General features: G+C 41.0%; 2 protein-coding genes across 2 annotated transcripts; one reads left to right on the forward strand and one right to left on the reverse strand.

The window, feature by feature from the left end:
* The first annotated feature begins 3,347 nt into the window (after positions 1–3,347).
* Positions 3,348–50,010, forward strand: DDX11 (DEAD/H-box helicase 11). The gene is made up of 27 exons (XM_070946630.1): positions 3,348–3,433; positions 5,232–5,382; positions 6,016–6,252; positions 7,108–7,194; positions 7,652–7,809; positions 9,861–9,921; positions 11,546–11,653; positions 13,302–13,389; positions 16,891–17,096; positions 18,801–18,953; positions 20,199–20,245; positions 21,789–21,868; positions 24,159–24,203; positions 24,413–24,480; positions 27,499–27,537; positions 28,932–29,043; positions 30,833–30,967; positions 32,728–32,840; positions 34,897–34,969; positions 38,730–38,833; positions 40,057–40,206; positions 42,481–42,549; positions 43,804–43,904; positions 45,155–45,239; positions 47,979–48,054; positions 49,073–49,227; positions 49,888–50,010. The coding sequence occupies exons 2-27, from the start codon at positions 5,239–5,241 to the stop codon at positions 49,930–49,932; spliced, it is 2,739 nt and encodes a 912-aa protein (XP_070802731.1). The 5' UTR covers positions 3,348–3,433; positions 5,232–5,238; the 3' UTR covers positions 49,933–50,010.
* A 2,003-nt stretch (positions 50,011–52,013) lies between these two features.
* WASHC1 (WASH complex subunit 1) lies at positions 52,014–110,107 on the reverse strand. Its single transcript, XM_070946693.1, has 11 exons — positions 110,035–110,107; positions 92,788–92,942; positions 71,881–71,992; positions 70,649–70,795; positions 66,632–66,768; positions 63,505–63,640; positions 62,054–62,258; positions 59,334–59,492; positions 57,550–57,708; positions 55,106–55,174; positions 52,014–53,337 (listed from the first exon to the last, which is right to left on the reverse strand). Exons 2-11 carry the CDS (start codon positions 92,934–92,936, stop codon positions 53,186–53,188), a joined length of 1,425 nt encoding a protein of 474 aa, XP_070802794.1. The 5' UTR covers positions 92,937–92,942; positions 110,035–110,107; the 3' UTR covers positions 52,014–53,185.
* Between the last annotated feature and the right edge of the window lie 34,072 nt (positions 110,108–144,179).

The following is a 144,179-nucleotide window of genomic DNA, read 5'->3' on the forward strand; positions in this document are numbered from 1 at the left end:
GCATAGGAAGGATGAATGAAGAAGAGCCACCCCAATAGGCTAGGTCACAAGAGATGCTTGTGACATCATTGGGTGGCAAGATTCTTTCCAATATACTTTGCTGAAAACAGAGCTAAATCCTTCCATTATGTAACGCAAGTCAACCACTAGAGATAATCCTGGCAATCTTTTGGCTATCCTGTACGAACTTTTAAGTGATTCCCTTGTGTTAGAAGACAAAGCTCTCTATGTCAAATTAGGTCACGGGTGCATAAATTATATTGCTTGAGTATTATGGAAAACATTACCTAATCATCAGTATTGTAGTAAAATGCAACTACTAATCCAGCTGGCTTCTCTGGGGAGGTTTTGGTTGTCTCTTGATTTCATGGCTTTGAATACCTTTGGAGCCACTTATGGAAGAACCATGGAAGATGGTAATGTATGAATTTAATCTGTTTCAAATAGGAAATGATGACTGCTGTGTGTTCCTTCACATTAACGGAGGCTTTATTGGATCACATAATTACAATTTCAATGCAACCTCATTGTTAAAACCCACAAGGACAATCTTTAATTGGTGGCTGAGAGCCATTCACTTTCAAATGGCTCAATTATGATACGTTATTTTAACAAGGCATGAAAAATAAAAATATAAAAGGAAATAAGCACGTTTCATTGCCAAAAGGGAGAAAAAATGAGCTAAGTGGTAGGCATTTATTGCCTATAGAATGTTTGTCAGTTCCTAATATGAACATTAACTAGATGCCTCTCACCCTGCGCTGTACAAGTTTGTAAAATCAGGGTCACATTCTTACAATTGGTGTTAATGAAACTCAGAGTCCATGTATCACATATGGCCATGTGACTTTTTTGTGGCTCATTTTTTGTAGCTCACAATACTGCTTTGTAGTCACCAAGACCCTGTCCAGTTTAAGATTAATACTCCCAAAAAATCCTACATGATTGCCGAACAGTGGATCTGCAAGCACTTAAAAACAAACAAGATTATGATCAGAAGCCAGCATGGATGCATTAAAAATAAGTTGTGCCAGATAAATCTTACTGCTTTCTTTGACAATGCAACTAGATTAGTGAATCAAGGAAATGGTCTGTAGTATATTTAGACTTCAGTAAATTATGATAAAGTAGACCATGACCAACTTCTTAATAAACTGGAACAATATGTGATGGATGGTCCCACTATGAGATGGATTCACAGTTGGCTGAACAATTGTTGTCAAATATATAGTTCTTAATGGTTCTACATCCACATGGAGGGAGATATGCAGTGGGGTACCACAGAGTTCTGTCCTGGCCCAGGTACTCTTTATTATATTCATAAATGTCTCGGATGAAAGAAATAGGAAAGATGCTCATGAAATTTGTGGAGGCATTGCCAATACCTCAGAAGATCAAGGTTCAAAAGAATCTTAACAGATTTGAATATTGGGCCCTTAACCAACAATATGTGGCTCAATGGTGAAAAATGTAAGGTTTTCTACTTAGGAAAAAAAAACATGTGCACAGACACAAGGCAGGTAGTATTTGAAGGATCTGGGTATCCTAGTAGTCAACAAATTAAACATGAGCTATCAGTATGCCACAGCTACTGCATGTCAATGCAGTTTTGGGGTGAATGAACAGAGGTGTATTGTCAAGATCATGGGAAGATAGCATTACCCTATGTTGCACTGCTCAAATTGTATCTTGTATACTGTGTCCTGTTCTGCTAATCAGAATACCAACAGGATGCTCAGATACTGGAAAAAGTGCAAAGAAGAGTGACAAAATGGTAAAGGTCTTGAAGGCTAAAGCTTACAAAGGACAGTTAAAGGAACTTGTTATGTTTAGTGTAAAAAAAGAGAAGGCTTCAGGGAAGAGATGGCAGTTTTCCAATGGATGCAGAGATGTCACAGGGCAGAGGGTGTGGATTTATTTTTTTGTAATGCCTGAGGGTACGACAACAACTGGTAGGTGACAAACTTACAGGGAGAAATCCAAATTTGAAATAAGAAATTTCTTGACTGGGATAACTATTCAGCTTCTTTCTTAAGAGTCACGGATGCAGCAGCAATGGAGTTTTACAAGCAATGTTTGGACACATGATCAGCAGTGTTCCAATATCTCAGGGGCTGCCACAAAGAAGAGGGAGTCAAGCTATTCTCCAAAGTACCTGAGGGCAGGACAAGAAGCAATGGGTGGAAACTAAACAAGGAGAGAAGCAATCTAGAACTAAGGAGAAATTTCCTGACAGAACAATTAATCCGTGGAACAACTTGCTTCCAGAAGTTGTGAATGCTCCAACACTGGAAGTTTTTAAGAAGATGTTGGATAACCATTTATCTGAAGTGGTGTAGGGTTTCCTGCCTAAGCAGGGAGTTGGACTAGACGACCTCCAAGGTCCCTTCTGTTATTCTATTCTACTGTTTGGGATGATATGAGAATTCTTCTACAGGGCATTGCATCAGCTAGAAGACCTCCAAAGACCTTTCCAAGCCTATACTTTTAAAAGACAGAGGGCACCAATTGGCAAGCTGGCCATAGGAGGCAGTCCAGAAAGAAAAATGGTGGAACAGCTGCTCCTTTGGCCTCCCACAGCATGTCTCTTGGCTCCAGTGGTGCCCAGGCGACCAGGGCATCAGTACCCCAAGGCTTCTCAGACTGAATTGCTCTGCCCTCCTGAATTTCTGTTCTTGTGCACCTCGACAGGTGATGCTTCTGAGGCCATCCTGGGTGAGAGGCCAGGAATAAAAGCCTCGGCAGGGAAGATGGTTAAATAAGCTGGAGCCCTCCAAGGGGAAGGAAGCAGAATATACATGATAAATATGTTTACTTCTGAACGGTGTACGAAAAAAAAATATTGTAATTATTTAACATTAAACCCATCATCAATGTGGATGTTTCAGGCTCCTAATGTGCGTACAAGGACGCTCTAGGCCAAATCTGTCTAAAAATAAGCCTTGCACGCGGCGAGGATTAACCCTCGAGTAAATTTATCTTCCGCGCAAAGCCTATTCAAAGTTAAAATGGAACTGAAATGCCGGCTGGACTCCCAATTTGGCAGGAGCCGCGATCAAACGGCCGACCCCTGTCACAACCCGCCTCATAAAGCCAACCGGAAGCGGCCGTGAGGCCCGCGCGCGCTCGCTCTGGAGAAAGCGTCCTTCTGACTGTTGTCCTCTGATTGGTTACGCGTTGAGCGGCAGCAGGTTGGCTAGCCAATAGCCTTCGGGGGCGCGTGTTTAGCGGAAAGTTCTACAAACGGGCAGGGGTTGTTATTTTGCGCAGAGGGCTCCCACCTCCTTTTTTTTTTTTTTGCCGGTCGCGAGGGGGAAACCAGTGACGTCATCTCGAGGAAAGAAAGTTTGTGTGTGTGTGTGTGTGTCGGAAAAAGCGCTTTGCGGTCAATTCGAAGTCACTTCGCTTTTTAGAGGGGCAGCAGCGACATAAGGTAGGTGTCGCTAAGTGGGGGGGCGGGTTCTTGGGAAGTGAGAGAACTTTATATGAATCAGTGGTGGTGGGCATGTTGGAAGTCAAACTCAGTTTATCCCGCAAATTTCACCCGGAAATTGCAAAAGAATTAGAAAACTTTGTTCTTTTCCCCAAGCTACAGGGAGTACCTCTCCCAAAATTCCCAGCCAATTTGAACTATCCTCGTTATCCTCAGTCATTCAGTCGGGTCTGACCCTCGGACACGACTGTAGACTCTTTTTTTAAAAAAAAAATAGTAATTTTTAAACATGACAAAACATAAAACAACCATCATCCATTACAATCACAGAAAGTGTATCGATCAGTTAAAATCCTTTTATGCTTATCCCATATCCAACATTTACAAGTTATTTAATTTCTCTTATTTAACAATTTTATATATCCCTTTATATTTATTTATTCAATTTATATTTTTATTTATTCAATTTATATGTCGCCCCTCTCCGAAGACCCAGGGCGGTTCATAATACACTCAAAAAATCACTATAAAAACACTTAAAATTATTATCATTATTCTCATTTAACAATTATTTAACCAAGACTTAACTCCCTTAAGAAATCACTTCGTATATTTTATCATCACATTAATTTCATATTTCATACTTCATTTCCATGCCTTATTATCTAGCCATTGATAAAATAGATCCCATATCAAATAATATTGTTTATCTTCCTGTTCTCGAATTTCAAATGTCAATTTACTCATTTCAGCACATTCCATAATTTTCTTAATAACTTCATCTTCAGTAGGTATTTTCTCTTTTTTCCAGTTCTTAGCAAATACAATTCTAGCTGCTGTTAAAACATTCACAATTAAATATCTCAGTTGACTGTAGACTCTTAAATGTGTTATAATCTGACATTTATTGGGAGTCAGGCAGTGTATAAATGTAATAATAGGTTAAAGTGAATTAAATTATATATATTTTTACTGCTGTAACCTAGGCTGTCAACTGGCCTAAATCATAGTTGATAATAGTTAGTTGATGAGAACATACTTGTTTAAACAATGAGACTAATATATGAAGAGCAAGAAGAATAAATAAAGTGCAAAACAATAAAAAGCTCAGGATTTAGCAGATTTATGTATAATTCCCACAAAAGGGGCCCTATAGTGGTTTGGAAGACCAAATCCTTGCAGGGATCAAAACAATCAGATTTATTGAGAATTGCAGAGAGTCAGTTTGGTTCTCCATGTGTGTTTGTTTAATGTTTTCTTTTGGAGTTAGGCTAACAGTTACTTTATTTACGGGACCGCCTACTACCACAAACAGCCTCCCACCGGCCGGTACGCTCTCATAGAGAGGGGCTCCTCCGGGTGCCGTCAGCCAAGCAGTGTCGACTGGCGGCCCCCAGGGGGAAGGTCCTTCTCTGTGGGGGCACCCACTATCTGGAACGAACTCCCCCCCCGGAGATACAGAGGATCCCGGATCTGCGCACTTTCCGCCGTGCTCTTAAGACCCTCCTATTCCAGCAAGCCGGCCTGGCCTAATTTTCTCCCCTTTCTTTTAAATTTTTAAACTGAAATTTTAATTTGTTTTAAATTATTGGGATTTTTAATTGTCTTGGGCTAAATTATTTAATTTGGCTTTAAATTGTTTCTAACTTTTGTATTTCTGTATTTTATTCTGTGCCTGTTCACCGCCCTGAGTCCTTCGGGAGTAGGGCGGTATACAAATTTAATAAAACATAAACAAACATAAACATAAAACATCTGTTTTAGGATTTTTTAAAATATGTTTCCCCTCCTTCTCAAGGCAGGAGATGACAGAAGAAACTGAAGAAAAGGCTAGAGTGAATTTTCCCTTTCCTTATATACCATATCCCATTCAAGAGCAATTTATGGCTAAACTTTATCAGGTCTTGGAGATGGGAAAGATTGGCATATTTGAGAGCCCAACTGGCACAGTAAGTCTCTTTTTTATTTTAACACCCCCCCACCTCGCCTTTCTGTTATCAAGATAGTGGTGTGACCAGGAATGTCCCTAGAGAATGTTGAAAATAGTCCATATGGCATCCATGAAAGTGTGATTGAAGCACCACCTGTTTTTCATGGGCATTGTACCCATCTTGTCTTCATTGACCATAGTCGGGGGACATACCTGAGCATAAGCATTGGGAGCAATAGGGAGCAAGCACTTTGCCAGACGAGTAAGGGAGGGATGGTAGCTACTTGCTATCTAATAGGTGGTTATTGTGACTCTTACAGCTAGCCTAGTAAATGTTTTGTCAAAAATAAACACAAATATAAATGTTAAAATCCTATAGAATTTTATTTGGAAATGTTAACATCCTGTTTATGTTATGGTATAGAATAGAATAGAATAAAATAGAATTTTTTATTGGCCAAGTGTGATTGGACACACAAGGAATTTGTCTTGGTGCATACGCTCTCAGTGTACATAAAAGAAAATATACGTTCATCAAGAATCATAAGGTACAACACTTAATGATAGTCATAGGGTACAAATAAGCTATCAGGAAACAATATTCTAAAACAATAAATATAAAGATATACCTGCACTTCCTCTTCCCTGTTAGGGTAAATCATTAAGTTTGATTTGTGGTGCTCTCTCGTGGCTTCGGGATTTTGAAGAGAAAAAGAAACTGGAGGAGACACAGCTATTAGCAACTAAAATCAATGGAAAAGATGCAGAAGATGAACTCGGGAAAAGCAAAACAAAGCCTTTAGCCAGCCAGCCAGTGACCAGTGAACCAGACTGGATAGTGCAATTTGTGCAGGAGAAAAAAGAGCAGGAAATGATACATAGACTGAAGGTAAAAATAGGTTGCTTATTGGTCCGTCTTTATTCAATCCTGATGATGTATTCACAGATATAAATAGAAAACTATGTATTATTGACACCTGCCTCATTGTAATTCATGCTCTTCTTTTAGTTGCAACCATCAAACGCCACTCTTCTACCTTTTGCATGTGCTGTATTTTTAATAAAAAGAGCAAAGGAGGAATAGATATGATACTCTAAGAAGAAAATGGCATCTAAGAAAATAGAATTGATACTTTAGAACAGGGCTCCCAAACTCGCGGCCCACAGGTGGATGTGTCACACACTGGCCACGCCCACTCCCGGTTTAGCGAAGGGGAAAAAAAGTTGCAATATGTCACATGATACTGCCGTGATGCTGCAGTTTGACAGTCCTGCTTTAGAAACTTAGAAATGAACATATTTGGTGGCACTCCAGTGTTTCATTAAAAAAACCTTTAATGTATTTCTCCCATCCTCAGCTAGATGAATACAGTACAATGGTGGTATGTGGGCCCTTAAAACCAGAAAAAGAGTTGCAGTTACAATTTAAAAACGTTTAGTAGATGATTTAATGCTTTTAAATTGGACAGAATCTGGTATTCCTTTGTTTATCTAAAGACTTGCTTACTAATAGATCTCATTTTACACTGAGAACATGTTAAAATGAGAAATGTAAGAACGTCTGCTTAAAAAACAGTTGGGGCCTTTGCTTATCAAATATTTGGCAACATATGAATTGTTCAGAACTTCTGTAAAGAATCATTAAATGTTATATGTTGTGAAGTAATTTTACAGCAATATTTTTGACAACAACTTTCAGGTTCCAGTTGGTTGAATTTTCCATGCAATTCTCTGATTTCTTTAGGAAGAGCAGATCAAGAGGAAGAAACGAGAAGCATACCTTGAGCAAATTCGACACAATGTGAAATTGAAATATGTGTCTAAAAGGAAGGTGAGCATTTCCAGTGCTGGGAATAAAAATTAAAATAATTTTCTCACAAATAACATTGGAGATTAATGGATTGTAATGAAAAAAAAAGTTGATCCAAAGTTATCTTATAGTGCCTCAAAGAAAACTACATGAACAATGTATGAGTTGAGGATAATAGATAAATGAGGAATTTATGAACTGTAAATCTATAATTAGATAAGAATTGCTCTTTTGGAACTGGCTTCTATATTGATTTTTATTTGCAGTGACTACCCAATATTGTAGGCATAGCATATTAGACAAGTATTGAAAAATAAATTATGTTTATTATCCCTCTATCTATCTAGCCATCCATTTCCCACTGGTTTCCTGCATGAGCTAATTCCTCACTGAGAAAGGGTAAGGGCTCAGAAGACTTCCTAGGTATGACAGATTACCTGGCTTGGATTGACAGATGTTTTCCTTGTGCTTATTTTAGCGGATGGAGGACAAGGAGGCAGAGCACCTGCTTCAGCTCAGCAAGGATAGCTTATCTACCCCCACTGAGCCTGGTTCTTTGGAGCTTTCAGATGCGAGTGAGGAAGATCTCATCCTTACAGAATACGAAAGTGATGAGGAGCAGAAAATAGGAAATAGGTATGAATACTGGAATGACTACAAGAGCTTGAAGCAAGGAATTAAATTCTCTAGAGAAATATGTATCTCTCTCGCAAGTTTTCTAGAAAGGTTGGGTTAGCATCCATGAAAGCCTTTGGTTTAGGTAGGAGTTGAGCTCAATTCAGACTCGGCACCAGGTATTCCGTCAATTTTCCCCCCCGAGAGATGATAGAATCTTCCTGTTATTAAATCCCAGAAACCAAAGTTTGGGTAGATGATGATCACAGTGATGGTGAACATATGACATGTATGTCAAAGGTGACATGTCATGATATTTTGGATGACACGTCAGCATTCATTAACATTTTACAACAAATCTCAAAAGTATGCCCCATTCATGTGTGATGTCTTTGGAAGTTGTGTGAGATGGCCATAGCTTCTGAAAATTGTGCAAGAATGGGACTTGCTTTCATATGATTTCTGGGGGCCGCAAAAGCTGCAGAAGAGCATTCTCTAAAGCTGGTTCAAGAACAAAGTCCAGAGCTTTTGTTCTGTCCCGGCTCCCAACACAACAAACCCTCTGGTTAAATCAATGATTCCTTTATTAGGAGCGCCAGCAGCCCCAGCAAAAAGTCTCTCTCTCTCTCATACAGCAGGCTAACAAGTCTGTCTGGCAGGGAGATGAATAGTTGTCTGCCACACCTATTCATCTCTGCCCCTGCCTTTTATCCCCAGAGCTAGGGTGGGGCTTTACTAGCAGTGGTGCCTCTTCCATCCCAAGGATCAGCCCATAGATTTCCACTGCTCTCCTCTCCTCTGCCTTCTGCTCATCTGTACATCAGGCACTGGACCCAGCTGCTCCTCCACTTCCTCATCAGCCACCTCCAGACCTTGGGGCTGTTGACTTTCCATCTGAGGGCTGACGGACGGTCCAGGCTCTGCCTCTGTCTCTGACAGCTCCATTCCCTCTTCCCCTTCAGTGCTCTCAGGTTGCCTTAATGCTGGCCCTGACTCCCACTCCACCTCCTCATCTGATTCAGCTATTGGAGGGGCCGGTGGCCGACAGGCCACAACAGCTTCCATGGGTAGGCCATAGGGGCCTGTCCATAGAAAGTGAGCACTGCTTGAAGGTAAGCAGCACATAGCAGATCCTGGGGAATCACACACATGATTGTACTGCATTTTTTTTTTAGATAAAGAAATGTATAATTAGTTCTCTTTTATTCAGGTGTTGTGTGTGTGTGTGTGTGTGTGTGTGTGTGTGTGTGTGTGACACAGCAGCAGAGTCAGGTTAGGCATTTTCTAAATTTTTGATACACTGAGCCCAAAAGGTTCGCCAACACTGTACTAGTAGAAACTGCTGGGGCCATTCTGAAATGTGTTGTTTAGAAGATAATCTGATTGGGCCAGGCCAGGGGTGAAATGTAAAATTTGTTACTACTGGTTCTGTGGGTGTGGCTTGGTGGTGGTGGGTAATGTGACGGTGGGCGTGGCCAACTTTTTTTTTTTTTAACTTTTCAAAGCATTTTTTCTAATGCTTTGAAAAGCCTCTGCCGATCAGGCAACTCAGCTGGGATCGTCAGAGAGGCTTTTTAAAAAATACCTCTCTGATGATCCCAGCTGAGTTGCCTGATCGGCAGAGAAGTATTTTTTAAAAAGCCTCTCTGACGATCCCAGCTGAGTTGCCTGATCAGGCAACTCAGCTGGGATCGTCAGAGACTTTTCAAAGCATTTTTTTTACCACCTCTTTGGCCAAGAGGTTGCAGAAAAAAATGCTTTGAAAAGCCTCTGATGATCCCAGCTGAGCCGCGCGATCATCAGGCTTTTTTTAATTTTTAGAAGCATTTTTTTCGTTTGAAGAGGTTGTAGAAAAAATGCTTTTAAAAGTAAACAAAAAAAAAAGCCTCTGATGATCGTGTGACTCAGCTGAGCATGGTGGGGGGGGGGGGCGCAGGGATTTTTGCTACCGGTTCTCCGAACCACCCGCCGCCATCGCTACCGGATCGGGCGATCCGGTCCATTTCACTCCTGGGCCAGGCTAGTGTATGGCAAAAATATTTCTGAACCTAACTTCTCTTTTCACGCTTTAGGTTAACTGGAGTGGATAGTGATGATGACAATGATGACCTACAGGAAGAGCATGTTGCAAAGGCAAGTTGCAAGGGGTACATGTTTCTTTCTGCAACTGCTTTGCAGAGCCATCCATGGGAATTAATAGTAAATTGTTTGGACAGCTCTTTGCATAGCCTGCCAATTTTCCTTTATCTGTTTTAATCCTTTCCTGCTTCTTTCTGTTAAAATTTAACACTTTGTTTCATTTTTTAACATATAGTTAAATCAGGGATAGCCAATCTTTTTGAAAAGAAACCCCGAAGCAGCCTAATATCATGCTGCCAATATTTGCTGGCAAAATATGGAATTAAGTGATTCAATGTTTGTAATTGTCTTTTCCCACTATTTAAATGGTATATCAGTTGTCAAAACAGGTATTGTCTGAAACAAAAACATCATTCCAGGCAAGAGATTCATTTTTATCACAAAAATACTCCTAGCAATGACAATTTAGTTTTTCCCATCCAAACATGTCTTTTAAACCTCATTCCATGTCTTATCTTAATTATTTTGAAATAACATACAGTTCATATTTGTCATAATGATATCCAGATAATAATTTACTACTCAAAAACCATTTTATTCATTAATTCTCTTTGATTTCTTAATAGAGATCTCTTTGATCTCTTTGTTAACATCTTCATCTTTTGTTTGTTGATCTTAAAATCTGCTACCAAATTCTTTTAGTTTCCCCATTAATGTTTCAAATCAGGGGTGAAATCTACTTACCTTCCCAACCGGTTCAGAAGTGTACACGCCACGTGCGCGCTTGGACCCTCTGTGCATGCGCAAACCCTTTTGCACATGCGCAGAGGATAAAAAACAGGTTACTTCCTGGTTAAAACCAGGAAGTAACGACCGGGCGGGTGGGCGGAGCCTCGCGCTGCCATTGCTATCGGTTCTCTGAACCACTGATTGCTACCAGTTCGGTCGAACCGGGCCGAACCGGGAGCATTTCACCCATTTCAAATCCCTTTAAAGGATCTTCCAAAAGCAAACACCAAGTTATTTGCAAGAGCCTTTAAGTTTATTTTAAAATCTTTACTCCAACAATCCTCTTGTCTTGTAATCTCTATTCAGTATTTCAAGGATCAAAATAAGAGAGTAGACAGTGGACAAGAAACACTGTACTCTGTGTCATATAGGAATAGCACTTAGACTTATATACCGCTTCATAGTGCTTTTACAGCATTCTATAAGTGATTTACAGAGTCAGCATATTGCCCCCAACAATCTGGGTCCTCATTTTACACACCTTGGAAGGACGGAAGGCTGAGTCAACCTTGAGCCGGTGAGATTCGATCTGCTGAACTGCAGCTAGCAGTCAGCTGAAGTAGCCTGCAGTACTGCATTCTAACCACTATGCCACCTCGACTCTTGATCCCCTTTTGTGACCTCACAATGAAGTCAATGGGAAAACCAGATTCACTTTACACCCGTGTTACTAACTTAACAACTGAAGTGATTCACTTAACAACTGTGGCAAGAAAGGTTGCAAGATTCTGTACTCCTGTAACAACCAAGCTCCCTCAATATCCATCCAGCCAACCAGCATTCTGACCGGGGAATTCTGGGAGTTGAAGTCCACACATGTTAATGTCAAGGTTGAGAAACACTGCTCTTCATGAATAGGATTCTGATACCTTCTCAGTCTCTTTTGCAGATTTATTACTGCAGCCGGACACATTCCCAGCTGGCTCAATTTATCCATGAAGTTCAGAAGAGCCCTTTTAGTAAGGAGACTCGTCTGGTGTCTTTGGGCTCTAGGCAGGTAGGTATCTTTCTCAAAGCAATAGAATGGAATGGAATTGAATACTTTATTTGGCCAAGAGTGATTAGACGCACAAATAATTTGTCTCCAGAAGCTACAGAAGCTGTTGGTGTACATGCAAAGCACCAGAATAATAACTATAATAACAACAACACTAATAATAAAAGGGGGAGTAAAGGATTCGAATATTCCTTCAAGGAGCCATAACCTAGGAACTGCCACCAAAATTAGCAAGCTTGTGTTTGGTTTCCCTGTGTCGCCTCATATCTGTCAGGGTTCTGACGGATGCCCTAATTAAATCATGAGCCTTGAGCCAAGCTTCAAAAGAAATCCAGTTATTTATTAGGAGCTTCATGGTGGCACATTCCCAAGTAAAGCCAGCTCTGACCCTACGTTATCTACGCCGCAGTCTTTACCCAGTTTCCCTCCTCCCCTCAGGGTGTGTCATCAGTCACATTTGCCAATGGAGCAATTTCGCGGGTTGTAGAGACCACTCCCCTCTGGCCCCTGTAGATAACCCTGAGATACAGCCTTGAGAACGATAAGTCTGGAATGTACATCTGTCTTTGGCTGCTGTGCCATTTTGTCGGTTTCCCATCCCCCCTTGCTTATGGCAACTCGAGAGCAGGCCAGGGATGCTTTGCGAGTTGACAATATCATTTTTATTCCCACACAGTACACTTTCCCTCTGTTATCAGTCTGTATTATGAGGTGGGAATTCATACAAGGCAGAAGACTAATAATGCTTGACTAAGTGATGAAAGGGGAGATAAAAAGAACTCAATGTGGCTTTCCTTTGATAGTCCTCTGACTCAGGAGTTCTAAAATGCCAACCAAAAGAATAATTTTAAAAGTAATTTCAGGAACCTGAATTCAATGTAAGTATTCCGTGGCCAAACAATGCATCTTATTAGCAGCCTTGGAGACAATGCATTGTTTTCATGGTGAATTCTTATATTTCTGAATCTTTATAGCTTTTTTGGTTGTTGAAAGAAATTTGCATTGTTTTCTCCTTGCCCAACTGTGATACTGAAGGGAACACAGTGAAATTTCTTTTCTATCACCTTTCTCTCTCTCTTCCCCCACCTCTCTCTTTCTCTCTCCTACCTTTATTATTTTTACAATAACCCAAGGGGGCAAACATATGCACCACACTTTACTACAATTTTTCCCACAACAACTTTGTAAATGGTGTTGTGTTGTGATAGATTGATTGGCCCACGGTCATCTTGGATGATTTTCCTGCCTATGGCGGGACTTGAACTCATGGTTTCCCAGTTTCTTTAAGCCTAGTGCCTTAAACCAGGAGTCCCCAACCCCCGAGCCGCGGCGTACTACTGGGCCATGAGCCGTTTGGAACCGGGGTTCAGAAGTGACGGGCAAACGTGCATGAATGTGTATCCCCACTTGTGCAAGCGGGCAAGCACATGCACTCCATTTGCATGAGTGGTGGGTGCACATGCAGGCCGCTTGTGCAAATGGAGCCGCACATGCACTTGCTGGCCACTCCTTCGGAACCATTCCCTCTTGCCTCCTCCATCCCCAGCCCTCAAAGCCGGAAAGGTTGGGGAACTCTGTCTTAACCCTTAGACCAAACTTTAATTGATTTAATAACTGATCTCTCTTTGCACCTGTCAATTTCTTTTAGAACTTATGTGTGAACGAGGAAGTGCGAGGCCTGGGACCTGTCCAGCTCATCAATGATCGTTGTATGGAGATGCAGAAGAATAAACGTGGTACGTCAAGGAGTCCTGATGGATCCATGTAATTACTTGGCTGAAGCCAAATAAATGGAGGCTGTGTGTGTTAAAGTGATGGGGGTGACAATCTTCAACAAGAGGGAACTGCAAAATACTTTATAGAGGCACTCCTTGACTTATGACTGTAATGGAGCCTGCCAACTACAGTCATAAGTTGTGATGGTCATAAAATGGGTCATCATATGACTGACCAATTTTACAATCTTTTTTTTTTTTGCAGCAGTTGTTAAGCAAACAGTCAAAACTTTGAAACCAGGTCATAAGTATCTTGGGTGAGGTCCGTTGAAACTTTGTTGACTACCTGTACAGGAAGTCCTCGACTTACAACAGTTCATTTAGTGACCATTCGACCATTCAACGGCACTGGAAAAAGTGACTTACGACCGTTTTTCACACTTACGTCCTTTGTAGCATCCCCATGATCATGTAATCAAAATTCAGATGCTTGGCAACGGATTCATATTTATGACCGTTGCTGTGTCTCAAGGTCACGTGATCCTTTTTTTCAGCCTTCTGAAAGCAAAGTCAATGGAAAAGCCAGATTCACTTAACAACCGGATTACTAATTTACCAACTGCAGTGGTTCACTTAACGACTGTGGCAAGAAAGGTTGTAAAATGGGGCAAAATTCACCTAACAGATGTCTCACTTAACAACAGAAATTTTGCGCTTAATTGTCATAAATCGAGGACTACCTGTAGTCTGGATTGCTCCTATTCAGCATTCCAACCAGCTAAGAACCTCGGTTGCACGGTGGTTAGAGTGCAGTATTACAGGCTACTTCTGCTGCCTGCCGGCTGCCTGCAATTTGACAGTTCAAATCTCACCAGGCTCAAGGTGGACTCGGCCTTCCATCCTTCTGAGATGGGTAAAATGAGGATCCGGATTGTTGGGGATATTATGCCGACTCTAAAACCACTTAGAGAGGGCTGTAAAGCACTGTGAAGTGGTATATAAGTCTAAGTGCTATTACTAATTTCCTATTTTAGGGTATTTCACTTAGTTCTTTTCTTGGTTTTCGGTTTTTGTTTTCTTCAGCCCAACAGTAAATATTCCATGCCATCCATGCAGATGGTAGGACAGATATGGGGTTTATCCCGGTGGTGAAATCTAAAATTTGTTACTACCGGTTCTTTGGACGTGGCTTGGTGGGAGGGTGTAATGTGACTGGTGGGCGTGGCCATTTTTTTAAAACTTAAAACCATTTTTTCTACAACCTCTTTGGCAAAGAGGTTGTAAAAAAATGCTTTCAAAAGGCTCTGACGATCCCAGCTGAGTTACCTGATCGGCAGAGGCTTTTTTAAAAAAGGGTTTTTTTTTCTTTTAAATGCCTCTGACGATCCAAGCTGAGTTTTTTAAAAAGCCTCTGCCCATCAGGCAACTCAGCTTGGATCGTCAGAGGCATTTAAAAGAAAAAACCCCCCTTTTTTTTCTTTTAAAAGCCTTTGACGATCCCAGCTGAGCCGCGCGATCATCAGAGGCTTTTTTTTTTTTAACTTTTAAAAGCATTTTTTCGGCCGAAGAGGTTGTAGAAAAAAATGCTTTTAAAAGTAAAAAAAAGGCCTCTGATGATTGTGTGGCTCAGCTGGGCATGGGGGGCGGGGCAGGGATTTTTGCTACTGGTTCTCCGAACCACCTGCCTCCATCGCTACCGGATTGGGAGATCCGATCCGAACTGGGAGCATTTCACCCCTGGTTTATCCCAAGCTTTTTTCTTAGTAGTTCGCTAATGTTGGAATTCTTCTATACCTGTGGTATAGAGATGTGCAGACTATTTGGTGCTTGAAATATTATGGGTGAGCTGCTCTCTTTTGCTTACATTAGAGTCCAATTGTGAAATCACTATAAGTAGCAGGAACCAGTAAGCAGTTGGTGGATGCTTGGATCCAAAAGGTGTAAAAGTTTCTCCAAAGTTCCTGTTTGGGGTTATGAAAGTGGCTTTTTTCAACGTATTTAAAAATGCTCCTGAGTGTAAAACAGGCTGTTGCATTGAAAGAGATCTGTTTGGATGCAAAAACCTTTCCGAAATTCTTGGAACAGTCAATTTTTTTGTACTCAATACAGTAATTTCATGCTTGAAATGGAACGTTTTGTGCATGAACCAATTTGAATGGAAGCTTTTGTCCGCCCTGAGGCACTGGTATTTGATCTCATGCAATGTTAGGAGCACAGGAAAATATTTCTTTAAATTAGTTTTTTTAATTAGAAACCTGAAATCTCATGAGACCTTATGCAAGAACACCGTCCTTACGAGTCTTGTCTCACAATTCTAGCTTTCTTTTAGAGGTGGGGTGCCCTGACACCCTTCATGTAGAGCAGTGTTTCTCAACCTTGGAAGCTTGAAGATGGGTGGACTTCAACTCCCAGAATCCCCCAGCCAGCAGCGCTGGCTGGGGGCTTCTGGGAGTTGAAGTCCACCCATCTTCAAGCTACCAAGGTTGAGAAACACTGATGTAGAGAGTAATAATGATTGCATTATATTTAGCACTTCTTCAAAGGCGATCACAGTGACATGTATTGACTTTGGTTTCGATCAATCACCTCATATTTATGACAGTTGCAGTATCCTGGGATCACCTGACAAACAAAACGGGAAGCCAGGTTCACTTAACAACGGTGTTACTAGGAGCCGTGGTGGTGCAATGGTTAAAATGCAGTATGGCAGGCTAATTCCGCTCACTGGCAGCGGTTCGATTCTCATCGGCTCAAGGTTGACTCAGCCTTCCATTCTCCGTGGTCGGTAAATGGAGGAGCCAGATTGTTGGGGGAAATAGGTTGACTGTGTAAACCGCTTAGAGAGGGCTTGTAAAGTACCGTGAAGCGGTATATAAGTCTAAGTGCTATTGCCAACAATTGCACTGATTCATTTAACAACTGTGGCAAGAAAGGCCATAAAACTCACTTAACATCTGTCTCAGCAACAGAAAATTTGGGCTCAATTGTGGTCGCAAGTTGAAGAATTACCGGTACTGGAAAAAAGGACAAACAAACAGAAAAAGTGTGCATGATATCACAGAAACAGTGAGGCTGGTGGGATTTGTGGTGTAAAGAGTCAAACTCAAAGCCTGGGGGCCAGATTTGGCCCGTGTGGTCGCCCTGGAAACAGCGAAGGACTGGCCTGCGGTGCCTCTGCCAATGAAAATGGAGCTCAGGAGGGTTGCAGGAGGCCATCGCAGTCAGAAACGGAGCTCAGGGGCCCGTTTTCGGTGGCAGAGAGTTTGGGCCACCACAGGCGCTCCCGACACGAGTGATGTCGAGCTGGCCACGCCCACACTGGCCATGCCCCCCCCCCGCCCCTCCAAGGTCAAACACAACCTTGACATGGCCCTCAATGAAATTGAGTTTGACACCCCTGGTATAAAGCATACAATATCTCATTTGGGAATAAAGGATGGTCCTTGTACACCAATCAAAATGCTGTCGTAACAATGCGCCGTATGGCTCTGAAAATTTTCCCCTCTGATGATTTGCCTTCAGAAAAGAATACAGGCGCAGAGACAACCGAGGGCAAGAAGAGACGTGTGAGCCGAACGGTGTGTCCATTTAACTCCTATGAGCCTCTGCAGCTGCTTCGGGATGAGGTGCTGGTAGAAGTGAAAGATATAGAGCAGCTGGTTTCTCTGGGAAAAGAAATGAAGGCCTGCCCTTATTATGGAAGCCGATACGCCATCCCAGCTGCTCAGGTAGATATTTGTGGATCTCCTCTTGAAGCTTTGCTGACGTGTGGAAACAGATGGCTTCGTTTCTTTGTGTGTAGCCTTGTACCCTTTCGCTAAATCACTGCGGGATGATTAGGCTGGTGCTTTTTCATGCCTCAAAAGGTTGATCAATTTTTTTTGGTGTGTTTTTTTTTCAGTTTTCCTAGTTTTCCTCTTCTTTTGTAAATATTCTGTCCTTGGGACCTTTTACGTATTCTTTGGGATCACCTGGGTTTGCTTTGAAGTCATACACAATAGGAATTTAAATGGATTCTCAATTTTTAAGGAGCAAACTTCATATTTGCAAGCATGGCATGGTGTAGTGGTGAAAAGGGTGGATTATAGAGCTGCTCCATGATAGAGATGGGTGGTCTATAAATATGATATGATATAAATATGAATATCACCTCAGGTTTTAATTTCATAATATTGTACTTTCATGGTTTATTTTTTATTCTGTTATTCCTTTACTAATTTTTTAAAATTATTTTCCCCATTTTATTGTTAGAAGCTGCCCAGAGTAGTCCCTGCAAAAAATTTAATAGATGATAGATAGATGGATGGATGGATGGATGGATGGATGGATGGATGGATGGATGGATAGATACCATATTTTTCGGAGTATAAGACGCACCGGAATATAAGACGCACCTTAGTTTTTTGGGAGGAAGATAGAGGATAGATAGATATATAGATTCAAAATGATTGTTAGCTAAGAAATAGGGTGATTTTGAACCCGTGATTATTTTCCAGGTTAGCCTACTTTATAGACATAGAACAACATATGCCTTTTTGAACTCCTAGAAAAATTGTGAAATATAAAATCTAACAAATAAGATTGAATAAATAAGACCCAACTCACTCCTAGTCTACATGTGAATATATATATATATATATATATATATATATCTGCATATATATATATATATATATATATCTGCATATATATATATATATATATATATATATATATATATATATATATATATGTCTTTTTCTTTTTCGTAGGCTTTTATGTGCATATTCTTTCTAGCCAGGTTTTACCTACTTAGTTAACGTAGGTAAAACCTGGCTAGAAAGAATATGCATATATATATATATATATATATATATATATATATATATATATATATATATATATATAAATTTTCTTACTTCTTCGTAGGGTCTATGTGTGTTTTTCTTCTAGCCAGGTTTTCCCTACGTAGCCAAGGTTTTTTTTGTAGCTCCAGCTCAGTAGAATCTCATCTACTCGGTTCTGGGCTTTTTTCTTTTCTAACACGAGAGCTTGCTAGGTGTTAGAAAAGAAAAAAGCCCAGAACCGAGTAGATGAGATTCTACTGAGCTGGAGCTACAAAAAAACCTTGGCTACGTAGGGAAAACCTGGCTAGAAGAAAAACATATATATATATATATATATATATATATATATATATATATATATATATATATATATATATATATATATATGTTTTTCTTTCTTTTTCGTAGGTTTTATGTGTATGTCTCTTTAGCCAGGTTCTACCTACGTAAACCAAGATATTATGCAGCCCTAGTTCAGTGAAATCACAATTCACTATATATAGTTTATATATATATATATAAACAGATTTTCCAAAAATCTGTTCTGCAGATAAAGGTCAGAGTGGTGGACTTCCCATTGAATGAATGCCTCTGTCTGTCCCACAGTTGGTGGTGCTGCCATACCAAATGCTTCTGCATGAAGCTACCCGAAGGGCATCTGGGATCCAGCTGAAGGATCAGGTAGTGATAATTGATGAAGCTCACAATCTGATCGATACCATTGCTTCCATCCACAGCACTCAGGTGACCGGTTCGCAGGTGAGTCAGGCCTGAAGGCCTCTCTGCTACTACCTGCAGCTTTCTTGTTGTGGTCTCTGCCCACTGCCATCCGTGCCAGGCTTTTGTTAGAGACTGTAAATTACTCCCAGTCTCTGAGATAATAATAACTTTATTGTCATTGTACGTGTATACACAGTATACCCATACAACGAAATTCACTTAACACCCAAAGACCAGGTCCAATACATATAACCGTGATGGCGAACCTATGGCACGCATGCCACAGGTGGCACGCAGAGCCATATCTGTGGGCACGCGAGCGTTGCCCTACCTCAGCTCCAGGGTGCCTGCGTGCACTGGCCAGCTGATTTTCGGGGCTTCTGGCCCCAGCAGAAGTTGGGAAACAGGCTGTTTCCGGCGTCCGGAGAGCCTCTAGGGGGGTGAGGAAAGCCATTTTTGCCCTCCCAATGCTCCAAGAAAGCCTCTGGAGCCTGGGGAGGGCAAAAAATGCCGACTGGGCCCACCATGCCATGGCACGCGACGGCAAAAAGGTTAGCCATCACTGACATATAGCAATCCCCAAACACACTCCCACCCACCACAAATTCCCCACCCCTAAACCACCCAAACATCCACACAACAGACCAAGTGGATGTCCCTGTATACTGGTTAACATAAGCTTGGCATTCCACAAGGAATTCCATCAAAAGAAACATTGACCTACAACCAGCCTATGAACCCCTCAGAATTAAAATCAACCGCACAGCCAACCAACTCACACAACCCCCTCCCCCAACCAGCACTTCACCTCCCAATGACCCTCACTCGGTGTGACCTCCTCATCGCAAGACCTATCACAAGAACCTCACTTGATGCAACCCACACCTGACCCATCATCACAAGACCCTCACCTGATGTGACCTCCCCATCACAAGACCTTTCAAAGGACCCTCACTTGGTGCAACCTATACCTGACCCATCACAAGACCCTCATCTGACGTGACTTCCCCATCACAAGACCTACTGACCACACCAAGCCCCAGAAGAACACTGACACTGATATCCCCTATAAACTCCACTGAAGATGTTATCTAGCCTGGTAATGAAACGTTTGGAAACCAACCCACAAGCTAGAAGAAGGAATCTCCATCCTTACTGGTTAACATAACACACGGAATTATGTCACTACATGTCTTGTTTGTGGGCTTCTCAGAAGCCTTTTGGGCAAAATGATGCTGGTTAGGATAGGCTTCAATATTGTCTTATGTTTTACATCCGTTTTAGCTGTGCCGCGCCCACTCCCAGCTACTTCAGTACATGGAACGATACAGGTGAGTGTTTGCGACTCGAGGTTCCGGTTTATGGAAATGTGAGTTGGCCACGTTTGCATACAACAGCAAATTGAGGTTTGCTACAAACTACCTGGCAATTTCTAACTTTCCACTCTTAGATGGACAGGAGGAAAAACACCCATAGCAAGTAGTTTTATGGTCTAGATTGGACCTGCACAACATATAGGTACTCCTTGACGTATGACCGCAATGGAGCCTGCCCATCGTGGTGGTGAGTCAAGATAGTCATAAAATGGGTCAACCACACGGCTGACCCAATTTTATGACCTTTTTTGTGGCAGTTATAAAGTGACTGTGACAGTCATTAAACTAATCAATAGTTGGCTATGGACCAGTTTTGCGAAAACTGTAAGTAAATGCTGATTTTCGCCAAAACCGTAATAAAACATAGTCATGTGACTGCAGGATGTTGCTAATGGTCGTACATGATTGGCTCTTTGGAACCAGGTCATAAGTACCCCCAGGAAGTTTTATCATAGCTTCGAATGGTTGTTAAGCAAGCAGTCCTAAATGGAAGACCATCGATCTAGGCTAGAAATATGAAATACACGTGGTCCTCGTCTTACAACCTTTCGTTTAGCGACCGTTCAAAGTGACAACAGCTCTGAAAAAAGCGACATGACTATTTCACATTTACGACCGTATGCAGCGTCCCCATGCTCAAGTGATCAAAATTCAGACGCTTGGAAACTGACTTGTGTTTATGGTGGTTGCAGTGTCTCTGAGTCATATGATCCCCTGTTGCAACCTTCAGACAGCAAAGTCAATGGGAAAACCAGATTCACTTTACAACCGTGTTACTAATTTAACAACTGAAGTGACTCATTTAACAACTGTGGCAAGAAAGGTTGCAAAATGGGGCAAAACTCACTTAATAACTGTTTTGCTTAGCCACAGAAATTTGGGGCTGAATTATGGTTGTAAATTGAGGACTATCTGTATAAATAAATCCATAAATATAGTCCGTGGCTCCATATAGCCTGCGAAACAGCCTTATGCAGCCTTCTGTTTTCTGAAAACTCAACAATCCATTGCCATTAAACATGACTGCTGCCACTTAGTTTTTTACAGCCATCTCTGCCCTAAAAGCGTGCTTGCCAAACCCTTCCAGTTCCTCCAGGTTTAACCAACGCTACCAGCTCCAGGATTGCTGCCATACCACCAACCACTATTTGGCATGCCAGTTATTCCTTTGTGACCCATCAGCATTTATAAGGTCTCCGTGTGTCTCAATCCCGTCCATTGAGTTGTGTAGCTCTGGTCTAGACAGTGGGGAAGTTCTGATGCAAAACTTATCTTCTTAGACCTCTCATAGCAGAAAGTGGATTATTGATCCTTTTGGGGAAGAACCTCTATGGCAAAGATACTGAAATGCTGATCATTTTGGTATATAGCTGCATATGTTCTTTGTCCTTCACCATAATTCCCTCCATGGGCCATACCAGTTATATTCTTAAATTCAGCTTGGCTGTCTTGCTTTGTGTTACCTTTGCGCATTCATATATCATCTGATCTGTTTTAGGAAACGCTTGAAGGCCAAGAATTTGATGTACATTAAACAGATTTTGTTTTTGCTGGAGAAGTTTGTGGCTGTCTTGGGAGGTAAGAACAGAGTTTTGAGGATCATCTTTCCGATACTGGCTACCTTCTGCAAGGGAATGTATTGTGGCCTACCAGCAGCCAGTGGAGCTGGTGGCAGACTCAGACAGTGAGGAGGTTAGGGAGGAACATGGGCCAGTCCTGGAGTCTGGGGAAGGCTCTGATGAGGGCTCTACGTCGGAGGCAGAGATGGGGCCAGGGCCCGCCTGACAGTTGTCAGCTGCCTTCCGAGTCAGACATCAGTGGGGCAGAAGAACAGCTGGAGCCTGTTCCCAGTGTGCGCATACGCAGAGCTGCCAGGAGAACGGAACAGCTAAGGAACAAGGGTCAACTCAGGAGTAAAGCCACAAGTGGATGGTGAATGGCCCCTCCATAGGGAATAAAGTGCAGTGAAAGGGGAATAGAGTTTGCAGGAGACAATTAGTTTGCTTAATTGGTTCGTGACTCTCAGAGACCTTGCCAAGTTTTGAAGATATCGGCCTGGCAGCTCTCCAAGCCAGATAAGGTCTGTGACTGTAAATTCTCCCTTGAAAGACTTTGCTGGATGTGAATGAGAAGAATTCACAGTAACTTAATAAAAAGGGTTTTTTGTCAGGACAAGTAGTCTGCTTCATGCTCTTGGGAAGCCTAGGTCAGAATAGAATGTCCTATCAAGCTCAATTCCATGGTTTATGGCCGACTACATCAAAGAATGTAACATTAATTAATTTGACAGTATATGGACTGCAGGAATATCACTCTGTCTTTAGGAAATGTAATAGATTCTTGAAAAACAAAACAGGGTTCCAGCAACCCCGTTTCGTCTTCCCCCCCCCAAGCCAATCTTCTTTCGATCATTACCATCTTTAACTTCTCCGACGAGCCTTTGTCTCCTTCCATTTTTGCTCATCCCGAACAGAATAGATACAAGCACAAAGCAAATGAAGGATGAAATTCTGATTTTAAGCAATGCTGTAATGGAATTACTGCTTGCCTTCTGATGCCTGTTTTTCCCCAGGTGTATACTTCTGCTCTGGATAGATGCTTTATAATTGCATTAGTGTTGCATATTTACAGATCTTGCTACCAGCTTAATGTACTCAAAGTCTAAATTGCTTGTTTTAATTTTTTTTTAAAATGCATGTACCAATGCAATAAATGTAATGACAAGCAAATTGGAAACTATTTGAAGTGTAAGTTTGAATTAACATAGCAGAAAAAGAATACTTCCCTCTTAGGGGATGACGTTATGTTAAAAACAAAAAAAAAAGACTAAAATGTAAAAAGCCAGTGTTGTGGTTGTAAAGTTGCTTACTGGCCAAAAGCCTACAGTTGATTTCTGCTATGTATTCTTTGACTGGATTCATATAACTTGCTTAACTAAGTCAGTTAAAAACCTAGTGCTTCATTTTTACAAGCGCTATGTTCTTTTTTATTTTTTTCCCCAAACTGGTCATATGACTGTTTCCAACACTTAGAACCCCGAAGCAGCCCCACCAGTGGCGGGTTCCTCCTGGTTCGGCCCGGTTCGGCCGAGCCGGTAGCGGTGACGATATGACGTCACTGAACCGGTTCTCTTTGTTCGGGAGTTGGGCCCTCCTGCCCCCTCCCCCACATTATTCTTATCTTTTATTTGGCCCTGCCCCCAATCTATTCGCTGCCTCCCGAGTCCCAGCTGATCAGCTAAAAGGAAAAAAACTGTTTAAACTCTTGCCGCGGGGCTTCAAAGGGCCGCCCTACAGCTGATCAGTGTTAAAAGGCAGTGTGATAGTAGACCAGTGCACTCCAAAAACAAATGGGTAGACTGGTACAGCTCTGCAAGCAGTTAAAAGCCTGGTAGACCAGTACCTCTGCTAAATCCTAAAGAATTGTCACATTACCATCAAACCACGCCCACAAAATAAGCCACACCCACAGAACCAATAGTAAAAAAATTTAGAACCCACCCCTGAGCCCCACGATCACATGATCAAAATTCAGATGCTTGGCAACTGACTCATATTTATGTATCCTGGGATCATGTGATCCCCTTTTGCAACATTCTGGTTAGCAAAAGTCAATAGGGAAGCCAGGTTCATTTAACAACCGTACTACTCTCTTAATACCTGCAGTGATTCACTTAGCAACTGTGGCCAGAAAGGTTATAAAGTGGGGCAAAACTCACTTCACAACTCTCTCGCTTAGCAACAGACATTTGGGGCTCAATTGTGGCCGTAAGTCGAGGACTACCTGTGCACTAGAATTGTAGTTTAGCCAAATTGTCACAAGGAAATAATTTCATAATCATTGTTGCTCTGCTTTTCATGTTCTCCAGGAAATGTGAATCAGAATCCAAATACGCAGAGCATACCAGAAGCAGGTAAGTTGTGGGTGTGATTCCAGAAAATGTGTAAATTGTCATGGTTTGGCCAGCATGGGGTTTAAGAAGATGATTGTACCGATTTGAAAAACTTTATCTGTTGCAAGCAAACCAGGTTTTTTTTGCTCCCTCCCTCCCTCCCTCCCTCCCTCTCTCTCTCTCCCCCCCCTCCCTCCCTCCCTCTCTTTCCCTCCTCCCCTCCCTCTCAGGGGTGCAGCTGAAATCCATCAATGACTTTCTGTTCCAGTGTCAAGTTGACAACATCAATCTCTTCAAGGTAAAGAACTGCCTGACTTGCACCAAAGTTTAAAATTTGGGAGGGAGCCAAAACTTAAGTTAGAGCTCCCAAAGAGATGTTTCCTTTTTCTTTTTACACCCTGATCAGATTTTGCCTGGATTAGTTTTTTATTAATAGCTAAGACACACTTACTGTATATGTATAGGCAAAAAATCATAGTGTTGGAACTAAGGACATCTCTAGAAAATAATTTGGAAAAAGCGATTTGTCCATTGCATGAAACCAGTACTTACGGCTGTTGATTAGCACAGTCTCTCTTTTTCTCAGGCTGCAGTACGAGCCTGAGAAATTTTCACTTCCATTAAAACCTCACTCTCACTCTTGAAGAAATCTCAATAATTTTTTAGGCTGGTTTATAAGGCTGAAAAGAGATAACAATACCGATGCTAATGAATAGCAGAATTGCTCTGGACCTGCTTGAGATCAGCAGCAAATGTGTTACTCTGCATACACACACAAACACACATATCATGTGTATAATATGAATGTAGAACATTCGTAAACTGGCCTGGATTTGTTTTACCTGGGTGACTTATCTATAAAGATGAGAGGGACAGTATTCCATCCTCGTTGTCTTGAAGCGACAACCCAGGACTTCAAGAACTGGGATAGGTTATTTTAAACACTTCAGTTCTCCGGGATTATGATTCTTGTAATACCATATATTAGTCATGCTATTGTTGTGGCCCGTCAGCGGCCTGTGCACCTGGTAGCTGATTCCGACAGCGAGGAGGCTGGTGTAGTGCTGCGCCAGCAGCCTGTGCAGCTGGCGCTTGAGTCAGACAATGAGGAGGCTGGAGAAGATGTGGTGCCAGAGGCAGGGATTCAGCCAGGGCCTTCAGAACCTCCAGAAGCTCCCATAAGTGAAGAGGAAGAAGAGGAGGAGCCTCTTCTCGATGCACGGGCGCGCAGAGCTGCCAAAAGGCAGGAGTGGCTCCTCAGGAGGAAGTCTCCTCGAGAGTAAGGCTTGGGGCTAATTGGCCACTCCCTTAGCCTATTTAAGGAAGGACAATTTGCAGGGAACAACTTCGTTCACTCTCCTTCGCGGCCTGATCTTAGTTCTCTTATCAGTTTCCTGCAAATTGCTTCTGAGCTTTCTGCCAATCATAGTAAGATTACGATGATTTATTCTTTGGATTTTGGTAGGCTGTTAAGAAAGTTGATTAACAGCCTTTGTTTGAAAAATTTAATTTAGTAAACTAAGGTTTGTACAGACTTTGTGTGTGCTGCATTCTTTGGGGTCGGTAGCTGGGGCAGAACAGCTATCTACACTTTATGGAAGTTGTAATACAAAATATCCTGAACTGGTTTGCACCGAATGCCTTCTGATTATCTATACCTAGGACCATTCAAACTGCAAACTGCCAATAGGCAGTCTCATTGACCAATCATCCAGCCACTGTTCAAAATTAGGATGGGGCTGAACTAGGGAGACTTGGGCTAGGAGAAAACAATTGCGACAGGTCCTCATAAATATGGCGGTTGCAGGGTCCCCACAGTCACATGAATTCCAAGGTCCTGCAGTCACATGATCGCCACTGTCAGCTCTGAACAAGCAAGTCAATGGGGAAGCTGGCAGGAAATCACAAGTGGTGATCATGTGACTGCAGGATGTTGCAACTACACAGAATTCACCTAACAGCAGCAATCGGAACTGCCACAACTTCCATCTTAAATCAGTGCAATTATGTGACATTGCATTTTGCCTATGTTGCTTAGCAACAAAGTTGCTGGTCCATAGTTAAGCAAGGACTAAATTATTTACATGTTAGATTTCAGCTTAATTTTGAATATAGTTTTAAAAATGATTATGTTCTATCTGTACCTGAATAATCAAATCATCGTGGCTCCTTTAGTGCAACTTCTATTTGTTGGATGATCTTCTGGCCTGATTTTTGTTAGTCAAGGCCTTGTTAGCCTCCCCTCCCACCATGGAAATTGCCAATCTGTAGGAAATGTATTGGTTCCACAAATGTCTATGGAGATTCTCAGTCATCCAGGTCATAGTTGTCCAAAGGTGTTTTTTTTTTTATTAAAGAGGCAACTGGATTTTCTTTGTTTTTCTTTGAAGATGTTTCTCTTCTCATCCAAGAAGCTTCTTCAGCTCTGGAAGGAGCTTGAATGGAGCTTGGATGAGTTGAAGAAGCTTCTTGGATGAGAAGCGAAACGTCTTCAAAGAAAAACAAGAAAGTCCAGTTGCCTCTTGAATAAGCACCTTTGGAATACTGATTCCACAGTTTCAGAGTGAGTCCCAGGACAGAACTAACCTTGTATCATTTGTTGACTGATTGACCAAGTAACTAAACAGTTATCAGATATAATCTGCACAGTCTGGTTGCACTACAGGCCTTGAATCATTGCGGTGTCTTGAAAGCTGCCAGTTGACGGTGAGATGCCTGGATTATCAAGCAGACAGCTTGGATAGAAAGGGAAGAGAAAAATTCAGCAAAAGGATGCAAGGAAGATGGTCCTTTGAGTAATCTTTAGGACAGGGATCAGCAACCTGCGGCTCTGGAGCCACATGTGGCTCTTTCACCCCTCTACTGCGGCTCCCTGTCACTCAAAATATATGTCACAACCACCAATGTGCGACACCCGCTGGCATGCGATTTATTGAGCTTTTCAACCCCCGGTAGGCCAACCATGGATAAATCCAAGAAAAGAAAAATTTTAGAAGAAAACAACGTTTAATTCAACGACATATGCTAGTTTTGTGGCTGCTCAAGAAATAGTCAGACACGGGAAAGGTTTTTGTGGCTCCTGGTGTTTTCTTTTCTGTGGGAAATGGGTCCAAATGGCTCTTTGAGTGTTTAAGGTTGCAGAGTTAGGAGTTTCTGTAAGGAGTCACGGAGGAATTCTAAGACAACTGAATACTCTGCTTCTAAAAGGTGTAGGTTGAATGATAAATTGTGATAATCTGGCAAAGAAGGTTAAAACGAGATAATCTGTTAAAACAATGCGGAACCTTTTAATGTGCATGTTCTCTTTTTTCAACAGGTTCAGCGTTACTGTGAGAAAAGTTGCATCAGCAAGAAGGTAGTGCATCAACAGAGCAGAATAAAATTCTGGTTCCATGTCTTTTAGGTGCCTTTTTGGAGTCTGTTTTCAGGAATTTTTCATAGGATATGGGAACATAAATTGCCTTAGATTGAGTCAGATAAATTGGATTAACCTGCTTAGCTATTTCCTATACAGTGATGCAAGAATGAACTGTGCAGAGCTTGTGAATAGTTGGGATATACAGCTCCCCAAAATTTCAAAAGATGTTACTTTACTGTAACTTTTATTAAGTGGCAGGGAATATTAAATCTATGGTAGGAAAATAATTATAATTTAATTTAAAGCTAAGCCAAATATATTGAATTAAATCAAACTTAACGGAGTACACATAGTCCACAACTTACAACCACATTTGAGCCCAACATTTATGTTGCTACGCAAGACGTTATTCAGTTTTGCTCATTTTATGACCTTTCTTGCCAGAGTTGTTAATTGAATCTGCCTTCCCCATTGACTTTGCTTCTCAGAAAGTCAGAAAAGGTGATCACATGATCCAAGACACCACAACTGTCATAAATATGAGTCAGTTGCCAAGCATCTAAATTTTGATCACTTGAGCACAGGCATGCTTCAAAAGCCATAATATAAATAGCAATAGCACTTAGATTTATATACGGCTTTACAGTGCTTTACAGCCCGCTCTTAAGTGGTTTATAGAGTCAGCCTATTGCCCCCAATTGCCTCATTTTACCCACCTCGGAAGAATGGAAGGCTGAGTCAATTTTGAGCCTGGTGAGATTTGAACTGCCAAATTGCAGCCAGCAGAATTAGCCTACAGTACTGCACTCTAACCACTGCACCACTGAGGCTCTCATAAGAGTGAAAAATAGTCATAAGTCACTTTTTTCAGTGCCATTGTAACTTTGAATGGTCACTAAATGAGCGGTTGTAAGTTGAGGACTACCTGTGTGGCCATTTATAAACCAACTGAATCTCTTCATGGTTTCTGGGGTATTATCATGGGTGAAATCCAGCAGGTTCTGACAGGTTCTAGAGAACCGGTAGCGGAAATTTTGAGCAGTTCAGAGAACCGGTAGCAGAAATTTTGAGTAGTTTTGGCTGGGTGGGAATGGAAATTTTGCAATATCCTTCCCCCTGGAGTGGGCAGGGAATGGGGATTTTGCAGTATCCTTCCCCTGCCACGCCCACCAAGCCATGCCCACCAAGCCACACCATGCCCACCAAGTCACGCCCACAGAACCGGTAGTAAAAAAATTTGGATTTCACCACTGGTATGTATGTTAGTCTCCCTTGGGAAGACAAATTGTCTGAATGTTTTCCTCTTTGCAGGAATGATTAGGGAAATGAACAGGGAAAAATTTACAGACCATATTTAAATAATATTTTCTGGTCTTTTTCCTGTCTTGCAGCTCTTAGGATTTGTGGAAAGATACGGAGTTTTCAAAACCAGCAAAGACGACCAAAAATTGACTGGTTTGCAGAACTTTTTGCAAACCTTGAACAAGAGACCAGAAAAAGAAGGTGAGCTTGGCTACAAAGCAAGTTTTGGCAGTTTTCAGAATTGGAAGGAGGTGAGCTGGAAGAGGCGAGACGTAAAAATACAGGCAGTCCTCGACTTACAACAGTTCATTTAGTGACTGTCTAAAGTTACAACGGCACTGAAAAAGGTGACTTACGAGCGTTTTTCAGTTACGACCGTCGCAGCCTCCCCATGGTCACGGGATCAAAATTCAGATGCTTGGCAACTGGTTCATATTGATGACCGTTGCTGCGTCCCCAGGTCACGCGATTCCCCCTTTTGCGACCTTCTCACAGGCAAAGTCAATGGGGAAGGCAGATTCACTTAACAACCGGGTTACTAACTTATCAATTGCAATGGTTCACGTAACAACCGTGGCAAGAAAAGTCGTAAAATGGGGAAGAAGAACTCACTTAACAAATGTTTCACTTAACAACAGAAATTTTGGACTCAATTATGGTCATAGGTTGAGGACTACCTGTAGTGATGTTTCAGTAGGTTTGGAAACAGGTGGATCTATGAAGCTGCCCTGATCTTGGGTTTTTTCATTTCATTTTAGTGGAAGTAGCACATCCATGTATTTGCACAACTTCATACAGAGTTGTGTCTTAGGACAAACATTATTTTCCATTAGAAGAATGGAAAATAATATATAAAATGAAGATATAAATAATATTTATAATAATATACCGTATTTTTCAGAGTATAAGATGCACTTTTCCCCCCCTAAAAGAAGGTGAAAATTTGGATGCGTCTTATACACCGAATGTGGCCCCGCCTACCCGCCAGTCCCCACCATTTTGGAGGCTGCAAATGCAGCCTCCCAAACAGAGAGCCACTCAAACAGCCTCCGAAAGGTCCGTTTGAGAGGCTGCCTTTGCTAAGAGAAGCTCCTTTGCAAACGGAGCTTTTGGAGGCTGCAAACGCAGTTTCTCAAACGGAGAGCCTCTCAAGCAGAATTTCTTTTTTCTTATTTTCCTCCCCCCAAAATAAGGTGCCTCTTATACTCCGGAGCATCTTATACTCCGAAAAATACGGTAAATAATACATAGAAAAAGTCATTTTTCTACCTGTCTCTTGAAAGTCAATGAAGAATCAGAGTTTGACTTTTCTTGCTACAATAATTCAGTTTTTGCAAGATTGAGGGCCTATAGATATATGAGCCATATGTCATTGTTGTCTTGATAAATTGTTCTGGAACAAGAATGGAAAAACTTTAGCAAGAATGTTGATTTAGCCTCTTGTCGGAAGCTTTTCTTTCTGTTAACACGCATTTAGACATAGCTTTCAGGGTTCCAAGTAATGCACCTATAGAAAGTAGAACTCCGAGGCAGGCAAATTCCTCAAAGAACAGTTTTATTAGATATATCATATTGGCACGACTGGTGAAAGCCGACTCTTAAAGTTCCCGCGGCTGTCACCTAATTAAAAGTAAAAGTTTCCCCCTTCCCCCAAGTCACTGATCACGCTGTCCAATCCAGATGCTGGGTGGTTGCTTGGTTACTTCACTCCTCCTCTGGCCCGTGAGAATGTCCTTGGTTCCCACAGGAAAATGTTTATTGTTTTGGCTACAAAACCCCATCTAACTATTTCCCCCTTCCCTCTGTTGTGTGGCAACCCTGAAACCTCTAAGACTGCCTCAGCCAGGTTAATTTCAGGATTGTCAATATCCCCAAATGAAAATAAATTGGACATGCTACTTGTGTGGTTGTCGAAGTAAGGAATTGGGAGATGATGTCCTGCAGGGGAGAAGTTGCCTTTCCAAATGAGAAGTTGTCTTTTGATCTGCAGGGGCTCTGCAAAGTTCTCCCGGGGAAGGTGAGGACGACCACCCCAAAATGGCATCTCCGCTAATGCACATTGAAAGTTTCCTCGCTGCGCTCACAAATGCAAACCAGGACGGGAGAGTCATTCTCAGCAGGCACGGTATTGTATATCCACGTTTGATTTGCTTTCTTTAAAAATAAGTACATCTGTATATATTGAATTATTTCAAGGTCGTTCCATTATACGTAGTCCTTATCTAGCGATCACAGCTGGGTTTGCCAACTCCATCACTAAGCAAACAGGGTCGCCAAACAGAACTTTGCATGATTGCAACTGGCTTACAACGTCACTTCCCATGTGGAGATAGCAATAGAAATAGCACTTTGTTAAGGTTATTGTTGTTGTGTTACCAACCAGCAGAGTAGATTGCACAGAGAAACGTTGCTGAGAGCAATGAATAAGAGATATGCAAACTGGTTTATCAAAAGCTTACTTTATAGTAGAAAAACAGTTTCATAGTCTTTAAACAAATTCCAAGTCTTTGCCAGTAAATCAGTCCAGTAGTTACAGAATCTTCTTACTCAACAAACAGTAGTTGGTTAGAATAACAAACTCACTCTGGTTCACAAACCACGATGGTTGCAGATCCATCCAATGATAATTAGCAGATAACAACTCCTCTCAATGGTAGCTTATCATCAACAGCAGCATCATAGCAGCAACCTCTCAACAGCATATCATAGCAGCAACCTGAACACGTTACAGAAGCTTTGCTTAAATATTCTCACAACCAGTAATTATGTCATTACAGCATGACTCAGCATTAAAGCCACATAATACATATACAGATAAAGTAACAGTACACTTATATTGCCTGGACAACATAGTTAGGCTCAAACCATATCCTAACACACTTAGACTTATATACCGCTTCACAGTGCTTTACAGCCCTCTCTAAGCAGTTTACAGAGTCAGCTATTGCCCTCAACAATCTGGGTCCTTATTTAACCTACCTTGGAAGGATGGGAGGCTGAGTCAACCTTGATCCCGGTGAGGATCGAACTGCTGAACTGCAATCAGCTGGCAGTCAGCACAAGTAGCCTGCAGTACTGCATTCTAACCACTGTGCCGCCACAGCTGTCTATCATGGAGCTGTGGCTTGTAATTTGACCACCAGCTTCTCCATTGATTCTGCTTGTTGGAAGCCAGTTGTGACACACACAGATAGCAATTATGTGACCTTGAGATGTTGGAGTTGTCATCAATGTAAGGATTGATTGTAAAGTTAATTTACTTTTATTTATTTATCAGGTTTTTAAAACCGTCCCTCTATCTCACAAAGTACCTTTCTCAAGTCCATTGTGATTTGAACAGTCGCTAAACAGGGCAGTCATTAAGTGAGGCAGTCATTAAGTGAGGCCTGTATCTCCCCAAATGCCTTTCCCGGAGGAAACATCTGAAAGTAAAAAAATAAATAAATCCATATTTATGTAAACACTTGATGCTTTTTCATAGGAGCACTTACCTAAACAATTCGATTGCAGTTTGAGTCGTGGAGATATTATTCTCCAGGCGTTGCTAAATTACGGCACCTTATTCATTTTGGATCCTGGGATTGTAGCAATATTAAGGAGGTTGTAGTATTTATTGCTGCTTACTAAATTACTTTATTAAGTATGGTCGTAATTTAATCAAGTGTTGTTCCCATATTAGCCCCTGGGAACCAACCCCAGTTGCTTTTGTTGTCTTCTTTCTCTAAGAACATTTTCATTGTTTCGTTTGAAGCATCCAGCAAATTGACAGGCAGGGGTTGGGGGGCAGGGGGTGGGTTGGGTGGAAAGCCCCCTTGCATTTCAGGCTGCCCTTCAATGTTTTTCATTGTTTACCTGCTAACTCTCTGAATGTGCTGATTTTTCTAGGTACTTTAGCCCTGAGCAGCCTCAAGTTCCTATTGCTCAATCCAGCTGTGCATTTTGCCACGGTGCTGAAAGAATGTCGAGCTGTGGTCATCGCTGGGGGCACCATGCAGCCGGTGAGCGGCGAACTGGGCACCTTCGTACTTCCTTTGAGTGATGGGCAACCACTTTTAAATAGCGAATGATTGAAGGAGCTGATTTCTCGCCTCCCTTCTTAGCAGATGTTCTCCAGAATGTGCTGGAACGAGGTCTTTCTTGTTTAAAAGCAGCAGAATGAAGGTGTCACTTTGAATCTTTGGCTCGTTCTGCCCCTTCCCCTTGGCACCATTTTGCTTTTAACACGCCTGGCAAGCCTTTCACAGTGTTTACAACAGTGTTTCCCAACCCTGGGAAGTTTAAGATGGGTGGACTTCAATTCCCAGAATTCCCTGGCCATTTTTTAAAAATTTTTAAATGTTTAATTGGTTTGTGGTTTTTTAAATTTTGGGCCAAATTTATATAGATTTTAATTGTTTTTAATATTTGTATTTCATGTTTTTAATTCTGGCTGTGCACCGCCCTGAGTCCTCAGGGAGAAGGGCGGTATATAAATTGAAAAATAAAATAAAAAATAAAATAAATAAATCTTAAAATCCCCAAAGTTAAGAAACATTGATTTAGAGGTTTAGCTTCTTGGTCTATTCAATCTGCCTGCTGTTTTTCCCAAGTCCTAGAAAGGTCCTAAATCTTTGCATTTAACAGTAAACATTTAGTTTTCCCATAAAGTAACAGGATTTCAGTAACACCATAATGGCAGGTTCCATCATGCTTAGAGTACTGCTATCTAGGTTTGAGTCTGGTGGCATCTGAATGGTGGTCTAAAACAGGGATGTCAAACCTGCGGGCCGCGGGCCAGATGCATCACATGCTGGCCACACCCACGCCTGGTTTAGCGAAGGGGGGAAAAGTCCCGATACATCATGTGACACCGCCATGACACCACGAGTTTGACACCCCTGTGTTCTGACTTAGGCTTCCCAAGAGCATGAAGCAGACTCCTCGTCCCAATAAAACCTCTTTTATTTAAGTTAAAGGGAAATTCCTCTCCAGCAAAGTCCCGACAAACACTCTTTCATGAGATTTCACAACTACAGACCTTTATCAGGCGTGGAGAGTGGCCAGGTCGATATCTTCCAAACCACGCTGTAGCAGCAATTACTTGGCAAGAAGTCAGGAATAGATCTTCACCCTAATGAATTGAACTAATTGTCTCCTGCAAACTCCCCTTTATTCGCTCCTCTTTATTCCCTATTGGAGGGGCCATTCACCGTCCACCTGTGCCTTTACTCCCAATTTGGACCTTGTTCCTTAGCTGTTCCCTTCTCCTGGCAGCTCTGCACATGCCCACATCGGGAACAGGCTCAAGCTGTTCTTCTGCCCCACTGATATCCGACTCTGAAGGCAGCTGATAACTGTTGGATGGCCCTGGCCCCATCTCTGCCTCAGACGCAGAGCACTCATCAGAGCCTTCCCCAGACTCCAGGACTGGCCCATGTTCCTCCCCACCTCCTCACTGTCTGAGTCTGCCACCAGGTCCGCTGGCCGCTGGCGGGCCACACACCCTGGTCTAGAGGAAAGATTATAAAGACTAACTCTTAGCATATAGATCTAGTGATTTGTTGACCATGAAAATTCAGGTTGTATCATGGACTTGGGTGGTTTATTCTTTAGCTTGCAATCTTCTTTCCACAGAAGTTGGGAGAGGTACCGTAGTTAGATATTGTTTTTTCTGTAAAGCAACTCTTCAGGGACGTAAGGTGGGAAGTGAGATCAACTTGTCTATCTCCCGTCCTTTCTTTGGTCTATTCACAAAAATCCCAGTCTCTCTCTGGTTTGTTAACTACATGAAATTAATCAGTACTATAATCATGGTAGCTTATCAAGAAATAAAATCGGGAGGCAGGATCTGGACACAAGTGGCCTTTGAAAAACATCACACAACATGATTCCTCCCTTCCATAACATGGGAGCATGTTATGGGGTCCCCAGAAAAGCGAAATTGATTGTCTTGCTACATATACGGGGGCATATGAGGGCAGAATTTGGATCTTTTCCTCCCCAAGAGTTGAACACTCTTGCGTACGGCATGCTGTGTTAAGTCTTCTAAAAAAATGGATTTTCTGTGCCTTGCAGGTGGCTGATTTCCGGCAACAGCTGCTTTTGGGTGCTGGTGTTGATGCTGACAGGATTGAGGAATTTTCCTGTGGTGAGTCCTGGGAACAGTGGTTGCCCCGGATCTTTTGAGCCATGCTTGGGTGACCTTTGGGGCAAAGTTTTGCCTATCCAGTTGTGTCTTTCCAAATGGTTGCATCCATTGGGGTGGGGGTGGGGGGGTGAGGTTTGTTGGTCTTTTTGTCTTTTATCTTTGCTTGAAAAGTTTATGGGTAGAATCTGCCACCTTCAGCCACCGCACCTGCATTCTACCCAAACCAGGGGTCAAGAGAATGACTTTTGCATCCTTACATGAAAATAGGTCTCCATGAATTGAAGGAGGGCTTCCTTTCTTATAAATATGCATGTGGAAAACCAGGAAGTATTTCCATGAAAAAAACCAGATCTACAGTATAGATAGGCCTTGACTTAGAATTGTCTGTTTAGTGACCATTTAAAGTTACAATGGTACTGAAAAATGTAACTTATGACCGTTTCTCATCCAGCCATTGTAGCAACCCCATGATCCCATGATAAAAATTCAGACTCTTGGCAATTGGCTCATAATTATGATGGCTGCAGTGTCCTGGGGTGGGGGTGGAGGGTCAGGTGATCTCCTTTTGTGACCTTCTGACAAGCAAACGAAGAAGCCAGGTTCAATTTAAGGAGCCTTGGTGGTGCAGCGGACTAAAGTGCTGTTAAGTAGCACTTAGCTGCCAACTGCCTGCAATTACTGCGAGTTCAAATCTCACCAGGCTCAAGGTTGACTCAGCCTTCCATCCTTCTGAGGTAGGTAAAATGAGGACCCGGTTTGTGGGGGCAATAAGCTGACTTTGTATAAAAAAGAACACCGCTTTGGGGGGGGGACAAAAGCCCTACTAAGCAGGTATATACAAAAGTATGAAGGCTATTGCTTAACACATTGTAAGCCGCCCTGAGTCTCCGGAGAAGGGCGGCATATAAATCGAACCAATAAATAAATAAATAATAAATAACAAACAAACAAACAAACAAACAAACAAACAAACAAACAAACAAACTTAACCACCACAATGATTCACTTAACAACTCTAGCAAGAAAGCTCATAAAATGGGGGCAAAACTCACTTAATAACCGTCTTGCTTAGCAATGGAAATGTTGGGGTCAATTATGGTCATAAGTCAAGCACCATCTGTAATTGCTACTATAGGGAATGTTCCTATCTCTAGTGACAGCAAGTCAGTCAAGTCGTCCCATCTCGATTTTTTCTTGCAACCTGTTCCCCATTTTCTAGGTTTCCTCTTCCCATGGTCCAGGGGTCTCCAATCTTGGCAACTTTAAGACTTGTGGACTTCAACTCCCAGAATTCCTCAGCCAGCAAAGCAAAGCTGGCTTAGGAATTCTGGGAGTTGAAGTCCACAAGTCTTAAAGTTGCCAAGATTAGAGACTCCTGCCCATGGTCAAAGATCCTGTGCCTGTTTACTATTGCCAAACCTTACTCATTTAAAAAAATACTTTGCAAATTTCCATGTTCTCTGACGCCTTCTACTAGTTCATTCTCTTGACTGCCGTTTCAATTACAGATAGACAGTTAGAGAATGAAGTCCATTATTAAGGTATGAATTCTAGAACAGTCACAGCTTAGGTTAGTAGTAGTACAAAACCTTTTTTTTTATATTATTTTTCAAGAGGATATTTTACAGACTTAAATGATCATGATGAAAATGGGCTTTTTTCTTTTTTCTTCAAATGTTTCAGAGTAAAAATTAGGGTAGAATCCGTAGAAGACGCTAAAATGGTGAGTTCTGGAATAGTGCCAAGATGGTTTCTCTTCAAAGCATCTATCTGATCAAATTTCCCCAAATTTTTCCATTTCACACTTGAGTTGTGACTTCCAGCTGTCACAACTGACAGTAATTGCTCCTTATTTCACTTAAATGATGAGAGGCAGGTCCCGGTGTTTGAAAGATCTGTTTTTGTTTTACTAGAGCCCAGAAGTCTATTAATGAGAAGAAAGTGTGAAAGAATGTCTTGCAGAAGATTCAATTATCAACCGTGGCAATCTTTGAGCTTTTCTTTTATAATAAAAGTACAATGACTTCTTGCAAAACACTCAGATTTACCATTGAGTCCGAACTATGTTCTGCCTCCTGCTTATCAAAATCTCTGCTATGTTCCTGTCATCAGTTTTATAAGCCTTGACTTTGATTGCAAATAACAATGGTTAAATTAATACCAGAGCAATTAACGTTAGGTAGTCCAATTCAACGGTCCCTTAAAACGTGCAGAGTTACTGTGATTTCCGGATTTGACCGTCAGGCAAGCAGAATGTGGCAAGTAAATCAAAATTTTAAAAAGTATTCAGCATTAAAAACTTCCAAAATGAGGAAGTCTTGATAGGGCGTGTCAAATTTTTCAACTTTCAATTTCCAAACACTAGGGGTGCTCAAAAGTTGTGACATGTTTCACAAGAACAGTCCTCCACTCCTCTGCTTGCAACAAAATACCTTATGCTACCAGACTTGAAATTCTGGGCCTAGAAAACTTAGAACAATGCTGTCTTCGGTATGATCTAACCCTAGCTCATAATAATTATCTGCTACAATGTCCTACCTGTCAATGACTACTTCAGCTTCAACCACCACAATACATGAGCACACAATAAATACAAACTTAAAGTGAACCGCCCCAAACTCGATTGCAGAAAACACGACTTCAGCAACAGAGGGGTCAATGCCTGGAACGCACTACCTGACTCTGTGGTTTCATCCCAAAACCCCCAAAATTTTAACCTTAGACTGGCTACTGTTGACCTCACCCCATTCCTAAGTGGTTTGTAAAGGGCGTGCATAAGCGCACCAGCATGCCTATCGTCCTTGTTCTAATGTTTCCTCTACTTGTATCTATTTTATGTATTCAGTTCATGCTTATAATTATATAAATTACCTAATACGTTCTTGATAAACAAACAAACAAATAAACATGCCTTGGGGATTGTAAAGATATTTTGCGTACTTCAATTTAGATGTGCTTGGTAAATAACTACATACATATCATAACTTTTTAATATTTTGTTTATTCTGCTGGTGCTCTGAAGGTTTCTGTCAACTGAACAACATACGCCAGACTAAGAAATTAAAGCAATATAGATCAGGATTACTTTTATTGTAATAACTGTAGTACAGACTTTTGCAGATCTGAATGTGCTTCCCCTCCCTTACTTTTATTTTCCCGTGAATCAGGGAGGGACTTGTCTGAGATGTTTTCTCAAGTTATATTTTTAGCATGGGCTCAAGTCCTGCCTATTTCACCCTTGTCTTGATACCATGTTTCCCTGAAAATAAGACCCTGTCTTATATTTTTTTGAATCCCGAAATAAGCGCTTGGTCTTATTTTTGGGGAGGTCTTATTATTTTGGGGCGTGTGGAGCAAGATGGGGCTCCTCTTGCCATCTTACCTGATTTCCAGCTCTGCGTTTAAATATTTTTGGGGACGGCTTATTTTCAGGGGGAAGCTTATTTTAGCTCATGCTCTCAAAAGCCCAATTGGGCTTATTATCAGGGGATGTCTTATTTTCGGGGAAACAGGGTAGTGACAATGTCTCAACTCATTGTCTTGAGTCTTCCTCCTGTCATTTAAAGCCATTCCCTTTTTCTTTCTACACTCATTGCACCGAGTGTTACTTGGAAGAAGAAAGCTGATCTCATGGGACTATATTTGTTCAGTCCTTGTAGTTGAGTATTTGGTTAACTGTACAAGAGCTAGAAAGTTTAGCCTTTTAGTATAACAGGAACAGCAACTTGTTCATTTCTTCCTTGGATTCTTGTGTTATTAGGTCATGTGATTCCCCCTGACAACATTTTACCCATCATCCTCTGCAGTGGTCCGTCCAATCAGCTGCTGGAATTCACTTATGAGAAAAGAGGCTTGCCTCAGTTGGTCAGTATTTTTTTTCCCATTACACTTCATTGCCTCTTTAGGCAATGGAGTTTCATTGAGTTCATCGGGTGGGCATATTGTCCCTTTGATATTGCTTAGGCTCTTCCTGCTTGGTTTCTGTCACTTGGGTTAGACAGTTGCAAAGGAAATGGATCCTTTTTTGTGGTTTCCCCCGCAGTTAACCTGTTACTGGACACCACAAGTAGCTCTCCTTGTGGCAATCTGATTTACTGTATTTCCGTATCAAGGGAGAAGCCATCCCTAGAAGCATAGATACTCACAAACAGGAAAAGAGGGAACCTGGTGTTGTATAGAGTGGATTGGGAAGCCAGCGATAATGCCAAGTTGTCCTTGACTTATGGTCATCCGTTTAATGACAGTTAGAAATTATGACCTCAGCAAAAGTGATTTACAACCTGCTGTCAAACTTAAGACTGCTGCATCACCATGAAGTGTGTGTGGTGAAGGGAGGGGGGGGAAGAGAGAGGGAGGGAGGGAGGGAGGGAGAGGGAGGGAGGGAGAGAGAGAGAGAGAGAGAGAGAGAGAGAGATGGATGATCGCAATTCACAAAAATGATCACATTTTTGATGGCTGCAGTGTTTTCCAGTTATTTACAACAAGCCAAGTCAATTGGGAAAGTTGGATTCACATAATCTCTGGTAAAAATGGTTGTAAACGCAAGCATGGTCACGTGATGACTCGCTTTATAACCGCATCACTTAGCAACTGAAATTCCAATCCCAATTTCAGTCATCAATCAAGGACTACTATATAGGATGGTTCATCTTTGTTTTGACAGTGGGACCTGAAGCTTTGAAACAAGGCAGGCCACCTTTTTTTAGGATTAATTTCAAAAGCCTTCTGAAAGAGATCAGCGCAGATCTCTGAGTAGAGATGTTTGCTCCTTCCTAGCAGCCTGCAATTGTGGGAAAGAAGGAATTGAGCAGAAAAAGAGAGGAAAAACAGTGTCGGAAAGAGCCGGATATCCTGTGACACCAGATTCTGGACTCCGCTTGCTTCAAATTTGTCTATCCTGCATCCCCCGACTGATTCTCTCTAAGCATAAATGTACAGCCTTTAGGTTCATGAACTCCCTTCCAGCCCAGCCCATTCCACCCCAGGAAGGAAATTGTGTTCTCAAAGAGAACACACAGCCTTCGATAGAAGAAAGATTTTCTTTCATGGCTGAAAGTAGACATTGCTAGTTTTTCTCCATTTTTCAGATGGAGGAGACGGGGCGGATTCTTTCTAACTTGTGCAACGTTGTCCCAGGAGGTGTGGTGTGTTTCTTCCCTTCCTATGACTACGAGAAACAGGTATACATGCACTGGGAAAAGACCGGATTGCTTGCCCGACTGGCTACTAAGAAAAAGGTAATTGGGTAAGCCAATGCTGCTGGTGAAATCGAACATACGGCAATTATTGGCTGATTCCTCTAGTTTTGTTGTAGCGATAGCAGTTAGACTTATATACCACTTTACAGTGCTTTACAGCCCTCTATAATCAGTTTACAGAGTCAGCATATTGCCCCCAACAATCTGGGTCCTCATTTTACCCACCTCGGAAGGATGGAAGGCTGAGTCAACCTTGAGCCTGGTGAGATTCGATCTGCCAAATTGCAGTCAGCCGGCAGTCAGCAGAAGTATTCTGCAGTGCTGCACTCTAACCACTGTGCCACCGAGGCAGTAATGTGTCATACTGGTTCTGCTGCCTGCACAGTGAAGTGGAGAGGCCCAATCCTTACCCGTTGACCTAGCCACGGTACTTGCTGGGTAGCTGATCGTTATACTTGATATATCGCTTCATCATTTCCCAAAGCCAAGAGACTATGACTTATTTGTGTAGGAGACAGGAAAAACTACAAGCCAACCTGAAATTTGACTGTGGGCATCACCAAGACAGCCTTGGATTGTTCAAAAAAAAGGAAAGCAGGATCAGATATAATAGTTAGCTCTTGGATGGGAGAAATCCCTGGGCTGTAGGCCAGACTGGGAAGTTGAAAAACATTCAAGAAGGTTACTACTTTCACAGATTTCTAAGATTTTTTTTTTTTTTTGCTTTAATTTATATGCCGCCCTTCTCCGGAGACTCAGGGCGGCTTACAATGCATTAAGCAATAGTCTTCATACTTTTGTATATTTATACAAAGTCAGCTTATTGCCCCCACAATCTGGGTCCTCAATTTACCTACCTTTGAAAGGATGGAAGGCTGAGTCAACCTTGAGCCTGGTGAGATTTGAACTTGCAGTAATTGCAAGCAGCAAATGTTAATAACATTCAGCACCATCAGCAATGAAGTTGACTTAAGAGAATCTTTATCTTTGGTCATCACGGTTATTCTTTACAAATTGAAAAATAGCATGCTGTAAATTGGAAAATTAAACCCAACATTCCCATTTCTCCTTTTATAGGCACACCAGTTGTGGCAAATACTACAATAGCCAGGAGCCTGAGTAGCTTTTTAATCCCCTAATGATATTATAATATGGGCTTGTCTGTGAGAATAGGGTTAAAGTAGTAATATGAACATAGCTAGATCTGGCCGATGGCTCCTCAAGGACCATCCTATGTCCTTTTGTGGCCAGTTATATTTAGGAAGCTCACAAGCACGGATAGCAGGGCAATCATCCTTTTCCAATATGGCTTCCCAGCCACCTTTATTGAAGGCACAGTGCCCATTACTTAGTAATACCATGTTTCCCCAAAAATAAGACCCTGTCTTATATTTTTTTGAACCCTGAAATAAGCGCTTGGCCTTATTGCCATGCGCTCAAAAGCCCGATTGGGCTTATTATCAGGGGATGTCTTATTTTTGGGGAAACAGGGTAATAAACCTAGAGATGTAGGGGAGAATACATCATCCATTACTCCTCAATATGCATTAAGACCCAAAGTTGACATTTCCATGACATCATGATCCAAATAACCTGCATCTTGTTATTTGCATCAAGTAAATTCATTTGTCATAATAACATCTGTATATTTAACTTATTTAAGACTAGATTACTTCAGATGTAGGAAACAGTTCTCTTATTTCAGAGGGTTGTCTGGATGGAAATTCTGCCTGTTGTATCCAAAGTTTGCTAAATGAGGATCCTTTAAGTTAGTGTTCTTTAGATTTGACAACTTTTAAGATGTGTGGACTTCGATTCCCAGAATTCTCCAACTAGCATGCTGAGGAATTCTCTGGGAGTCCAAGCCCACATACCTTAAAGTTGCCAGGTTTGAGATACTAATTTAAATCAAGGTTTTACTGGAGGTTGAAGCCAACATCATTGTTTTTCAGTTTGGTCACTGTACAAAAGCCACAAAATTTTACAGCTCCTGTAGATGTCCCAAAGGTGCTTTTTCAGGAGGCAACTGGACTTTCTTGTTTTTTCTTTTGAAGACGTATCGCTTCTCATCCAAGAAGCTTCTTCAGCTCTGACAGGATATGGGGAATCGGTGCTGAAGAAGCTGCTTGGATGAGAAGCAGAACGTCTTCAAAGAAAAAACAAGGAAGCCCAGTTGCCTCCTGAAAAAGCACCTTTGGGACAACCATGACCTGGATGACTGAGAATCTCTACAGACTTTTAGCTCCTGAGATCTTACTACTCACATGGTATGAATGATGTTCTCCTATAATTAACGTACGATGCCATTTACAGATATTTCAGGAACCCAAGAAGGCTAATCAAGTGGAGCAGATCTTGTCAGAATATGCCAAGTGTATCAAGGTACGAAATAGAAGATTGGAAGATAATAATAATAATAATAATAATAATAATAATAATAATAATAATAATAATAATAATAATAATAATAATAATAATACTTCTTGAAAAGTATTGAAGGCAAAGCTGACCAGAAACTAACTTGGAACTGGTTAAGATCAGAAGTACTGAAAAAAGAAACAGAAAGCTTTATTTTGGCAGCTCAAGAACAAGCCCTAGCTACAAACTGTATGAAGGCAAAAATTCAACATGTTACCACCAACAGCAAATGCCGCCTCTGCAATGAAAAAGAAGAGACAGTTGACCACCTGATCAGTGGGTGCAGCAAAATTTCACAAACTGACTACCTACAACGCCATGACCGTGTTGCTAAAATCATTCACTGGAAATTGTGCCAGAAGTTTGGATTTGAGTACAGCAAAAACCACTGGGAACATCAGGTTGAGAAAGTTTTAGAGAATGAGAAACTCAAGATCTTGTGGGACTTTAGGATTCAGACTGACAGGCACTTGGTCCACAACACACCTGACATAACAATAGTTGAAAAGAAAAAAGTATGGTTCATTGACATTGCAATACCTGGTGATGCACGAATTGAAGATAAACAGCAAGAAAAAATCACAAAGTACCGGGACTTACAAATTGAAGTTGAGCGACTGTGGAAAAAGAAATCGTGTGTTGTCCTGATTGTAATTGGAGCCCTCGGAGCAATACCCAAAGGGCTACCCCGCTATTTAGAAATTCTAAATTTGCCGGACTTGAACATTTTGACTCTACAAAAAACCACCTTACTCGGAACAGCTTACATCCTCTGACGATACCTTAACAGTTCCTAGGTCCTTGGTTAGGACTCGAGCTGCTGAGCTATTAACCAGCCTCAAAGGCTGTGAATCTCACTAAAGATTAACCAATAAATAATAATAATAATAATTTTATTTCTATACCGCCCTTCTCCTGAAGGACTCAGGGCAGTGTACAGCCTATTAAAACACAAAAATATACGGATATCAATTAAAAAATAATTAAAATTATTAAATAATTTCGGCCTGAATTAAAACTCAAAAATTTAAAACACCCAATTTAAAATCATTTACTGTGATAGCCCGGCCTGGCGGAACAGCAGGGTCTTGAGGGCACAGTGAAATGCACGGAGGTCGGAGATCTTTGAGCTTATTGAGCAGTTGGGAAGAGGTAGTAAGCTGACCGTAGAGGTACTCCAGCTTTTAACCATTGCATTGTGGACTTCCTTTGACACAGCGCTGCAACCTAACAGATGGCCCCATGACAGGAGCACTGCTCTTTTCTGTAGTCGGTGGGAAAATGAGCGAAGGAATCAATTTTTCGGATGACCTGGGAAGGTAAAAATGATAGCTTGTGCTCGGGGTAGTGGTGGTAGAATTGTTCACTGGAATATTTTCTATTTAGAATTTAGAGAGTTATGAAATATTGATGGGGCGAGGGCATCACACTTAGGTTTGAGCTAATACAAACTGAAGTCTTAATTTTGGGAAGGGCCATTCAAATGCTGATTTCAGGGTTTAGCTTTTAGTGCAGGGCGCTTGATTTTAATGAGACATATTCCCCATTGTGCAACAGACTGAAGGCTAACATAGAAGGTATTAGGATGAGAGAGAGGGAGAGAGAGAGAAAAAATTGTATGGCAAGTGGGCAAAGCTGTCACTTCCTTCTTTAAGGCAAATCTGTTGTTTCATAAACGTTCCACTTTCCATTTTTAACGCCAGTGTTATTCCTCCCACCCTGGTCTCTGCACCTGTCTTAGTGGGACAACTAAGCTTGACATGCAGGATGACAGAAAGCTGTTGCTGCATATTAACTGCCCCCTGTTGTCACAAGCAAGTTGTGAAGGCAATTAGGTGGGAGGGTTTGGTAAATTGCAATGCCTAACCACGCTTTCAGAGACAAAGCCATTTCTCCTTACAAATGAATCCGAAATGAAACAAGCCTCTTCTCGGTCGAGTAAAGCAATAGTTATTCAGAAAGAGGTATGGGCTTTGTAGCATAAACCCTACCTATAGGAGGCCAATTTGTATGCAGAATATTATTCCCAAATTGCTTCTTTTCCCGCATTTTTACTTTAAAACTCCCTCCAATTGCTGTTTAAGATTCCAAGGGTAAAAATATTAGGTTATCTTGAATGCATTTGATATACCGGCGGCCTATCCACTGCAGGCGCCTTTGATTGAAATTGTAATCTGTTTTTGAAAGGGCAATTTTACCCACTAATCAAAACTAGTGCAGTGGGTTTCTCCTTGGCATAGGTTTTCACCTTACTTGGCCAAAATAGTGTATTTATTTATTTTTGTTTCTTTTCTTGAGCTTAAAGAAAGCTTTATACACTGGATATTGCTTTGTATGTGACATGCTTGGATTGTAAATTACTCCGATTGTGTTTTTTTGAGTTTCTTTCCTTCCTATTTTTGGTGTTTCTTTTTGTAAAACGTATAATAAAATAAAATAACATGGGAGAAAAAGAACTCTTTTAGATTGAAAGGGTCTATTTGGCATTGCAGGATTATTATGCAAGTTAAAGGGATGATGCTGGGTGATTTATATGTTTCATACTTTTCCTTATTTTCTCTTTACCCAGGTGTGTAATTATGGTGGGCATGCCCTACCCCAACATAAAATCTCCAGAACTTCAGGAGAAAATGGCTTACCTGGATAAAACAATGGTAAAAGTTCCTCTGTTTTCCACTTACGGCAGGGGTGTCAAACTCATGTCGTCATGGCGGCGTCACATGACGTATTGGGACTCTCCCCCCCTTTACTAAACTGGGTATGGGCATGGCCAGTGCGTGACACATCCGGCCCATGGGCTGGGAGTTTGACAGCCCTGACCTACGGCAATGCTTCTAAATCTTGGCTATTTTAAGATGAGTGGACTTCAACTTCCAGCATTCCCCAGCCCAACCTGCGCTGGTGAGGGAGGGTAACTTTACTTCCTCTGATCACTGGAGTTTCTGAAGCGCCCCAAGCAATGTTTGTCAACCTTGGCAACTTTTAAGATATGTAGACTTCAACTTCCAGAATTTCCCAGCTCATAGCTGGCTGGGGAATTCTGGAAGTTGAAAGACCACTCATCTTAAAAACATCAAGGTTGAGAAACACTGATCTTTCAGTATTCTTATTTATTTATTTATTTTTTTGGTCAAAGTACACAATTTCTACACAGTGGTTCTCTGTGCTTTTTTCTTTCTCTCAGTCGTCATGCAACTTAGAACGTCTGCATCGTTCTGTTTACAAATACTTCATTTTCATCAGTGAGAGAAGCCGCAATTAGTTCTCATTCTTAGGCGAACTGAGGTGACATTTAACCACAGGTAGTCCTTGACTTACAACCATTCCTTTAGTGACTGAAGTTAAAATAGCACTGAAAAAGTTGACTTGAGGACCCGGTTTTCACATTAAACGACCAAAATTTGGGTGCTGGGCAACTGGCATGTAGTTATGACTGTTTCCCTGTCCTGGGGTTGTGCGATCACCATTTGTAACCTTCCCAGCTGGCTTCCGATGAGCAAAAAGTCAACGGGAGAAGCCAGATTTGCTTAGCAACTGCATGATTCACTTAAGAGTAATGATTTGCTTAACAATCATAAGATGGGGCACAACTCATTTAACAACAGTCTTGCTTAGCAGTGGAAATCTTGGACTCAATTGTGGTCGTTAACTCAAGGACTAGCTGTATTGCAAGTCCCAGGAGAGTGAGTTGTAAGAGAGGCTTAGTATTGGGCTTTGCGCGTACCTCTTGGGCTTCCCTTGGCTGAAACTGCTGGAGTGGGGACAGCTGTGCACAGTCTTCCTCTCACCTCAATGCCGAGGTGGCTAATTTATCACTGAATGAGGTTAAGAGAGATCCTTCGTTATAGATGGATGAACTTGTCCTTAATGGGAAGGCTGACTCTTCATTTCTTTGGAAAGACTGGCACTCCTTCCCAGTCCTCCAAGGCATTTCTGTTTTGTGGTGGGGGAGTCTAAACATGCGTCAGATTCTACATTTCTTTTCCTTGGTATTTCCCATTGCCATAAATTATGCATTGCTTGCAACCAGCAAAGGTAGGGTTGTCCCAAAGATGCTTTTTCAAGAGGCAGCTGGACTTTCTGGTTTTTCTTTGAAGACGTTTTGCTTCTCATCCAAGAAGCTTCTTCAGCTGAAGAAGCCTCTTGGATGAGAAGCGAAACGTCTTTCAAAGAAAAACCAGAAAGTCCAGCTGTCTCTTGAAAAAACACTTTTGGGACAACTGTGACGTGGATGACTGAGAATCTCCATAGACCAGGGGTGTCAAAGTCGATCGCATCACGTGACGTACCGTGATAGTTTTTTTGTCTTTGCGGAGCCGGGGTGGATGTGGCCTACGCGTGATGCATCCACCCCTCGGGCAGCCAGTTTGACACCCCTGCTATAGACAAAGGTAGAGTTGTAGACTGTCATGCCTGGCCATGTAACTGTTGGAGCTGGGAAAGTAACCTGACCAGAAAATTGCACCAGATGATTGTTTCCAACACAGTTACAGATAGTCCTCAACTTACAAAAGTTTGTTTGGTGACCGTTTGAAGTTTCAATGGCACTGAAAAAAGTGACTTAACGGACATTTTTCACACTTCTGAAAAATTTGCAGCATCACACTTGCAGCATCCCCATGGTCACATGATCAAAATGCAGACGCTTGACAACTGACCCGTATTTATGACGGTTGCAGGATTCCAGGGACATATGATCAGGTTTTGTGACCTTCTGACAAGTAAAGTCAATGGGGGAGCGAAATTCGCTTAACAACCATGTTAATAACTTCAGTGATTCACGTAACTGTGGCAAGAAAGGTTGTAAAGTGGGGCAAAACCTATTAACTGTCTCGCTTAGCAACAGAAATTTGGGGGTCAATTACAGTCGTAAATCGAGGACTACCTGTACTTCCTTGGGCTAGAAATTACCAAGACTGGGTTTGTCTACTCTAAATATGCTGTGTCACACTTATCCTTGAATAGAATTAAGGAAATTCTATGTAACATATGTAGGATTACTTCAATATTTGGATAGAAAGGTAGGGTATAAATCAAATAAATAACATTAGTGGCATCAATTGTAGGGGAAGGCTGGATTGTTGGGTGACTTGAGATGAGTATTCTTGAGAGTCAGTTTGCTCTACTGCTTAAGGCATCAGGCTAGAAAGTAGGAGACTGAGTTTGATTCCTGCCTTAGCCAACTGGGTGACTTTGGGCCAGTCTCCCTCTCTCAGCCCAACCCAGCTTAGAAGGTGGTGGTTGTGGGGAAAATAGGAAGAAGGCATGTTGGATATATTTTACTGCCTTGAGTTATTTGTAAAAATAACAAAGACAGATTATGAATAAATAAATAAATAAAAAAATAGCTTCTAACCCCATTGATGTATCCCACCTGTCTTGGTTTTCTCTAGCCAAAGTCTGCAGGCCAATCTCCAGGAAACTTGCTCATTGAAAATCTATGCATGAAAGCAGTCAACCAGTCAATAGGTAAAGTATGCCGTTGGTTCTAAAATACTCTCGCAATTTTATGGATGGTCAGATGGAACTTGTCAGTTTTAAACATGGGAACACTCCCAAGTAACCAATCAGGGAAGTTTGGATAAGATGGCAGAGAAATTAGGAATAGGTGATCTTTTCTTTGACACGTTTATCATGCAGTAGTACTGTATGTACATTTTTCATACGAGCTTCTGTGCAAAGTTGGCTCGCTGCCATCAAAGTAATGAAGCATAATGGGCAAGTGATCGTTTAGATCAGAGGTTGTACATAAGAGGATCCTGGATTCATTCCTATGCAATGCTTGAGTAACATGAGCGCAGAAAAACCTCTGCTTCCAATTATGGACAACTGCTATGGGCAAGATGGATCTTCTGATTGAACATGAAAGTGTCCTATGGAATTGGGCTGTAAGGAGGCACTATTTTGTGTGCAACCAACCTGCTAAAAATGCTAGAAAAATGCTAGAAAAATTTGGGAGAAAATAGGAAGAATCTCTGCCACTTTCTCCCATCTCGTTTCATACGTTCATAATGTAGGTTCCTGTCTTGCTAAGTTTGGGCACAGAAATATCAGTTGGTTTATCAGTATAAAATATTCTTCGAGCAAAATTTGTTTTATTGGTCACTCACAGCAGTTTCAACGTGACAGCCTTCTGCAACCTGAGTGCCTTCCAGATATGTAAATTTCAACTTCCAGAATTCTCAGCAGTGGAAATTTCTGAGAGCTGAAGTTCACAGGTCTGAAAGGTTGTATCTGACGTTCTTTGCCCTAGTCATCTCGAGGGAGGAAATATTTGTATGTCAATCTCATGCTGGCTGGGGAATTCTGAGCTGAAATTCATGCATCTTCAAGTTGGCACAGTTGAGAAATACCGCTTTAAACAGTTTGCCCAGTGGCTTCTCACTTTGAATTGAATTTAATCCTGTTGGCCATTCATGTGACAAGGACAAGTTGGGGGGGGGCATATAAATGGATTAAATAAATAAGATGGTTTGCTTTTTTACAGGAAGGGCAATTCGGCATCAACAGGACTTTGCCAGTATTGTGCTTTTAGATCACAGATACACACGTCCAGCTGTTCTCAACAAACTTCCTCGATGGATTAAAAGCAGAACTCAAATCAAGGATAGGTTTGGACCGGCTTTTGCAGCACTAAGAAAAGTAAGTCCCAAATCACACTCCATTTGCAAATTCCTATGAAATGCTATCATCCTAGAGCAGTGACGGGTAACCTTTTTGGTGCCGAGTGCCCAAAGCGCAAGTGTGCGTGAATGCATGTGCGTGAACCCCCAAAATACAATGTGAGCGGCCCCCCGCGCATGCACCAATTTGGCTTCCAGGTTGGTGCAGGCGGCTTTCCAGGCCCAAAATGGGGTGTGGGGAGGCCTTGTGTGGTGTCCCCATGCCGTTTTGGCTTCCAGGTTGGTGGAGGCTTCCCAGGCCCAAAATGGGGTGCAGGGGGGTGCGTGCGTGCAAACCCCCAAAATGCAATACGAGCACCCTGTGCATGTGTCCCACCACCACGCATGCACCCTGTCCCCCGCATGTGCGAGCATGTTCCCTGCCCCCCGTGCATGTGCAGCAGAGACCCAAAGACTAGCTGGCTGGCAGGAGGCACTCGTGCATGCATGGTAGAGCTGGGCTGGGGCAACGGCTGGCATGCCATAGGTTCACCATCACACTCCTAGAGAATCCAAGCATCAATTAATCAAAGCTAGACTCTTTAAGATTTATTTTCCTGCTGGTGAAATGTGCACATTATTATCTCTATTGACTTTCGTCACTACGTGCCTCATGTAATTCCTAATTTCTGTCTTGCAGTTCCATTGGGAAAAGAAATCCAATTCCAAGTCTGTCTCTTTGTGAGGAATAAGCCATCTACTCAAAATTGCTACCTCCGCCTGTGCAAAATGTCTCCTGTGTATTTAAATGCATTAAACTTGTATTGTGTGATCTTAATTTTGAATTGTGTATTTTTTTTCTTCCAGTCACTCAAATAGTTTTCTGAACTCACCATGCTAAACTAAATTAAGGTTGGAAAACCTTAATTTCTTCTGTTTATGGTGGAAATTTGAATCCTCCGTTGAAAAGATTTGGACAAAAACATTGTTTTCCCTCTATTTCATTTTGCATACCACAGTGCCTCTTGGACATTATTTTGAGGTTATAATATATGCTATTCAAAGTTCAAGGCAGGTGGTTAATAAGGGTGTGCAAACATTTTGACATTGAACCGAACTCGAAGTGGTTATTTCAAGCTTAAATTAGCTTGTTCCAACCATTCTGAATGCATTTCACACTCAGAAACAGCTATTTCAATTTCAAAATGTTTTCTATGCCACCAGCAGTCATCGTTGCTAAAATCTGTGTGTGGGATATAATCGGTTATAGACTCCAAGTTCTCATTTCCCCTGAACTGTGAGACATCCCAGTTTTCTCTTTCTGCCAGCATCAAAACAGGGCTCACTACAAAGTTAAAAGGAACACACATGCTATGGCCGTGTTTCTCAATCTTTGGCCATTGTAAGATGCATGGACTTCAAATCCCAGAATTCCCTCGGCAGCAACGCTGCTGGCTGGAGAATTCTAGGAGTTGAAGTCTATGCATTTTACAATGGCCAAAGTTGAAAAACACTGCTATGTGGTGCATTAGGCAAGAAGGCTAGTGGTGCAGGGATCACTTTTGAAGCACTACGCTTTCCTTAATCCCTTCAGCCAAGGAATTCTTGGCTTCAGTTTGCTATCCACCCTTAAGCAAAAGCTGTTTACATAGGTTTACTGCTATTGGTCAAAGTTAGCTTTGGGAGGGTTGACCGAAAGGAGCTGCTAAAAACCACATTTTTAAAATGCGCTGTGTAGGCAAATGCTGATTTAAAAAAAAAAAAAACATCTAAAAGGGCTGGCAAAAGGGGATTGAAAAACTAGGGTAGATGCACGTCTACAACACTTTAAAGCAGTGTTTCTCATTTCCCAATAAGTTTTAAGATGTGTGGAGTGGGGAATTCTGTGAGGTGAACTTCCTGAGGTTGAAAAACACTGCTTTAAACCAAAGGCAGCTTGCCTGGTTTTAGGGAAAACCTCCAGGCAGGTGCTGCAGGAGTGCTTCAAAGTGTCTTTTTTTTTAACCCTAGGGAGGGTTTAACTCCCTTGGGAGTTGGGCGGCATAGAAATGCGACTAAATAAATAAATAAATAAATAAATAAACCTCTGAATTGCTGCACAGCTACATTATCCAGTCCTTTCCTTTTTTAAGTACTGTATTTTTCAGAGCATAAGACGCACCTTAGTTTTTTGGGAAGAAAATAAGGAAAAAGCTGATTGGTAGGTGGATTGGCCTCCCAGAATACTCCCAATCGGCTGTTCCCCAGAGGTGAATTTTAGCAACAGGTTCCTTAGTTGTGAGCTCTGTGCCTTGCTTTTTTTTCAACTTCTGAAACTTTCAGAAAAATGTTTTTTTCTGCCTCTGAAACATCTTCAGAAAAAAAAAGGCTTTTTTTCTGAAGTTTCTTTCAGAGGCTTTTATTCTGAAGGACTATCTGTACTCTGTTCAATTTCCTTTCTTTGGTATTGGTATGTAGATTAACCTCTTCCGATCTGTTGGTTATTGTGTCATTTTCCAGATTTGTTAGCATAGTTTGGTCAGAACCTTGACCGATTCTTTTGTTGCTTGCCATATTATTTTAGATAAAAGCCTTTCAGAGGCTTTTTTTCTGAAACTCTGTTTAGAGGCTTTTTTTCTGAAGCTTCTTTCAGCCTCTGAAATCTCCGTTTGTGAGGCTTGGCGGGGCTACATTTGGCGTATAAGACACACCCAGATTTCCACTCTCTTTTTTGGGGGAAAAAGGTGCGTCTTATACTCCGAAAAATACGGTACTTGCTTTTCTATCATTTTTTTTTTTTTAGTTTACTTGCCTGAGATAGAAGGGACACACAGTTTACCAGCAGCATTTGCAAACTAGAGAGGTTTATATAACATGGTTCAGTGAGGATGGACCAGAAGACTCACTTAGGTGGATATCTTGAGAATCATTTCCGCCGACGTGCAAAGATACCCAGAACAATTGAACTACTTAGTCCAGGTAGTCCTCGGCTTACAACAGTTCATTTAGTGACTGTTCACTGAAAAAAGTGACTTAGGACTGCTTTTCACACTTTCACACCGTTGCAGCATCCCCAAGATCACATGATCAAAATTCATACGCTTGGCAACTGACTCCTATTTACGACGGTTGCGGTGTTCAGGGGGGGTCACGTGATCCCCTTTTGCGACCTTCGGACAAGCAAAGTCAATCGGGAAACCAGATTCACTTTACAACCGTGTTACCAACTTAACAATTGCAGGGATTCATATAACAACTGTGGCAAGGTCAGTTGCAAAATGGAGCAAAATCCACTTAACAGATGTTTCACTTAGCAACATCGATTTTTGGGCTCAATTGTGGTTGTTTAAGACGAGGACTGCTTGTATGGTCTTCGTACGTTGAGTTTCCATCCTGATGCTGCAAACAAATACTACCTTCCACAACAAGAAATTGAAAGGAAGAAGACAGGAAAAGGAAGGGAAAGCAAAGTGTGCCTTTTTTTTGAAAGAGGTTAATACATTTTCCAATATGCAAGCTAATAATGCACCTCCCTCAATTCCAGTTTTGTCCCCTGAAATGGGTTCTTATTGCACACACAGATGCGAAAACAGATTTCTTTCAGATTTTCATTTAGGGCATTCAAAGTAAGTAGAGTAAAATGCTTATTTATATATAATAATTGCTCTGAACAGGCAAATGCCATTCTTTACAGAGCTGAAAAGGATATGAGTGTTGAAAGAAAACTGAAGCTGTTCTCAGCAGTAGCTGGGTACCCTCTGAAACCTCCCAGTTCCCAGCAAGCCGAGTCTTGACACAGATGGCCAAACATGCCATGTTTGATCATGGAGGCTTTTTTCTAAGATGGAAACTAGCTCTCGTCCTTGAAGACAAATTGCACGGTGGCAGATTCTTCTTTGTGCGTAATTATATTCATGTTGCTATTCTGGATTGGATGGCAAGATGGCAATATCCACTGTCGTGAGTATTCTAAAAAAAGATGGACATGTCAAACAACAAGATGCGCCTCATATGTTCTTCTAGGAAGCCCAGTCATCTTCGTCCTCTTCCCCAGCTGGCTGTTGTGGGGGTGGCAGGGGCGGAATGGTGTCTGAGATGCGGCCAAAGGCACCAGCTGGCACATTGGGAGCATTGCTGTCTCCACCAGCTGCTGGTCCTTTGCCCGAGATGCCTGCGGGAGAGAAGACAAAATGGTAAAGTGGCACCAGGAGATCGACACTTCCTCAAAGTGACATCTAAATGACAAAGATGGGGAAGTGTTGGCCCAGCAAGGAGAACAGAGACACATTTCTTAATTTACTCAGAATTTTGCACCAAGAGAGGCAAATTGCAAAGAAAGCTGAAAGATGTAAAAGCTACTAAGGAGGAGACTCCTACCTAGAACACATCTGGAAACTTAAGTGCAGTGCTTTGAATCCAAAACGCAAAAAGTCGTCCAGAGTTAGTTTGAGTACACATACCACATTTATCAATGCTCCTTTAAAGAAGCTGCATTCCCCCCCGCCCCCCCCCCCCCCGGATTACTATGATAGGTATATGGAAAATTGGTTGGAATTTAAAAAAGTGCCAACAATGTACCCCACCCACTACAAATTACCCTTTGTAGTTTGTCACTGCCTGCTTAACAAATGTCTATTTTCCTGTGATTATGGGGCAAAGGAAGGAAGGCATTAGCAGATGCAGGCCTGTTGTCTATTTTGAAATACCTTTCTGGCTTTGGATTCAAAGTGGTGGACGTGCCTATAAAAACCACAATCCTGTTGCAAATCCTGTGAAATACAGTTCACCAGATCTGGATAGCCACAGGTTCTCTCCATTAGATGTTTCATATTCTTAAGGTAAAGGTTCCCTCACACATATGTGCTAGTCGTTCCTGAATCTAGGGGGCGGTGCTCATCTCCGTCTCAAAGCCGAAGAGCCAGCACTGTCTGAAGACATCTCCGTGGTCATGTGGCCGGCATGACTCAACACCAAAGGCGCACGGAACACTGTTACCTTCCCATCAAAGGTGGTCTCTATTTTTCTACTTGCATTTTTTATGTGCTTTCGAACTGCTAGGTTGGCAGAAGCTGGGACAAGGAACGGGAGCTCACCCCGTTACGCGGCACTAGGGATTCGAACCGCTGAACTGCCAACCTTTCGATCAACAAGCTCAGCGTCTTAGCCACTGAGCCACCATGTCCCTCTTCATATTCTTACTTGGACTAAAACCTGGAGATGATTTATTTTGCATGATGGCTTGATCTTAGTAAAAATGAAGGCTTGATGCTCTATGCCAGGGGTGTCAAACTGGCGGCTGTGGGCTGGATGTGTCACATAGAGGCCACGCAACACCCCAGCTCCGTGAATGGGAAAAACATTGTGAAATGTCACGTGATGGCAACGTGACGTGGCGAGTTTGACACCCGTGCTCTATGCAAATCAAACCTTTTGGTTTTCCCTGTGCAAAATTGATCTTTCTCTGCTATTTCTTCTTGATAGCATTGTTCTCATAACCAGGAGAACCAGATCAGATAAATAGCTAGAGATGCAGCCATACAACATGATTAACTTTTTTAATGTTAGCCTTTGGTTTGTGTTTGGTTATATATGTCAAACAATATGTTAATTCAGCCACCTTATTTAATTACTGGCTTAAATGGCAGACCCAGAAAATGGGTTGATTCGGTAAGAAGTTAAGTATGTTGCCTGAATGGGATTTACTAATCTTTTTTCTGAGTGGAGTTCAGAATGGTTTTGGTTATTCTATCTTGATCCTGTTCTTGCCTCTCTGTCTCAAACACTGATGGTTTTTAATTTTAGAAGCAACCATAAGAAATTCATAACTTAGCTTTTAATCCTAGTTACAGTGAAAAAAAAACATGTTGTTTTCTGCTAATAGGAAACCTTAAGCTTTGTTCGCTGCACCACTGGGGAGAAACCACAACAAGCTTCCTCACCTTTGCGCCGGAGGACCAGTTTGTTAAAAAGATCTGACATCAGATCTCCGCCTTGCCCAGTAGCTCCCACTGGAGGAAACACAAAAAGAGAAATCAAACACTTGAAGACAGCAAATGGGAGAAAATCATGAATCTGCCGGTAAATCCGGCATTGTTTTGGATGAAGTCTTCACATAGGATTGTTATCCTAATCTATTCAGGCACGGGAGAAAATATCATAGGCATTCTTATAAAATAGTTTCCTGGTGGATGTTCCCCACCATCTCTTCTAGACCAAGAATCATCATATTCGATTTAATCACCTTACCCAAGGTTACAAAAACAAACTGCAAAAGAGAATGTATGTGTTGGGCTGGATGTGGTGCTTATGCTATTGGTTTCATCATAACGTCTGAGTTTTAAAAAGCTTAATATATATAAAAGCCAAATACCACTCACTCATCACGAAATCTCAGAACGATAAAGCCTACAAAGGCCTGAAATTTGGCATGTATGTTCCTCTTGGCTTCTAGGTGCTCGTTAAGAAAGGATTTTTCGAAATGACTATCAGATCATTAGTATTTCATATACAGTATTATATTCACATGCTCTGATGCTAAGGAGTTAGATGTTCTACTCCCCCTCCCCACCTGAAAGGAACTCTGTCCCAACTGCCAGTTGCCTTATATTCACACCCTCTGATGCTAAGGAGCTAGACATTCTACTCTCCCTCCCCACCTGAAAAGAAGTCTGTTCCAACTGCCAGTTGTCTTATATTAACACACTCTGATGCTACCCCTTCGCTAAACTGGGCGTGGGCGTGGCCAGCGCATGACTCATCTGGCCTGCGGGCTGGGACATTCTACTCCCCCTTCCTCTCTGTTCCAACTGCCAGTTGCCTTATATTAACACGCTCGGATGCTATGGAGTTACACATTCTACATTAAGTCAATTTATCACACACAATCACATAGTTTTGTAGCGAAGCACAGGCGTCCAGCTAGTACGCAATATGACAGCCATCATTACACTCATGCTGTGATATTATTCTCTTAATGGTTTGGTAGAACGTGCAGAGAAAACTGGAGACTACCATACAGAAGGATTATCAGACTGGATGGTCTATGAAACCAGAGAAGGCATCCTACATCTTTTCAGTTGATGCAGGGAACCTAGCTGCAAATAGTGTAACAGTGATGTGCTAACTATCACAATAGAGACCCAGGGTATAAAAGGTACCAACTGGGATTAAATTTCACAATTTGTACTAACTAGACTTAAACCTTTGGCATAGTAGTTTCTACCTGTCTGATTTGGTCTGTCAGGATGAGCATGCCAGAGTCCTGTTGGCTAATTCTAACCTGCCTTTTCTGCCATAGTACCTGCCTTAGGGGCCATCCTATTGGAGAGTAGGATGGCCCCGATCCTGCTGACTTTTTAGTAAGGCCCTAAAAACCTGAGCCTAAGGTCCGGAGTATGTGAAGGGACCAATCTTCTGCCTCAGTTTGTTGGTTGTGTTATTTCCTATGCATTTTAATTAGGCATTTATGATTGTAATTGTTTTTACTTTTATTGAGAATGTTTGTTACCCAGAGTCATTTGTCACTTACTGCAATGGGTGGCTATACAAATTTGTTAAAACATTTTATGAAATAAATAAAATGGATTAAGTGGATAAAAATAAACAGATGTTCAGGTTGAGCCAAGGGAATCGACAAAACTATGCTATAAAAAAGCCAACTTGCATTTTTAAGAAGCAGCTCTTTTCATGCAGCTTTCGGGCTTCTCAATATTACCACATTTGCTAAACTTATTTTTCCTAAGTAAAGTGAGTTTGGGACAGAAACTAATAATTATCACTATTTAGATGGGATTGTCTTATGCAAATAAATAACTACCCCCCCCCCCCCTTGAACTTGGCATTTGGACATCCATCGTTATATTACATTAGTTTGGTCTAGACCAGGGGTGTCAAACTTGCAGCCTGTGGGCCGGATGCGTCATGTGCTGGCCCCGCCCCTGCCCAGTTTAGCGAAGGGGGAAAAAAGTCCCAATACGTCACGTGATGATGCCGTGACATTGCAAGTTTGACACCACTGGTCTAGACTGACCGAAAATATTTGTTGTTGTCTCTCAGAATAAACCATGTTTGGTGTAGTGATCAGGGGGTGTGGAACCACAACCCTCAAGGTCTTGTCCACACTCTGGCATCCATCATCTCTGATTGAGAAAAGAACTGAAGGGAATTAGGGTCCAACAACGCCTTGAAGGCCACAAATTACTCTGCCATACAGTAATGTATTCTAACAGTGAAAAATACATGATGTAACGCATAATATTAACTACCCCTTAGATGTCTGATAGATATTGATATAGATATTCAATGTTTGATTCACCCTGAGGCTGTAAAGCATGCAGTCAGATCTAAGTACAGGAAGTGGCCTAGGGTGGAAGGATAGAGGTACCTTGCTCCTTCTCCTTCTGCTTTTTCTTTTCTAGTTTCCTCTCTTTGACACTACGGAGATTGGCTTTCCCAATGCCACCAGCTTGGCGGATGGATTCCAGAAGAGTGGCCCGGCCATTTGATGGGTTCACAACTTCCTTTGGTGCTCCTTGAACAGCAGCTGTAGAAAAGTAAATTCATTGCAATGCCCTTAGGTGCTGATGGCTACAGACAGAAAATCTCTTTCCCCCACCCCCACCCCCACAAAAAAAAATCTGTTGTTTTGTATTAAGAGCCTTATAGTTCGATTCTGTGAGACTCATCTTTTTATCAAGCCGTTGTCTATTTTCTCAAGATTTTTTTTTTGTTGAGTATTTTAGTTGGTTTCTAATGCATGCTTTGGAAAAATGGGATTTCCCAACAAAATATAAAGTTCACTAATACTAATGTTCCTATGTCGGAAGCACCAAAGTGCTTCCATGGTGAAAGGATTTGCTGGTGACATCACCGTTGCCCGGGGGACACCTGGTTGGGGGCTCCTGTCATGTCCACATGAGGTTGCCCACTGAAGTGGTACCCATTCATCTACTTGCATCATCCACTTTTAATCTGCTGGTTTGGCAGGAGCTGGAACATGTGACGGGAGCTCACCCTGTCCTGCAGCAGCAACAGGTCTTGAACGCAAGCTTGCTGATTGTCAGACCAGCTGACAATCTAACTTCTGAACCATCACACCCCACCATAATGTTCACTACTGAGACAGGATAATTCTCTTAATGCTATGTTCTCCATGTTAGTGTCCTCTGTGGGACCTTCAGCTTTTCATAATTAATAGCCAACATAATTATTAGCAATTGTTCCTGGGGATGTAGGATCTGATAAACAACATTTGGAAGTCGTATAAGTTTTGGGAAGGCTAAACTAATGCTTATTAGCTCTGATAGCAGAATGGAACTTGCATATATATTTTTTTTATTGAAATTTATTATAGTACAATACAATACAATACAGTCAGACAGTGTTACTTTTCTACACAGGTTATGTTTCATAGTTCCAAATTCCTATATATATATTAAGATTTGTATTAACTTTCATCTATTCTTTGGTTATCAATCCACCTGTACCAATCATCCCACACTGTATAATATTCTGAATCCTCTTTTTCGTTTAGTTCTAACGTTAATTTGTTCATGTCTTGCATATTCTTATGCCTTAGGTGTCTCCAGCCTATCAAGTATCAGATGGAAACACAAAGAGACGCTTATATACCTTGTGGGGTTTTTTTTAGCTAGCCTCAGCTGGCTATTCAGAAAGAGAAGCTACTTTAGAGGGAATCTGATCTGTTGCAGAAATTTCTACCTTTTTAGTGCTGTTTCCAGGAAAGTGATGCTACCTGACTTTCACTTCCACTAACAAAATCTGATATAATGTGCTGGCTAATTAGGGGTTAGCCAGGAATCAAAAAGCTACTGGTTTGAATCTCAGTCTTTCACACATCTCCACTTTTTTTCCATTCACAATATAATAGGAAAGGAGTATCAGTGATTTCTCTTATAGAATGATTGTAAATATAGTCAACTAGATCTATCATGTATCTGCAGCATTTTGAACATTTGGAATGTAGTAACTGTGTTCCAGTTACCGATAATCCCTTCAAAGCTAATGAACAAAATCACACAGCCAGTTCTTCTATTTTCCAGGGCGTGTTGTCTTCACCGGGATAAATATATTGCATATGATAGCTGGCTGCTATCTGAATAGTAACATTAACTGAGTGGTTTCCCAGATTTAATCCTCCAGTCTTACCAGATGGCATGGCATTGTTTCTGTCTTCTCTCATTTGAGATTCAGAAGGGGGTGGTGCTTGTGGAAGAGGAGGGGGAGGTGGGATATGAACAGGAATTTCAGAGGGAGGGGGAGGAGGAGGAGGAGGGGGAGGAGGGGGAGGTCCCCCCTCTTGAAGATCTAAAACAATAGAGAAGGGACATAAATTAGTATTCACAAATACTGTGGAAATGCTTTGTTGATCTCTAGCTATCTGCTCGACCAGTTTTAAAAGTTTCGGTTTCTCGAGTTTCAAAACTGCATTATTTCAGATTTCTACCTTCATGCTTTTGGAGGGGATGTACCCTTTTGCGCATCAAACAATGAAGAGACTAGCACTGGGTGGTTAATCACCACGGGACTTATTGGCCCTCTCCTGAAGAAGTTTATACATTGTGCCAAACTACCACGAGTTTGATTTGCCTTAACGTGAAGCGCAACTCTAGGCAGCCTGGACTGTAAATCAGTTTATTGCCTAAGTGAATTTATAGGCCAGAAATGCTGCAAAAACACCAACATCCTTGAAAGAGCAGAAAATCAACTAACTAAGAAGCGACACAACACAGCCCGGGGGCCCTTTGAGGCTGTTGAGTTCAACCCCATGCTCGGTACAGAAATCCAGATTAAAGCATTTGTACTAGATGGCTGACCAGCTTCTGCTTCAACACGTTCAGTTAACCGTCTCCCTCAATAACTGGTTCCGCTGTCAGACTTACTTCTTATGATTAGGTAGCTTTTTCCAAGCATTCAGCTAAAACTGCCTTCCTGTCATTTTAAGATTATTATTTTCTGTCTTGTAGGATGATAGATAGTGACTATTTTTTCTCTGCAACACCCCCTTCAGATACTCAAGTTGTCTCTATTTGGAGCTAAACAATCCATCTCAATCTTTTGGGGAGGCTTGGTTTTCAGAGTTAAAACCTGTTGCTTTATCAGTTTGGGGAAAAGTTTGAATCCTGAAAGACTGGAGCTCTGAACTCGAGGTAGCATTCAAAGTGCCAGATGACCAAAGCATACTGGAGTAGAACTATTACTTTCTTTGATTTGGAGAGTGAACTACTATTATTACAACCAATAACTATGTTTTCTTTTCTTTCTTTCTTTTTTTTTGGCAGCAACATCAAACTACAGACACACTGATACAAATCAAGGAAATGACTTGGCTCTTCCATAAGCAAATAGTTTTATAGGTGGTTTATTGTCTGTCAGCTCGATGAATCTCACTGCTTCCTAAACTTCAATAATTACTGTCATCTCCATACTACTATTTGCTGATGTTCACAGGGAGCATAAAAGAAGGCGAGAGATACCTAGGGTCTTATTCTCTAAGCTAGCGTCAAGAAAGCCACGAAACATAGACTTAAAACAGATTAAGTTTTCCAATATCCTAGATCAGGGATGGGGAACTATGGCCACCTTATGACTTGTGGACCTCAACTCCCAGAATTCCTGAGCCAGCTAGCAGTTGGAACAGTGGTGGGATGCCGCTGGTTTAACAACTGGTTTGGTGATTGCGCGCGTGTGCAGTTTTACAAATACTAACCTTCTGGGTTACCACTTGGGAGTAACACCGCTGAGGCGCAGCAATCCACTTTGCCGTGCCAATCAACTGAGAAGATAAAGGTAAGCAAAGCGCAGGGGCGGGTGGCGGGTTGACCTGATCGTCGGAGTGAACCGGTTTGCTCTCAGCTGATCCTCAGAGCTACCGGTACGCCTGAACCGGTTCGAACCGGTAGAATCCCACCCCTGGAGTTGAAGTCCACAAGTAATAAAAGTGCAGAAATGGGCAGATTAACGCTTATCGTTAAGGACAGAGAAGATACTGAATATTTTCTGACGTGGAGCGAAAACAGCCTTTCCCACTCCCTCGGAGGCCCTCAGGAGGCCTGAAAGGGCCCATTTCCCAACTCCCGGTGGGACAGGAAGTGACATTTTTTGCTGCCCTCAGCCTCCAGAGCCTCTCTAGGAGTCTCTAGGAGCCTCTCTAGGAGTCTCTGGAGGCTGGGGACAGCAAAAAATGTCACTTCCTGTCCCACCGGGAGTTGGGAAATGGGCCCTTTGAGGCCTCTGGAGGGCCTCCGAGGGAGTGGGAAAGGCTGTTTTCGCTCTCCGCAGATGCATAGAGAGGATCTGGAGCCAGGTAAGAAAGAAAAACGGGCTCCCCCTCCCAGGCCTTCTGGAGGCAGGAAACAGCCTGTTTCCCTACTTCTGGTGGGTCCAGAAGGCCCGAAAATCAGCTGGCCAGCATGCGCATGGGCGCCAGTGGGCTGGAGTGCCCACTGATATGGCTACGCGTGCCACCTGTGGCACACGTGTCATAGGTTTGCCATCACGGCTCTAAGACCATCCTAAGCCAAGCCACTAGAATATAAACTGAGAGCAAATCTCACTCTTTATTAGCACTGATGATGTTACCTAGTTTGGGTAATGAAACGTCTGCAAGAAAACAACTAAACTCAAAGAGCCCCAAGGATCTCTTGATTCTTATATGAAAGTTGTTTTTAGGTGCAAATGGACGTAACAAGTGCTTGTTTCCTGGAGACTTACTGAGCCTCCTTGAGTAGAGCATTCAGATGGGATGAAGGCAAAGAGTCAGGGCAAGTGAGATGTCTGCGGAACTTGGCAGAACTGCCTCATGTGTCCATTTGCTCCCACCCAGCTCTGCTTATTTTCTAGTGTGCCCTTTTAGGAGGACTTAGTACCTTGTCGGTAGACCTCTGCGGGTTCTGTGCTGAAGGTGGGCAGCTCAGGTAGAGCAACCCCAGGAGCAGATGGTGCGATGCCAGGGCCAAGGTCAGCACTGTACATGAGGTCTGCGGCAATGCCAGGCAAGTCAGGCAGATAGGATGGCACATCTATCTCGGGTACCTGGCCTAGGTCTGGCACATAGAAGTAATTTTCAGCCACCTGAAAAATAGGCACAAAATTAGAAACACCCAGAAAACACTTTCTGAACTCTTCTGCTTCCACAATTAGGGTTTTCTTGGGGGAAAAAAACCAGTATGACAAAACTTTGTAAAAGTTTTAAATGTGTATGCTAGCTAGAATCCTTATTGTTCTAAGAGCCTGGTGGTGCAGTGGACTAAGTGCTGTTAAAGTAGCACTTAGTTGCCAGCTGCCTGCAATTACTGCTAGTTCAAATCTCACCAGGCTCAAGGTTGACTCAGCCTTCCATCCTTTCGAGGTAGGTAAAATGAGGACCTGGATTGTGGGGGCAATAAGCTGACTTTGTATAAAAAAGAACACCGTTTGGGGGGGCCGAAAGCCCTACTAAGCAGGTATATACAAAGGTATGAAGGCTATTGCTTAACGTATTGTAAGCTGCCCTGAGTCTCCAGAGAAGGGCGGCATATAAATTGAACTAATAAATAAATAAAATAAATAAATATTGTACAGGTAGTCCTCAAGTTACCACTATTCAAAACTATAATGGCATGGAAAAAAGTGGCTTACAACCAACCCTTGCACTTATGACTATTGCAGCATCCCTCTGAGGTCAGGGGATTAAAATTTGGGAGCTTGGTAACCAGCATGTATTTACAATGATTGCAGCATCCTGGGCTCATGGGATCATCATTTGCGACCTTCCTAACTAGCTTCTGACAAGCAAGGTCAAGGGGGGGGGAGCCAAATCCGTTTAATTTCCATGTGGTTCACTTAACAACTGCAATGATTCACTTAACAACCATAGCAAAAAGGTTGTAAAATCAGGCACGACTCACTGAAGAACCATCTTGCTTAGCAATGGAAATTTTGGCCCCAATTGTGCTAGTAGGTTGAAGACTATCATACCTATACATTTGTACCTCAGGATTGGAATGAGGGGCCCTTGGTGCCCTCTGAGTTTGGTTGTTTTCTTGAAGATATTTCACTACCCTCAGCACTGATGATGTTACCTAGTTTGGCTAGTCTGCAAGAAAACAACCAAGCTATGAGAGCACTGAGGACTCCTCACTACTGTACCTGTAATCCCAGTATGCTCAGAGGATACTCCTATTTTGAAATCAAAAGTAGGCTTATTGCAAATCATATGGGCTATTGGAAAAAAAAAAGTGTGTTTTGCCAAGATAAGTTCACCATCAATTCCTGGGGATTTAGCAAGAGAGAAGCACGGGAATTTTTCTTCTCCTCCCATCCTACTTAAGTAGCTCACCAGCTGATCAATTTGCCCCCTCTTGGTGATAGAGAGGGGGGCATCAAAAAGCTTTTCTTCTCTCTCTGTCTCCAGAGCCACATGGGTTTTGGTTACTGCGCCAGCCAAAGGATCGAGAAAGACGTATTTCTTATACCTGGGGAAGAACAAAAGAAGGAAAAGACAATTTCATTTATTTACTGCAAAGAGAACAAAGCAAAGACGCTTAGGCAGCGAGAATGTATTTTCCTCCATTATCAGGGTTTACCATCCTTTTTAGCATACTAAAAAGCAGAGACATCATCCTGCCAACAAAAGTGCGTATAGTCACGGCTATGGTTTTCCCAGTTGCAATGTATGGCTGTGAAAATTGGACCATAAGAAAAACTGAGCGCTAAAGAATTGAGGCTTTTGAACTATGGTGCTGGAGAAGACTCCTGCGAGTCCCTTGGACTGCAAGGGCATCAAACCAGTCAGTCCTAGAGGAGGTCAACCCTGATTGCTCTTTAGAAGGCCAGATCCTGAAGATGAAACTCAAATACTTTGGCCACCTAATGAGAAGGAAGGACTCACTGGAGAAGAGCCTAATGCTGGAACGATGGAGGGCAAAAGAAGAAGGGGACGGCAGAGAATGAGGTGGCTGGATAGAGTCACTGAAGCAGTCGGTGTGAGCTTAAATGGATAGGGGATGGTAGAGGACAGGAAGGCCTGGAGGAATGTTGTCCATGGGGTCACAATGGGTCGGACACAACTTAGCAACTAACAACAACAACCATCCTTTTTACAGGCATTCCAGTGAAATACAACGCTGGAATAACTTTCTGCCCACTGAGATTTCCATGCACCAAACAGAGGCCGTCCCAACCCAAGTCTGCCCCCCACCACAATTGATCATGGGGGCTCTTTTAACCATAAAAACATGGGAGGAATCCAAAGAATTAAAAAAAAACCCTGCAAAGGCAGACTTCTCAATGCTTGTTCTATGAAGGTTTTGGGGTTCTTTTTTACACTTACTTTGCTGGTGTGTTTTGAGACTGTCATACGCACTTTAATAAAGAAAAACTGAAGTTGACAGTTTATCCAAGGGACCAAGGCAGAGGCACAAGCTTAAAATCTAGTTCACATTTAATTAGTTATATCACTAGTTCGTAGAGAAGGGGGCAAAAGCAATATTTTGAGAACGCTACAAAATTAAAGAGGGATTTGCAAGAGAGGGAATAAACTTATCAACCTGTCAGTTTCCCTCCACTTAATGTAATCAGTCCTGCATCAGCCCTGACTTGTCTCCTTTTCTGCAACCTAAGATTGTGTCACTTCCTCCTGTGCATCTATTATTTTATAAAGATGACTTTGTTTAATAATAACCAAAATAGTCACAGGAAAGTGCAATAAAAAGAAGGAATGGAGCGGGAGAAAAAGATGGACAAAGCCGAGAAGCATCAACAGGATTTAAGGCTTACGCTGAGAAGTAGGGATGAGGACTGGAAACTTGGCTTCAAAACGGTAGAGTTAAAGCAGAGAGAGACTGGCAGATGCTTTAAAACATCGTTGTCAAACTCACGTTGTCACAGCATCATGTGACATATCAGGACTTTTTCATATGGATATGGGTGTGGCCAGCATGCGACGCATCCGGCCCACGGGCTGGGAGTTTGACACCCCTGCTTTAAAACAATACCACCACACCTATTTGGTCACTCAAGGCTATAATAAAAACAAGCAGCAGCATCAAAAATGGGCTCAGGACCACATTCCCTTACCCTTTTATCAGTTGAGGGGTGTTCTTGAGGCTATTTCTTATTTTAGGCCCGCTAATCCTATGTGAAGGCTTAAGGCAGGTAGTCCTCATCTTATGACCACAGTTGAGCCCAAAATACTCTGTCGCTAAGTGAGACCATTGTTAAGTGAGATTTGTCCCATTTTACGACCATTCTTGCCAGAGTGGTTAAGTGAATCGCTGCAGTTGTTAAGTTAGTAATGCGGTTGTTCAGTGAACCTGGCTTCCCCATTGACTTTGTTCATCAGAAGGTCGCAAAATGGGGATCGCAGGACGCCGGGGCCCTGCAACTGTCATAAATATGAACCAGTTGCCAAACGTCCAAATGTTGATCCCACGGGGGATGCAGCGTCGGTCATAAATGTGAAAAACGGTGATAAGTCACTTTTTTTCAGTGCAGTTGTAACTTCGAATGGCCACTAAATTGAGGACTATCTATATTTGCTTAATTTATTGCAGAAACCTTTGGGTGGTACAATCCAGGGAACTTTGGGGAAGAAACCTGAGTAGGTGGCTCAGGAACTCAAGATACTGGGCTTATCAGAAAGGTTGGCAACCTTTCTGGTACAACCTTACCAGAAAGGTTGGCAGTTCGGCGGTTCGAATCCCTAGTACAGGTCTCCTCCGTGAGTAGGGGGTTGGACTAGATTTTATTTATTTATTTTTATTTATTTGATTTGATTTCTATACCGCCCTACTCCCGAAGGACTCAGGGCGGTGCACAGCCAAACAATAAAATACATACATACAAAATTTAAAAGTGGAATTAAAATCAAATTAAATAGTTTTGGCCCAGACAAATTAAAACCCCAATCAATTTAAAACCAATTTTAAAATTTGAATATATAAAATACTAAAAAATATTAAAAATTAAAAATCTTTTATAAAAGAGGGAGAAAATTAGGCCAGGCCCGCCTGGTGAAATAAAAAGGTCTTTAAAGCGCGGTGGAAGGTGCGCAGATCTGGGAACCTCCGTATCTCCAGGGGGAGCTTGTTCCAGATAGTAAGTGCCCCCACAGAGAAGGCTCTCCCCCTGGGGGCCGCCAGTCGGCATTGTTTGGCCAACGGCACCCGGAGGAGCCCCTCTCTATGGGAGCGTACCGGCCGGTGGAAGGCTATTGGTGGTAGTAGGCGGTCCCGCAAGTACCCAGGTCCTGAGCCATGGAGCGCTTTAAAGGTGGTAACCAAAACCTCCAAGGTCCCTTCCAACTCTGTTACTGTTACAAACGGATGTGGCAGTCACGTTCAGCCTATGGATTCCCAGCCCCGTAAGGATCTTTTCCCTGTTGAGGGAAGAGGAAGGCCAGTGACAGTTTTTGGATCCCCAGAAAGGAAATGTGGTCCAGAGAAGCAACTACAGGGAAGACTTACAGGTTCTCGGTAGTGTTGAAGAGCAACAGGGAGCTGAGGGAGCTAATGTTTCTGGGAAGACTGCCCAGGCCTTCTTCTGCATCATCTTCATGATGGACTCTGGTGGTAACTGAAACCGGGAAGTACTTCAACTTCTCCTACAAAATTCAAGCAAAACATAGCTGTCAATATCCCAGCAGTCCTTTACTTTGTTCGATTCTTTAAATTAGGCATTTAGAAAAACCTAAAGCTACCAATGCTTCTCAGACTTGGCAGCCCTGTTTCTTTCAATGCCCTTCGGTTTTCCAGCCTCTCTTTCCTGCTGGCAGTTCTCACCTGTAGGATGGGAAAAGGTCAGTATAATGACATCTCATGGCTTTGTTGTAATATCAAACCTATTCAGTGAGAGGGATACAAAAAGCAGCACATACGGCAGGCAAATCTCTTAATCAGTCCAACCTGAACCGTAGGTTAGAATTCAGGCAACTAATTCCTGCCGTTGTGGATCTGGTTTCCATGAATTACTGGAAATCAGTTCACTGCAATCCAACTTTTGCCCCCTACTACAAACTATCCAATTGTTGTATTCCCTTTCTCAAATTGACTGCTTTGGCCTTACCTCGCACCCCATACTGACTGTTATGTTGTTATATTGACTGTTACCCTATGACTATTATTAAGTGTTGTACCTTATGATTCTTCACGAATGTAGCTTTTCTTTTATGCACACCGAGAGAGTATGCACCAACACAAATTCCTTGTGTGTCAAATCACACTTGGCCAATAAAGAATTGAATTCTATTCTATTCTATTCTATTCTATTCTATTCTATTCTATTCTATTCTATTCTATTCTATTCTATTATTCTATTCTATTCTATTCTATTCTATTCTATTCTATTCTATTCTATTCTATTCTATTCTATTATTCTATTCTATTCTATTCTTTCTCTGTCTAGCTTGAACCGGGTATTTTAGAAAGCCTGAAGTCCTAGAGCAGGGGTGTCAAACTCGTGGCATCACGTTGTCGTCACGTGATGTATAGGAACTTCCCCCCCTTTGCTAAACCGGGGATGGGCGTGGTTAGCAGGTGATGCATCCGGCCTGCAGGCCGTGAGTTTGACACCCCTGTCCTAGAGAGTAACTATCAAATGTAAACAATATTGAGATGAATAGATTAATATCAAAATAAAACAAATCTTAACGTATTTGCAAGAGGTTTAAGTATTTTCATGAAGTATTTTCAAAGGGTTTGTGGTCTGGGGACATGTAAATCTCTAAAACTCTTGTTATGTTAATAGGAGTGATCTCGACAGAGACTTTCCGATGGGTTAAAAAGAAAATCACAAAAAAATATAGTAACTGCATGTAACAGCTTGTAGCATACAGAGGATGCTTTTACTTATTTTCGCCTAATATGCAGGGGGAAAAAATGCCAACAGTAAAAAACTGTAAATTGCCCAACATTAATTCTTCGAGTTATATTTTTCTGATGCGGGCCTTAAAATGCACTTTTTTTTCTGATGTAAGCTCTCCTTTTAGACATAATTAACTGCTGCACTGTACAGCATACAACTTCCAGTAGCCAACTTTATTTCCATATGTGTAGTTTCAGCAGATTTTTCAAGGAAGGAAGATTAATCTTAGCTGATTTTTCTCCACTGCAGTCAGACCGGGGGGGGGGGGGGGAGTCAAAATCTGCTTCTAGGGAACAGTTTCCAACTTTAGCAGTTTTAAGATGAGTGGACTTCGACTTTCAGAATTCCCCAGCAAGCATGCTGGGAATTCTGAGACTTGAAGTCCACATATCTTCAAGTTGTCAAGGCTGAGAAACACTATTGTAGACAAAAGGACAGTATGTTTGATCAATGTGTGGGTCAAGTTTCAAGTAGAAAAAGGAGGAAGAATCTATTTTTGGTGGACTCTAAAGTTCTCTTCATATCCTGTACATTAGTGCACTGAGTTCTGAGGCTAGGCTGAAATATTCATGCTACTTTCCCCGTGACTGATTTTGCTTCCATTAAACTACAGAAAAATGCAAAGTGCTGAATTATTCAGCAGAAGCTTATTTTGGGGGGTTTTGAGAAAGAAAACAAGAGTGTGAGCTTGAAGCAGCTTCACTGGTCCTTGTCTGGTAGGACAGCTTTTCCTTCCGCATTAGGATCCAGATGTATATATCAGTGGTATCCCAAGACATTAACATCATAAAATAAATTCTCTGAGGGATGGAACATGTCCTTGGCTAGGACAGTTGTTGAAAAGAAAACAAAAATCTCTACAGTATTAGTTGCTCTTCCTTGTTGTTGGTTATCCTACGCAGCCACGGGAGACTCCTAAATATTGGAAAAACTGCCAGCTTAATTTTAACTCATCTGCTCAGAAGAATGCACTCAGGGCTTATGCACACGGAGTCCAAACCAGGAACTACAATTTTATTTGTGGAAGTTCAGTGACTGGAACAAAGACTGTACAAAAACGAAGCACTAATTCAGAGCCGCCAATAACTAGAGATGCACAAAACAAAACCACAAACAACTTCCTGCTGTGGAAGATTTATTTCTGGAAAACTGCTTGATCACCCCCAAGAATTACTAGATCAGCAAGGTCAAGAGGAAAAACAGAATGTTCCAGAATTTCCCCAAACATTTTACACACTCATTAATAAATATTGAAGGAATCTTAAGTTGTTCTGCCCCAGCTCTGGATCCCAAGGAGTGTGACACACACCAAGCTCCAAAAACTCAGTTTATTACAAATAGACCCCTTTCAAAATGCAGGCTTTCATTGCAAATGTCCTTATCAGCCTGCTATAAAGTACAAAGAATAAACAAAGTCCAACAAAGATTGGCAACCAGCCCAGAAACCAAGATGTGATAAGAAACTCACTCTCCAAAATGCTCTGCGTAATAATTAAATGTTATTTCCAGCAACAATTGCTAACTGCGTGTGACTTAAATAGGCTAAGGGAGTGGCCAATTAGCCCCAAGCCTTACTCTCAAGGAGACCTCCTCCTCCTGAGTAGCCACTCCTGCCTTTTGGCAGTCCTGCGTGCTCGAGCATTGAGGAGAGGCTCCTCCACTTCACTCTCTGCACTTGAAGGAGCCTCTAGAGGTTCTGAAGGCCCTGGCTGAGTCTCTGCCTCCGGCACCACAACCTCTTCAGCCTCCTCGCTGTCCAACACAACCGCTGGCTGCACAGGCTGCTGGCGCGACACCACACCAGCCTCCTCGTCGGGATCAGCCACAAGCCGCGCAGGCTGCTGGCAGGCCACAACGTAAGTTTTCTAAAAATACAGCCTGAAAAGACTCTAGACTACAGGCAGGAAAGAGCAGGCAATAGCCAAGGGAAATGGGAACTTCTCCTTTCTCTACTCATATAGACATTGACTAGTTCAGAAAACATAATTCAGGGATGCAATTTATCCCACACCTCCTAACGACACAATCAGTGAATACAGAGATTGTTTGTGTGTGCAATATGCAAACAAAAGTTTAATTATAAGAGCCCTGGGGGTGCAGTGGTCAGAATGCAGTTGTCAGTTTAACCCTGATGGCAGTATTGCAGGCTGACTCTGCCCACAGTCTGGAGTTTGATCCTGATCAGCTCAAAGTTAATTCAACCTTCCATCCTTCCGAGGTCGGTAAAATGGGGATCCAGATTGTTGGGGGCAATAGGCTGACTCTAAACAGTGCAGAGAGTGCTGTAAAGCGATATGTAAGTCTAAGTGCTCTTGCTATTATTTACTTATTTATGCATGTGACTGAACACTGTACAAGCATAAAAATGCAAACTCACTGCTAGGGAGTCATTTTTAAAATAGTTTTATAGAATCCTTTTGGGGCTACAGAATAGTCCAAGCAGATTCTTATGTAAAGGTTTTTTTCCCCTTCTAATCCACACTATACTTTTGCTGCCTGGGACCTCCTCAGGCAATTCCTGTCCTGATTCAGGACTACGCTGTCTGATGCTCTCAAAAACCCAAAGCAAAGAGAAGCCTCTTGAGTAAAGAAATTTAATTATGTGTCCTCTGACTCCTTACCTGTAAGGACTTCTCATCCAAGGGTCTGTGCTTGCTCTGAATCTTGTGCCTCGGTTGTTTCTGTGCCTCTGAATCCTGAGCGCCAGTGAAAATGGAAGCATATTCTTGCAGCCGTTCTGGGGCAGGGTATTTGGAACTGGAAAACACCTAGGAGGGGGAAAAAATGTAAGGAGAGAGAATTGAAGCATAGAAAGTAGGTTGCCAGAACATAATCAAGACAGCCGGGTGGTTTTTAACAGAAAAAGAAACATACGTCGTTAACGTGCTAATACAGAAGTAGGAACTATGAATGAACTATCTCAGAATTTAATTCCTTACCTACAAAATAATCTACAAGACTCCGATACAGGTAGTCCTCGACTTAAGACCACAATTGAGCCCAAAATTTCCATTGTCTACATAAGACAGTTTTTAACGGAGTTCTTGCCCCATTTGAATGACCTTTTTGCCACGGTTACGTGACTCACTGCAGTTGTTATGTGAAGCGAATCTGGCTTCCCCCATTGACTTTGCTTGTCGGAAACCAGTTGGGAAGGTTACAAATGATGATCACATTACCCTGGACAGGGCAGCTGTCATAAATGCATGCCAGTCGCCAAATGCCCGAATTTTGATCATGTGACCATGGGGTATGCTGCAACAGTTGTGTGTGAAAAACAGTCATAAGTCACTTTTTCAGTGCTGTTATAACTTCAAACGGTCACTAAACAAATAGTTGTAAATTGAGCACTATCTGTATATGGCAAATGCAAACCCATAAACGTAAGTATTAATATGGATGAGTTACAACTGGGGGAAACTATGATGCTAGCTAGAGTAGTAGGATTCAGTTCCAGGTTCTGTCTCGAGTTACTACTAGTTTGTTAACTGCACTGAACAAGCCAATCTCTGGCTTAACATTCCAGAAATTTGCATTCTGGATGCTTATAAGGATGTTTAAAAAATACTGCTGAAAGACAAAGAGGTTTTGGAATATAATAAAACAGTGGAAATAAACAGGCTTGCTAACTGATCCCCAAACTAGATCCTGGCTGTTACAGAAGGCAACAGATTAGAGTACTTTCTTTCCTTAATAATTAAGATACTGCAACCACTTTGTATTTTACATTTTAAAAAAAAAACTTTCATTCATGCAATTGTGGACTGTGTGACTGCTCTTACAGTCAGCTTGGCCTTTTATGGTTAATGGAAGCAACGCCATTCAAAAGAACCATTGCAATTGATATCCAAACCTTAATAGCCTTCTTGCTGCCCTTTATCTTCTCAATTTTGGCTTGGGCAAGGGTGACCCTCTCATTGATTGCTCGCAGCTGTGCCCGGCTGGTTTCCACTTGTTGGGAGATCCTAAGAATCAATCAATCAGTCAGTCAGTCAATCAGTTTGCAGCAGCGTTTAACAAATGGGCAATGAGAAAGAGTTCACTGGTTGGTATATAGATTAAGTAAAGCAATCTATTTCCAATCAAATAGCTATCATTTAAAGACCATCAATTCCAAGACAAAGGTTGTCATAATTTTGTCAACAAGCCCACCAAATAGCAGTAGCATTTGAGGTTATATACCATCTCATAGCATTTTTACAGCACTCTCTGGGCGGTTTATAATGTAGATGCATTATTTGCATACTGCCCCCAACAATCTGGGTGCTCATTTTACTGACCTCGGAAGGATGGAAGTCAACCTTAAACCCCGCCAGGATTGAACTCCAGGCAGTGAGCAGAGTTAGCCTGCAATACTGCACTTTATTCTGTGCCACCAGGGCTGAGAAACAACAGTAATGATAATACAGTAATAATAACAAAAGGAATCCATGTAGCCCTACACATCTTGAGGATACCATATTAGGATAAGATATGTTATTATTCTACATCTGTTTGCCACATAGGGTCAATTTGGATCTTAAACACTCTCAACCTGTTTGGATTCCCACATTATTTCATGTTTCATAGACTGTGTTGACTAACACAGTGAGGCAAAACAACAACAACAACAACCCCACTCTTCAGGAATGACCCAAAGGTGCTTTTTTCAAGAGGCAACTGGACTTTCTGATTTTTCTTTGAAGACGCTTCATTTCTCATCCAAGAAGCTTCTTCAGCTCTGAAAGACAACGAGGTTCTGGAGAGATGAAGAAGCTTCTTGGATGAGAAGAAGTCTTGAAAGAAAAATAAGAAAGTCCAGTTGCCTCTTGAAAAAAGCACCTTTGGGACAACCATGACCTGGATGACTAAGAATCTCCACGGACCCTTCAGGAATGAGTGTTCGGGTTTGAGAGGAAAAAGAATAGGTTTCTGAGGCTACTCATAATAATGCTTCAGAAGCCCCAGTAAATGTATCAACCTGGCTTCAAGCAGGGAAGAGTTGGTTGAGTAACATCATGCCAGTGTTTTAGTTGCTGTCAGAACTCTGGGTCCAATTTAAGGTGTTGGTTTTAATCACTGTGCCAATATTGAAATCTTCAGGCAGTTCCCTTGCTGATCTAATCTCTTGTGTATTTTATGGTTTTTAAATTTTAATTAGTTTTCATTTTAATTTTTCAACACTTTAATTAGATATTTCTTCTAGGTAAGGTAAGGAAAGCTCTAACTTAGTCTTCCCTATGTGCTCATCTCAAGAGGAATTGCAGCAAGTTTCCATTCCTCATGAAGCAGGGGTATCAGACCTACCCAGTAGAAAGCCTTGTCCACCTATTTTCCTTTTATTATATGGTTAAAACCACTATGAGAATAGAATAGAACAGAACAGAACAGAACAGAACAGAACAGAACAGAACAGAACAGAACAGAACAGAACTAGAATAGAATAACTGAACAGAATGAAATAGGAATAGAATAGAATAGAATAGAATAGAATAGAATAGAATAGAATAGAATAGAATAGAATAGAATAGAATAGAATAAAACAGAATTCTTTATTGGCCAAACAAGGAATTTGTCTTAGGTATATATGCTCTCATTGTACATAAGGAGAATAAAATACATTCATCAAGAATAAAAAGATACAACACTTAGTGATAGTCAAGGTTACTAATAAGCTATCAAATCGTACTAGGATACAAATAAAAACAATATAATTGAAAGATACAAGCAACATGGTTATAGTAATAAGTGGGAAGAGGTAGATACTAGTAAGGAAGAGAAGAATAATAGTAATACAGTCTTAGTAAATTATTTGACAGTGTTGTGGGAATTAGCTGTTAAGCAGAGTGATGGCATTCAGGGAAAAACTGTCCTTGTGTCTAGTTGTTCTGGTGTGCAATGCCCTATAACGTCGTTTTGAGGGTAGAGAAGTTGAAATAATTTATGTCCAGGATGTGAGGGGTCTGTAGATATTTTCACAGCCCTCTTTTTGACTCGTGCAATATACAGGTCCTCAATGGAAGGCAGGTTGGTAGCAATTGTTTTTTCTGCAGTTCTCATTATCCTCTGAAGTCTGTGTTTGTCTTGTTTGGTTGCAGAGCCAAACCAGACAGTTATGGAGGTGCAGATGACAGACTCAATCATTCCTCTGTAGAACCGAATCAGCAGCTCTTTGGGCAGTTTGAGCTTTCTGAGTTGACGCAGAAAGTAAGTCTTTGGTGCAAGGCTGGATCCGGGTACCATTAAAACTTTTTTGGTACTGTTGGATGATTATTTGCTCCAACACTGGACAACAATTTGTCTGCAATGGCATGGGATTTCCTGCCTGGGCAGGGGGTTGACCTAGAAGACCACCAGGTTCCCTTCCAACTCTATTATTCTATTAGTCGTACTGTTATTCTATTGTAAAATACTTCAGGTCTTAAAAGTATGGCAGTATATAAACATCTGTATAAAACAATAGATAAATAAAATATGAAGTGATATACTAGGTATGATTGTCAAGTGACTAATATAGATGTGACTGGCCAAGGAAAGTCTTTCAAAAAGTAAATAATTATTATATCCAGAACAGAGAGCCAGTTTGGTGTAGGGCAGTGTTTCTCAACCTTGGTAGCTTGAAGATGGGTGGACTTCAACTCCCAGAATCCCCCAGCCAGCAGCGCTGGCTGGGGGATTCTGGAAGTTGAAGTTCACTCATCTTCAAGCTTCCAAGGTTGAGAAACACTGGTGTAGGGGTTAAGGAACTGGGCCAGAAATCAGGAGACTGTGTTTTATTCCATTTTAGGCACAAAGTCAGCTGGGTGACCTTGGGCCAGTCATTCTCTCCCAGCTCTAGGAAGGAGGTAATGGCAAACCGCTTCCAAAATCTTGCCAAGAAATCTGCAGGGATAAATCCAGGCAGTTGTCAGGAGTCAATTTTGACTCAGAGACACAATCAATCAATAACCCAGAATAGTCATCACACACATGGAATGTCTCCAAAAAGAAACCATAAAAGCACTCATTTACATATCTGAGCAGGTTTGTATGTAATATTCAACATACTGAATATTCAACATATTGAATATGAATATGTAAATAATTTAACATCCTCTTTTTAACAAGATAAATTTTCCTCGTTAAGCCGGCTAGAACGTATGAAACCATCGTCTCTCCAAATAAAATCCAGCCTAAAGTACTAGCCTTACAAATGAAACCACGTCAACTTTTCCTAAGTTATTAAAGCTGAAGTTGGAAACAAAGAACCCTTATAATCCTTCACACGAAGCCAGTGAAAGAGTGATTGATATTTGCAGTAGGCAGATTAATATCCTCCCCTTCCCCAATTTTGCAAAATAAATATATTGAGATTAAAGGACAGAAACAATGTGCCGGTGAAGGGGAACACCAATCATATTCACTGACACAGCCAGCCCTCTGTTGCAGAAAACCAGCATTTAGATCAGGCAGTCCTGATTCATTATTTTTCCAACTTCAAGGATTCTAGGTTGAACGTTGCTGTTACAACTTGGAGAGTAATTTACAGGATTGTCAGTATTTTATTTATTTATTAATCCAATTTACATGGTTGCCCATCAATCACGCTGAACTAAATAAAAACAAGGGATTCCTAAAGAATTCAAATAAAACTACATCAAAGCCTCAGCAAAACCAGATCTACCTAGCCATGCCAGAGCCCCATACTAACATCCTGACCCAGTCCTTGGGGGGGAAGAGCCTTCGAAAGGGCCAACAAAATAGGGGCTGCATATATTTGGGGAAAGAGCCTGATACATAGGGCAGGTGCCATGACAGAGAAGACTCGCTTCCTAGGGCCAACCAAGCGATATGGTTTTAATGACAGAACCTGGAACGTATCTTCTCTGCCAGATCTGGTAGGATGGGTGGAAAGATGGTCCCTCAAGCAACCTTGGTGCCCTGTCCTGTGGTCTTTCAAGTGACAAACAGCACCTTGAATTGTGCTGGGAGACCGTGTAACTCATGTGGTCGTGTTATGGATGTACCATGTGATACCTCATACTGCACACGCCAATTACATTCTGGACCAGCTGGAGCTTCTGAAAGCTCTTCAAGGTTAGTTCCAGTATTTTGAATAGTTTTTTTTTTATTTTTGGTCAACTCAAAGTAGTACTTAGTACAGTAATATAATGTATGCATATCTCCTATTTTCCCCACAACAACCTTATGAAGTAGGTTGGGCTAGCCCAGTCACTCAGCTGGCTTTAATGACTGAGGGTAGACTGGGGCTCATGGCCTCCCAGTTAATAGTCCAGCATTTAGCCACTACACCATTACTGGCTCCCAATACAAAGATGATTTTTATCCACATGGTTGTTCCCAAGTGTTTAGGATCATAATTCGCATCACACTTAAATTTTCAGGATCCTGGACAGAACTTACTTACTTACTTACTTATTTATTTAGTCAAGCATATATAAGATAACAGGTAAAAGTATACACATAATTTGAATACACGAAACGAGTAAGTAAAAAGGAATATTAGGACAGGGACGGTACGCACGCTGGTGCACTTATGTACCCCCCTTACAGACCTCTTAGGAATGGGGTGAGGTCAACAGTAGACAGTTTAAGGTTAAAGTTGTGGGGGTTTGGGGAAGAAACCACAGAGTCAGGTAGTGCATTCCAGGCATTGACCATTCTGTTACTGAAGTCATATTTTCTGCAGTCGAGTTTGGAGCGGTTTATCTTGAGTTTGTATCTATTATTTGCTCGTGTACTGTTGTGGTTGAAGCTGATGACCAAAATGTTTAGCACACAGGTATCAAACTTGATACCACGCTTAATGAACTACAGGTAACACTTGATTTACAACCATAATTGAACCCAAAATTTCTGCTGCTAAGTGAGACCTTTTGTTAAATGAATTTTGCCCCATTCTACAACCTTTCTTGCCACATTTATTAAGTGAATCCCTGCAGATGTTAAGTTGGTAACATGGTTAAGTGAATCTGGCTTCCCCATTGACTTTGAAGGTCACAAAAGGTGATCCCAGGATCACGGAATACTGCAACCATCAAAAATATGAGTCAGTTGCCAAGTGGTTGAATTTTGATCACGTGACCATGGGGATGCTCCAACGGTCGTGAGTGTAAAAACCAATTATAAGTCACTTTTCAGTGCTGTTGTAATGTTGAATGGTCACTAAATGAACTGTTGTAAGTTGAAGACTACCTATATCAGATTCACTTCTCTTCAGTTATTGAGCTTATATAGGGTCAATCATAGTTTCTTAGCCTCAGGTAGTGAACTGCAAATAAAGAGACATTAATCATTTAACTTATTCTCCAACTTCCTGCTTATACAAGCACTCATGATAGCATATAGCAATTAAAAAATATTGGCTGCAAAACACGACAATAAGCCCACTACAATCAAACTACCAGTACTTCAGGTAGAGAAAGTTGATCTTAATGGTTGCTTGAGCACAAATTTTATTATTAGAAACCCTACTATGGTTTTAAGAAAAATGATTCATCACACCCAATCATTAGCATTTGGATCTGGAACAGGTGAGAGTTTTATTAATTGCAAAGCAGAAGATGGGCATGAATGATGAAAGGAAACAAATAGAATGGAATATCAGACCAATCCTAGTGACTATTTCAGAGCAACCACGGAGCTCAGGTTTTTTTTTATTACTTCTTGTTATTGCAAAAACAATAGATTCCTAACATTTGGGTTACAAATGGCTAAAATAATTACATTAGTCCACTTAGAAACAACTGAATATTATATTATCCAGAACAGTAAAATGGATAATAGCTAGAAAAGAGGAATCATAATTCTTGGCATTTTAATAACTATTCTATGACAGAATTGTAACAGAGTTGAACATACCATATTATTATATTAATATTACCATATTATCATAACATATAATCATACCGTATATGGCAAGGGTGTCAAACTCAATTTCATTGAGACCCACATCGGGATTGTGTTTGACCTCAGAGGGCCGGAGTGGGTGATGCCGGGGTGGGAGTGGCCAGCTTGACGTCATTTGTGTCGGCGGCACCTGTGGTGGCCCAAGCACTCTGCCAGAGAAAACGGGCTCCAGAGCTCCATTTTTGGCTGCGACGGCCTCCTGCAACCCTCTGCCAGCGAAAACAGAGGATTTCCATTTTTGCTGACAGAAGCACCAAGGGCCGGTCCTTTGCTGTTTCCAGGGCGGTCCCGTGGGCCAGATTTAAACCCCCGTGGGCAAGATCTCACCCCCGGGCCTTGAGTTTGACATCCCTGATATATGGTATAATACCATACCACATTGTCAATGATTGACAACCAGAATTGTAAAAGGGAGATCCTTAGAAATTGGACTGCTTACAACTTTATGCATGGATAAAGGCAAGAGACTCAAAGAAGGCAAGTAAGCAATTAAGAAAAAAGCCTATAAAAGCATGAATGAATGAGATACTGTGTTTGATGTAAAATCATCCATAAGGTAAGCATGTCTTACATGGAATCAAGTCTCTGGATTCAATATCAGTCACCCTGGGAATGTTCCCCTTCTCTCATTTTTCTGTTGTGCATGCAGAGAAATGGCTGCATTATAGCTTCATGCTCTGTTACAACTCTGTCAGTGCATAACCAACAGAATAGTTTGGAGAATTACTCTTCTTTAATTAATTGTGCAAGGAGGCCTCTTGGATGGGGTAACATGCTGAAAACAGCTGGTGCCCAGGGAATTCATAGCACAAAATGAAAAAGGCAATGAAATTCTGTTTGTTTTCATGACATTTGGATTCATAAGGAAGCAGACAATTGGAAGGAGATCAGAATTATGCTTTTAATGGCCACGGTGGCTCAGTGGTTAGAATGTAGTACTGCAGGCTAACTCTGCTCTCACTACCAGGAGTTCGATTCCTTCGATCCTCACTAGCTCAAGGTTGACTCAGCCTTCCATCCTCATGAGGTCGGTAAAATGAAGACCCAGATTGTTAGGGGAAATATGCTGACTCTGTAACACTGCTTAGAGAGGGCTGTAAAGCACTGTGAAGTGGGATATAAGTGCTATTGCTATTAATAAATGCAGGTAGTCCTCAATTTATGACCAGTTGCTTAGTGATCATATAAAGTTATACTGGACCTCTCAAAAATTGCTTATGACCCATTTTTGAAGTTCCAACATTGCTCCATCCCACAGTCATATGACCACATTTTGGGCACTTGGTAACCGACTCACACTTACGGCTGTTTGCACAGCCCTGGGAGCCAAATGATCATGATTTATGTGGGTGTTTTATTTCTGGTTTCGGGCAAAAAAATGGCACACAGTGAACAATAGGTTCATTTACAAACACTGTGTTTGTTTGTTGCTGAAAAGGCAATAAAATTAGGTCAAATCACCGGATGACCCTTTTATGACTATCACAACTTGTGACCATAAATGTCAGGCTCAATTAAGGTCTTAACTCAAGGACTACCTGTACCAGATTGCTTGGCAACACTTAATGGCAGGCCAGCCAGCACAACTTGCCTTGAAGAGATAGTCATGCAAGAGGTCATTTGCAATCTAGTTCTGGTCAATCTTCCCACAGTAAACTGTGGGAAGGAGGATGGGGGGGGATGGGGGAGAAAGGGTGGGAAATTAGGGAATTACGGTACTGTTCAACATTAGAAACAAATACAGATGGTGATTACCTTAGAATACCCATTGAGTTCAATTTAACAACACTCACACTCATTATTTTGTTATTTATTTATTCAGTGCACAAGCTGCCTCTGTTGCTGAAGTGAGTCCATGCAATTTAAAGCACATTAAGATATTAAAATTAGAAAAACAATAAACCCAAACAAAAACCACATTACCACATCAGGGAAGGAAAAGAGATATAAATACTGAGAGGTTAATATCCCAATACCAGCGCAAAATAACAAATCAGTATGGCTTAGGTCCTGCAAAAAAAAAGGCATATTTTAGGCCTTTCCTAAATAACAGCAGGGCCTGGACTGTGTGGTATTTTGGACAATGCTCCAAAAGCAGAGCTGGACATAGAAAAACTACATCTCCAAGATCTCAGTTTTACTGATGGACCTGGAGTAGGTCAGATTTACTATATCAAAATAGGACGGGCAGACATAAATGAAGATAAGTAATCATGCAGATATCCAGGTCCTGAGCCATGAAGGGGTTTTAGCATCTTGAATTGCTCTCAGAAACATTATGGGGATTTGTGGAGCTTGTGAAGCAGAAATGTTACCTGGAAAAACCAAGGTGTACACATAACTGCTTGAGCAGCTTCATTCTGGACCAGGTGAAGCTTCCAACTGGCCTTTGAAAGCAGCTCCATGTAAAATGCATTACAGTAGTCCAGATGCAAAGTGATTACATCATGAATGACCCTGAGTAGGTCATTCTGATCCTGGAAAAGATATGAGTGGTGCATGAATTTGTACAAACGTCTTTCTGGCTGTGATGGCATTTGCTGTTCATGATAATCTTGAGATTATCTTGAACTCATCAGTCACATAATGCAAGAATTTTTTCATAAGAACCTTTGGGAATGTACATACTTCAGACGTATATACACTGTGTATAATACACCTTCATTTTGCAACTATTCTGACTACAAATGCAGAAGCTCAATCATCAGGGCAGAGTTATTTGCTGATTTCTGAAAAATGAACTTTTTCTGTTCCATCTTGAATTCTTATCCTGCATTTTTCTAACAGAAATATGAGGCAACACAATCTAACTTTCATAGTGGGATGGAGAATTGAGGCTAATAAACCAATGAAATACCATTCCTTTTCCTACCCAAGTTCATTATTTTAATGAAGATGACATGCAGTGGTTTAGCTGGATTCTATGTAGATAGCGCGACTATTAAGATGAGGTGGGCATCATTTCTGAATACAGAGATTGGAATCCAATGTTGAATGTAATAACTCCTTGTGGAGGAAAATGACATAGCCTTTTACTCATGGTAGTAACTTGGGCACCGCTTCCCCATTTTAGAAGAAAGAAGACCATGAAGAATATCCCAGATGAAGGAGACAGAATGAGACAACTTGCCATGGCCAACTTGCTGCAGTCATCTCGCCACTGCTAACTCACCATGGGACAAATCGTTGCAACCAATTCACCATAGGATAATTCCATGTGGGACATACTCAATGTGGTAAGTGTTATCCGCCACCGTTTCTTTGAAATTATTTCCATTTTTGTGGAAATGGACAAAAATGAAAATGTTGTTGAAGAAACAGTGATGGATAACATTGAGTTTATTGTGTGGTGAGTTGTTCCCATGATGAATTGGCCGTGGCGAGTTGGCCTGCGATGAGTTGGCCATGGCGAGATAGCGGTGAGTTGGCCATGGTGAAATGGCCGTGATACGTTGGCCTCAGCAAGTTGTCCTAGACCCCAGGGAAAGGGCCAGGAATATCACTCTCCTTTCCCTTCAAAGATAAAGCAATCCTATAAACCACAGGCCCAAAGATAAAGCAATCCTGTAAACCCCAAGCCTAAACTCTTATTAACTCATGAAAAAGAAATAGATGCTTTCAGTTTAGAGCTGCTTAGGAGAGCAGTTAAAAGTCTATCAGTCCCACCTTCATCTCAAAAGTTTTAACAGCAGCAAATTGCAGCATGTGCTTTTGCCCCACAGACAAATAAGTTCAAGCAATCTGTCAGAAGGGGTAGAACATCCCCCTCCCACTGTTGGCTTTCTACTCTTTTCATTTTCAGATTTAAAAACAGCTTCTTCACCTCCTCTTTGAAGTCTGAGTAAGTGCAATCAAAAAGTTGACGGTTAAAAAATCCCCTGAGAAAATATAATCAAGGTTCCTTCTTTCCTTCCATTAAGCAATTGGTTATTATACTAATTAATGTTTATCACATTTTGATTACTCCTTGAGCCTGATTTCCAGGTGCTGAGTTGCTAGTAGTCAGTCCCACTTTGGGAGGTGCAAAATTGCCTTGCAGGAAAAGTAAAGATCAAAGCTATCAGGTTCTACGTGGGTAGGCCTATGCACAGCACAGAATCTCTTATGCACAGACCTCGTGGAGCATGTACCACATGTTCTTGCCCTATAAAATCTCTTTATAAGGAGGAGCTGCTTTGCAAGCAGCATTTTGTATCTTGAAGCTAACCAGGAAAGTAGTCAGGGAATGGTGCCCTTCAACTGAATACAATATCCATTCTGTAGGACAGTGTATCTCAGGCTCGTCTGTTTGAAGATGCATGGACGTCAACTCATGCTGGCTGGGGAATTCTGGGAATTGAAGTCTGCACATCTTGATACAGACACAGAAAAAGGATTTTAAAGTACTCCAAAAATGCCAGTTAGAGAGTCCATGAAAAGGAGCTAGATAAGAAAATGTTTCTAAGGCAGGACTGAGTTAATGAACTGGAGCCACACTGGAAGAGGAGGTGTGTTTAAACTAATTTCAACTCAGTCTCTGACCAATGACATGAGGATAACCCATTCAATTGACTCTCTAAGCAGCGCAATGGAGAATGGAAGTTTCATTCAGTTCTAAGGACATCTTTCTCTGACCACTTTCCCTGTCAGCTTCGAAATACAAGTGCTGCTTGCAAAACAGCTCCTTCTTATAAAGAAATTTCAAAAGCCCAAAGCTACTTAAAATGAACTCTTTGTATGATCTGCCCTACAAAAATCCTGTTTCAGTTTCTGAGGGCAGCATAGAGGGATTCCCTCATAACATTGGCTGTCCTTGAATAAGTTTAAGGGTTCAAGGGATTTGCCTGAAAGAAGCAGGGCCACAAGCTTTCTAGTGTATTTTTTTTCCCTGATCTCATTTGCTTAACAGACATAGTAATGAGCAAGTTCAGCTAAACTTTACCAGAATAGTCAAACAGTTTTAGTTCCTCAGCTAATGTTTTGCATTCTTTGGTGAATAATTCTCCCCCTCAGGTTCCAAAGTGTGGGCGACAATCGTTTCTTTTCTAAGGCGCTCTAACATTTAGCTGAAAGCTATTCTAAACATGAATCACTTATTAGAATATGCATTTAAGATATGTGGGTATCAAGTGTGCCTGCACCAGTCAATGTTGCTAAATAGTAGAACTATTTCTATCTGAATTAAGACAGGAGAATCTATTAGCAATTTTCCATCTCTCTCAATTGCTATTCTGGCAGTTGGCCTGGATCCCATTGGTGACCCTCCGATTGGGAAATCTTGATCTTCTTATCTACCGTCTGTCTTCTGGCATCTAACATGCCATTTGCTTTGGTTACTGATTAGTCTTAAAGTGCTTTTCCTCTTCACAGAGTCTTTTCCCAACTTCCCCCCATTTAGGATCAAATGAACCACCAGAAGTACCAAAAACCACCACTTGGGAATCACCAGCCACTCTTTCTCAGTTAGCAGTCCCTTTTCAACAACCAATAAATTCTGTAAGTCTTCATGAGCCAATTTACCATATTTTTTGGAGTATAAGATGCACTTTTCCCCCCTCCTAAAAGAGGCTGAAAATTTGGGTGCGTTTTATAATCCGAACGTAGCCACGCCCACCCACCGGCCCCCACCTTTCGGCCTCCGCGCGTCCTCTTCCTGGCTGCAGAGATTGCCACCAAAAATGGCTTGTGTTTTTGGGCTCCGTGCATCGCATTTTCAACCTCCAAATGTTCTGTTTGAGAGCCCTTCAAGGCTGCGGGGATCGCCAAAGCACATCACTGCTGATGGCCGTCCAAAACGCGACACGTTTGGAGGCTGAAAACTCAACGTGCAGTGCCCAAAATGGCTCCCCGGAACAGCTGCTGCCTTCTCTTACCCCTTCTGCACTTCGCCTGCTTTAGTCATTCGAGCTCCCTCTGATGACCAGCTGTGCTTTTGAAGCTGTTTTTCAGCCCCAATGCGAGCGAAGTGATCTTCCACACTTTGCCTGCTTTTCTAATTGCTGCTCCCTCCGACGATCAGCTGTGCTTTAGAAGCTGTTTTTTAGCCCCAACCAGCCCCAACCTCAAAACCAGCGGGCGAACTAATGTGCTGAAGCTGACCAGGCTAAGGACGCTAGCCAGATGAATACCTAGTAGGCAGAATTTTTTCCTCCTATTTTCCTCCCCAAAAACTAAGGTGCATGTTATACTCCGAAAAATATGGGTAACTGATTTGCTGTCATTTAATTTTCAAACTTCTCGTCTCCAGGCTTGTCCCAAAGGGGCTTTTTCCAAAAGGCCACAGAACTTTCTTGCTTTTTCCTTTGAAAATGTTTAGCTTCTCATCCATTATAACCCCTGGTGGGGTTTCCAAACCCCACCAGTCAGTGAGAACTAAAGAAGCTTCTCGGAACAGAAGCTTCTTGGGACAACCGCGACTTGGATGATTGAGCAACTCCACAGACATCTCTCCAGTCTTGTATTTCCCAGAATCCTCTCTGTTTTGATTTTAATGCCAGTGTGGTATTTGATACCGGCACACTTGCAGCTCCTCCCGCCCCTTTTCCTACAAAAGCTTTCCTAAATTAACCAAGCTAATCCCTACTCTCAGCTCCTTATCTGGAAGAGAATACAAGCTGGATTGGGAGTCTACACAGAATACCACAAAGAGCCCTTCAAATGCTATGGTGGAGGGCAGACATGTCACAGAGTCTTTCTGTGTGACTCAGGGCTTCATTCTGACATTTCTAAGTAACGCAGAACAGAGTTGACAGGTTAGTTATCATTTGGAGCCGCAGATGCTACAATGAAAGTCCATTAATACTTCCTTTAAAAGCTGTCTGTCAATCATGTTTCAATTCTGAGAAATACAGAATACATATTAAAATTGGTTTGCAAGTAACTGGAAGGACTTCAGAGGAAAATGACTGATGGGGATGATTAAGCTGAGACAACTTATAGCACCACGAAGGCAGCCATCAGCAGACTATGACCGGATTAATGATTTTCTGAGTTCAGCAGCTGGTATTAAAAAAAGAGAATACTAAACATAAGAGCTGATATAAACCATCCAGTTGAATGATCCAATACTGTCCAATTATGAGCCAGTTAACTGAAGACTATTTGTAATATATTCCAAGAATGTCACTGAGTAGGTGTTTGCAGTTTTCTTCAATATGGCACCCAGGCAATTCTAATAACACAGTTAAGTTAGAAAATGTTATGCTACCGGAGGCTGCACAGCCCTTTCCACATGTAATTCTCTGTGCCAAAAATAAATTTCTAAGATGTAGCTAAAATAAGAGCCTGAGTTGATCTGGGAGAGAAACTGAAGAGGTTTCTCACTACTGTTAGCAATTCAGCTCATAACCTTGAGTGTCACTTCTGTATTGATGCAACCAGTGCAGCAAAACAAGGAAAGATCCCATCTGACTGTTTGACGAATTAAAGCCCATAAAATTGACTTGGAAATATCGAGCAGGTAGTTATATAAATGCACAAAATCTATCATTCTGGGGGGGGGGGGGTGGAAATGATCTCACGCTGCTATAGATCTACCACGAAAGGTATCTCAATATAGCATTTCATGAACAATCTGATTTAAGAAGCCCCGCAAACGTTTACTCCTCTTTTATTATAAGCACATTTAGTAGCATGTGATTGTAACACTACGATTGAGTTAAGGGAACTTTAACTTTTCACATATTCTCCACTTGTATGGAAAAGGTTAACAGAACATTTAGATAGTCATTACAAGTCCAAGCGAGCTTGTGGTGCGCAGTCCCCAAATGCTTTGAGTGTAATCAAATTGCAATTTTTGAAGTGACAGAAGGGGAGAAATGGTTAAATATACGACTGGAAAGTAATTATATTCATTTTTAATTAAAAGTAAATGAAATTAATTTTAACTGTTAACTAGATCCTACCCACTGTTCTTTGGAATGCAGTCCTGCCACAGATGTATACAATGTTGAAATTCTGCAGTTATAACTGCTGGAATGCTTGAGTCCTCTTTGTTTATCCTTCCCCAAGCTTGCCTTGTCCTCCTGTGCAAATTTTTGCAACCTTTTCCTTCATGAAGTCTACAACCCTTCTAGATTACAGGAAGTCCTCAATTTACAACACTTCCTTTAGTGACTGTTCAATGTTACAATGTCACTGAAAAAAGTGACTAAAAAGATTATAAGTTTCACACTTACAACTTGTTGCAGCATTCCCATGGTCACGTGAATTCAGAGGTTGGCAACCGACTTGTATTTATGACGGCTGCATTGTCCTAGGGCAGCGATGGCTAACCTTTTCCGGACTGAGTGCCCAAAGTCCGTGCATGCGTGTGCGCCCAAACCCCCAAATGCAATGTGCGTGTGGCCCCCGTGCATGCCCCCTCCCCCCGTGCATGTGCCTTGCCCCCCGCGCATGTGTGCATAGGTCACTGTATGCGCCCTGCCCCCCCGTATGTGCACCCTGCCCGCGCCCCCTGCATGCGTCCCCCACATGAACACGTGCCCCCCACACTCCCCCCACCCATGCACGGACCCGAAGACCAGGTGTCTGGCGGGAGGCGCGCATGCATGCACAGCAGAGCTGAACTGGGGTGACAGCACGTGTGTCATCAGAGAGCGCGCTGTGTGCCACCTCTAGCACATGTGCCATAGGTTCACCATCACGGTCCTAGGGTGACGTGATCATCTTTTGGGACCTTCCGACAAGCAAAGTCAATGGGGAAGCCAGATTCATTTAACAGCCATGTTACTAACTTTAACAACTGCAATGATTCACTTAACAACTGTGGCAAGAAAGGTCGTAAAATGGGGCAAAGCTCACTTAACAACTGCCTCGCTTAGCAACAGAAATGTAGGGCCCAGTTGTGGTCATACGTTGAGGACTAACTGTACTGCAATGTCCTTTTTTCTTGATTTATCTCCCTCTAATCTTCCAGGTTCTTATTTTGCTGTTTGACGTTGTTTCTGCCTGCTGATCTGCCTACATGTTTTGCTTTCTGCATTTTAACTAGCTTCCTTATTCTTTGCGCATTCCCACTTTTTTAATTCATTCTAAAACTTAAAAGGATGTAATACTTGTCTACATGGCACTCTATAATTTAACATTAAAAAAAGCCTGAATGCAGTCAAGGCAACTTTTTTTGTTTTTGTTTTGGAGGTTTTGTTATCTGAAACCAACCACTGGAGTTTGCAAACCTTGCTTCATGGCTTAGAATATTGGGTAAACCCAGATAACTATAGTTTATTAGGAACACATAGACCATAGTTTAGCATAATATTTTGGGTTTCGTTGACATATTCTTAAAACTGAACTGTCTTCATATTTTACAAGCCAGCTAGAAAAAAGTAGAGCTAATCCATTTCTCTTCAGACACATGACAGATTTTATTTACCTCAAAGTACTGAGTTTTTGCTTTTTTTCAATTACTTAGCCAACAAAAGACTTTTCACCACCACCATCTCTCTCAAGACTTTCTAATTTCAAGCAAAACTAATTAACTAAAGTAAATTTAGTCCAAGAAAGAAAGACGGCAGAGAGAAGTTGTAATCTACCAGCCAAGTGTGAAGAGCAGATCTTTCTCTCTTCCACTTTATTGCTAGCAGTTCTCAGCAATAGATATTTCAAGCCATCGAGTGTGATATCTCAAGACAGTTCACACACCACTAAATCTCTGACTGAAATCATGCTTGTAAAGTGAAGTGACTTCTCTGAATCTCTTCCTTCAGGGCTGAATGAATGGCAAAATAATAAATACTAAACCATACCAACAGAGCGTAAGATTAACTATGGTGGGGAAGCCCGGTTGTTGTTGCAATATAAATAGGCAAACAGTCCTTAATTTTTTTTTTACTTTTTTTTTTAAAAAAAAAAAAACCTGTCATAGCAGCCTGCAAGTAGAACTTTTTTTTTGAAGGATGTGACAGAAGTACCAAGAGACTGGTAGTTGCCATACGATAATTTCTGGTGAAAGTTACCATCTCTTGTAATTTTCTTCCTTTTATTTTTTTCCCTCTCCTTTCTAACAGCAGTTTCAATCCAATAAGAACAGAGCTGGAAGGGACCTTGGAGGTCTTCGAGTCCAACCCCCTGCTCAAGGAGGAGACTCTATATCCATGATGGTGAACCTATGGCACGCGTGCCACAGGTGGCACACGTAGCCATATCAGTGGGCACGCCAGCTTAGCTCTGGCGCATGCGTGCGCCAGCCAACTGATTTTTGGGCCTTCTGCACCCACTAAAAGTAGGGAAACAGGCTGTTTCCTGCCTCTGGAGGGCCTGTGGGGGATGGGGAAGGCCTGTTTTTCTTTCTCACCTGGCTCCAGATCCTCTCTATGCATCTGGGGAGGGCGAAAACAGTCTTCCCCACCACCTCGGAGGCCCTCTGGAGGCCTGAAATGGAGTCTCTAGGAATCTCTGGAGGCTGAGGACAGCAAAAAAGTCACTTCCTGTCCCTGGGGAGTTAGGAAATGGGCCGTTTCAGGCCTCCGGAGGGCCTCCGAGGGAGTGGGGAAGGCTGTTTTCACTCTCCCCAGATGCACAGAGAGGATCTGGAGCCAGGTGAGAAAGAAAAATGGGCCTACCGGGCCATCGTGTGCCAGGAGTGGGGGGGAGGGGGTTAGCAAATAGGATCACTTACAATACATTTAGTTATTTCCTACAAGAAAAGTTGCAACTGGCAAAAATTTTGGACAAGTCTGGAGGCCACATGTAAGGGTTTTAGAGACAACTCAAGACTCTTATCATCTCAGAAGTTCAACCCGCCATATTTTTTCCCTGATACCCTTTCTGTTGACAATTTTCATTAATTAGTTTACAATTAAAATGAACGACCAACTAAAATGAAATATTGTTTTTGCGATTGGGGTCAAAAGCACTTTGTTTATCACATCATTGGGGGGGGGGGCTGTCCATCATTGACTGACATATTGCGTCTCCCCCCCCAAAAGGAGGATAAATTTAATTTCTCAATGTTGAAGAACATTTGTCCTAAACAAGATGTGGAATCAGAATGGATTAAAGGACCAAGGAAAAAGAGGCCAAAACCCAAGATAAGCAATGCAAAGCAAGGTTTTAAAAATAATTACAATTGGAAATGTATGTTGGTATTAACGTTCTGGAAATAATTGAGTTGAGTCCTCCACATACTAGAGGGTGGGGGGTAGGCATCTCAGCAGATGTAAAGGGAAGAGCCTACAGGGAACATTGTTGTCTATGAGTCACATTGGTGCCCACAGGCACCATGTTGGAGATCTGGGACAGAGAAATTTTGTTTTTAAAATGAAAGCAGAAAGCCTTGGGATACTCGCTGCTCGCACTCACAGGAATAAGATTCTACATTAACGAAATTTTAGAACACAGGGGAAAAAAAACTCTTCTCACTGCACATTTGTTCCAAAGAGCTGTTGTGTCAGTTTGATATTAGGCCCAAGTTCTTTCGGCATATTCAGTGAACATGTTTCACCACAGGCACTCCCGATCCATGATCTCAGGAAGCAAATTCTCACTCTAATACCTCAAACGGAATGTTTTCCTCTGATAAGATGAAGCTTTTTTTTTTTTACAAAGACAAAAAAATGTGAGATCTAGACACCTTATCTCAAGAAAACAGGAAGAAAAGGTCATTCTCTACTAAATGGCAAGTCCCTCACCTTGAAAGTTTCCCCCTGTGATTGGCACGGAACACCCAAGGTTGCGAAACTTTTAAAACAGAGGCCTGCATAATTACCAAATCATTATTAATTATATCACAAAGCTCCAGGGCAAGGCAAAGGAAACAAAAGACCTGATGGAGTCTCTTCTATTGTTGGAAAGAATTAATAATTACAGTCATACGTGTACTCAAGAGTGAGAGCAGAACCGAGCTGGTGTTCCAAGGTTTGATTATGACAGGCATGTTAAGAGAAGTACAAGAATGGAAGATTGCTAAAATGCCAAGAAATTAAAACACTCCAACCTGGTTATCTTTATATGGATAAAGTATATGAAAATTTTATGGAAGTTAACAGCCTGTTGTAGAAACCAGACCATGTCTAACAGCTTATAGCTATTGATAAAGAGTTTTGCAATCTTCTTAGAGGTTTCTGAAGAATGGTGACCCAAGAGAAGGGTGACGCTCTCTGGATTGCAACAACAGTTAGAATTATTAACATTTGGGAGGTTATTATTTAATAAGATTTTTAATTATTTTTATTGCACAGACTAGAACAGGATTTAAAATTTGTGCTTACATTTACCTCTGGGTCACAAAATTAATTGCTTTTTGCCCCTAGGAGGCATTAACCAGAAGGGTAATCTTATCTATACATTGGAATATCATAGTCATTATTTCCTCTGAATTTTAACATTTTGCATTTTGGTGTTTTATAAGACAACTTGCCCAAGTAAGGAGAACATTCTAAAAGTCAATTTGCTTTCTCCTAAATGTTATAGAAATGTATCTATATGGTTTATTTACATCTGACATTAAGCTCCTTGTTTTTAAGGAGAAAAAAAGGGGACAATATTTTTTAAAATGTAAAGGCCACCTAGAAAACTAAGTTTTATAATTGTGTGGCGCTAAAGGTCACATGCCATTTCAACTGTATATGAGTTGGCGTGTAAATGGGCTTCCACTATAGTAAGAAGATTAAAAGTACTGGATGTAACAAAATAACCTAATTTTACCAAATACCACTCCAAGGGACAGCAAAACCAACTACAACCAAACAAGAGAACCAATGCAGGAACGGTCCATGCTCATGCCAGTAACCCAAGACCCTTTGAGATAGGTAGGTCTTAATGGCTTTCTGAAACCTTAGCAGAATTGTTCTACAGAAAAGGGGGCAATGAAGAGAAAGGCCACTCCATTGGTCCTTGATAATAACACTCCCCAGAGGTGCCCTCCTATTTGGATATTATCAGATGATGATACTGGGCCTAGGCAGTTCCACAGAAACCTAGGTCATGGAGGACTTTAAAGGTAACAACCTAACTCTTGAAGTTACCAAGTAACTCTAGTCCAGCTTCTGAACCAACACTGTTTTGCTGATGAAAGGAGGAGGTCTTTAATAAGTAAGCCCACCATATTCTGGACCAGATATAGCTTCTAAAGGATTTTCAAGGGGAGCCCCATGTATTGCAACAGTCTATCTAAGAGGTGGCCATGGCATGACAGACTTGAAGAAAGAGCCTCTTGAATACAAAACATAACACAGCCAAAACACAAGACGGAACTGTACAAAGATTCTCACTGCCATGGTTGCCAGCTGCTCCTTGAACAGTAGTTGTACATCCATGGGACTCCCAGATTACAAACCAGTTCGGCATGAATATTCAAAATGGAATATTACTGGTTTTGTATCATTTCTGAACCCTACTGCCTTTCCATCATGCTATGACTGAACCTAAATCTGTTCCAGACCCTAACAGTACCTTGACTTTGTTCAACCTGAAGTCAAGCTTAGTACTGACATACTAATGACACGTGACACTATACTCTCCCAATTGTGATGAAATGTGGTAAGGAGCTGGATTCCCAAGAGAAGGGGGTGCATTCCAGAAGAGGTAACTCATCCTGATGTTATATTTGAAAGAAAGGGTGAAGACGGTCCTTCCCTAATAGTTCAGAGTATATTGTAGATGCAGACAGGAAACTGCTTGGTCTGGCAGGATTTTGTCTGTAGGTATGAAAACAGTAAATAACTCAGCTTGAAAGAATCACCATGTGTCGTTCTTGGTTTTGGGCCTGGTACCAATGGTTTTGTGTGGATATTAAGTAGGAAAGAGAATCAAGACCTGTAGCATAGCAGAAGATCCTTCAGAGCAGGGGTGCCAAACTCGATTTCAATGAGGGCTGCAACAGGGTTATGTTTGACCTCGGAGGGCCGGGGTGTGGGTGGGTGTGGCTGGGATGGGCGTGGCCATGGTGGGCATTTGACACAGGCTCGAGATGCATTTTTCCCCCTTCTCTTCTTTCTTTCCACAGTTCTTTACTATAATCATTTTTCTATCTCTTCTACCAGATATTACTGGCAAACATTTATTACTTATTCTTCATACTCTACTAAACTTTTTATTTCTAAATTTATACCCCATTGTTTAATAGTAAATTGGTTTTCCAGGCATAAATTACATGATAATACAAAATCTAACAGCAGAGGTAAATTTCCAGGATAGTAAATAGAAATGGCTGTCAATTACAGATTGCTGATTGTAGATTAAATGGACCTACAGTATGTAAAATCTGGCATTAAACCGTAGTATTAACATAGGATATTGCTTGTTTTTTATCCACATCAAGCACTTACTTCATTGTAATCCGGGCCTCCTGCAACACTCTGCCGGCCAGAAACAGGACAGCAGAAGCACTGTGGGCCGGTCCTTTGATATTTCCAGGCCAGCCCCACGGGCCAGGTTTAAGCACCCCTGAATACTGTACTGGAATCTTTCCTTGGGTTCCTAGCTTCCTAGTCATGCTGGCTACCCCTTTCTGAATAATTTTCAGCCTATCTGTAGCTCCAAGGTTGCAACTGTGGTTTGCATGCAGCTGTAGACACAATATGATAATAAACCACCCAATAGTTGCTAGTGCAACAGTAATATATCATAGCCTCAATCTAATGGTTAAACCTGCCCCCAATACTAACAAAGCATATATCAAATCTAAATTACATCCCTCTTTCCAAAGTCAGCTATATTTGGAAAATTGCACTCTTACCATCAACACCCATGAGAATTCTTTCAAGATTCTCGTACTTAAGACAAATGAGAACTCACAGAGCTACTTTCAAAGCTACTGATCCACTACTGGAGACAAGAAAAAAAAAACAAAAAACCAGACCAACTGACTATGCAGTTTTCTTCATGTCCTGAAGAAAAACACACAAACATGTCATTTTTCTCCTTCTGGGGTTCTAATATAAGCGACCCTTACCTGTTGAAGATGTCACCTGAGATTTTTTGCAGATATTGAAGGGTGTCTGCTATCTGATGAATAGCTTCTTCCCTGCGGAGGTCAGGTTGGATGAGGGGAACAGAATATGTTTGACCTTCCAGGAAATACTTCTGGGTCATAGTGGACATCTTCACCTGCAAAGAAACCAACAGTCCATTTGATTCCAGGAACTCACATTTCTTTCATTTTTAAATTAGAAGGGAACACAGATTGTTCTACCAAGTATTTGCAACAAGAAAACCTTCAAAACAGGTATCTCCAGAACAGAGACAAAGTGTGCTTCTCCAGATGATGGGTCCCTGATGCTCTCTGAGCTGGGTTGTTTTCTTGCAGATGTTTCATTACCCAAACTAGGTAACATCATCAATGGTAGTGACTATGGTACTGGAGATGTTATCTAGTTTGGGTAATGAAACATCTGCACGAAAACAACCCAGCTCAGAGAGCACCAGGGACCCATTGTTTTAACCCTGAGCTACAAATGTTCTCCTTGATTGGCTTCTCCAGATGTTGACCAACCCCCATTAATCTCATATAATTCAATGTGAAGGCCATCTGGGATAGTTCCTTATTGTCCACAAGCAATTTCTCCTATTATTGGTAATGACTACCCATGTAGTCAACATCAAAGACTAGAAGACCTATTTTTGTTTCGTTGCCTTTAAAAATCTGATTTGCCCATGTAATTTTCTTTATTCTTCGTTGCATCAAATAAAATATAACATTGTTGGCACCACGTCAGAATCACACAATTCTTATTCTCTTCGTTGAAATTATTCTGGCCAGGCAAAGTCAGTGGGGAAGCCAGATTCACTTAGCAACCGTGTTACTAATTTAATAACTGCAGTGATTCACTTAGCAACTTTGGCAAGGAAGGTCGTAAAAATGGAACAAAACTCACTTAACAAATGTGTCACTTGGCAACCGAAATTTTGGGCTCAATTGTGGTCATAGGTCGAGGACTACCTGCATTGTATCTCATCTCAAGCAAAATGTTTTCAAGGAAAAAGAACCCAAGAAAGTCCAGTTGCCTTCTGGAAAGCACCTTTGAGGCTATAATGACCTTGATGATTGAGAACATAGACACATCCTTCCAGTGGTGGAATTCAATTTTTTTTACTGCCGGTTCTGTGGGCGTGGCTTGGTGGGCATGGCAGGGGAAGGCTATTGCAAAATCCCCATTCCCTCCCCACTCCTGGGGGAAGGATTTTGCAAAATCCCCATTCCCTCCCCACTCCTGGGGGAAGGATTTTGCAAAATCCTCATTTCCACCCCACTCTGGGGCCAGCCAGAGGTGGTATTTGCCGGTTCTCTGAACTACTCAAAATTTCCACTACTGGTTCTCCAGAACCTGTCAGAACCTGCTGAATAGCACCCCTGCATCCTTCATATATATTATGTCTACTGATAACAGCATTATGCATTGGGCTTTGGAACAGAAATCAGACTATCTTGCAAAAGAGCAGAATAAGCTCTGATTTAGCAGTTCTCCATGGTAAGGATGTGCCAGTCTCCAAGGCAGGCAAGCAAGCAAGATGTATTTATTTTGTGTAAGCGAGGCAGCAGCAGATACTCAGGTATGTCAGACGAAGAAGAGAGAGATAAAGCCTATTTTTATCCTCCTTTAATTAAACTATGTTCAGTGGTGTTATTAAGCAGTAATCAAAAATGCAGATGATATTGATTTGATTGGCATAAGGTGCAGTGCACTGAATAGTAAAAACCAGTGCCCCTATAAATAGGGCTAATCATCATCTTGATGGGAGAAAAGGAAGTGAGGAAAAAAAGCAGCATAACTCGAGGTGTAATTAGACCCTCCAGCAACCTGCACTTCAGGGCTGTTCTCATTACTTGGCACTTGTCTAAACGCAGCTTCTCAATGCTGATGAGTTGAGGCTGGAGAAAAATCTTAAGCACACCAAACGACTTCATCCAAAGAGCCTTTGGCCACATTTACAGTCAAAATGCATCGCTCGGGGACAAGGGAGGCCAGGTGGAGTTCAGTCTCCCAAGATCAGAAATGAGAAAATGCCCCAACAGAGCTTCTACCTCCAGCTGGGTATTCTTTGGCTAGTCTTAAAGTGAGACAATTAAACTGGGCAGCCACTGTTCCTGTACAAAACCGTTTGTAGAGTGTTGTGGGTCAGTTTTGCAAGATGGTATTTACCTTTAAAGGGACGAGGTGGCTCAGTAGCTAAGATGCTGAGCTTGTCTATTGAAAGGTCAGCAGTTCAAATCCCTAGTGCCACGTAACGGGGTGAACTCCGTTACTTGTCCCAGCTTCTGCCAACCTAGCAGTTTGAAAGCATGTAAAAAATGCAAGTAGAAAAATAGGGACCATTTTTGGTGGGAAGGTCACAGCGTTCCGTGCATCATTGGTGTTTAGTCATGCCGGTCACATGACCACAGAGATGTCTTCGGACAGCGCTGGGTCTTCGGCTTTGAAATGGACATGAGCACCGCCCCCTAGAGTCAGAAATAAATAGCACATATGTGCGAGGGGAACCTTTACCTTTATATTTACCTTTAAAAGGACATGATTTGTCCTGCTCCAACCTATTTCTCATGTATCAATGAACAAGCAGAACGATGAATTTTCTGAACCAATGCATACAATCTCCGCTCACAAGTGAAATAACAATATCAAAACCTGTGAACCAGTTAGTATTGAACGAGGTCCTCATCTAGTTTTTTTTTTTTTCCAGGTTCACAGGATGACAGCACACATAATTAAACTAAATGAAGAAGGCTACATGCTGATCACGTGGGATAGGGCAGCCTAAGCACATAGATCTCAAAAATAAACCACTGTCCTTTTATCTTCATGCCAATGCCTCACCTTCGGTCTTGGGACTTTGGCTCAAATACTCCCCAATTTCTTCATTGACAGATTCAGGTAAGCATTGCCTTTTCCACACCCTAAAAACAGTGGACTACAAACTTTGGGTCATACACAGCTCTTAAACCTCTATATTGTGTTCCCCCTCATATAAATCTATTAAAAGTCAGAAATAAGTGATCAAATCACAAAGGTAGTATGGTATGTAAGCCTTCTGTTAAGATTTATATGACCAAGTTTGTTTTTTTAAAAAAACAGATTCTTCCCAAAATTTTGAGGAATACTGTATCTATTTGATAAAGCAATGTCATCCACCAAGATGTTGAGCGTTTCCAGCATATTCTGTTGACATGTTTTGCTTTTTCTGCTGGAAAATGGCAAAAGATGTCACAAACTGAACTCACATGACCATGACAGTCATAAATGCAAGCCATTTGCAAGTGCCCAAAATGCTATCATGTGACCAGAGGCATGTGCAACATGTACTTCAAGGATGGTGTTGAAAGAAATATCCATCTGGTTCCGTTCTAAGTCGGGACAAAAAAACATTAGAAACATGGAAAGATGATTTAATGGTGAAGCAGAACCACCAAGCACATGGTTCTGGGCAGCTGAGTTGAGAGGGGGTTATTTATACCTTCTCTTGGGCCTTGCCCTTGAGCTTCCTGTTCCTATTCAAGAACATGTGTTCTATTGGCTGTTGTAGGGGTAACCCTGTAGGTTGTCTGAGAAGTTTGGTTGAAGCCTGGAGGGTGATGCATTGTCCCCAGATGATTTTGCAATGTGATGAGCTCTGCTGCTAGATTATGTCCTGGAGGGTCATGTCTTAATCCCATCACCCTGGAGCTGAAGGTCTTTTGTTTTGTAGATAGGCTGGCCCAGTCCTACTTAATGGGCACCAAATATCTGCTGGGGGCAGGGAGCTGGTTTCTGTCTTTAGAAACACGTTTCTCCTCTAGGGAAATATAATGTTCTGCCTTTTTAAATATTTCTCAAAATATTTCATTCTTCTAGGAGGCTTTTTTTTTATTAAAGTCCAGGCATTAAGCAAAGAATATCTATAAGACTGGGCAATGGATCTCATTTGATTTACAAAAGGTACTTTGGAGTACACTAAGACTATTTTCAACTCTTTAAACATGTCATTAATTGATTTCAGATTTGCAGAGAATGCTTTCTAACCACAGAGAATTCAACTACCCAGGAGTTCAAAAAAGTTAAATAAGCCCTTTCATACTTTCACTAGGGATTGAGGTGAAAAAAATTATTCGATCCACACAGTGGCGATAAGCACAAAAAGACATGGCCACACATATATGACAAGATATTCAAATTGCCTTTGGCTTTCTAGTGTGATACCTTAGGTTGGCATTTCATATTTTATGCAGAGAGAAAGGAGCTAGGTAACGATGAATCTCTGCAAATTTGCAAAAAATAAACAAGGCTCTTCAATTCTGAACAGGTATCCTTTAGTTGTAAACTAAGAACCAATGTCCAAATGTTGAATTATGCATGCAGATCATGGCTGGACTGTCAGGGATAACTAGTGGCCCCTTGGAATAATTCATTGCACCTCACTTCAGTTGCCGATCTCAATATTCTAAGAAATTAAAAAACATAAAATGAATGCTAACTCCTACTAGCTTAACTTCCCAGCAATACTTGTAGTCTTAGCCATATATTGCATTAAGCCATGGTATGGTTTGCTTGCTTGTGGGTTAGCATAATATATGAAGCCAGCACATTTGGTAAGCCATGATTTATGTTTCGTGCAATGTAAGAAGCAGTATAAATTCTACAGAGGCAACCCAAAGCTACTGCACTAAGCATTTGGCAGCAGAAAGAGTAATTGTGACTCTTAAAAATAACAGATGTTCCAGGAGTTACCGTAATGCACAAATACATCCACAAAAGCAGCAAAAAAAGTAATATTCAAAAGCACCCTGTGATCAAAAGGAGGAACTGGGGGGGGGGGAGTGTCCTATTTCTTTAGGCCCAGTAAGAAATCAATAAGCTGGAAAAAAACGGCAAACCGGGTTGCACTTGGCCATAAATTATTCCGTGAAGGGTCAGCATAGAGGTTATTAAGAGACAAGATTGCTTTTCTGCAATAAAAAGGGCTTGCTCCAAAGTCTCAGTCTCTAACCACAGAACACAACTTTGCTCTACAGACTTAACAACTACTTTCGGGAGCACTTATTAGACTTACTCACCATCTTTAATCAACTGGAAGCGTGTGCTTTCTAGTTTAACAAATCCCAACAGAAAATAATAAACTTACAAAAACTTTCTTTTTTTAAAGGGGCATCTGTTCAAATATGCCCTCTTTCATCATTTCTGTCAAGGATTCCTACCAAAAGGCAAACCCAAACTGTAAATCCCTATCCAGGTTCACAAACACAGGGGAAAGATTTGGGAATCCCTTATATCAAGGGTCTCCAATCTTGGCAACTTTAAGACCTGTGGACTTCAACTCCCAGAATTCCTCAACCAGCAAAGTAAAGCTGGCTGAGGAATTCTGGGAGTTGAAGTCCACAGGTCTTAAAGTTGCCATGGTTGTAGACCCTGCCTTATACCCTTTCTCTTTTCCAAATGTATGAATGGAAATAAATTAGGCTGGTATACCTAGAATGCAGTGGTGGGTTCCTCCCAGTTCGGTCCGGTTCAGCAGAGCCGGTAGCGGTGACGATATGACATCACCGAACCGGTTCTCTCCCTCCGCCCTCCTACCCCCCACCCACCCACGTTATTCTTACCTTTTATTTGGTCCCACCCCCAATCTATTGCTGCCTCCTGAGTCCCAGCTGATGACTAGAGGGAAAAAAACTGTTTATAAACTCTTGCCGCAGGGCTTCAAAGGGCCGTCCTACAGCTGATCAGTGTTAAAAGCAAACAAATGAGTCGGGTCATAACTGCGAGGACTGGTCGTAAGTGCGAGGACCTTCCAGAAATGACTTTGACCAGCTAGCCACGCCCACCTAGTCACATGACTGCCAAGCCACACCCACAAAATAAGCCACACCCACAGAACCGGTAGTAAAAAAAATTATCATGAAGATAATTTCACTACCCAGGGTGGATTTGATTTAAATCAAGTTGATTTAAATCACAATTTAAATCATGATTTAAATCACTAGTAAAAAGGCTTGATTTAAATCAACTCGATTTAAATCATAATTTTTAAAGAGCAACTGTCATCTCTGCTACTCCTTTGACCCCACTGTTGACTTACCGATAGTCCCAGTGTTGCAGAATATAGTCTCATGCTACATAACTAAGCTCCATTTCATGCTGAATAAACTAAATTATTTATGTATCTTAAATAGAAAACTATCTTACGATAGATTTTTACCCCAAAAGTTTTTTATTAAAATAAATTTGATAAAAATAAAAAAAATCCGATTTAAATCAATAAAATCCAATTTAAATAAAAAAAAATCTGATTTTTTTTAATTTATTTTTTTAAAAAAATCATTGATTTTTATCCACCCTGCCACTACCTTATCTTTATTCTGATGGTTATGGATTACAAGAGGTTCAAATATGGTATATAATAAACCCAGCCTCTGTGGCTTATAAATCATGAATTATGTATGGTATGTTGTGGTGTCCCAGTCAGGTGGGTTTTATTCAATAAACTAAACCATGGTTAAGCAATCTTAGCTTTAGGATTAGCTATGACCTAATGCCTAGCATATTTGGAGAACAACTTGAGAAATACTACTATACTGATCCCTAGTAGAACACAGAATAACTGGGTTGGAAGAGACCTTGGAGGTCTTCTAATCAACCCCCCTGCTTGAGCAGGAGACCCTATACCAGTGGTGACGAACCTATGGCACGTGTGCCAGAGGGGACACTCACAGATCTCTCTGTGGGCACACTTGCCGTCGTCCCAGCACAGAGTTCGCCAATTGGGGCAGCCCCAGTGGGATCAGGTGTCTTGCGGGGCAGCCTAGGAGGCAGGCTCTTCACCCTGGCAGAAAGTGAGGGTGGGAGAGAAGAGCTTAACGGAGCTGGAGCTGCAGAAGCAGAGACTGAAAAGGAAAAGAAGGAAAGACTAACGTGAAGTGCTCGGTTAGAAAGAACTGGAGCCTTTCTCCGTGGCGGACGGGAGAGGCATCGAGGTTGCGGGCACATCAGGCAGTGCCATAGACAGCCCTCACTCGGCGGGTCCTGAATTAACAGTCTTAATTTGGCTACTGTGGTAAAGTTACCCCCTGAATCCTGATTTAATTTGTAAATAAGTACAACTACAAGCCTCATCCATATAGCACTCTAAGTCATAAAGGGATTTTTTGGCTTGGCAAAGTCAACAAATTTGAGCAAATCAGTTATTCAAATATGACCTATGTTGTATGAACATGACATTAAACATATTCATTGATGCAAGTTCTACATTGGGATCATACTTCATATTAAGGTGCAATAGGATTTGTGCTGGCTGTGTTTCTTCAGACAGGTTTGATGAAGCTGTTAACACAACCTGCCAAATAGGGTCTTCTATGTGCCCAGCATGTTGTACAAACTAAGCATTTTGCCAAGTCAGAATATCAACAAAGTATATTAGAATCATAATTTACTCTCTGAAAAAAAAGGAGGATGGATGGATTACTTCAGTTATCATCAATGACTCTGTGTAATTTGTAGAGTTTAAAACAACTGTTGAATGTTGTTTTAATATAATATAAAACAAGCTAGAAATGAGGATAGAAAAATTCCCTCACCTTCCCCAAAGAAACTCAAGATATATTCTAATGGTTGTAGCACTTACAATTAAGACTCTTTTTGCCAAAAGGGCTAATAAACACATTAGCTTTTAATTGCTTTAAATCATCCTAAATCCATAAATTCTCAATCAAGTGGCTAAATTGATAGGGATGTTAGCCATTGTTAGACCATATGTAAAAGAATCTGAAAATATTGGTCTGATTGTGTTATGCAACAGACTTCTTTGACAGTCCACAATTACTAGCAGACGACTGTTTTGGCTGTTCACCGCCCTGATTCCTTCGGGAGGAGGGCGGTATATAAATTCAATAAATAATAATAATAATAATAATAATAATAATAATAATAATAATAATAATAATAATAATAATAACTTGAATATAATTTTCTATCTTTACCTAGATCTTTCCAACCCCCCTGCCCCCAAGATTCAGGAACAAGCATCATTTATAAATCAAAACCATACACCATCCTGAGGTACAGTTTCTGAATATTTCAATATTGTTATATTGTAAGTATATGGAAGGTTCAACCATACTCAAGTGATGACTCTGAAGGCCCATCTGCCCACTCTGAAGCGCCATTGCTTGGCCCATCTGCCAAACAATGGCGCTTCTCCTCAGAACTAATTCAAATTCAACTGAGGAGGAGAGAGTTAAGTTTCAACAAATATACCTGACAAGTGTTAAATATTTTGCTGCAGCTGAATAGTTTTTAAAAAATCATGTTGATGCATGAAATGAAGTGTCAAAGCTTTTGAAGTTTTTATTAATTCCTCTAATTTAGGAAATGTAAATGTAGCAGTGACAGGCAATTAACTAGGCGGCGGCAGTTGTCTAGCAGAAGTATCCTCTCAGCAAGGTACTCTGATATAGCTCTTCTCTCCAGAAATATTGTATCTGAGGAAAAAGCCTTGATGTCAAATAATTCCACCAATGCTTATTCTGTTCAATTTGAACAGAGGTTCATGTAATAACAAGGTTAAGACCAAACATCCCTTTGGATGCTACTGAGCTCCAAATCCCATAAAATCTAGTCAGACTGGCCAATGGTGAGGGAAAATGGGAGCTCTAGTCATCAACATCTGGAGAACTAGTGGTTACTCATTCCTGAAAGAATGAAATATGAATTTCCCCTAGTCAGCAAAAAATTTGGTTTGGCCATTCATGTTGTATTATAGTGAGAAGAAAGAAAGCACTGTCATTTACTGTAGACAGTCTCAGGAAATAATTCAAGAAAGAAAATAAGACGGATATATCAAACAAAAACTTAGTGCCATCAAATTTTAAAATGTAACTAGATATATCAGCAGTAAGAACATTTATGATTTACTTACATTTTGCTCTCAGGTAAAATAAAAGATTACTTAAAAGAAAGACAATTTATTGTTTAACACTTTGAATAGACAATCTGTGGAACTTCAAATGCTGCCAAACTACAATTCCCAACATTACTCACTATTACCCATGGTTCATGGGGTTGAGGCTCATTTTCAATGTTTCTGTGGTTCAGTTCTCCAGTCTTGTAATACACCATCCCCATTCCTTACAACATTATTAAACAACTTATGATTTCAAGGCAATTATGCCCTTCAGACTAATTTCATGCAGTCTTTGGTCTAATTTCAAAACTCCTCTGCAAGTGCTGAATTCAGACATCTGTTAAATTCTGCCAGTCTCTAATCTCTGATGGCTTCCTACTGAGGATAGATAAAAACACAAGGAACTTTACTTTTTTACTTATTCTTCTCTTGCTTCAGCACCCTCTCCATTGCAATGTAATCCCCAGTAAATTAACCAAGAGAGAGATGGAAAAGGTTACTTTGCTCAATACTTAGCATATGGTCACTGATTTATTTAACGAAAGATTCAAGGATGCATCTATCGATCCTTGACTCTGTAGGCCAAATCTGAAGAGAATGGCATTATGTAGTAGGCTGTGCTTCTTTCTTGCACTTTTTGTTGATAGCTGATTTTGCAAGAACCGGATGGCCCCTGCAGGCTGTGGTTTGTTCATCACATAGAGAGTTGCAAAATCTGTTGTGATGGTTAGAGAAAATGTAAACTCAGGGCCTAACCCTAATGGAGTCCTTGTCTTTCTGACTTAGCTCGTTGGAGAGCTATCTCCCTCTTGTAGCGCTTCACAGGACTTGGAAAACAATTGAGAGCATTTACACAGGATATTTCCATAAAGTAACAGAAGAAGAAAAAAATAAACAATATCTGGTAACTTATTAAAATCATAAAATGGAGAAAAATGAAAGCAGAGAGAAATGGGATGACTGGGGGCGGGAAGGGGGGATACCAGTGGTGGAATTCAAATTTTTTTACTACTTGGTGGGTGTGGCTTGGGAAGGATACTGCAAAATCTCCATTCCTACCCCCTCTGGGGCCAGCCAGAGGTGGTATTTGCTGGTTCTCCAAACAACTCAAAATTTCCACTACCAATTCTCCAGAACCTGTCAAAACCTGCTGAATTTTACCCCTGGGGGACACAGTATGCTGTGATTCTCCTAAATTGAGTTTTCCAAGATCGCCTTTTGTGACCTTCCGACAAGCAAAGTCAATGGGGAAACCAGATTCATGTAACAACCATGTTACTATCTTAACAAGTGCAATAATTCACTTGACAATTGTGGCAAGAAAGGTTGTAAAATAGGGCAAAATTCATCTAACAAATGTCTTACTCAGCAACATAAATTTTGGGCTCAATTGTGGCCGTAAATCGAGGACTATCCATAGTTACATATCACAATTCTTCAGATATGTTTATCCCACAGAATATGACTCATGTGCTTACTGCAATCATCATTAAATAAAGAGTGGGGGTTTTTTTTGCAAGTGTAATAGCAAAGGAAGAATGCAAGCAGTAGCAATAAGAGAGATTAAGCTCCACAAATTGCGACAGGAAAGTCCCCTTTTATACCTAGTGATGACATACCAGTCCACCCCCCCAAAAAAAAATTATATGTGGCAGCAAGAGAACCAGTTAGGATTGCCAGCTTGCCAAAGGCTACACAACGGCAGTAAAGCAAAACAGATTTGACGTAACCTGGGAAATTGGCTGACAAGTATAAAGTAACCCCAAGGAGCCAAAGTCATCAGAATAAGTATAGCACAAGAAACAAATACGAACAGACAAACAGAACTCGGGAGCAGGAGTTTACACTCAGGGACTCCAGGAGATAAAAGCAAGCAAAGAGGGAAAAAGGCCAAAGAAAGTGTTGGTGTCAAATTTTATTGCAATCAACCTTAGGAATTGTGTTTTTCAACTCTGGCAATTTTTAAGTTGTATGGACTTCAACTCCCAGAATTCCCTAACCAGCAAAGCCAAATTCTGGGAGTTGAAGTCCACACATCTTAAAGTTGTGAGGTTGAAAAACACCGCTATAGAACTCAATGGAAGAAAAGATTCCTTAGTCTTTAAGGGATGAGGGGGAGAGTAGCTAATGCTAGAAGGCAAACAATTTGGGCAAGAGATCCTTTCTCTATCTTCATAACTGCTGAATGATTTCCCTTGATAATTGGGGTAGCTCTAGCGAACGCTAGGAGGCCACAGGTGACAAGAAATGCATAGCAAATTCTGTGTGCTTCTTTTACACACTGCATCTTCACTACGAAGGAGTAACAGCTAGTTACTGCTAGAAAAATGGCAGTAGGAGATTGTAAAGGAACACATGTTCCGCATGTGACACTGCCTCAAAAGGGTGACAATAAGAAGGCAAGAGTAAATTATAAGTACAAATAGTATATAGGTAGTCCTTGACTTACAAGAGTTTGTTTAGTGAATGTTTGAAGTTACAACGGCACTAAAAAAAGTGACTTATGACCCCTTTTCATACTTATGGCATCCCCATAGTCACGTGATCAAAATTCAGACGCTTGGCATATTTGTAATTTTGTTTTTACAAATAAAAACAAAAGTAGCATAGATATAAATTATAATTTCCCCTTGAAGCGAGGAGAAAATGCTGGAGAAGTTCCCAGGTAAGCCGTAGCTAGCTGAAGTGGGTCATCTGAGCCCACCCTTAAAATAATAGAACATAGCAGAAGCGGTTAGTTTGGCATAAAATACACAAAGTCACTAATGAAAATGAATATACATGTCCCAGGATAGTGTTGCAGGATCCAATCTGGGTCAGTCACCAGGACCAGAGGTTTTGTCTTCTGACTTGTGCTGGAGCCCATCCTCAGGGAACTTCTCTCTAGCATGGGAAGATGAAGATGGGCTCCAGCACAAGTCTGAAAGCTTGGAAGACAAAACCTCTGGTCCCCATGACCGACTCAGATTGGATCCTGCAACTACAAGGCCACCGCGGAAATCTTCCCATATTTCAAAAATGTAATTTATAATATAAAGTTACTCATGCAAATGGAAATGGGTCATTTTTAGAAGGCATAAAGGAGCAAGTAAATAGATCTGATGGGTCCTTTCAAAAAATATTTACCACTAATAGCATCCACTCATCTCAAGGATATTTATACTGTAATATTAAACTGGCCTCTTTGGGGCATTCTTCAGCAGCTCAGCCTTTCCCATATATTATAAAAATCTCATCAACACAGGTGTTTGGGTCAGCACTAAAACGTTAACTGAGCCCACTTTTGCTGATGTGGACTGTCTAATAATACTTTCCTTCCACAGAACCTCTTCCTTCCAGCAATCCCCTTCCGAGCACTGCACTAAATTTTAACATCGCTGCAAAAGTTATTAGTAACAGTTTGCAGACTTTTGTGTGTGTGTTAATTTTTGAGCAGATGAGAATTTCTATCACAACAAAGCCATTCATCACAACAGCTGTTTATGCTTTAGGAAAATTAGCAAGGAAAGAATGGGAAGCGGAAATTGACACAGAAGATTGCCAATTCCCGTTGGAAAAAAAACAAATCTTGGGCTATGATTTCACTTGATTACAGGTAGTTCTCGGCTTAAAATGGCAATTGATCCTGCAATTTTGATTATAAGTTATGACGGTTGTTAAGGTCACCACATGACCAGCCCAATTTTATGACTTTTTTGTGGCAGTCATAAAGCAAGCCTGTTGTTCACTATGGCATGTTATTTTTTTTGCAGAAACTGGAAATCCATCAAAAATGTCATAAATCGCAGTCCTGTGACCATAGGAAGCTGCAAATGGCCATAAACATGAGCCAAGCTGATTGCTGAGTGCCCAAAATGTGGTCTCGTAATGGGGAGGGTGTAATTGTAACTTCAAATCTGGGTCGGAAATGGCTTTTTCGAGGTCTATCGTAACTTTGAATGGTTGCTAATTAAAATTAAATCTATAAATGCAAAGCAATTGAGGTAAAATCCAGGAAGAGATCTGACTTGAAGAGATAGTAACTGGTGTACAGTATACTGGTAATTTGAGGGCACCTGGTGTAGATATTGAACCCAATTCTGGTTCTGTTAAAATGACTCAATAAGAGTTCTCCTAGAACTGTGACAGCGAACCTATGGCACGCATGCCAGAGGTGGCACGCAAAGCTGTCTCTGTGGGCACATGCGCTGTTGCCATCTGCTCTTCTGGTTTCTGGCATGCCGACCAGCTGGTCTTTGTGGGCACCAGAGCACCGGAAAACAGCCAAAACCCAGGCAAAAACGGCTCAAAAAACGGCCAGAAAATGGCCCAAAAATGCCCAAAAAACAGGCATGCACACTCCAGCCAGCTGGTCTTCGGGTTTCCGGTGCTCAGGTGTATGCAAAGACCAGCTAGTGTGCGCACATGCATGTGCCAGAAACCCCAGCTGGTCTTCGGGTTTCTGGTGCTCCGATGTGCATACATGCATGCACGTTCCAGTTTGGGCACTCGGTGTCAAAAAGGTTCCCCATCATTGTCCTAGAAAGCCATGCCTGATGCTGTGAACTTTGTAACAGAATAAAAGTCAAATATAAATACATCAACTTTACATCCTTTTTGAAAGCTGAGCAGAATTAAGGAAATAATGGGACCAGAAGATAAGAGTAAATCAAAGACCTCTGACCAGATCCAGCAAAACATATTCAAATCCAGGCTTACTGGCTGGTCTTCAGCAAGATATTCTCTAGGTACAATATCCGAAGACTATTATATTTATTGCTCTTACTGTATTTTTCGGACTATAAGAAGCATTCCTCCCCCCCCCCACCACAAAGTGGATGGAAATGTCTGTGCATCTTATAGATACAATATGGCCCTGTTTTTGGCCTCCTGAACCTCCGTGCATCCTGTTTTTGTCCTACCCGGCCCCCAGAAGCACTCTGCAGGCCAAAAATGGGCCTGTTTTTGGCAAAAACAGGATGCGTGGAGCATTCGGACCCATTTTTGGCCTGCAAAGTGCTTCTGGGGGCCGGGGAGGGCAAAAACAGGACGCGTGAAGGGTTCGGAAGGCCAAAAGTGGGTCCGTTTTTGGCCTGCAAACTGCTTCTGGGGGGCTGGGGATGGCGAAAGCAGGATGAGTGGAGCCCCAAAAATATTTTTTTTCTTGTTTTCCTCCTCTAAATCTAGGTGCGTCTTATAGTCCAGTGCATTTTATAGTCCGAAAAATATGGTATCTCAGCAATGTAATACACTGAAGCATTTTGAGAACTAAATTGTAATTCAATATTCAAAAATAAGAATAGCATTTGATGTCCGGTGCTGGAAAATGAAGATGCAAAAAAAAAAAAAAAGCAAGCTTCAATTCCCATTTCATGAAGGACTCAGCCATTAGGGCTATACAAAGTATTCAAAATGAATATAGTTTGCAGACTTTGAACGCTTTGCAATTTGCAAACAAAGCGCGCCTCATCAAATTTTTAATAATGCAACCATGTCTTCTGCAAGACTCCTCTATTCAAAAGCTTCTCCTGGCTGTCTCCACATGCACGCTCCCTTTGCAAATCTTATCCATTGCCAGTTTGTGTGCTACAACTGTGGCTTGGTCAAATGGCAGCCATTTCTAATTCCTCCCGGTGCTTGAGAGGGTGCTATTGAGAAAACAGTGCAGCACTGAGAAAGAAGGATCAATTCCCAGGCAACTAATTTACAACAGATTTGGGGGGAATCAGCTGATTAGAGTTAATTAAGCCTCCATGTTACAGATTGATTTACAACAGTTCATTTAGAGACCGTTGAAAGTTACAACAGAACTGAAAAAAGTGACTTATGCCTGTTTTCATGCTTATGACTGTTGCAGCATTCCCCTGGTCACATGATCAAAATTTGGATGCTTGGCAACCGATTCATATTTATGATGGTTGCAGTGTCCCGGAGTCATGTGATTACCCTTTGTGACATTCTTACAAGCAAAGTCAATGGGGAAGCCAGATTCACTTAACCTTGTTACTTACTCTGTAACTGCAGTGATTCACTTTACTGTGGCAAGAAAGGTTGTAAATGGGGGCAAAATTTACTTAGCAACAGAAATTTTGGGCTCAGTTGTGGACATAAGGTCAAGGACTACCTGTACTTGTAGGACTCTGTATCCACGGTGGTAAGCAAATTAGTATTGCTCCAGGTCCTTATGGTGAAACCTGATAAGGCCTAAAGAGGCGTACCTTTTCTGCTATGGTGCTTTCCTTATGAAACAGCCTCCCTCAAAAGATATGGCTGATCCTGATTCTATTAGCCTTTAGAAAGGAGGTGAAGACTGGCTTTTCCCCAGGCAATAAGGCCAGGATATATTGATTTGATAATTCAGATCCAGTTTCTCTCTCTCTTAAACCACACAGTCAGGGCTATCTTGAATTTATTTATTTATTTATTTATTTATTGCGATTTATATGCCGCCTTTCTCCCTAGGGACTCAAGGCGGCTTACAAAATGACAACTTCAATACAAATCACAATACAATACCAAATTAAAATCAGTAACCCAATTAAAAACGATTTAAAATTATACCAGTGTCTTTCTCAAACTTTCTTTTCTTCTGGAATAAGTTCATGTCTTAATAACAGTCGCTTCATATTTGCTTCAAGGCTCTTCTACAGTTGTCTTGTAATCTAAGAGCTAATGCTCTTCTACATTTGCCAAGAAAAAAAGTTTGAGATTGAATGGTGGAGACAGTATCAATGGAGCTCAAGAGGTTAAATACATTTAGCTAGGATTTCCACTTTAAAAGCATTGAGAAACATTGTCTTAAACACCAACATTATTATGCCTTCATAAGCTTCTCTAGGTTTGAGCTCTTTTCCCTGAATGCATGATGGTAACTTTGGTGCATATAGGATTTCAGAGAAAAGATTGTGGAGGCTAATACAAGAGATCTTCACTATGAACTGAAATTAAATGTTAAAAGAATAAGTTGAAAATCAGTCCAATTCTGATTAGACAAATTGATAAAATAAGCCAGTATGGGTATAAGATGGCTGTAGAACACGAGAACTGCAACCCAACACATCTGACGCACTAAGCTAGTAAAAATAAGACAGAACATTAAATTTTAAAAGGGAATATCTGTTTTCTTTATAATGCATTCCTACTATCAGAAGCAAGCTCTTCTGAGCTAAATGGCATTAAAGGTATGCCAGGTATAGTTTTTTAAAAAAATCATTATTTATTAGATTAACATCTTTTCTTCAAAAAGCTGAAGGCAGTTTCCATAGAGATCCCCCTTCATTTTATTCCAACAGGCTTGTGAAGTAGGCTGGGCCGAGAGAAAGAGTGTAGCCCACAGTCACTCTATAAGATGCCATGGATAAAAGTGACCTAGCCCTTGTGTCACTATATCACAGCATTCCCATTTTCAGCTACCTTGAATTTAAGAAATCAGGAAACACACACACTTGTCCTACTCCAACTTTTTAAACACATATCTTCTTAATATAAAAAAAGGGAAGTGGGCTACCACCTTCCAGAAGCACACTCTTCTAACATCATATAATATATAATTTATAAAAATGCCTTTGGGCTCACATCTTAGAAAATAAAAATGGCAGGTGATAACAGGCCAAAAGCATTGTTTGGAAGTCCATTCCACGGTTCATAGACAATCGGCAGTGAAAACTGGTACAAGAAAAACCCAGTTCCTCAGCTTGGTGATTTGATGATAACCACAGCACAAACAGCCCTCTCCCCAAGGTGACACTGTCCACAATGAAATTCTAAGTTTTCCTACTCCTTACTTTTAAGAAACTCGAAATTTACGCCGTGGAGTACTGCTGGTAGTTCAATAGATCACGGATAGGACTAACCTTCTGTGCCTCTTAAGGTATTGTAAAATAAAAAAAGATGGAATATCACAAATAAAATGAGGTTGCCCCTTTCCCAGAGCATTCAGATCTTCCCCAGGTATATACCAGATATTCCCCAGATCAGGGGTCTCTAATCTTGGCAACTTGAAGACTTGTGGACTTCAACTCCCAGAATTCCTCAGCCAGCAAAGCTGGCTGAGGAATTCTGGGAGTTGAAGTCCACAAGTCTTCAAGTTGCCAAGATTGGAGACCCCTGCCCCAGATGATGCCCTCCAGCATTGTAGGGACTACAATTCCCAAGATTCCTACAGCCTTCCTTAAAAAAAAAAAACCTGAGGTTTCTACCCCAGCAATTCTCTCCCCCGTATTGGCCCTGACATTCCCCCGTGGGAAACAAATACTGTAAGCAACCCCCCTCCCGCCAGGAGGTTACGCCTACGTCTTTGCTAGGCTGAAAGAAGAAAGAAAAAGACTGCGCAGCCTTCGCCCTCCCTGGTCCTCACCTGTTCAATACTGAGAAACTGGAGCCAGGCCCCCTCCTAGCAACCGAGAAGGCACGAGAAACGAAAGCCCTCTGAGCATCTTTATATCCGCCCGGAGTTTCACGCACTTCCGCCAGCGTCAGAGAGCTTTCCCGGTTCGAAAGGTTCCCGCTTCCGCCCTTAGATGAAATAACAACGGATTCTTGGCAATTTCAAAGAGGCGGTTTAAAAAAAAAATAAAAATCAACCCGTAGTTCTGAACGTGTTTGGTGTCTGCCTCCTTCGGAAATTCTAGGCAAAGAAGAATGAAAATTGTCTAATGAAAATTTGTCTAATTTTCATTAGACAAATAGAGAATCAGGCAGTACCATTATTAAGCAATCCTGTGTGCATTCCCATTTCGAAATAGGCCCGTCTGAATTCAACTGTATTTATTCTCAAATAAATGAGTACTGTATAGCGTGGGAATTTTACAACAGCATGAGCTTTCCGGAGTGTATTCTTGATGTAGTTTTTGATACAAATGTGGCAAGGAAGGTCATAAAATGGAGCAAAATTTACTTCAATGCCTCGCTTAGCAACAGAAATTTTAGGCTGAATGATGGCTGTAAGGCTACCGGTACTATCCATGACTTTTAAAAAACAAATTACTTAGAAAGGCAGTTTCTAAGTATATTAAATACATTTAATACACTGGAGTACAATCTACTCAAATACCGATATATAAAATGTCATTTTATTACAGTGTTATTTTGGAGCTCTTCAGATTTCCAAGCCTGATGCCAAATAATCAAGGGTGCTTGGTGCTAATCCTTATGGCTTTTGACAAGTAGGCAACGAGAAGAGACATTTGAAGGAGAAGATAAGTTTTGGATGATAGTAGTTGGCGAAGACAATGTGGGACTAAAATTAAATATAAAGAAAACCAAAGTAACAACAGCTACAGCAACCAACCTTAAAGCAGTTAGCAGTTAACACTTAGACTTATATAGCGCTTTACAGTGCTTTACAGCCCTCTCTAAGCGTTTTACAGAGTCAGCTATTGCCCCCAACAATCTGGGTCCTCATTTTACCCACTTCAGAAGGATGGAAGGATGAATCAACTTTGAGCCTGGTGAGATTCGATCTGCCAAACTGCTGGCAGCCGATGATTGGCAGAAGTAGCTTGCAGTACTGCATTCTAACCACTGCGCCACCGCGGCTTTTTAACAAAGAATACATTGAAATAGTGGATACTTCTGCCTTTTAGGATCAACCATCAATTGTATTGTCTTCATGGATCACTGTCTTGTGGTGGCAAAGGGGCTTGTGCAGCTCAATGAAGCCATGAGTTACGTGGTGTAGGAACACCCAGGATGGAAAGGTCATGGTAGAGAGTTCTAACAAAAAATGGTACACTGAAGAAGGAAATGGCAACCCATTCCAGGATCCTTGCCAAGAAAACCCTATGGTAAGTATCAAAAGGCTAAAAGATATGATGCCAGAAGATGAGCCCCCTCAGGTTGGAAGGTCTCCAACGTGCTACTGGGGAAGACCGCAGGGCATTTACAAGTAGCTCCAGAAAGAATGAAGTGGCTGGGTCAAAGCCGAAAGGACACTCAGCAGTGGATGTGTCTGGTTGTGAAAGGAAAGTCCAATAAGGTAAAGAACAATATTGCATAAGAACCTGGCATGTAAGATCTACGAATCAAGGTAAGCTGGATGTGGTCAAATATGAGATGACAAGATTGAATATCAACATCTTGGGAATCAGTGAACTAAAGTGGATGGGAATGGGTAAATTTAATTTAGATGACCATTATATCTACCGATACTATTGTGGGCAAGAATCCCTTAGAGCAGGGGTGTCAAACTCAAGGCCTGGGGGCCAGATCCAGCCCACGGGGTGCTTAAATTTGGCCCACAGGGTTGCCCTGGAAACAGAGAAGGACTGGCCCACTGTGCCTCGTTCAGCAAAAATGGAGCTTGTGAGGGCCATGGATGGCCCTCCTGAGCTCTGTTTTTTGCTGGCAGAGGGTTGCAGGAGGCCGTCGCAGGCGAAAACAGAGCTCGGGAGCCCGTTTTCGCTGGCAGAGTGCTTGGGCTACCACAGGCACCCCTGACATGAGTGATGTTGAGTTGGCCATGCCCCCTGCCCCCCCCCCCAAGGTCAAACACAAGCCTAGTGCTGCCCTCAATGAAATTGAGTTTGACACCCCTGCCTTAGAGGAAATGGAGTAGCCTTCATAGTCAATAAAAGAGTGGGAAAAGCAGTACAGGTAGTCCTTGACTTACAACAGTTCATTTAGTGATCGTTCAAAGTTAAAACAGCACTGAAAAAAGTGACTTATGACCGTTTTTCACACTTATGACCTTTGTAGCATCCCCATGGTCATTTGATCAAAATTCAGATGCTTGGCAACTGATTCATATTTATGATAGTTGCAGTATTCCGGAGTCATGTGATCATCATTTGTAACCTGACAAGCAAAGGTAACCAGATTCACTTAATAACCATGTTACTAACGTAACAACTGCAGTGATTCACTTAACGACTATGGCAAGAAAGGTCGTAAAATGGGGCAAAACTCACCTAGCAAATGTTTCAGTTCGCAACAGAATTTTTGGGCTCAATTGTGGTCATTCCGCCGTGCCCTGAAAACATTTCTATTCCAACAAGCTGGTCTGGCCTAACTCTCCCTTTTTAATTGGCTTTTAAACTGGCTTTTAAATTGGGTTTTAAACCTCTTTAGATAAATTTGGATGTTTTTTAATCTTTGAGCCTAAATTACTTAATCTGTTTCTTAATAGTTCTATATGTATTTGTATTTATTATGGCTGTTCACCGCCCTGAGTCCTTCGGGAGTAGGGCGGTATACAAATATGAAAAATAAATAAATAAATAAATAAATAAGTCAAGGATCACTTGTACTGGGATACAGTCTCAAAAATGACAGAATCTCAGTTCAAATACAAGGCAAACCATTCAACATCACAGTAATCCAAGTCTATGCCACAACCGCTGATGCCGAAGAGGCTAAAGCTGACTAGTTCTGTGAAGTATTCTGCAGACTAGTATTTGGTGCTGTGGACGGGTGCAACAGAGTGAGGAGTAGAGCAAGTGCCACAGGTAGGCAACAACAGAATCCGGATGCTGGAGGCAGGCACTTTGAAGCCTGGGTTGGTGGGTGAAAAAGTGGCAGGAGCAACTTCCCAGTTGACTTTGCTTGGGGAAGTGGGCAGGGAAAGGTGGAAATGGTGATCATGTGATCATTGGAACATGTAACCATTGTAATGGAAATTGATTGCCAGGTGATCACATGATAGTGATAACGCTGCGATGATCACAGCTTTGCAGACTCGTTCTAAGTCCCCATCATCAGCACCATTGTAACTTTGAACAATTACGGAGCAAGTGGTCGTAACCCGAGGACTATCTACACACAAAGTCATATTGCAGTTTATTTAGTTTTTGGCTTAGTGTGTTATGCAAACCAGTGGTGGGTTTCAATTTTTTTTACTACTGATTCTGTGGGTGTGGCTTGGTGGGCGTGGCATGGCTTGGTGGGCGTGGCTTGATGGGCGTGGCAGGGGAAGGATACTGTAAAATCTCCATTCCCACCCCACTCCAGGGGAAGGATACTGCAAAATCCCCATTTCCTCCCGATCAGCTGGGACTTGGGAGGCAGAGAATAGATGGGGGCGGGGCCAGTCAGAATTTTTACTACCGGTTCTCCGAACTACTCAAAATTTCCACTACCGGTTCTCCAGAACTGGTCAGAACCTGCTGAAACCCACCTGTGATGCAAACTCTGACCATATTGAAGAAAACCATAGTTTAATGCGATATATGAACTCTGCGTAAAGTATTCTGTAGAGATTACAAGTTATACCAATGGTATAATAATTTGTTTTTTTTATCTAATTGACATCTCATTCTATAAAGTTCTTTTTCTGCCTGTATACTTCATCCCTAACTCACTGTCACCATTTTTCTCTGCAATGTTTTTTGAAATATTTCCGCAGAGCTCATAATAAGCTGGAGATAGGCTCAGTGGGGCTGTTTTATTGTTAATTCATTCTGTTCAAAAAATATTTCAAGGCAAATGGGAGATGTATCACTTTATAAATTAGATAAATGTGAAGCACATGTGGCAGAATGGATTTGTTTTCTGTTGTATATCTTTTTAACTTATTCGTCTACATGTATATTTTAAAATTCTATTGAAGGCAACCAGTTTAGAGACAAATTATGTGTTTTATCATTTGAGTTGATATATATTTTGTTGTGGGTGTATGTTTTAATTCCTCAGTTATAGCTCTTCCTTACTTCTCCCATACAGTTGAGAAGTGTGTTGTGCAAGTCACTACAATTTTCTTGAAAGAGTGAATCCCACTCTATGACATGTGCAGAACTCAAAGGCCAATTTACTCCAAATGTCGGATTAAATTTCTCTCAGTTCAGAATATATCCACGTTTCTGGATGTGACACCTTGTTCATTACATTGGGCTCTAAGAATCAGTTGGGACTGCTGCTGTTGTGCCACCTTTTCTGATACATAACTTCCCTGCCTCAGTTCCTTAATCCCATTTCTGGGTTGACAGCAGAGTTCCCCAGATTTATGGTTCTGAGGGACTTTAATCTCCCTTCGCTAGGAATGGGGTCTGAGGGGGTTCAGGAGTTCATGATCACCATGATAGCCAGAAGTCTATTCCAGGCCATCCAGAGCCCAACACAGGCCAGTGATCACATTCCCAATCTAGTAATCCTATTGGAGCAATGGTTATGTGATCTATATTTGGGAAAATTTTGCTGTCTGCCTTGCACTGGTAGATCATGCAATCAAGTTTGGGGGTCCCAAGGAACCGAAGACTTGTTTAGAAAGCTCTCTATTGAGATGGATGTACCTTCTCTTTTCTCTGCTTGGGGTCTGTATATATATATTTTAGTTTTAATCCTCTCCATTTTAATGCTGATTTTTCTATTTTTAAATGTTTGTTTTTATACAGACATTTTCCTTTTTTACTGACTATTGTATGCTGCCTAGAATCCCTTCTTGTGAAATGGGCAGCTATATAAATATGGAGTAGAGAGTTGGTCTCTGACAGAAAACCACTTGAAGAAACTAGAAGCATTTGAAATGTGGATTTACAGACGGCTGTTACGTATAAGCTGGGTTGACAAGCCGTCTGGGAAAGCAAAGGGATATGATCAAAGCCATTAAAAAGCGAAAGTTAGAATATTTGGGACATGTGATGCGACACCCAGAAAAATATGGCATCCTTCACTTAATCCTCCAGGGAAAGATTGAAGGCAAACGAGGTCCAGGCAGAAGAAGAACATCATGGCTTCAAAATCTAAGGGGCTGGTTTGGACAAAACTCAGCAGCACTTTTTCATGCGGCTGTTGACAAAAATAGGATTTCCAACATGATCGTCATTGTCCGATGACAGATATGGCACAACAACAACAAGAAGAAGATGAAGATATTAATGTGGTTAATTAATAATATAGTTTTTCTTTCTTGTTTTGGCTTTTTGTATAAACTGGTTTGATTTATAAACTATGGGTTTTAACTAAGTATATGCTAACATAGCCAATTGTAGCGATGCAGTTGCGACCCCTATTATATTGCCTTGAACATGGAGATGCCTCCTCTGACTTAGAATCTGGATGGGGCAAAACAGGCAGATATGTTTTCTTTCCCCTCATATCAGGCTAGTTTGCTAGTCTCTACAAAGACCTGGTTCATACATTATATTAAACCATGTTATGGTTTGCCAATTTTTTGTTATAGAATTTTGTTGCATTAATTTTTATCTAAGTTCAAAATATGGTTTATCATAATGTGTAAATCAGGCTATTATAATTTCAATAGACCTTGGTTAAATAAAAATGATTTAATGTGATATATGAACATAGCCATTGAGAATACTAGCTCTTGTTAAATAGACTGACCTTGAATTGGTTGGCCTGTGCTTTTATTTGTCAAATTATTAATGAGCCAATTGAAAAAAAAAAAGATCCAAGAGATAACATTAAACCTTTTAATTATAACCAACTATAAATGGAGATCTTGACCTTAGAAGAATCTTACCAAAGTTAAAAGAAAATTGTTTTCCTTCTGATTCTGCTGAGTGCTCTCTCATGTGTTACAAATTAAGATTGTGAGTTCTCTTTTGATGCTAATGACTATAAAATGAATAATGCACTTAAGAGTTTCATGACGTTCCTACCGAACCAAACTTGCACTGAAGTATCAGAAATGACTGATGTCATCTCTATTTATAAAGCATGCTTGGAATAATGATGCTTCTTTTAGACATGTCTGCAAGACCATTATGCAATGTTTTGACATTACCTGTTAAGAGAAACAATTGCCTCATTTCAGAGACTGAAGCTGACAATACAACAACTGTGATGAAGTGTTTAGCAGAAAAATAACAAAATGCAAGGTCCTATAAACATAGGAAAGCTTTTTGTTAGAGGCAGGGATCAAGAAACCAAGAAGGACAAAACAAGTTCAATTAAACAAGCCAAAGATGTACAGGAAAAAAAGTATCTAGAATAGTTATGTACACCTACACAGATTCTACAAATATAGGTGTCCTGCAAAGCAAGAGATTCCACAAAGAGGAATAAAACATTAGGAGTTCTAATCTCGATAGCTGAAGGCAATTGCTCTATATGCTAAGACCTGAGGCTTCTCCTGTATTATACAGCTGTTAGCAATTTATAAAACAGCAGGAGATTATCTGGTCATGTAAACTCTTTGCACTGCATTTCAAAGCTTATACTTTTAACAGTCAGTCAGTATGTGCTTCATTGATTACACAAAAGCCTTTGATTATGTCAATCACATCAAGCTGTGGAGTGTGCTCATTAAAATGGGAATCCCAGAACATCTCATTGTCCCCATGAGAAAAGTATATACAGATCAGGACTCCATGTGACTAGGACATGGAGAAAAAGATGGCTCCAGGTTGGCAAATGAGGGCAACGAGGCTATATATTCTCCCCTTATTTAATTCAGACAATCTATATCCTGAATATCTTTTTAAAAAGCTGGACTGGAAGATGAGCATGGTTTTAAAACTGGAGGAAGAAGCATCAATAATGTGTGCTATGCTGATGACACTGCAGCGATAGCCAAAAATGCAAAAGATCTGTAAGTTCTATTAATGAAAGTCAAAGATCACAGTGGAAAAATGGGCCTAAAATGAAATGTAAAGATCATCAAACAAATCCAATTGATAGAACAGCCTGCCATGGAACTGACAATGAAGATATCAAAATGTTTGATACGTCCTGCTTTTTAGGATCAAACATCAACAGTAAAGGAACTAGCAGTTAAGAAATAATGCAACAGACCAAGGCTTAGTAGAACAGCCATGAATGCTTGGAAAGTGGGTTCAAATGCTGTCATAGGTCTATATCTACAAAGATCAGGATCATGAAAGCTACCAAATTCTTTGTGACACTCTCTGGAAGTGAAAGATAGATTTTGAAGAAGTGGAATAGGAAGAATATTGATGCTTTTGAACTTTGATGTTGCAGAAGATTCCTGAGAATAACAGGAACAGCCAATAAAACAAATGAATCATCAATTAAATCAACACCGAGTTCTCCCTTGAGGCACAAATGATCTGGCTCAAGTTATCCTACTCCTCCGGATACATTGTGCAAAGACCAAGTTCTCTGGAGAAGGCTCTAATGTGGGGATGACCACAGCAACGTGAATGGACTCAGTTACAGCAGCAGTGAATGCATCTTTGGAAGACTTGAAAGAACAAGTTAGGGAGAGATCTTCAAGGGAAAAAAAATCTATTTCCATGAGCACAAAGAGCCAACAACTTGATGGTACATAATAACTTTAGCAGTTGTTTTTATTTTATTAGAATTCAAGGCAACAGGCAGAATCATGTAATTATTATTCTTGAAATGGTTTCAACTTCCAATGGAAGCTATTAAATCTAGATTTACTAGCCTGGAGACTGAAACATATAAAGAATGGTTGCTGGAATTACTAGTTTAATGAAAAGAAGGACTAGAGGTGCCATGATAGCAATGTTCCAATATTTAAGGGGCTGCTACAAAGAAGAGGGGTCAACCTATTCTCCAAAGCACCTGAAGGCAGGACAAGAAGCAATGAATAGAAACTAATCAAGGATAGAAGAAACTTAGAATTTAGGAGAAATTTCCTGACAGTTAGAAACAATTAATCAGTGGAACAACTTGCTTCCAGAAGTTGTGGGTGCTCCAAAACTTGAAGTTTTTAAGAAGAGACTGGACAACCATTTGTCTGAAATGGTATAGGATTTCCTGGTTGAGTAGGGGGTTAGACTAGAAGACCTCCAAGGTCCCTTCCAACTCAGTTATTCTGTTAAACAGATTTGGGTTGCAAAAATTCAGATGACCACTAGATGGCCCCAAAGAGTTAGTCATTTCTAATTCTTCTCTACCACTTAGTGATTTCCCAGATTTAGGCAGCCCCAAACTATTACTCTTTGGTTGTCTGTTTCTCTTTCACTATCAAAGGGAAAATTTGATGGTAGACTTTTAATAAGATATGAATTGGAACTTCAGTGTCGAAAGTATATAAATTGTGAGTTCAACTCCCGCCTTAGTCATGAAAGCCAGTGGGATGTCTCTGGGCCAATCATACACTCTCAGCCATACCCGTCTCACATGGTTGTTATAGTAGGGAAATTGGAGGAAGAAGAGGCATTAGGCACATATATTTGCCACCTTGAACTATTTGTAAAAATAATAATGGGAGGATATAAAAAATAAACATACAACATGGGATTAACATTAGAATAAAAATCAAAATTCATTCATTCATAATGCAGGATAACAGTAAACCACATATGAAAATACAAAGTATGAAAATACAAAGTAAACCACATTTAAAAAGAAAACCTACACACTTCTCTAGAAATAGTAAGAAACGAAGTCATGGTTGTTTTCATGCGAGCATGAAGCTCATTTTAAAATGCATTTTGTTCAAGGAAATCAAGGTTCAGGAAAAGGTGCCAACAATCTAAATAGAATAGTCTCACAGAGAAATGAGACAATTAGTTATAGAAAAAAAAACTGAAAACACCTCTTAGGTCATAAATAATAACCTGTTTTCATGTAGTTAGTAGTCAGTGTCAGCCTCCTGTGTATACCAGACAGGAAACATGACTAGATGAGCTAATTCTACTTATTGTAAAACTAGATTACCAGAATTTTACCACTCTGAAATTCAGAACTCCCACCTACACTTTTAACTGCTGGATCGATTGTGGCAGATCCTTCCTAAGTTTCTTCCACAGACAGTGAAGCCACCGAGGGCTCCTGCCTCTCTTTGTCTGATTGTTACCTAAGCAACTTCTCTTTCTTTGTCCTTCAAGGTTATCCATGCATTCCATTACATCAGTGAATTCTTGCATTTAGTTAGTCTCATGCTGTGGGAGAAACTTGCTTTCACCTAAGGTTACCAGATATCTGAACAGACAAAGGAGGACCCTGAAAATTGGAAAGGAGGACAAGTGGGGTGCAGAGAGCGATTTAATTTTTCGTGGTGTCCGTGACAAAAATGACAGTGGAAAAACTGGAAAAAAAACCAAAAACCAAACACCTGCCCAAACCTTAGATCTATATGTATGTGAAATTACTTTTTCCAGCATCAGAAAGACTGGTTCCTCAATCAAAATATTTATTTATTTATTTATGTGCATCCTGCTTTTATTATTGTTATATAAGGGTAGTGCGGTGGCTCATTGGTTAAGATGCTGGGCTTGTCGGCTGGAAAGCCAGCAGCCCAGGTTCGAGAACAGGGTACCATGCGATGGGGTGAGCTCCCATCCTCACCCCAGCCCCTGCCAACCTAGCAGTCGGAAGCATGCAAATGTGAGTAAATAGGTACTACTTTGGTGGGAAGGTAACAGGGACTTCAAGGCTCCATGACATCATGATCGTGGAAATATCTCTGAACAGCGCTGACTCAATGACCTTGAAACGGAGATGAGCATTACCCCCAAAAGTCAGCAATGACTAATGGAATAAAATCCGCAGGGACTCCCTCCTCCTTTTATTATTTTTAGAAATAACTCAAGGCTGCAAACATTTTTCCACCAAATTTTTACTTTCAAGAACATATGCTAGGAATAATATAGAACTGACGATGACACTTCCAATTTCACCATAGGAATGTATGACAAATCATGTAAGCTACAGATTATGGTGATCATAGCTGTGAAGTGGCTGGATTGAAGGCAATTGCTGGAATCAGGAAATAAATAACATAAATCTAGGCTGTTGATGGATGAGGGAAACAACAAAGCAGACAACGTACAAGTCTCAATAGATGAAAGTTTCAATGACTACTGTTGTGAAAACAGCCTAAATTGTTTTTAAAAAAAGACACTCAAAAAGCCAGATAATATCAGATTTTAAGATGATGCCTGTCAGATGGAGAATATGAGGACAAAAGAGAACATGTCCGTTTTCTCTGTTAACCCCACAGTACTTTCATCTAGGTTCCTTGCATAAAGGAGAACTCTATTCTGTCAATGATTCTATTATTCCCACATGAATGAGCATGCTGATATTGATATTTTGGGCTAATCACTGTGATTTTAAAAAGCTGTTTTCCAAAGCTGACTGTAAGAAAACCAACACAACATACAGACATAGCACATTTCAAATACAGGTAGTCCTCGACTTAAGACCACGATTGAGCCCAACATTTCTGTTACTAAGTGAGATATTTGTTAAGTGAGCCTTGCCCCATTTTACAACCTTTCTTGTCACAGTTGTTAAGTGAATCACTGCAGTTGATAAGTTAGTAACACAGTTGTTAGGTGAATCGGGCTTCCTTGTTGATTTTGCTTGTCAATAGCTTGCAAAAGGGGATCACATGATGTTGGGACTCAGCAACGGTCATAAGTATGAGTCAGTTGCCAAGCATCTGAATTTTGATCATGTGACCTTGGGGATGCTACAAAGGTCGTAAGTGTGAAAAATGATAAGTCACTTTTTTCAGTGCCGTTAACTTTGAATGATCACTAAATCAACTGTTGTAAGTCAACAGTTTGAAATCCTGTATTGAAATCCAAAGGAGACTTAAGTATATGCATATGGATGCACACAGACTGGTAGCACCAAAAAAGGAGAATGTTTGTAGCTCAGGATTGATATGAAAGGTCCTTGGTTCTCTCTGAGCTTGCTTGTTTTCTTGCAGATGTTTCATTACCCAAACTAGGTAGCATCATCAGTGCTAATGAGGAGTGTGGTTTCCTGTCAGTTTATATTTTGGTGCCTTGCCCTGTCAGTGTTGGTGGGGTAGGTCTTAGAGATTTGTTGAATGGGCTATTTACTGTTGGCTATACCCTTGATTGGGGTATTGTTTACTTGATTGTTGGTCTGAGGTTAACCTTGCAGTTAATCTATGCTGATCCGGATACAGAAATACTGGTAGCAGAAATAAAAACAGTTCCAGCATGTATATAAAAACTGGAAGGGAGAGTGCTTGGCAGGTTTTCCTAGGGAGAGAATTCTGCAACTGGGGTGCCTACGGATATTCTCTCCCCCTGCATTTTTCCTTGGTATTTACTCTTTGATCTTTTCTAAAAATAGATTGGTAAATGGACCTCTATATGCTATTCTCAGGAAGGGGAACTAAGCAGTCCTTAAGAAAACCCAGCTACAGTATAAGCCATTCATATTTTATTCTACCTGTATGATACCCCTTGAATCTTTCTTGGAAGATTCCTACAGGATTTTGGAAGTTGCTTGTTCTTGGGCTGCGAGAGAGTGATTGGCCCAGTGTCACTTAGCTAGGTTTGTGCCTAACAAAACAATATCCCAGTTTCCATCTGGTGCCTTTAACTACTACCCCAAATTAGCTCTCATTAGATTTTATTTGAGTAGAGTGGCGTAGTTTAAATTAGTTGGTTCTATGATGCATTAGGTGAGGGGTTTTTTTGGCGAATGTTTACTAATTGCACTTTTTATTGTCTTGTTTTTATTTTTACTTTATTGAACCCCACCAAAATCCATTTGGCTTAGTAGAAGCTATAAATACTATAAAATAAGCAAATAATAAACATGTTTTTACTCTTTGAAAGCCTATAAGATTATTGTTTTAGATGCAACAGATTTCACAGTTATAGATCACTAGAGGGTGCTGTGCTACATAGACTCAGATCAATTTTACCCTGCATTTAGGACGGTTTATAAAATGTAAATATTGCTGATCCAGAAGATAATGCATCACATAGGCAGGATTATGGCAGGGGAGGGAAAGTTTTACCTTAATTTAGTGCAAAAACCATTATGGTGATCAGACTTAAATAAACCTCTATAATCTATTGCAACACCACAATAGAAAATATGAAACACAAGTTAATAAGAAGGGAATCCATGTAAACATAGGAAAACAAACATATAAAGTATCACTAAAATGATAAAATAAAAGCAGGTATCCATTCATCTGAAAGCTTGAACATTCAGTTGGAGTTTAAATATTGCACTAAAATTGAGAACACTATGTAAACTTGCCCTAAGGGATGCAAATACATGACTGACTGTCTTCACACATGTTTTGTAAATGTTGGTTGAGGTTTTATTTATAGAATATTTTCTCTGCATGGAGAGGGAACGTTAAATATTTCATCTCAATTATTCCTCACAAACTGCTCTCCCCCGGTATATTTATTTTATTTATTTATTTATTTATTTATTAAATTTTTATACCGCCCCCTCTCCCGAAGGACTCGGGGCGGTGAACAGCCAAGATTAAAAACACACAATACAAATATTAAAATGCATTAAAACAGAATTAAATTATCTTAGGCTTCTCCAATTTTAAAACCCCGTTACCCATAAAATTCACCAATTAAAAAAATTTTAACCCAGCCCGGCTTGCTGAAACAGAAAAGTCTTCAGGGCCCGGCGGAAGGTCCGGAGATCCGGGATTAGTCGTATCCCTGGGGGCAGCTCATTCCAGAGGGCGGGTGCCCCCACAGAGAAGGCTCTTCCCCGGGGGGTCGCCAGCCGACATTGCCTGACAGACGGCACCCTGAGGAGACCCTCTCTGTGGGAGCGTGTTGGCCGGTGGGAGGTTATCGGAGGCAGAAGGTGGTCTCGTAAATAACTGGGTCCTAAGCCATGGAGCGCTTTGAAGATGAGAACCAACACCTTGAAGCGCACTCGGAAGACCACTGGAAGCCAATGCAGCTCGCGCAGGAGAGGTGTCACGTGGGAGCGCCATGCCGCCCCCATAAGTACCCGCGCGGCTGCATTCTGCACCAGTTGGAGCCTCCGAGTGCTCCTCAAGGGGAGCCCCATGTAGAGAGCATTACAGTAGTCAAGGCGGGAAGTAACGAGGGCATGAGTGACCGTGCATAGGGAGTCCTTCCTCAGCAAAAATCTACAGATACATAGAATCAATTTTCAATAGTTTGAAATTTGGGAAGTATGTACTGCATAGAGTTGATCCTTTTGGCTTAAGAGGAACACTTTTCTGTCACCTGGAAGGGCCTTATTGTGACTTTGTGTGAAACTGTCTAGTCTAGCAACAATTTCATACCATCTTGATGAAAAAATCGGATCATCTCTGCAGTCATTCAGATGACTGCAAAGAATATAGAACAGAATCGAATAGAATTTTTTATTGGCCAAGTGTAATTGGACACACAAGGAATTTGTCTTGGTGCATATGCTCTTAGTGTAGATAAAAGAAAAGATACGTTCATCAAGAATCATAAGGTACAACACTTAATGATAGTCATAGGGTACAAATAAGCAATCAAATCATATTAGGAAACAGTCAATGTAAGTCATAAGGATACAAGCAACAAGGTTACAGTCATACAGTCATAAGTGGAAAGAAATGGGTGATGGGAACGATGAGAAGATTAATAGTAGTGCAGACTTAGTAAATAGTTTGACAGTGTTGAGGGAATTATTTGTTTAGCAGAGTGATGGCGTTCGGGAAAAAACTGTATATATAAATCTTTCCATTCCCCCCCACCCTTCCCCAGTCAGTTAGAACTGAAGAAGCTTCTTGGATGAGAAGCGAAAGGTTTTCAAAGAAAAAATAACCAAGAAAGTCCAGTTGCCTTTTGGAAAAGCACCTTTGGGGCAACCATGACCTTGGTGATTGAGAATTTTCATAGACACGTCTGTAGGTCAATAACTTGGAAAAGACTATCCTCCAGATTTCTCAGTTGGATGGAAAGGAAATTTCTCAGTTGGATGGAAAGGTGAGTTCCATACAGGTAATGTTGGATTTTGCTCTTGATAGGTTTTATGAAGCTCTCCACTCTTCTTTTACATGGTAATATGATAAGCCAACCCTGCAACAACTGTGGTGACTTGAACGCCTAACAAATATGTTAGGGAAATACTAGTCCAGAAAAAGTCTTCCTGTTGAAGTTTAATTTTCAGCCTAAAGGGAATAATAATGTATGAAGGAACATTCAGCCATACAAACTGAAATTCTGCTGTGGCCCCCACTCTTTGGAATGGCTCCTTGCCTGATGTGAAATCTGCTCCCATCCTGTTGGCCTTCTGGAAGACTACCAGAACTTGACTCTGCCTACTAACCTGAGACGTTGGAGGTGGTTGGTAGAGTAACTGAGAAGAGGCAGCCTCTGTACTGATCTTGCCTTTTCTACCTCTTGCCTTTTTATTTAATGCATTTAATATTCTCTACAGTATATGTATGATTTTAATTCTAAGCCACCCAGAATTGCTTTTCAAAGAGAGATGGGTGGCATATAAATTTAATAAAATAAATCATTACAGTTTATCTCCCAAGGTGAGAGGACATATTTGCTTCCTGTTGAGTTGACTAACTGTCCTATCATTGTGCTGTTTGGCCTGCAAGATACACAAGCACAATTGTTGGGCTTTAGGAAAACTTGTAGTTTACCCCCCTCTCTCTCTCTTGATGTCCAACCATTTAAGCCAGAGGTCCCCAACCCCCAGTCCATGGACTGGCACTGGTTTGCGGCATGCCAGAAACCAGGCCGTGCAAACAAGCGAAGCTCCATCTGTGGGATGCAGACAGCATGTGAAACCACACTCCCTTCGGTCCATGAAAAACCTCTCCATGGAACCGGTCCTAGTGTCCAACAAGTTGGAGGCCACTGATTTAAGCCATTTGAAATGTCTGCAGCTACTCCTTTCCAGAGAAAGGAGTCAGCAATAGGACACTGAGAAACTTTCTATGCAAATTCTGGCACAAATCATTTCTGTTTGGAATTTTATCTTTCTCTGTGGAATTTGATTCTATTTGTTTCTGCCTACTGTTCTAGCTTGCTCCGAGTCTTTCTGCATATTTTCTCTCTTTTTCCAAGTATTAGCCACCCCTCCTAGTTTTGCACCATCTGCTTGGTAAGTATTTCCTTAATTCCCTCGGCCACATCATTTATAAATTGCCTTTCTCACATTAGACGATTGCCAGTTGGATACCAAATAACATTTATCTTTCTTCTTAAAACACAGAGATTTTCATATGAACCCTGGAGACTTATTGATCATACCCAAGGCTTATTTTATTAGATATTGCAGGAAGAAAGTAAACCTGTAAGTAGAAATATTGCTTCCTTGCACATCATGGTACATTGTGGTACAATTATAATACCAATCAATATCCCTTTTCATCATTGAACAGAATAGCATATTGTGAATGAAGTTTCCTTCTGCCTGATCAATTGGCTTAAGGATGGTGCAACCCTAAAAAAGCTATAATATGGAGGCTTATTTGCAACTAAGGGGATATTTAGGGCACAGATTCTTTTCCTTGCTGAGATCAGGTATTCAGTGCATAAATGGAGGTTCCATTTCCTTTTCAATTTACTCCAACATGAATTATTTGTTTTAATCTCTCTTTAAAGCAATGTTACCCGAAATCAGTATGATATGATACCTTGAGTTGGTAAAATAGTAATGATCTATATTTATATATTTATATATTTATATCTTTTGATACCTATCTGACATATTTGAACTTTAATGTAGGATAAGACTTCTGAGGATAAATTTGGTCTAATGGTTAAGGCATCAGGCATAGAAACTGGAAGGCCATGAGTTCAAATCCTGTCTTTGGCATGAAAGACCAAATTTTCTGTAGAAGGGTTTGGGAAAGATGGAAGGAAAGAGAAGAAGAGGACAACCAGAATCAGGTGGATAGCCTCAGTTACAGTGGTGATGAGTGCACCGTTGAAAAACCTGAAAGGACAGGTTTGGGAGAGATCACCATGGAGAAAAATCTATATATGTGGTTGTTGAGTCAACAATTCGATGTCACATAATCAGTATCTATTCACTGTATATAAATTATTTTTTCTATTTTGGTAACAAGCAGTAACACAACAATTTAATATACCACTGAGATTATATATAAACATTTCTATGTAAAACATGTAGCTTGAACTATGTTATTTCTCTTTTGGAAATCAAGCAGTAGATGAAGACAAAGTAAAGGACAGAGAGGGCTGATTCATAAGTAGTGAAGGAAAATGATGGAAATAATGGTTAGTTGCAGATTTATTTTAAAAAAAACTAATTAAAAGCACTGTATTTTTCAATAGAAATTTGTATTCTGTTGCAGATCCTGTGTGACATGTAAAAAGCCAATGTGCATCAACCAAACTATATTTAAAATAATTGAAAGAGATGGTGCCCAGTTACAAAAAAGATAATCTGCATATTTAAGTACAAATCCATATCTAATTTATTACAGATTGGAATTCTACTAACTGAGTTTAGTGGTAGTAAGAGCGTTTTCATTGTAACTCATAGTAAGCAAGCAGAAATTGGAAACCTTTATGAATTTGTTGGACATCCTCCAATGATCTAGTAGTATTTCATTTAAATTAATTTCTTCTAAAAATTTCTAGACTGCATTTAAAGGTTCAGCTCTCTCAAAACAACTACAATTAAAAACCTAATATAATTATATAGCACAATTGAATACAATTAACAACAATAAAGACAAGAATCCTCTCTAGAAAATGCTAATTGAGGCTAATTCAGCAATATAACATACAACTCAAGAGAACTCCAAAGAAAATAAATAAAGTATTGGAGCTTTCTAGATGACAACCCGTTTTAAAGACACCAGGCTGGAGAAATGTCTGTCTTCATTTGCTGCCTTAATTGCTCTCAGTTTTAAACAAACGAGAAAGCTTTTTTTGCTAATACATATGAAGGTAGCATTTCCAATAACTCCTGTGTCCTAACAACCTGTGCCCTGAACTTGAATGAACTTCCTTATCCCCATCATGTGCACCCATATTCTGCATCATCTGAAGATTTTGGACAATCTTTAAAGGGCACACTGTACTAGTTTATCTATTTTCCTAAATGGTATGTTTGTTCCTTTAGAATGAGTAGTTGTATGTACATGAGATGTCATTCTCTATCCAGATGAACAGACTATTTTTCCTTTGCAGTAAGGTAAAGGTAAAGGTTCCCCTCGCACATATGTGCTAGTTGTTCCCGACTCTAGAGAGTGGTGCTCAGCTCCGTTTCAAAGCTGAAGAGCCAGTGCTGTACGAATACATCTCTGTGGTCATGTGGCCAGCATGACTAAATGCCAAAGGTGCACGGAATCCTGTTACCTTCCCACCAAAGGTGGTCCCTATTTTTCTACTTGCATTTTTTTACATGCTTTCAAACTGCTAGATTGACAGAAGCTGGGACAAGTAACAGGAGCTCACCCCGTTTCACAGCACTAGGGATTCAAACTGCTGAACTGCCAGCCTTTCAATCGACAAGCTCAGTATCTTAGCCACTGAGCTACCGCGTCCCTTCCTTTGCAGTACCTCTCTCTTACTTGAATCCTTGCTCATGTTTGATAGTTTCTGAAGTTCAGAATGTGGAAATGAATGATTGACTTCAGTTTCACCCAAATACTGATTTAGCTCATCCTCTGAATAACTTTAATAGTATGTGGGAAAGATCTTGGGAGATAGATGGAAGAGTCACAGACTAGACAATGGTCAAACTCTGCAACTGAGTCTACAGAAGGAATATAGGAATGGTAAATGTCTCAGAAGTGACCCTCCCTAGTTTCTTGTACTGTAAAGGCATGGGGAGAGAGATGTACCTTCAGAATTGTAAGATCGTGTTAATGTAATACAATTAAGTAGGGGTTAGTACTTCTGGGTATGCTTCTTGTCTGGATGATCTCTCAAGGCTGACAGTCCAAAAGGTTACATGAAAGTCCTGCAATACCATCTCAGAAACTTTTCACTTAGGATGAACTAGAAATATAGAGACAAATCATCAGTGATTGATTGCACCAAAGATTACTGAGAGGATCAGGAAAAGATTTCCATTCTTATTTATAACACAGCATTAACAATCTACTGGAGTACCGCACAGGGCTACTTTTCTCACAAAACCTATTCAGAAATCTAGTTGGAATACCGTATATCAAAATAATCCCCATTGCTCATCACTACCTGAAAGTAGTGGTGCCCATGCTTCTTAACCTTGCCTAAAATATTAATCCTTTGGATTTCTTTAAAAATTGCCTCACCCCTCTTATGCTTCAAACGAAACATGCCATTAATTATTTCTGAGTTCCAAACACCCAACTGACTCTGGCTGTCTGCAGATTCAAACCATGATGGGTAACGGTTCAGAGAGCAAGCATTGAACCTCAAGCAGTTTGTTTCATATTCTCTGCCTGCAGAATTTGAAAGTTTCTGCAATCAGAGGAATTTGTGACACAGTAGTCCTATTTATCTCTGGACAAAATAGATCCTGATCTCCCCTCTGAATACCCCCCCCCTTTAGTGCATTATAGGTCTGCGTGTACAATACAGGTAGTCCACATTTAGGAACCACAACTGTAACCTGCAATTAAATGAAGTGGTTAAATCACTTCAAGTCAAACCACAACCGTGCTTACAATCTTTCTTCAGCTTTCTTTTGCTTTAAGACCTGCAAAAGTCATACATGTGAGGATTTGTTATTTTTTCGCCACCAGCGTGATTGTGAATGGTCATTAAACAAGGCAGTCACTAAATGAGGGTTACCTGTATAATTGATTGAATCATGGGGAGGACACGTAAGGGTCACACAATGAATCTGGACAACTGACTGTTAACTAATCCTGAAGCTTGGCACCTGAAACAGCCCCCCACTCAGCTAGGCCATCTGAATGATGTAAGGGAATTTAATTGACTCTTTCCCTTCTAATCACAGGGCAAAATTCAGAGAGAGATCCTGTGAAAATGCCCATAATAGGCTTTCAAGCCAAATTCAAAATGCTGATAATATCTTACAAAGTTCAATATGGTGTACCTGGGTTACATCATACATTACGTTGATGTAACAAGGGGAGGAGATGAAACAGTATGTCCAGGATGTGGGGGGGTCTGCAGATATGTTCTCAGCCTGCTTTCTGACCTGCATAATATACAGGTCTTCTATGGAAGGCAGGCTGATTGCAATTATTCTTTCTGCAGTCTTGAGTCAAACCAAACCAGACAGTTCTAGAAGTACAAATAACAAACTCAATAATTCCTCTTTAAAACTCTATCAACAGCTTCTGGGGCAGTCTGAACTTCCTGAGTTGATGCAGTAAAAACATTCTTTCTTGTGCCTTTTTAATGATGGATGTAATGTTAAGCATCCATTTCAAGGTCTGGGAGATTATAGAACTCCAAAATTTGAAGGACTCTACTGCTGATACTGTGCTGTCGAATATAGTAAGAGGGAGTAAAATAGAAAGGCTGCTCCTAAAATCCACTCTGATCTCTACAGTTTTAAGCATGTTTAGCTGTTAAGGCTGCACCACAGAGTAAGTTGTTCAACCTTACCTATATGCAGACTGATCACATTCTTGAATAAGGTTAATGATTGTTGTATCATCTGCAAACTTCAGAACTTTAGCAGAGGGTTCCCTTGAGGTGCAGTCATTGGTACATAGAAAGAAGAAAATGTAAAATACAAAAAAAAGCAAAGAAAAAAGAATCAAAAAGAAAAAGGAGGAAAAAGGAAAAACATTGATAATTAGACTATCCAACTTTGTCTAAAGTAACATTGACCCCATCAAGGATCCTCATCTCTCCTTCTCCCTCTCCTTTTGCGATGGTTGGGACGACTAAAAGATACCTGGTATAGAACTGACCTCGTTATCCTGGATTTTCCGCCTCTGGGCTCAGAGATAAGGCAAATGACGGCGAATGGAATGACTGGGTCAGTTGAATCTTGAGAACAGAAGATTGAGAGAGGAAATTAGGGCTTTATCAAAAAAGATAGTTTGGGGAGCAAAACCCCTTGTCAAAATTATTTGGTGCATTTGGTTTAAAATGCCAATCTTGGGAAGATAAGGAGAGAATTGAGCAAATTAATTCCTGCGATCAGAAAAATAAGAATAGATTCATATATACATATGTGTGTGTGTGTGTGTGTGTATATACACACACACACACACATATATATATTACAAACTATTCTAAAAATATGAGTTCCAGGTATATTTGTAAACAATATAAAGGCAGAGGTCTCTGTAATGGTAGTTTAATACTCTGATGATGTCAGCAGATAGCTGACGAAAACTTAGTAGAATAAAATTTTAATTATTTTAGTTCCGGAGCTCGCAGAATGTCTGCTTCTTTGTTTACATATATATATATCGAATATTATACACACACACACACACACACACTATTCTATACACAAACACACAGACACATATTTACATATATACCTACATATATATATATATATATATATATATATATATATATATATATATATATATATATATATACACACACACACACACACACACACACACACACATATACATATATACATACATACATATTATACACACACACACACATATAGAGAGAATGGAAGAAATCCGACTGCATCAGATAGCTTCTGAGTTTTTTTCTGTGATGCAACAGCTTCTCTCATGAACAGTTTATAAGTCAGAACTTCTGAACAGCCTTTGCAAAAGCAGCGGGGAAAACAGTCACAGTGTCTCTAAGGATAGGCAAGAGTGGAGAAAAGAAGTGAAAAATCTCTCTAGCAATTGATTAGGTGGTATTATTTAAGCAGGGTACACATTCTAAGCCTCGGGGAGGGGGGAGGGGGAAAGGCTTAAAATGGCATCCTGGTTTCTCAAGGAATCCGAACTAACAAAACTAAAACAAAATCAATATCAATATCAAATAAATAAAATACCCACAATAGCAAACAAGATAGCACCAGATAAAAGGAGGCTTATTTGATGTAGAAATAAAAAAGAAGGGGGAAAAAAAAGTCCTCTGAAGTGCATGGCTAGCAATTAACTTCTGTTTTAAACTTCCCTGGGAAATCCCTTCTTAAGGCAAGGAAAGCTCCTTTCTGGAGGAAGGGGAGGCATTTTCTAGAGGCCAGGTGGAAAGAGCCTCCTCTTCACCTGTCCCTCCCCAGCATAGAGAATTTACTGGCAGGTAGGCAAGCCTTAAAAACATCTCTTCGATCAACAGCATGAAGTTGTAAGGAAATCAGCGACATCTGCTTTTTAGACAAATTTTAGTCTGAAGTTATAAGCTTTCTTGAACTGTAGCTCATTTCATCAGAAGCATGGAGTGACTAATATGGGACATAAAGTGGGGTAAGGGAGAGAGTTTGGAAGGACAGATACTGAAGCTGAGGCTCAAATATTTTGGCCACCAAATGAGAAGAGGGAACTCATTGGAAAAGACCCCGGTTGGGAAAGATTGAAGGCAAAAGAAGAAAGGGACAGCAGAGGATGAGAGGGTTAGATAGTGTCATTGAACATGAATTTGTGCAAACTCTGGGAGACAATGGAAGACAGGGAAGCCTGGTGTGCTATGGTCAATGGGGTCAGACACAACTTAGCAACTGAACAACAACATGGGGTGGAGGGGGAAGAGACATGAATATGCAGACCCAGGTTATGTATGCGACATATTGTGACTGTATTAAATTATAATTGTATTAAAACCCAGTGTGTTTGTTAAGACCTTCTGAGGCAGCCTGAAATCTTTTCAAGTATGTGAGTTCAACAAAGGAGCTTTTGTTCAAAAGACAACTGGGCTTTTCTTGTTTGTTTCCCCTTGAAAACATTTCACTTCTCATCCAAGGAACTTCTTCAGTTCTGAGGTCTTGGATGAAAAACAAAACATTTTTCAAGGGAAAAAAAAACAAGAAAAGTCCAGTTGCTTTTTAAAAAAGCACCTTTGGGACAAGCATGACTGAGAATCTCCATAAACATGTGAGTTTGACAATTTATTATTCAACTGTCTTGGTGAAATTTCTTTGTTCAACAGCTACTTTGAAATCTGAAAAGGAGTGTCCTGGGATGTTAGAATGCTCTGCCTCTGTATTACTTTATTGCTTGGGATTCTGATGTCAAATGTGTCCATTAATTCTTTTGCACAAAGTCTGGCCTGTTTGTCTTATGCAAAATCCATAGGGACATGGCTGGAAGATGATGGCATAGATCACCTTAGACTAAGAAACAGCATATGAAGATGCCTCTAATCTTGTATGTGAAGTTGCTGGAGCAGATGATAATGGCATTGATGTAAATGCTTTTAGAGTAGGGAAGGGGAGAGTATCTAGAACTTTTTGGAAGATCTGGTTCCCATTTTAGCATCAGTTTCTGGTTGCTTGTGAGAAATAACTTTAGATTGGGTGCTTTATATGCAAGTATGGGTCTGTCACCTAATGCCTGAGTAAGTGCAGGGTCCTTGTCTATAGGGATTGTAGCTTATTAATAGGTGTTTGAGTGACTTGAGCTATGAGTTGTAGGTGACAATCAGTGTTGGACTGTTTTTGTGATCTTTTAATATGTCTTCTCTGGGGACCAATCTGGCACTCTTGATTTGTCTGTTGATTTTGCTGAGTGGGTAGTTCAGTCTTTTGAATGCCTGGTTTAATTCCATCAATTTAGCACCACTGTCAAATGAATCAGATCAAATGCAGTTGTAGTGTGGATCCTGTTTATAGATGAAAATTTGATGATGTGTTTTGGGTGGAATTTGGAAACATTTTGGTATGCATGGGGACTGTAGGTTTTTTTTTGTGCAATGTGGTATGTATGTGTCTGTTATGCATTTTTACCCTGACATCAAGGAAGTGGACTTATTCTGCAACTACACTGAGGTTAAAGCTGATGGTCAGATGGAAGTTGTTGAAGTCTTAGTGAAGTTTGTTAAGAGATACTTTTCCACAGGTCCAGATAATTCATTGTCATCAGTGAATCTCAAGTAAAGGAAGGGGTTTCAAGAGGTAAGCATTATCGAGGAAACATTGTTCTAGGTTAGCCACAATGTGGGCATGTTGTTGGGCCATGTGAATGTCCTATGCTTTGCTACTGATCTGCAAGTATATATTGCCAAAATTAAGTAGTCACAGGTGAGGACAGGTGATAGAGTTGGATGGTAAAAATGGTGCTCTTAATCTCTTTCACATTTCCCTGCATTTGCATATCTGCCCCAACTTCCCCTCCTGTTTGTACTTTGCCTCTTCCCAGTTTACCTTTGCATCAGAAAGGCTAACATTTGGCCTCTCCATGCATCTGATGAAATGAACAGTAGTTCACGAAAGCTTGTCTTTTCATGAAATGTATGAGTTCGAAGCCAGTCTGGTGTAGAGCTTAAGGCGCAAGCCTGGAAATGAGGAGTCAGTGAGTTTCTAGTCCTTCCTCAGGCACAAAGCCACCTGGGTGACCTTGTGCCAGTCCCTCTTTTTCAGCCGTAGGAGGGAAGCAATGGCAAACCATTTCTGCTATCTTGTCAAGAAAACATCAGGGACCAGAGCACCAAACAAAACAAAGCGTCAAAACAAAAAACAAAACCTGCCCCCCGATTCCTCTTAATTTTGGCCAATCGGAGCTTTCTTCCTACAATGTTTGCTTTGAGAAGTATCAATTTCTCTTGCGTCTCTTTCCGTGTCTACCCTCTCCAGTTGCCCAATTTCGCTTTCTATTACACTCCGTTAAGAATGCCCCATTTCCCAGGCCCCGCAATCCTTCTTCCTAAGCGGCGAAGAGACAAGGCACGCAGCGCCCAGGGAAGAAGCCCTGCTCCCTCTGTTGAGCGGAGGGCTTGACTTCTCCCCAAGATCGCGACCTTCTCCCGTGGTATATCAGGCCAAGCAACAATGATCAGTCCCCCGCCGTTCTTTCCTTTCCTTTCCTTTTAAACGCTCTGCCTTTACTCGCCCGGTTTTTTTTTTTTCTTTCTTTCTTTTCTCAAGCGCTTCTGGTTCCCCCCAGTTCGGCACGGCGCGGGCCCTTGGGAAGAGGACGGAGGGGCGGTCTTTCTCAGGCAAGGGGCGGAGCCTGCCTGCCCCCGCCCCCGCTTGTGCGTGACGTGAGGAAACGAGGCTGGCGCCAGCCGCCTTTCCTGCGTGTGTAGGCTTTGCGTGTGTGTACATGCAAGCGAGGGAGCGAGAGGCGAAGGAAGCGGGCGCGTGCGGAGGAGTCTCCCGCGAGGCTCGCCGAAGCCCAGCGCAGCAGGCGGGTGCCGGGGTCCGGCCGCGGGGCATGGAGAGCCTGCTGGAGAATCCGGTGCGCGCCGTGCTCTACCTGAAAGAGCTCACCGCCATCGTCCAGAACCAGCAGAGCCTCATCCACACCCAGCGCCAGCGCATCGACGAGTTGGAGAAGCGCCTAGACGAGCTCAGCACCGAGAACCGCAGCCTCCGCGAGCAGTACGCGCTCCCGGCGGAAGCCCCGCCGCCGCCGCCGCCGCTGCAGCCGAGGGTTCCCCCTGCTGCCTCCTTGCCTTGCCGAGCGCCGCCTCCGGGCCAGCAGCAGCAGCCGGCGGCGGCGGCGGCGGCGGCGGCTGAACAGGAGGAGTTTCAGCACCACCAACAGCTCCCGGCGCTTCAGCAGCAGCCGCCGCCGCGGCACCCGCCGCCTCCGCCGCCTCCCAGCAGTAGCAAGCAAGCTCAGGCCGGCCCCAGCGGCACCCGGACGCCGATCTCACACCAGCACCCTTCCCTCCAGCCCCACCAGCACCACCACGAGGACAGCCGGGAAAAGAGCTGTTGCCCTGCCCTCCTTCCGCACAAAAGCCCCCCAGCCCTCGGCAAAGGCGTCTTAGTCAGAAGGCTAGAGTAAGTCGATGGGGGCGGGGGCGGGGGCGGGGGGGGAGAGCGGGAGGAGGTGGCTGGGATGCCCAGACCCCCCCCATAAGTAAATAAGTAAAACGGATCCAAAGTATCCTCCTTTTGGGAGCAAAGATTGGTCCTTCCCCCTCTCATCCTGTGTAACCCACCGCTGCAATCGAATCGAGTGGGCGGGTGGGGAATCCCTTCCCAAGTGAATTGTACAGTTTTCCATAGGATCACGGAGGGGCCAAAGCTGCCCAGCCACAGGGGTATCATCTTGCTGATTCCAAACTGGCTTTCTCATTAGTGCCCCGTGGCTGGAGGGTACAGTGTTATCAAATTCGCCACCCACTCACTTGCCAAGTCTTCTTGTGAAAGCATGTGGTGGTTGTGGTGATGATGGGTTTTTCACCGTCCCTGCTATTTTGTAGGTTATATGTTTGTGATGGAAACCCAGAAGCAAAGACAGATCTGAATGAAGGAGAGAATGAGCTGAGCGGTGCGCCTTGTTTTGTACGCCTCTCTGTGTGTAATGTAAAATCTCTTATTACACAACTAGGGTTTCCCTTCCATTAAGGTGGTATGGACATATTACAGATGCTTAGTGCCATTTGGATGAACCTTATTTTTATATTTTTGTGAAGATGCAGGTTTGCTTTGTCTGCAGGTTTTATGCTATGCAATGATGACTTCCAGCTGCTAAAGAATCAAACAATCCTTTTAAAGGTTTCCCTTTGGCAGAGAAAGTGTGGTTTTCTGTAGTGTGATCTGGGGAAGCATCGCTCTATTGCAAGGAATGCTCTAAAACAGTAATAGTTATTTTTTCAGGGTAGACACAAATTGCATTTAAATTAGCCAACCACTTAGTCAATGGATCAAGCTAATGTTATCTACCCATCTCTTCAAGATGTTTTCAGGAAGAGATATTACAATATTTTGTCTCTGTGTGTGTGTGCTTGCCCAGGAAATTAAAATAACTACACTGACAGAGAAAGATAAAAAATAAAGCTTAGGTGTGGGTACTTCATAGTGTACAAGTAAAGTTCGAAATTTGGAATCTAGCCTTCGCTTTTGATTTTTAATAGTACAGATGAAAGCTAAAGCTACCATTATCACCAATGATAAGAATTTGTCACTTGCTTTTTATTTAAAAAGCAGATGGTCTCTTGAAAGAAGGGCTATATTTTTAGTTGGCTGCCACAGAATTAGGCATTGTGCAATTTGGAGAGGTAGCCCCCTTTCTCTCTGAATCAGAAAATATAACACATGGAGGGTAGCTTTCTTTTCCTGAATGTAAAATGTATGTTTTCCTAGCAGCATATAATCAGAATTTTTAAAGTTTTGCATATTGAACTCATAGTAATAAATGCTTTTCGGGTAACAATTATTGGTATATTGGGCCCATTTATCCTCCCAAAAATGCTGTAGAAGCTCTTCTGTATTCAATTGTTGTACATTCAAAGTCTGAAAATGGCATTAACTGGTGCTGTATCAGTGTAAAAGCTAAACAGGAAATGTAGAAGTCTGTTAAAACAACAAAAACAAATCTTAGTTTATTTATAATAGGAAAAAAAGTGTTACAAAAATAGTATTGCCAAGATTTTTTTCCCCATCTCATTCTCATTTCTCACATATGTTGCAAGATTGAGCATGCATATGCTTTAAATGCATTAAACTGAAAATCTGTTTCCTGTTTCCAACATTTGGATTCATTAATTTTTTCCAAACACTGAAGTCGGGGAAAAAGAATAGGGTAGTTCTCATCCAAATGTACACTCAAGGGATACGTTAATATTATGACATGTGTTGTCCCGAGGACAGCATAAAGCTCTACATCATCAGCAAGGTTAAATTAACCTCCTGTTTTATTCTGAAGGTTTGCCAAAGCAATTTTAAAGCTAAAAATGCAGTACTGTATACAATGTGCCTAGTAGGTCAGCTCTCCGTAATATGACGTGTCTATAGATATGTTGGAGTTGCAACATAGTATTTTGCATAGTAATGTTGGGGAAAGGCTAAGTATGTTTGAAAGTCAAAGGGCCCCATCATCTTAACATCTTTAAAATATGTCCGTCATATTGGAACCTCCAAATGCTGTTTTGGTGACTTACAAATTTTTTTTATTCAACTGATCCCAAACTCTGTTTGATTGGACTGATAATCAAGAGAGAAATCTTCCATTTTCAAATGGCAATTGTGTGAGCTGCCATTTGGAATTGGAAGAGGTTTGAAGTGCCTTTCCTTTCAAAAGGCTATGTGTGAATTGTGTGGCTTTGCAAATGCAAACCAAAGAGCAGAAGCAGGAGTCAGTTAATTTTTGCAATGTATACACATGAATTCGCAACTCAAAATCACTCAAAATATGCGTGTAATATGAGACCAGTTGATGAACAGAGCTCAGAAGATGCAGTTTTGCACCTTGGAAGAGCTGGATTAAATCTGCCGTGGGTAATCTCTGGGTGTCTTGTTTCATCTGGTAAAGATCAGGGGAATTTAAACTTTTTGGCAAAAGCTGTGTGAAGATTTAGCATTTTTTCCAGATCTGGAAGCCTTATAGAAAGGTGTTCAGTAACTTTGTATGCAATTAACCAAAGAATCCTGTAGCATTACGTGATTGTACAGGAGAATGTCCCAATAGCTTGCATCTTAGGCTGTATTCTCTAAAACACTTGAATTTATTATTTTGAATAGATCAGATGAGAACACTAATTTCAAATGGGTTTGTTCCCTATCAAAAGGTTTAGGATGAGGGATTACAAAATCCTTTTATTGGTTGCATTGTGTGTGTACAGTGGCAATATTGTGTTTGATAAAGGTGACCCGGTGTTATTCTTGACATCCTACATCCTACCCTCTTCATATTTTACCAAACTTTTAGAAACTGAGCATTCTTCTTTCTGTAGAGAAAGTAGTTTCAAACTGGAGTTATTTTTTAAAAAAATTCTTCTTGAAACTGGTACTTTCACATAGAAAAAGAGCAGACTATATAATAGCCAAATATACTGAAAGACATTATCAGCATAAACAGACAGTAGTTTCTCTGTGCCAGTTCTATGATGTAACGAATTCATGCTTAAATTAGCAAGCAATCCTCCTTTGCTACTGCATGCTTTCTAAAGATGGTAAAAGATGGCCTTTGATATTGTTTTCCAAGGAGAGAATTCACTTGACTGATCTAAAAACTGTGGCTTTTTTCTTCAACATGCTTAACAGTGTCAAGTCTCTCTCCCAGATAAATCTCTAGCAGTAGTTCTAGCAGCTCACTTACTGGGTCAAAAATCACATTCTGAGAAATACAGTCTCCATTCAGTTTCTCCAGGAAGTGCCTAACATCTGAAGAGCATTTGTAACAAGGGAATACTGTCAAGACTTCATTACATCACTATCTTTTCACATTGGCTAGATAAACACATAACTATAACACAAGGCAAGAGAAACATTTTTTAAAAAGCATATGGTATGCTTTTAAAAATAGAAGAGCAAGCTAGTCATAGGTTTTAATGACTAGATAAGCAAGCCCCTTGTATTCATAAAAGATAAATAGATGATAGGTAGGTAGGTAGGTAGATAGATGATAGACAGATAGATTTTTGTGGTTTGAAGAAGTAATTAAAGAAAGGAAATAATTGGAAATCCCCATCCATGTCTCTTCATTAGCAAAGATTTCCCAATTTTTGGAGTATAGTGAGTACATTTGAATGTTGAATATTTGTCATAAGCAGTTTCAGAAATGGCTGCAATTATAGCATGGATGGACACAAAATTCCTATTTTCCAGAAGGCAGATCAAGCTCTGGGCTTCAGCTCTCCACCATTTTACTTTCTAAGAATATTATTGAGACATGTATGTGGTCCAGAGATTTTGTTAGACTACTCGTTACTGTTGAGGTTATGCCTTGGTTTGTAGCATGCTAACATCTCATTCCTTTTTTACTTAAACTAATCTAAAAATATAAATAAAATAAAACTAGATAAGACAAACAGTTTTGGGAAGATCCAAGCGTATTGTTGCCTTCAGGACTTCATTGGGATTTTCTGAAAGAGATTCCTGCTTGTGATGTAGGTGTAGATCTACTTATGAGTAGATCACTCCTTAGTTGCATGCAATGTTTCTGCTCCTCAACTCCAGTCACTTGCACTCTCACCCTGGGGAAATATAAACTCGCATTCCAAAACAGATAACTAAATCTGCATCTCCATGGCTTCTGGGCTCTGAATTGGCTGAAAAGACCAAATCCATGGCTGTTGACCAGGCTCCTTTAAAAAAGGCTTTTTCCAGGAGAGACAAATCAATCCCAGGGGATTATTACTTAGTTAGTTTATTTTGGAGATGCCAAGATTGAATATGAGCCCTAGGTAAGAGAAATAAACATGAAGCAGTATATACAGTACCATGTTTCCCTGAAAATAAGACCCTGTCTTGTATTTTTTTGAACCCTGAAATAAGCACTTGGCCTTATTGCCATGTGTTCAAAAGCCCGATTGGGCTCATTATCAGGGGATGTCTTCTTTTGGGGGAAATGGGGTATTTATATTTCCCACTAAACATCTGGTTTAACTCTAAATTAGACAACATGTGACCCACTGGAACATTGTTTCAGAGATACTTCCTTATCTAAACAGAGAAACAACATGACCATGGGCAGCCAAAAATACATGGGAGTGGGGGCAATTTCCCCTTTCCTGCCAGTTTCCTGATTGACTTCCCTTGCAGGAAACTGGCAGGGAGCATTGGAAATGCCGATCACATGATCACATGGCTTGGTAGTCCCAGCATGCATTTCTAACATTATGATAATCATATCTCACCATTCTCAGTGATGAAACAGATGACTTACGAAGAGATTTGTTCATTACTGGAAAAGAAAGAACATGGCTAAGGGCAAATATGGATGGAATTTTAGATGGAGGAAAGATACGGTCCTAATAATTTTGCTATAGAAGTTTATTGATCTCAGGCATCCTCCTTTGTCTCTGAAAATTGCTTATATTAAAAAATTGTGATACCAGTCCAACTCCCTTTAAAAAGGGTAAATTTTTTTGGAATATTTAAACTCTATTCAATAGTTCCTTTCCATAGAAGATTTTCACATTTAGATCTAGCAGACAGAGGCACAAAGGCCACCCTGATTGGACAAAAACTTTTTGCAAGAATCAGCTTCAAAATGTTGCCAGATGTATTGATCACAATTTCTGCCCCCATACCAATTAGGGAAGAAGCTAAGCCATCACATTTCCTTCTCTTTTTACATTCTTGCTCCTCCCTCAAGGCCTCCTTTATGATAGAATTGCAACAAAGAAAGAATTAAGCATTGTGTCCCGCAATTTGGTGTGTTCCAGATGTGATGGGCTATAATCCTTCAGATTTCTGGATCGCAGGTGATGGGAGTTGTATGGGAGATACAGAATTGGAACTGGAGTGGAATAATTTAGGAAGGGTGCATCAAACCCTATGACTGAATCTAAATCAGCACCACTGTGGTTTCCTACATATTCAGATAGATTACTGAATTATTTGCAAAAACCAACATTTATAGGATAAAATCATTCATAGACAGCTTGGGATGACTCTGAGTTTGAGGCATAAAATATGACAATATTATAATTGTTTTGCTTGCAAATAGCCTTTTGTGGTTAGTGGGAATAGAGATTGTAAGTCTGGATTATTTAAAGTCCCTGTTGGATTCAAATAATGATTGAGGAAAAATAATACGGACTGTTCATCTAGTAAAATATAAATGGCAATGTCACTACACCAATATTAAAGCAGATCAATGAGACTTAGTTGACATCTCACTGTGCAATATTTGTGGGTATTAAGATGGGGAAAGCCAACAACCCTTCTCATAACTTGTGTCTAAGTCAAAATTTGAAAGTAGCTCTTATATGCCCAAATGCTTTTACAAATATCCATTTGGAAGAGTTTGAATAAAGGAACAGATTGAAAGATAGCAGACGCTGGAGAAGAAAAATCCTACTGGGGAAAAGATTAAACATTGCTTTCTTGGGTCAAAATAATTCCCATTTTAATTCATTTGTACATAGCATGCTGTTTGCCCCTCAGCTGTTGAGGTTGCTGCATCCTTATTTATGACTTGCATATATTTAGGATGTCAATGCAAAAACTAGATGTGTGGACCATGTGGTCTTTTGCTAAGGGTTGAGGCTATTATATCTTGGTTTTGTTCAGTAAATCAATTATGTAAGTTTCAGATCAAAAGATTGCATTGCGGGAGGTTTTGTTTTCCTACATCAACGCCATGCATCTGTTCTTACCAGAATGGATTCTTTTTCTGAGATAAAATCATTACACAACCCCATGCCACTAGTTTCTGTAGGCACTAAGAATAAATATTATGGGTTATTAGTCATGTTAAAATAATATTTGCTATATTTGCCCATTGCACCAGCAAAATACAAATAGGCAGTGATCCTTGTAGTCTCATAACTCTAATGGTTTGAGTGAAAGTGGGACAGAAATGAGTATATGGGAAAAAAAGAAAGCAGAACCTTTTTTTTCTTAGAATTAGTCAGGAGTCTTGGAAATTTGTTGTTCGGCTTCACTCAATAACACTTACCTGAAAAGAATGTCAGTAATGCCAGTTATAAAATAAATGTAATTTATCACTGTGATAGCTTCCTTTATTTACCTATGTGGTGGTATTCCTGCTTTATGGTCCTGTCTTAGAGTCCTAAGTGTCTTTCTTTCCAGATGTGAAATTTCAAATAATGGTACAATGGAAATTTAATTCTGGAACAGGATAGTTGGCAAAACATTGTTTCAGTACCATGGACAGCAGCAGAGTTCCAGATGCTCACAGAAACTGGATGTGGTTGCTTTGCCACACGGTCTCTTTTTTCATTACTTCAGTCTATAACACTAACGTTTTAAAGCATGGGTGTCAAACTCGTGGCGTCATGTTACCGTCATGTGACATATTATGATTTTTTTCCCCCTTCACAGAGCTGGAGTGGGTGTGGCTTGCGCATGACGCATCCGGCCCACAGGCACCCCTGTTTGACACCTCTGTTTTAAATGCTACTCTAACCATACAGCTACTACTGTAATGTTCAACTACTATTGTAATGCACCTATAGATCTGAAATAAGTACTTGAAACCTGGCAAATGTTGATCAATATTTCCATTTTCTTTCCATACTTTATGAATGAGAAATTCTAAATTCTGAATTTAATTTAAAAGAAGAAATAAAAATGAAGTCCTTCAGTTTTCATAATCCTCTAATAATTTTTGCAGGAGAGAAAATATAAAATCTCAAGTAATATACCCTGCCAAATACCAATCAATCATCCTACAAATCTTATTAAATATTACTACGACATACATATTAAATAAATTATAAATTACTGTTGCATATGAATCATTTAATGCGACTTGTCATTACCAAATATTGAAGTAAAATATTATTCAATATCAGGGCCTCATGTTTTAAATTTGCATTGGAAAGAATTAAGAATTCATTTTGATAGCCATGATCAAATTTATCTTATTTAACAATACCAACTTTTTCTGTTTGACTTTTAATTGGCATTTCATATGTGTGTGTGTGTATGTATGTAGGTGTATATGTATATGTATGTATGTATATATATATATATATATATATATATATATATATATATATATATATACACACACACACACACACACACACACACACACACACACACACACACACACATATATATATATATATATATATATATATATATATGTTTTTCTTTCTTTTTCGTAGGTTTTATGTGTATTTCTCTTTAGCCAGGTTCTGCCTACATAAACCAAGATATTATGTAGCCCTAGTTCAGTGAAATCACAATTCACTAGTTTCTGGGCTTTTTTGCTGGCTGCCAGAAGAAAAAAAGCCCAGAAACTAGTGAATTGTGATTTCACTGAACTAGGGCTGCATAATATCTTGGTTTACGTGGGTAGAACCTGGCTAAAGGGAAATACATACATACATACATACATACATACATATATGTATGTATCTTTTCTGAGGTTTTCGCAGGTGTTTGTATGTAGGTCTTTGGTTATTCGGGTTTTCTCCTGCGTAAAATTGGAAGTGTCTTGCCAAGAGGCTTGAAGAAACAGCTGCGATCACACATTGCTCCTAGAAGCACGAAGCCGAAAACACCAGCCTGAAGATGACGAATGAGACTTCGTCGAAACGTTGCCAAGACACTTCCAATTTTATGTGGGAGAAAACCCAAATAACTAAAGACCTACATACAAACACCCGTGAAAACCTCAGAATATATATATATTGTTTACCGAGACACCTGGTCTACCCCAACATGTGGAAGGGGGCATTCTGCTCCCTTTTGCCTTTCAGCTCCAATCCAGGAGCCCTCAAGCAGTCGCATTCACGACAAACCATTTTATACCAAATTTATATTTTGCTGATAATTTTTATTTCTTTATCAGCAAAATATAAATTTATATGTGTGTGTATGTGTGCGTGTGTGTGTGTGTGTGTGTAACATATAATGCTTATCTTTTAAATGTTTGCATTCATTCAATAACTGAATCAGTTAGTTATCTGGATAAATAGAGCAGCTACGGCATGAATTGGCTTGTCAGAATAGGACTGACAGCTAGGTATTTCATTATGTTAGATTGTTTCTCAACCCAACAGAGTCTTCCCCAACCTAGTACCCTGCAGAAATATTGGACTTGAATGGTCATAATCCCCATGCTGGGGGTGTCAGGAATGGCATAACAGAATAATAGAGCTGGAAGGGGCCTTGGAGGTCTTTTAGTCCAACCACCTGCTCAAGCAGGAAGCCCCATACCATTGTTTTTTTAATTTGATTTATATGCCACCCTTCTCCGGAGACTCAGGGCGGCTTACAATGCTTTAAGCAATAGCCTTCATTCTTTTGTATATTTTATACAAAGTCAGCTTATTGCCCCCACAAACTGGGTCCTCATTTCACCTACCTTAGAAAGGATGGAAGGCTGAGTCAACCTTGAGCCTTGGAGAGATTCGAACCAGCAGAAATTGCAGGCAGCTGTGTTAATAACAGGGTGCACTAAACCCCTGTACTATCAAGGCTCTTTCAGCAGATAGT

The sequence above is a fragment of the Pituophis catenifer genome, unplaced genomic scaffold, assembly GCF_029215685.1.
Source record: "Pituophis catenifer annectens isolate HBS135680 unplaced genomic scaffold, rPitCat1.0.hap2 SCAF_7, whole genome shotgun sequence".
In the NCBI taxonomy this organism is placed as follows: Eukaryota; Metazoa; Chordata; class Lepidosauria; order Squamata; family Colubridae; genus Pituophis; species Pituophis catenifer.

Coding starts and splice junctions, on each gene's coding strand:
- DDX11 (XM_070946630.1), top strand. CDS start 5,239: ATGACAGAAGAAACTGAAGAAAAGGCTAGAGTGAATTTTCCCTTTCCT. Junction 27,538..28,931: donor AAAGTTGCATCAGCAAGAAG/GTAGTGCATCAA, acceptor CCTGTCTTGCAG/CTCTTAGGATTTGTGGAAAG. Junction 40,207..42,480: donor GACTGGCTACTAAGAAAAAG/GTAATTGGGTAA, acceptor TGCCATTTACAG/ATATTTCAGGAACCCAAGAA.
- WASHC1 (XM_070946693.1), bottom strand. CDS start 92,936: ATGTCCACTATGACCCAGAAGTATTTCCTGGAAGGTCAAACATATTCT. Junction 70,796..71,880: donor GCAGCAAGAAGGCTATTAAG/GTTTGGATATCA, acceptor TCCCCCTCCTAG/GTGTTTTCCAGTTCCAAATA. Junction 55,175..57,549: donor GCAGAAGGAGAAGGAGCAAG/GTACCTCTATCC, acceptor TGTTTCCTCCAG/TGGGAGCTACTGGGCAAGGC.